The sequence below is a fragment of the Oculina patagonica genome, chromosome 7, assembly GCF_052425735.1.
Source record: "Oculina patagonica isolate OP01 chromosome 7, crgOcupat, whole genome shotgun sequence".
Taxonomy (NCBI): Eukaryota; Metazoa; Cnidaria; class Anthozoa; order Scleractinia; family Oculinidae; genus Oculina; species Oculina patagonica.
Genome location: NC_135764.1, coordinates 15593089 through 15713810, shown reverse-complemented (window position 1 = coordinate 15713810; position 120722 = coordinate 15593089). Strand labels below are relative to the sequence as shown.

General features: G+C 37.8%; 5 protein-coding genes across 12 annotated transcripts; 3 read left to right on the top strand and 2 right to left on the bottom strand.

Moving 5' to 3' along the window:
• Positions 1 to 11813: 11813 nt before the first annotated feature.
• Positions 11814 to 36065, bottom strand: LOC144659234 (uncharacterized). The gene is made up of 11 exons (XM_078519666.1): positions 36003 to 36065; positions 32910 to 33022; positions 32122 to 32355; positions 31788 to 31905; positions 29427 to 29498; positions 27295 to 27366; positions 16688 to 16765; positions 15182 to 15256; positions 13915 to 14111; positions 12956 to 13081; positions 11814 to 12307 (listed from the first exon to the last, which is right to left on the bottom strand). The coding sequence occupies exons 2-11, from the start codon at positions 33001 to 33003 to the stop codon at positions 11814 to 11816; spliced, it is 1560 nt and encodes a 519-aa protein (XP_078375792.1). The 5' UTR covers positions 33004 to 33022; positions 36003 to 36065.
• LOC144659972 (allene oxide synthase-lipoxygenase protein-like) lies at positions 15658 to 79947 on the top strand. Of its 5 annotated transcripts, none has more exons than XM_078520505.1 (10): positions 54522 to 54755; positions 71649 to 71753; positions 72754 to 73026; positions 73554 to 73837; positions 74512 to 74712; positions 75895 to 76158; positions 76551 to 76752; positions 77469 to 77680; positions 78387 to 78734; positions 79014 to 79947. In XM_078520505.1, the coding sequence occupies exons 1-10, from the start codon at positions 54665 to 54667 to the stop codon at positions 79191 to 79193; spliced, it is 2160 nt and encodes a 719-aa protein (XP_078376631.1). In that variant the 5' UTR covers positions 54522 to 54664; the 3' UTR covers positions 79194 to 79947. The 5 variants fall into 5 exon arrangements, with proteins under 5 accessions (XP_078376634.1, XP_078376631.1, XP_078376635.1 ...); XM_078520507.1 differs by lacking the exon at positions 54522 to 54755 and adding an exon at positions 60757 to 60803; XM_078520506.1 differs by lacking the exon at positions 54522 to 54755 and adding an exon at positions 69688 to 69823.
• LOC144659973 (uncharacterized) lies at positions 38984 to 57487 on the top strand. Of its 3 annotated transcripts, none has more exons than XM_078520512.1 (8): positions 38984 to 39087; positions 43953 to 44228; positions 49740 to 50051; positions 50278 to 50613; positions 51098 to 51172; positions 51684 to 51809; positions 52265 to 53249; positions 57122 to 57487. In XM_078520512.1, the coding sequence occupies exons 1-7, from the start codon at positions 39003 to 39005 to the stop codon at positions 52714 to 52716; spliced, it is 1662 nt and encodes a 553-aa protein (XP_078376638.1). In that variant the 5' UTR covers positions 38984 to 39002; the 3' UTR covers positions 52717 to 53249; positions 57122 to 57487. The 3 variants fall into 3 exon arrangements, with proteins under 3 accessions (XP_078376638.1, XP_078376636.1, XP_078376637.1); XM_078520510.1 differs by lacking the exon at positions 38984 to 39087 and adding an exon at positions 42780 to 43087 and having other exon boundaries at positions 57122 to 57486; XM_078520511.1 differs by lacking the exons at positions 38984 to 39087; positions 57122 to 57487 and adding an exon at positions 42780 to 43087 and having other exon boundaries at positions 52265 to 53694.
• Positions 79948 to 83772: 3825 nt separating the features above from the next.
• Positions 83773 to 90824, bottom strand: LOC144659981 (hemicentin-1-like). Of its 2 annotated transcripts, XM_078520522.1 has the most exons (5): positions 90551 to 90823; positions 87256 to 87300; positions 85341 to 85616; positions 84316 to 84639; positions 83773 to 83932 (listed from the first exon to the last, which is right to left on the bottom strand). In XM_078520522.1, exons 1-5 carry the CDS (start codon positions 90621 to 90623, stop codon positions 83901 to 83903), a joined length of 750 nt encoding a protein of 249 aa, XP_078376648.1. In that variant the 5' UTR covers positions 90624 to 90823; the 3' UTR covers positions 83773 to 83900. The 2 variants fall into 2 exon arrangements, with proteins under 2 accessions (XP_078376648.1, XP_078376647.1); XM_078520521.1 differs by lacking the exon at positions 83773 to 83932 and having other exon boundaries at positions 83985 to 84639; positions 90551 to 90824.
• A 13606-nt stretch (positions 90825 to 104430) lies between these two features.
• On the top strand, positions 104431 to 115614 carry LOC144659978 (uncharacterized). Its single transcript, XM_078520517.1, has 7 exons — positions 104431 to 104518; positions 107289 to 107564; positions 109719 to 110054; positions 111356 to 111685; positions 112594 to 112659; positions 113513 to 113638; positions 114702 to 115614. Exons 1-7 carry the CDS (start codon positions 104431 to 104433, stop codon positions 115148 to 115150), a joined length of 1671 nt encoding a protein of 556 aa, XP_078376643.1. The 3' UTR covers positions 115151 to 115614.
• The last annotated feature ends 5108 nt before the right edge of the window (positions 115615 to 120722 follow it).

The window sequence follows — 120722 nt, the reverse complement described above, 5'->3', positions numbered from 1 at the left end:
GCCAAAGTTACAATGAAATATATGGAACAGAACCACGATATAACAGTCCTCGATATTACAAAATCCTCGTTTTAACGAACACAATCCGAAGATCCAAACGTAAAATTTACCCCGATATTCGTTACATCGGGGGTTTGATATAGCGAACTCTCGATATATTGGCACTTCTAAAAGTGATGTGTCACTAAAGCTTATCAAACATATAATTAATTTAAAAATGAATAAGCAGACACATAAATAAATGAATAAATAACACAGATTTCGACTGTGCACTTTCACAGAGTACAGACAGTCCTGTACAGAGTCCTGACGTGCACTTTTTCAGACCGGCGTTATACAGAGCCCTGCTTATTATACCTAATCGTACCTTTTTGGTACGCTTCGGTAGCATATCAGGCGCGTTTGGCAGAGCCATGGTTCGTATTTTGGCGAGACATAGTCGACCAAAATACCCATGGCGAGATCAAGGTACGATTGGTATTTACCGTTACCAAATTCAGCCAAAATCCGGTTATATTTCTCGCTCTGTTGAAGCTATACTTGCAAGGTAAGTACGCAAATTGTGTTGACTTGCATTGGTCTTCTACACTTTTGCCAAGTTCGACGTTTGAGTCGGTGTCGCATTTCTGTCGGATAATGCGACAAGACTAGTCGAACGTGCGGCAGAAATTCGACAGCCGATTCAGACGTTGAACTTCTGCCGAATCTAATTCGTTTAAGGTGGCTCCATAGGGTTTTGAGATATTACGGCGCGCGCACAAGTGATACCCATCAAGAGATCATTTTCGCGTTATTTTTTAAACTAGTTAAATAAAAGCTGCCGAAATATTAAAAACAAGGACTAAAATCTAACTTGATTTGATAAAAGGTGTCTCCCGAAATTTGACATGACACCGTAGTTCTGAAGCCCTATTTCTGTAACGAACGCTGAATGAGGGCTAATTTTAGCTCAAGTTTAACGTAAGGTACTCTAGTTTATGTGTTTTTTAACCAAATAGACTGCATATACGGCATTTTGTTTAAATCAAGAATTCTATCAATTAAATTAAGAGTGTTTACAACTTGAAATGTGAGTCAAAATTAATACCAAGATAGACATAAGAAAACACTCGGCGGAGAGCTGAACTGTAGCGTTCTTAAAGCATGCACGTCTCAAATAAACTGAACTAAAGCATTCTACATCGACATTCGATTCAACTTTAAGCAAATCAGGCGAAATATCTGAGGAAGCGGGCATGTGTTATCTCAATTGTCAACTCCATTGTCGCGGCCGGAAATGCACACGATCGCATCGCCTCCCACTAGCGAATCACAGAGAACTATGAACTATGAGTGTTAGCTAGGCGGAGAACGCCTAAAATTGAGGGAAAAAGAAAACTATGTACTCACATCAGCGCTTGAAGCGATTCCTTGGCTATCCAATCCGACATGTTTCTTTTAGAAATAACCGACAATGTCCCGGATGTATTTGAATGTGGTCGAGCGCGTAACGCCCGCTTCCCAAACTTCAACAGTAAAAAACTAAGTCTTTAGCCACGGTAAAGTTCAAGCCAAATATCGTTATGACCGCCTTCAATTCAGCCCGTATAGTCTAGTTCCGAGTCCTAATTGATGTGGCTAAAGACCTTTGCTGTCTAAAGCAAGCTCAACATTATCTGTACCTGGCAAAACGAGCCGACCGGTTATCTGTGTTTAACCGCCTAAAGCTCGGTTTGAGGTACGATAACAGCCGACGCACAACTTGCAAATCGTAAGACTTTCACCTTCACGGGACTTAATGATGTCCTCCGGCAAACTTCCTTTAGACAGCAGAATGGAAAGCTATAGATCACAACTGTTCAACTAGTTAGCGCGCGCAACTAGAATTCAAATGAAAGAGAGGGGTTGGAGTTAGAGACTGGGCTAGACTAACCACAAGTAATTCTAGGGGGAGGGAGACGGGGGGGGGGGGGAGACAGGGAGGGAGAAAAAAAAGTAAGATTGCATTCACTACATTAGACAGGGCGACATTTCATTGGAAGAAAGCCGAACAATTCTCCGTATCCTCAAACAAAAACAAAAAAACAAAAAATGAAACCCCATACATTCCTTAACAGCCCGATAGCCACCTTTTATCAAATCAAGGTAGATTGTGCACAAGAATAAGTTATTTCTGTCCTAACGCAGCTCTGTAGCTCATTTCAAGCGATAATAGACCACAAAGTGAATGTAAAATCCATCAAATTGAAAAAAGAACCGATTTAATGAGCCAAAGTTGAGGAGTAATGAATTAGCTGACTTGGAGTTTCAGTAAATCAAAGCTTTAATCTTAGATGTCACCAAGCAGTAACACACACACGCAGTATGACCTTTTAAAGACCTTTAAACCTAACAGTAATCGAGTCTGCCCGCTTATTTGACAAGAAATGGGTAAACGAGAGTGAAAACACGACTTTGGTTCAATAATTCAGCTAAAATTTGTCTTAACTCGACAATCCATTGAACAATCTAACTTGATTTGATAAAAGGTGTCTCCCGAAATTTGACATGACACCGTAGTTCTGAAGCCCTATTTCTGTAACGAACGCTGAATGAGGGCTAATTTTAGCTCAAGTTTAACGTAAGGTACTCTAGTTTATGTGTTTTTTAACCAAATAGACTGCATATACGGCATTTTGTTTAAATCAAGAATTCTATCAATTAAATTAAGAGTGTTTACAACTTAAAATGTGAGTCAAAATTAATACCAAGATAGACATAAGAAAACACTCGGCGGAGAGCTGAACTGTAGCGTTCTTAAAGCATGCACGTCTCAAATAAACTGAACTAAAGCATTCTACATCGACATTCGATTCAACTTTAAGCAAATCAGGCGAAATATCTGAGGAAGCGGGCATGTGTTATCTCAATTGTCAACTCCATTGTCGCGGCCGGAAATGCACACGATCGCATCGCCTCCCACTAGCGAATCACAGAGAACTATGAACTATGAGTGTTAGCTAGGCGGAGAACGCCTAAAATTGAGGGAAAAAGAAAACTATGTACTCACATCAGCGCTTGAAGCGATTCCTTGGCTATCCAATCCGACATGTTTCTTTTAGAAATAACCGACAATGTCCCGGATGTATTTGAATGTGGTCGAGCGCGTAACGCCCGCTTCCCAAACTTCAACAGTAAAAAACTAAGTCTTTAGCCACGGTAAAGTTCAAGCCAAATATCGTTATGACCGCCTTCAATTCAGCCCGTATAGTCTAGTTCCGAGTCCTAATTGATGTGGCTAAAGACCTTTGCTGTCTAAAGCAAGCTCAACATTATCTGTACCTGGCAAAACGAGCCGACCGGTTATCTGTGTTTAACCGCCTAAAGCTCGGTTTGAGGTACGATAACAGCCGACGCACAACTTGCAAATCGTAAGACTTTCACCTTCACGGGACTTAATGATGTCCTCCGGCAAACTTCCTTTAGACAGCAGAATGGAAAGCTATAGATCACAACTGTTCAACTAGTTAGCGCGCGCAACTAGAATTCAAATGAAAGAGAGGGGTTGGAGTTAGAGACTGGGCTAGACTAACCACAAGTAATTCTAGGGGGAGGGAGACGGGGGGGGGGGGGGAGACAGGGAGGGAGAAAAAAAAGTAAGATTGCATTCACTACATTAGACAGGGCGACATTTCATTGGAAGAAAGCCGAACAATTCTCCGTATCCTCAAACAAAAACAAAAAAACAAAAAATGAAACCCCATACATTCCTTAACAGCCCGATAGCCACCTTTTATCAAATCAAGGTAGATTGTGCACAAGAATAAGTTATTTCTGTCCTAACGCAGCTCTGTAGCTCATTTCAAGCGATAATAGACCACAAAGTGAATGTAAAATCCATCAAATTGAAAAAAGAACCGATTTAATGAGCCAAAGTTGAGGAGTAATGAATTAGCTGACTTGGAGTTTCAGTAAATCAAAGCTTTAATCTTAGATGTCACCAAGCAGTAACACACACACGCAGTATGACCTTTTAAAGACCTTTAAACCTAACAGTAATCGAGTCTGCCCGCTTATTTGACAAGAAATGGGTAAACGAGAGTGAAAACACGACTTTGGTTCAATAATTCAGCTAAAATTTGTCTTAACTCGACAATCCATTGAACAATCTAACTTGATTTGATAAAAGGTGTCTCCCGAAATTTGACATGACACCGTAGTTCTGAAGCCCTATTTCTGTAACGAACGCTGAATGAGGGCTAATTTTAGCTCAAGTTTAACGTAAGGTACTCTAGTTTATGTGTTTTTTAACCAAATAGACTGCATATACGGCATTTTGTTTAAATCAAGAATTCTATCAATTAAATTAAGAGTGTTTACAACTTGAAATGTGAGTCAAAATTAATACCAAGATAGACATAAGAAAACACTCGGCGGAGAGCTGAACTGTAGCGTTCTTAAAGCATGCACGTCTCAAATAAACTGAACTAAAGCATTCTACATCGACATTCGATTCAACTTTAAGCAAATCAGGCGAAATATCTGAGGAAGCGGGCATGTGTTATCTCAATTGTCAACTCCATTGTCGCGGCCGGAAATGCACACGATCGCATCGCCTCCCACTAGCGAATCACAGAGAACTATGAACTATGAGTGTTAGCTAGGCGGAGAACGCCTAAAATTGAGGGAAAAAGAAAACTATGTACTCACATCAGCGCTTGAAGCGATTCCTTGGCTATCCAATCCGACATGTTTCTTTTAGAAATAACCGACAATGTCCCGGATGTATTTGAATGTGGTCGAGCGCGTAACGCCCGCTTCCCAAACTTCAACAGTAAAAAACTAAGTCTTTAGCCACGGTAAAGTTCAAGCCAAATATCGTTATGACCGCCTTCAATTCAGCCCGTATAGTCTAGTTCCGAGTCCTAATTGATGTGGCTAAAGACCTTTGCTGTCTAAAGCAAGCTCAACATTATCTGTACCTGGCAAAACGAGCCGACCGGTTATCTGTGTTTAACCGCCTAAAGCTCGGTTTGAGGTACGATAACAGCCGACGCACAACTTGCAAATCGTAAGACTTTCACCTTCACGGGACTTAATGATGTCCTCCGGCAAACTTCCTTTAGACAGCAGAATGGAAAGCTATAGATCACAACTGTTCAACTAGTTAGCGCGCGCAACTAGAATTCAAATGAAAGAGAGGGGTTGGAGTTAGAGACTGGGCTAGACTAACCACAAGTAATTCTAGGGGGAGGGAGACGGGGGGGGGGGGGAGACAGGGAGGGAGAAAAAAAAGTAAGATTGCATTCACTACATTAGACAGGGCGACATTTCATTGGAAGAAAGCCGAACAATTCTCCGTATCCTCAAACAAAAACAAAAAAACAAAAAATGAAACCCCATACATTCCTTAACAGCCCGATAGCCACCTTTTATCAAATCAAGGTAGATTGTGCACAAGAATAAGTTATTTCTGTCCTAACGCAGCTCTGTAGCTCATTTCAAGCGATAATAGACCACAAAGTGAATGTAAAATCCATCAAATTGAAAAAAGAACCGATTTAATGAGCCAAAGTTGAGGAGTAATGAATTAGCTGACTTGGAGTTTCAGTAAATCAAAGCTTTAATCTTAGATGTCACCAAGCAGTAACACACACACGCAGTATGACCTTTTAAAGACCTTTAAACCTAACAGTAATCGAGTCTGCCCGCTTATTTGACAAGAAATGGGTAAACGAGAGTGAAAACACGACTTTGGTTCAATAATTCAGCTAAAATTTGTCTTAACTCGACAATCCATTGAACAATCTAACTTGATTTGATAAAAGGTGTCTCCCGAAATTTGACATGACACCGTAGTTCTGAAGCCCTATTTCTGTAACGAACGCTGAATGAGGGCTAATTTTAGCTCAAGTTTAACGTAAGGTACTCTAGTTTATGTGTTTTTTAACCAAATAGACTGCATATACGGCATTTTGTTTAAATCAAGAATTCTATCAATTAAATTAAGAGTGTTTACAACTTGAAATGTGAGTCAAAATTAATACCAAGATAGACATAAGAAAACACTCGGCGGAGAGCTGAACTGTAGCGTTCTTAAAGCATGCACGTCTCAAATAAACTGAACTAAAGCATTCTACATCGACATTCGATTCAACTTTAAGCAAATCAGGCGAAATATCTGAGGAAGCGGGCATGTGTTATCTCAATTGTCAACTCCATTGTCGCGGCCGGAAATGCACACGATCGCATCGCCTCCCACTAGCGAATCACAGAGAACTATGAACTATGAGTGTTAGCTAGGCGGAGAACGCCTAAAATTGAGGGAAAAAGAAAACTATGTACTCACATCAGCGCTTGAAGCGATTCCTTGGCTATCCAATCCGACATGTTTCTTTTAGAAATAACCGACAATGTCCCGGATGTATTTGAATGTGGTCGAGCGCGTAACGCCCGCTTCCCAAACTTCAACAGTAAAAAACTAAGTCTTTAGCCACGGTAAAGTTCAAGCCAAATATCGTTATGACCGCCTTCAATTCAGCCCGTATAGTCTAGTTCCGAGTCCTAATTGATGTGGCTAAAGACCTTTGCTGTCTAAAGCAAGCTCAACATTATCTGTACCTGGCAAAACGAGCCGACCGGTTATCTGTGTTTAACCGCCTAAAGCTCGGTTTGAGGTACGATAACAGCCGACGCACAACTTGCAAATCGTAAGACTTTCACCTTCACGGGACTTAATGATGTCCTCCGGCAAACTTCCTTTAGACAGCAGAATGGAAAGCTATAGATCACAACTGTTCAACTAGTTAGCGCGCGCAACTAGAATTCAAATGAAAGAGAGGGGTTGGAGTTAGAGACTGGGCTAGACTAACCACAAGTAATTCTAGGGGGAGGGAGACGGGGGGGGGGGGGGAGACAGGGAGGGAGAAAAAAAAGTAAGATTGCATTCACTACATTAGACAGGGCGACATTTCATTGGAAGAAAGCCGAACAATTCTCCGTATCCTCAAACAAAAACAAAAAAACAAAAAATGAAACCCCATACATTCCTTAACAGCCCGATAGCCACCTTTTATCAAATCAAGGTAGATTGTGCACAAGAATAAGTTATTTCTGTCCTAACGCAGCTCTGTAGCTCATTTCAAGCGATAATAGACCACAAAGTGAATGTAAAATCCATCAAATTGAAAAAAGAACCGATTTAATGAGCCAAAGTTGAGGAGTAATGAATTAGCTGACTTGGAGTTTCAGTAAATCAAAGCTTTAATCTTAGATGTCACCAAGCAGTAACACACACACGCAGTATGACCTTTTAAAGACCTTTAAACCTAACAGTAATCGAGTCTGCCCGCTTATTTGACAAGAAATGGGTAAACGAGAGTGAAAACACGACTTTGGTTCAATAATTCAGCTAAAATTTGTCTTAACTCGACAATCCATTGAACAATCTAACTTGATTTGATAAAAGGTGTCTCCCGAAATTTGACATGACACCGTAGTTCTGAAGCCCTATTTCTGTAACGAACGCTGAATGAGGGCTAATTTTAGCTCAAGTTTAACGTAAGGTACTCTAGTTTATGTGTTTTTTAACCAAATAGACTGCATATACGGCATTTTGTTTAAATCAAGAATTCTATCAATTAAATTAAGAGTGTTTACAACTTGAAATGTGAGTCAAAATTAATACCAAGATAGACATAAGAAAACACTCGGCGGAGAGCTGAACTGTAGCGTTCTTAAAGCATGCACGTCTCAAATAAACTGAACTAAAGCATTCTACATCGACATTCGATTCAACTTTAAGCAAATCAGGCGAAATATCTGAGGAAGCGGGCATGTGTTATCTCAATTGTCAACTCCATTGTCGCGGCCGGAAATGCACACGATCGCATCGCCTCCCACTAGCGAATCACAGAGAACTATGAACTATGAGTGTTAGCTAGGCGGAGAACGCCTAAAATTGAGGGAAAAAGAAAACTATGTACTCACATCAGCGCTTGAAGCGATTCCTTGGCTATCCAATCCGACATGTTTCTTTTAGAAATAACCGACAATGTCCCGGATGTATTTGAATGTGGTCGAGCGCGTAACGCCCGCTTCCCAAACTTCAACAGTAAAAAACTAAGTCTTTAGCCACGGTAAAGTTCAAGCCAAATATCGTTATGACCGCCTTCAATTCAGCCCGTATAGTCTAGTTCCGAGTCCTAATTGATGTGGCTAAAGACCTTTGCTGTCTAAAGCAAGCTCAACATTATCTGTACCTGGCAAAACGAGCCGACCGGTTATCTGTGTTTAACCGCCTAAAGCTCGGTTTGAGGTACGATAACAGCCGACGCACAACTTGCAAATCGTAAGACTTTCACCTTCACGGGACTTAATGATGTCCTCCGGCAAACTTCCTTTAGACAGCAGAATGGAAAGCTATAGATCACAACTGTTCAACTAGTTAGCGCGCGCAACTAGAATTCAAATGAAAGAGAGGGGTTGGAGTTAGAGACTGGGCTAGACTAACCACAAGTAATTCTAGGGGGAGGGAGACGGGGGGGGGGGGGGGAGACAGGGAGGGAGAAAAAAAAGTAAGATTGCATTCACTACATTAGACAGGGCGACATTTCATTGGAAGAAAGCCGAACAATTCTCCGTATCCTCAAACAAAAACAAAAAAACAAAAAATGAAACCCCATACATTCCTTAACAGCCCGATAGCCACCTTTTATCAAATCAAGGTAGATTGTGCACAAGAATAAGTTATTTCTGTCCTAACGCAGCTCTGTAGCTCATTTCAAGCGATAATAGACCACAAAGTGAATGTAAAATCCATCAAATTGAAAAAAGAACCGATTTAATGAGCCAAAGTTGAGGAGTAATGAATTAGCTGACTTGGAGTTTCAGTAAATCAAAGCTTTAATCTTAGATGTCACCAAGCAGTAACACACACACGCAGTATGACCTTTTAAAGACCTTTAAACCTAACAGTAATCGAGTCTGCCCGCTTATTTGACAAGAAATGGGTAAACGAGAGTGAAAACACGACTTTGGTTCAATAATTCAGCTAAAATTTGTCTTAACTCGACAATCCATTGAACAATCTAACTTGATTTGATAAAAGGTGTCTCCCGAAATTTGACATGACACCGTAGTTCTGAAGCCCTATTTCTGTAACGAACGCTGAATGAGGGCTAATTTTAGCTCAAGTTTAACGTAAGGTACTCTAGTTTATGTGTTTTTTAACCAAATAGACTGCATATACGGCATTTTGTTTAAATCAAGAATTCTATCAATTAAATTAAGAGTGTTTACAACTTGAAATGTGAGTCAAAATTAATACCAAGATAGACATAAGAAAACACTCGGCGGAGAGCTGAACTGTAGCGTTCTTAAAGCATGCACGTCTCAAATAAACTGAACTAAAGCATTCTACATCGACATTCGATTCAACTTTAAGCAAATCAGGCGAAATATCTGAGGAAGCGGGCATGTGTTATCTCAATTGTCAACTCCATTGTCGCGGCCGGAAATGCACACGATCGCATCGCCTCCCACTAGCGAATCACAGAGAACTATGAACTATGAGTGTTAGCTAGGCGGAGAACGCCTAAAATTGAGGGAAAAAGAAAACTATGTACTCACATCAGCGCTTGAAGCGATTCCTTGGCTATCCAATCCGACATGTTTCTTTTAGAAATAACCGACAATGTCCCGGATGTATTTGAATGTGGTCGAGCGCGTAACGCCCGCTTCCCAAACTTCAACAGTAAAAAACTAAGTCTTTAGCCACGGTAAAGTTCAAGCCAAATATCGTTATGACCGCCTTCAATTCAGCCCGTATAGTCTAGTTCCGAGTCCTAATTGATGTGGCTAAAGACCTTTGCTGTCTAAAGCAAGCTCAACATTATCTGTACCTGGCAAAACGAGCCGACCGGTTATCTGTGTTTAACCGCCTAAAGCTCGGTTTGAGGTACGATAACAGCCGACGCACAACTTGCAAATCGTAAGACTTTCACCTTCACGGGACTTAATGATGTCCTCCGGCAAACTTCCTTTAGACAGCAGAATGGAAAGCTATAGATCACAACTGTTCAACTAGTTAGCGCGCGCAACTAGAATTCAAACGAAAGAGAGGGGTTGGAGTTAGAGACTGGGCTAGACTAACCACAAGTAATTCTAGGGGGAGGGAGACGGGGGGGGGGGAGATAGGGAGGGAGAAAAAAAAAGTAAGATTGCATTCACTACATTAGACAGGGCGACATTTCATTGGAAGAAAGCCGAACAATTCTCCGTATCCTCAAACAAAAACAAAAAAACAAAAAATGAAACCCCATACATTCCTTAACAGCCCGATAGCCACCTTTTATCAAATCAAGGTAGAAATATGTTGTGCATTATTTTTTTTTAAATAACGGCCTTTGTTTTTGAGCTACATCTACTCAAAAAGTGCGGTTTTTTGGTGTTTTTATGGCTTTGATCTTAAATTTCTTTAATTTTCTTCGGTGAAAATTTTTTAAATTCTCCCAACGGATTGAATGTGATGAGAAGTAACTTTTAAAAACAAAAAAAGTAGGGGTTGTCCAGGTCGTTTTTGCGTTTTTGGTTATTTTGTGTTTTTTTGACTAAGCAAAAAAACTGGCTTACAAATTTTTTTAAAAAAACGGCAAAAGGGGCAGTTAAAAAGGTATTACATCTATGCCAAATTTTAAGGAATTTCACCGAAGGAAACTCTAGCAAATACCAGGGGAAATTTTCTATTCTCGCCCGAATAATAATTACGTCATCAGAATAGAAATTGTCCAAGATCGCTATTTGAGCATGCGCGAACTTTCGAACCATACGAGTTAAAACGAGTTGATGTGTAATGACGAGCGTTCCCCGTTGTTGTCGGTTTTTGTGCGAATATCTGTTAACCCAAAGGTTAGTTAGAGACATACCTTAATCCTTTATGTAGCAGAATCTCTGAAATTCTGCTCGAAGTATCTCACAATCGCGGAGACTATTTTTTATTTTCTCTTTTGCTTTCGATCGTACGCACTTTACAAAAGCGACCAGAAGCACCGCGGACGTTGTAAACAACTTTTTAGGGTGTTTTAAACTCTTTTATCTGCTCAACACAGGAAAGCACAGGTGTTGTTTCATTGGCAGGAAGCAAGTCTCGCGTTTTCTCGCCGAAAATTTCACGCTCGCGTGAAGCCGCCATGTTTGTTTTGATTTGCCGGCATTTCAAGCTCGTACCCATTCTTCGCGCGGTCAAGAAACCCTATGGAGCCACCTTAATTGAATTCGACACGGCAGATATGCGACGTATGAACCGGGCCTAACATGCATTTTGCAGAGCCCTGCTTATGCGCTTTTACATACATTTTACATAGCCCTGCTTATGCGCTTTTACATACATTTTACATAGCCCTGCTTATGCGCTTTTACATACATTTTACATAGCCCTGCTTATGCGCTTTTACATACATTTTACATAGCCCTGCTTATGCGCTTTTACATACATTTTACATAGCCCTGCTTATGCGCTTTTACATACATTTTACGTAGCCCTGCTTGTGCACTTTTACAGACATTATATAAAATTTGAAGCTATTACGCAAACACTCAAATCCTCTGTAAAACGTAGATTTACAGACTTAATAAAGAGATTTTGTCAAGTATGTAAATTATGGTCAATGCTTCAAACTCTGAGCACTAAGAATTCACAGACATTTTATAAATATTTTGTCTTATTACAAAATACAAAAAGTACGCAAAATGTATGTAAAACCATAATTTACAAACATTCTGTTATGACGGTGAAAGAAGACCTTAAAATTTCTTTTTATAAAAAGTCTGTACAATTTAAATTTACAGAAATTTAGTCAAGTCTGTAAAGGGTTCAGTTTTTCCAGTGTTACAGACATTATAAATACAATGGCTGCAATTATCGACAACTGCCCCACCATCCAGTTTTTTGATGGACATTTTGTGCACGTTTGTAATTGTTTATAATACCCTGAGCTGCAAACTCCACAGAGTGGGCCTTCGTACCCATTTTCACATAGGGAAGCTAAACCACCCTTGCAAGATTCTTCTCTTGGACACCTGTACGCCGTTGGTATCGGAAATGGGTACTGTACGCTGGAAGCATCTAATGCTGGTGAAGATGTTACGAGATTCGCAATGAAATCCCTGTAGCGATCTTTTTGTGTTTTGTTCCGCCATCCCCACCAATAGCCAGATTTCAAAGAAACGTAATCATCTTTACATTTTAGTCCTCGTGAACATTTGTAACATTCTTCAAACATATGGGTTCGATAAAAACCTTCCAAACATTTACAAGCACGGTATCCAGCGAAGAAATCAGTTTCAGTTCCTGTCGAACATTTAACAAGAGTAAAGGAAACTGTCTAAACAATTTATGAAACCTAAGAAGTATTTACTTAAACTTGAGCACTTCTGTAGATATCAATTAATTCAGGTGTTCATCAATTCAGTTTTGAACAAAACAATCTTATTTTAAAAAATTGCTTTATCTTTATTTATTTTTTATTTTTTAGATCTAGTGATCCTCCATTTCCTCTTCATAATCGTCTTCAAAATGATGAAACAAATTCTTAAAATGTCATGATACTTTGCATTACATGTAATTTTTTTAAGAGAGTAGTGTCAGGACATGATGAAAAGTTTTGCATTCAGCCGGATATGAAGTCTTCTATAGTTCCTGAAGCGATTCCAGCTTTACTAGAAATAAAGCGGGACACTAAGCTATTTTTTTGATGTATGCATCTGTATTTGTGTGTGCGTTTGTCGTAACTTTGTTCATTATCTATAAATTATATGTAGTTCTTATTTCAACAACGATAAAAATGTTACATTCGTTTCGACGGCTTTATGTCATCATTATTAAAAGTGAAAAAAATTAACATAAAGATTTATATACAGAATATAAACAACCAAAACATGCATTTACTAGTACGGCTAAATTTGGTAAAAAAAATCACGTGAAAATTTGCAGTGTTACCTTCTGGACAGGACTTGCAATCTCGTTTTCGTGTTCCTGGCGTTTTTTCAAATGACACAAACGATCCATTTGGACATTTCTTGCAGCTTGTTGCCACGTATCCGACATCATCAGAGTAAAATCCTCCTGAAAAGGAAACCATTATGAATTCTATACATCTAACCGCTGCACCGGTACATACTTACCGACATTAGGTTCACGGACACTTACTAGAGTTATTGGCTATATCATAACAAAGAACCCTTTGAGCTTTCTCATTTTTTTTATTACTCCAAATCTGTGTACAGAAAATGTGAAAGGAATAAAATCTAAATATAATCATCTTTTGAATTTACCTTGACTCTTACGCATAATTATTCTCCAAAGTTGTGAAATGCCTGAAGAAGGCCTGCGGAGGGGAGGAATTCGACTGTTCTCACAACAAACAGTTATATTCCTATGTTGAGCATCGAGAAGTTTGTTGGTTGCGTTATTCAGCTGATTCGAGAAAGGTTGTTGGAAGAAAGCACAAAAGTGCACACGACAAGACCGAAAGGTGGTCTGGGTATTTACTTGAATTTGCATATTAATCTGAAGGAAATGTACAAGTTTGTATTTTTGCACGTGAAGATTTTGTTTTCCTCTCAGGAGGCCATTTTCTGTAACTTAAGTTTTACTGTCGCATGTCTTTCAGTTTTGAAAGTTCTTCTTAACTTCAGCGTGGCTAAAAGTACCTTGTTTCCACATTCCTGAACAGAAAGGAAACGTGCAAATTTGCGTTGGCAATGTCGCCCTCTTATTAGTATTCAGCACGTGCAGTAGCTTTCAACCTCTACACATACTTCCTTTCAGTCTGGTCATATGCACTTTTGTTCTTTTTTCCGACAACCCCTCTCGAATAAGCTGTATAAGAACAAAATCTCTAGCCTGCGTAGCTTGCGATTGAGTGAGTTGAGTATGTGAGTGAGTAGCATATATACCTGGTGGACATGTTGTGCATCCATCGACTCCTTTGGCGGATGAATTGGAAAAAGTACCCAGAGGACATGGCAAAAATACAGCCGCATTTGGAGTATTGCCAGGAATCTTTCTGAATCCAGAGGCCAAGATAGCGGAAACAATAAAGCGATCTGGGTTGTCGATATTAACAGCTTCTCTAAGGGAATCCATGGGATTCCTAGAAAATATAACAATTCGGCCATGCAATTGTTTCTTGATTATAAAAAAATACACAGACAGAAGTATTTAACGAAGAGGTATTTAACTTACGTGTTTTTTGTAGATTCCTAGGAGATAGTAATTCGGCGTTTTACAGTTTTACATATGTGCAACAGTTTCCCTGTACCGGCGGTATATTTTCGTTTACTAGCAAAGGCTATAATTATACAATTGATAATAAAAGGCTTTTTGCACTCTCCAGTACCTTATCTAGTTATAGCTCATCAAAAGGCAGATAAGCATTGCCAACGGCAAAAACAAACTGCATGAATCGCACTCTATTTCCAGTTAAAAATTAAATTTACATACCTAGACTAACCTTTTGAAACTTATTCTTCCTTAAATGGATAAATAAGGAAGTTTACTACCTTGTCGTGTTGAGATGGCTTTGCTTCAGTGATCCCGATAGTTATGCCGCTAGGGCCACCCATGCCGGGTAGGTTAAAGGAAAGAAGAAAACTAAGCGTTGTCCCTGGTCTTCCAGGTTGGGAGTCGAGAAGAATAAGTTAATGCTGCCTGTGCAAAAACCTGTGCTGAATGCGGTTTGTGGCCGAACTAAACGTTTAACCTGAGAGTTAATTCCTGGACTTAAAGGAGCTATGTCACCATATTAATAATAATAGTTTTCTAACGTAAAACAACAACAGAGTAATAAAGACCCGAAAATAAACAAGGATGGTTTAGACTGACGAAGATTAAGACGGATTGCAAACAATAAACTTGAAAAACTTGCCAGTTTTTTCAAGATGCTTTGTCCGTGACGTAGCTCCTTTAAGAAGAATTAATCCCAAGTAAAATAACAGGCAAAATTAGGTATGGTTGTGTAACCTGATATTACAGGAAATAAGCATTGCTGACGAATATTTCGTGTTCAACAACATTCGTGCATTGGCTTTCGTTTACCTCTCATGTAGCGTTTGGTGAATAATGTACAACGGTCTGCCGTCTATCTGTCCGATGCATCCCGTGTATTAAAGGTACATAGTTATAGCAGCTTACAGAGTGCACGTGGAAACAAAATGTACTGACAGATATATCGTGATTAAATTCTCTTCGGGTGCTGTTGTATATATCACGTTTCCAATCGATCGGTTTTTTATCGTTCTGAAAAGAGCAAAAAAGTTGATAGCAGCTTAGCAACGGTATTTTTCAACTTTTATTCTATAAGTTAGTATTTCTGTAACCATAATACGTTACATTCGAAAATCTTGAACACTGTGACCAAAGAAGGAATCCAAGCTCAATGTCTTCAGCTTCGTCCGTAGCAAATTTCTGCCAGAAAGATATTATATAATGGAAAATATCATGGAGGCCACATTAATTCTTTTCGCCTCTTTTAGCTCTAGTGAGAGGCTTTTTAAATATGTTTTGTTTTACTTCACAATATTGATAAATATTGGGGTTATAAGTCCCCCTGGTTATAGGCCCATCCACCTGGAAACAAAAAATTCATCCGGTTTTAAGCACCACCCCACCCCCCGCCTCTGCTGGATGACAGTACTGAACAGGGCTAAATGTAGCGGCGGTTTTGTTGGGATTTGCACACAAGCAAATTGCACACAAGCAAGCGGCGAAGCCACGAGTGGCTTGTTATTATGATTTTTTACATTAAAAAATAAACTTTTCGATCAACATTGCTGTAGCTCATGTTTCGAAACTTTTCCAGTTTTTATTCCGCTAATCACCCACACTGCCTCCCCCCGATATAAGCCCCTCTGTTTATTAGCCAACCTAATACCTTTTACGAAGTTGTATACACCGGAATTTTACGGTGTCACAAAAATGTTAGTGATTCCCTTATGACAGATATCCACAAAAAAAAAAATTAAAAAAAGGATAACACTTTGCCATGATTTTCATAAGGCTCAGTTTTCACTATAGACGCACTCTTAAGTGCAAGCAGCGGTTCCAACCATCGAAGCTGTTATTTCACCGTGGAAGAGACTTCGCCGCAAGCATAGGCTCAAGCACAAGGACCATTTTTCCTTTTTTATTTTGCTTGCATTCGCGTTATGCCGTGTGAAAACAAAGCACTGCATAAGCACAAGAAAATTTACGAGGTCAGGCCGTGTCTGCCACATAAAACACTCGATCCAGATTCTTTCGAGTCTGAGCATTTGAGCCGTGTAACTAATAAACATCGAGTTCTTATGCTTGTGCTTATAATTATGTCGACGTTCGCTTTCACTTGTCACAAAATAATTAAGCTTGCAGATGCTTGCGCTTGTGCTTGCGTCGCTAGTGAGAACCAGGCTTTAATTTCCCAATGTAAGTAATGGGTTTGATGCTACAGACTAGATTTCGAGAAAATCAACTTTGTCCAAAATAAACGACGTGTCATTATTATTGCTTATGTGATATCTTTTAGTATAAAACCTGCGGGAAAAAAACGTATTTTCCTCTGTCGCCCATAATGTGTTGTATAACAAAACCAAATGGCTGGCTTTCAACATAATTTTTATTTTTAAAAGTCTAAAAATGTCCAACAAATTAAAGAAAAGAGAAAAAAGAAAATAGAAAATTTTCGCAACTTACATGTGCATTCCCTTTTCGTAACTGCCCCACCTGAATGCCTCTGGTTCGATTGTCTTTATGGGATTATCCGAGAACATTCTTGAGCAATAATACCAGCAAAAGTAATGTTATTAAATGACAAAGATTGTAGTAGCCATTTTCATACCATACGTTCTTCGTTCCTTTTTTGGCTTATATGAATATGCAAATTATACGGATTGAAGGACAGGTAAAAAGGACCTTCTTCTTAACAAAAAAGTTTAAGAAGAGATTATTTCTTTAATTAAAAGAGAGAAGAATGGGGAATTCAGTTTACTTTTTTTCGTGTTAGAAAAAAACAAAAGATCCAAATTATGTCTTAATCTTTGTCAGTCCAAACCATGCTTGGTTACTTTTGGGTTAGGGTTATATAAAATAAGTTATAAAGATAAAGTAAGTGTCTATTTTATATTGAGATGCCCACACGGTGATGTTCAACAGTATCATAATAATATCAAGATGGAAAGCAGCAGACGGCGCAGTGGTGAGAGCACTCGCCTCCCTGACCCGTCGTCATATGTGAGTTGAGTTTGTTGTTTGTTATCATCCTTGCTCCGTGGGGTTTTCAAACTCTTTCCACATAAATTTCAGGGTATTGCAATGTTTTTGCATCGCTTTTTGCTGCGGTGACGTGTTGCGAATTGGAGAATTGTTGTCGGGACTGCAATCTACTCCGCGACTGATCTCTGGCAAAGCAGATGATCAGTTTTGTTTATATAATTACAAATACAAAGTGAGCAAGTCATTTATTCCAAGAAGTCGAAGGGGGCGTCAAAAACTGCGGTATAATTTTCGAAGAAAACGTATGTTTGAAGGTTGGAGAAGATTTTCAAGCATTTTATATTGTTTACAGAACTAGCGAATTCTTTGCAATATTTAATTCAAGAATGGAATATTGAAGCAAAGAAAGAAATCAAATTTGCAATAATGGAATCATTAATCCACCCTTGACAGGAACGCTTGAGGTGTTTTGGACTGTAACGGTTCGCACGATCAACGAACGGCTAGGCACTCTGATTTAGCAAGCACTGGCGAGGCTTCTTACAAAAAATGGGTTTTGGTCTTGGTTGGTCAAGGAGCATCGAGTATAGGAAATTTAACAGAGTGTTAGAGTTGAATTTACATACTGTAACTTCAATAATTCTGCACCACTACTCCAAAAATTCAGAAATTCGGGAAAAATATATCAGCCAAATTTTTAACTGGATGCGATGTGCCAAAAACATTAAAAATATTTTTCTCCAGTGTAAACAAATTTAACCATATTATTACTCAATGATAGATGGAGTTTTTTTCCAAACTCATAGCCATCGCGTCCAAACGATTATTATTATTGATTATTGTTGTAATTAAAATAATTAAAAAAAAAGACACGCTGGTGAGCGCAATGAACGTTGATACTCACAATGCATGACCCCACCCACTTTCGGGCGGACTGACATAAAAGAAGGCTCGAGGTGGAATTTTCTCTAATCGGTTGGCACTAAGGAATCTAAAAATTGAGAGTAAACTTTTAAGTCAAAACATTTTGGCAAAAAAATACTTTGACTAAAACTAATACTCTTTGTGTCGATGCATGACTGATTCTTCGGAACGTTGTCTCTGCTTGAAGTCGTACTAGTTTGCTGAAGATTGTGCAAAAAAATTAACATGTGTATTGGATGAACTTATTGGTCACGCGTGGGGAATGTTCAGTTTGATCTACAAGCATTAATTGTGGAAACACATTAAAATAATCTAAATCATGTGATGGTTTATTCAGCCTGTGACCTCAACAACTATCACTTCTTATAGTTCATCACTTAATTTGCTCAGATTCGGATTTGTTTAAATTGATCACGTTACGCAGTAGTGTTCATCCGCGGAGGGCACTATCAGCCCAGAGTGCTTGTCCGAAAAAATAGTGCCCGGATGGATAGTACCCGTTCGTGAAATGTGTTTGTAAACAAGCATGCCTACAGACAAAAAAACCTCACCAAATTCACTGCATTTAGTGGGTTTCTTGTCTGGTTTTGTTTCGATTGTTAAATTTCGGCTTTTAAGAGAATGTCTCCTTAAGATCCACAAACTTAATTTGGCTCAATAAATAGAATTCGCTCAAAATCCCTCCAGTAATTTCTTTTTATAAGTAAGTAAGATTTTTATAAGTAACCAAGATGGCGGACAGTAGAAGATTGATATGTAGCTGTAAAAGTTGCTGTAATAGTCTACTCTCGACGTGATAATTTTCGTTCAGATTAAAGCGGAATGCAAGGCGATTTCTTTCTTCGCTGCGAGATAAATGTACTAGTGATCTAACAAAATCCTCCTCTTTTTGGTACTGAAGTTGGTTCGAATTGTTGATGACAACATGGCGAAATCTGCCGAGTAGCACTTGTTTCGCCCCTTGTCAACAATCGAAGGAGTAGAGAACGGCTAAATATTTTTACATATTCTCAGAGCGAAAGGATGGAGCTTGTCGCTGATATGCAGTTTAACTTGTGAGTACGAGCCACTTTTGATATTTTACTACATGAAGTTAAGGAAAATTTGAGCTGGCCTTTAACGTCCAAAATAGCCAAACTTTAGATCCTCGTCTCTTTCTTGATAATCAAAGTTGTTCAATGCGGTTCATCCAGTTTAAAAGGCCAAGGCTTGTTGTTCACAAGTATTGGTATTTTAGCGATGTAGCTGCAATATTTGTATTAGAGCGAATGGTTGGACTTTACCAAATTTCACGATCCGGCCAATGGCCGTCGAGGCCAGCGGGATGTGTAAAAAGTTTTCATCCAGATTTCATAAAGAAAACCATTTTTCTCCAGTCTAATTCCATATTTGTTACTAACTTATAAAAAGAAATTACTGGAGGGATAGCTGTTAGTTTATGAGGGAACACAATGTTTTTTAGTTGGAAATGCTGTTTCCTTATAATGGGAAACAGCTTGGCTAACTCGACATAAAAGAGTAGCGTACTAAAACAAACATACAACCATTAATAGCGAAGTTATTTGCCCGGGGGGGAATTCAGTACAGTCGAACCTGTGTGTCACAGTGCGTGGTGAAAATGAATTATAATACGTACAGATACACCACAGAGGTGGTCCTTGAAAATGTTTCGTTTGATATAACGTTTATCACGTTATTTTGCAACAACCTGGCAACCAAATAGCAAAAGTTAATTTTAAGTTTTTGAAACGGAAATTTCATTTATCAAACAACTTAGACAACTCTCTCATAAAGATATACTGATAAATCTTACCTGCTTATTAAAATTATGCCTTAACTGATGTGATACTTACAGCACTTGAAGTCGACTTGAACAACAAAACAAGTCCTTTGGTAAATATTGAATTTTATTGTAAGAAAGATCTCTACAAAAATAACAACACCGCGAATTTAAAATTGCTAAAGATCTTTAGGCGGTACAATCCACCTTGTTGAAAATGGAACAAACGTTTCTCGAAATAGCTATAGAGAGTTGAATGGTTTACAAAGCACAGAGAGTTAAATAATAAGTAGTAAAAAATGCTAATTAGGATAAGTATTATTCAACTCTCTGTGCTTTGTAAACCATTCAACTGAAGATGACAGATGCTCTGTCGAAACATGTCTTTCAAACTTAAAAAAAAATGTCGTTTTTCTTAAAATCTTTACGTGTCTGCTGTTCTCAAGACCTATAGAGAGTTGGATTTTTTACATTTTGGAACTTCGCCTGGGTGGCCATGCATGGGTAACCTGCAATCGAGTTTTAAGTTAAATATCTTTGAATTCCCCTTAATAATAAAAAAACCTTTGTATTTTGCGAGACGTTTGCTCCATTCATAAAAAGGCGGATTTCACTACGTGATTCTCACAGCATAATTTGTATGCAGGGCTTGTAAGTGAGAAAAGGTGAAATCGGTTAGGCATAAAACTGTCTATCTTTTAAGCTGATTTAATGTAAATCTCCCACTTGTAGACTTTCTTATAGCATTGTACGGTTTGGGTAAGTTTTACTTTAGTAAAAAACTTTCACTATTTGTTAGGGGCACCCATCCAAGTAATTTCGTGGACTTCATCAGGTTACAACGTAAACAGCAAATAAACAGCAAATAAAAGCTTTCAGTTGCTGGGAAAATTATAGTTGTTTGCCACTCCCAGAAGAACCAGCATGGTCTCAGAATAAATAACATCCAGGAAGAAGGCAAGCCAAATATACCAAGACGCTGGCTGTGGCACTAGGTTCAAATTCGGACTTTCAGCCTTCAGTGGAGGAGGGGGATTTGGGGGACAGACAGCGGTTGAAAAAAGCAACATACACCACTGTCAATCTAACTATAACCGCTTACTACATTGCAATGTATTGCAGCCCCAACTTAAAAAAAAATAAACTTTCCCAGCAGACCAAACACAACTCTTAGCAACACCATTCTCAGAGAGCGAACAAAAAAACGTATCACCTGTTCTGCGGAAAACCTCCGTTAAGTGCCTCTGATTTTGGAAGTTATTTAAGGTCATTCTAACAAAAAAACTACCGTGGCATATGAAACAATCAAGCCTTCAGAAAACCTCTTACAAATAAAACCAATCGAGAAGCGAAATTTTTTTTTTTTTAATTTACACAAAAAACCATTTTAGTACTCTTTTTGCGAAAATGGTATTTTAAGGTTCGATTTCCTTTCAAAATTTGCAATAAATGAAAATTCGTCTATCGAGTCCGCAATGGCGGCAATGCCACGCTCGTTTAGACAAGCCAAATCGTAGCGGAACTCCTTAGCGGCCCGAAGGGCCGCTGAGCGTAGCCCCATAGCCATAGAAAATTACAAGTAGAAAAACCATGTAGCTGAGTTTTTATGTTCATCATGGCTAGCGGCGTGGTCCGCCGGCGCGTGCGCTGTACGACGAACAACGTACGTCGTGCAACATGGCGGTCATGGTCATCCGAAATTTTTAAAGGTCTTAAACGAGGATTCGGGGCAAGACAAATATAGACAACGGGTAAAATTACTCAGCGACACTACCCAGCAAAACATCTGAGAGATTTATTATCTGATCTATTTTGTTTGTTGTCTATTTTGTTTGTCTTTTTTCATGTGTGAGTGTATCGAAACCTCTATATATATATATGCGCCTTTACTCAAAAAAATGTGGCTCTCGTTCGATCGCTTCACGGTTAAATTTTAATTTTATTGGTCTTTCTTCGCATTCATTTTCCATAACCGTAAAATGAGCAATTGACTTTATGGTCCTTTATCTTCTATCGACTGGATGAGCTGGACGTTTCAGTTAATTCTAAACGAAGTTAAGATTTGAAAACGCGGGAAATTTGTTGCGCGGTGTTCACTGTGTAGGCTGAATGAAATCACCAGTAAAGGCCTGGCCAAACGGAGATGCAAGTGGACTCAAGTTTTCAACTTGCCTTTACTTGCGTTCCCGTTTGGCCAGGACTTGCGTGCACTTGCGTTGACTTGCGATGACTTGCGTTCACTTTGGTCGAGATCAAATTTGCACGCAAGTGAACGCAAGTTTTTTCACCGTTTGGCCACCCAACGCAAGTCAACGCAGGTTTTGCTGCTTCCTTCAAATACTGAATTGTTTCACGCGCAGTAGCATTTAAATGGTTTTTTGACAACTTGCGAGTACTTGCGAGTCCGTTTGGCCACCCAACGTAAGTTTGTACGCAAGTTCAACTTGCGACTACTTGCGTTGCCGTCTGGCCAGGGCTTAAAAGGAGAACTTTCTTACCGAAATATTTCTCGCAAGATGATAAATCCCATTTTCAGCCAAAATTTTGCCCAAATCCCATTTCCCGGACTATTTTTTGCTCAAATTCCAGTCCCAGCAGTGAAATGTTTGGTTAATCCCAGTGCATGAAAAATATAAAAATATACGTGCAGAAACTGTGATGTTTTAATTGTCCTAAATCCCGTTTTTATTTCTGCTAGTTGAAATCGGCCGGTAAATCCCCTTCGTTTTCTGAAATTCTCAACTCCACACATCCGTATCAATGATTTCTCCAGTTCTTTGGGTGAGCAGTTCAGAGGAATGTGTAATTTACAATTTTGCGTGTGTGTTGTGTTCTACTAGATTAGTAGAGGAATTAATTGTCACATGTTCCCCCAATCTCGTTCCTCGAGTCTTCGTTTAATACTGCGCAATCTTGACGACACGAGCGACTCTCGAATGTTCCGTTTGATTTCGATTGGTTTTGAAAACAAGAAATTTGCCGGAAGTAAAGCACCAAGATGTTCGTCAAGTCATGCTTTTAAAACTAACCATGCGCAATTCAACCGGAAGTCCGATATTTTTAAACTTCCAAACACAAACCTTCCAGGATAGCTCGTTTCCAGACTGCTGATCAAAGGGAGCGAAGACCCTGGGTGCGACAATGTGTTTCGCCCGTATCGAATTACGCTAGTTTGAGCATTCTCAGTCATAGCTGTTTCGCTGAGTAACTAAATCACTGACACGAAAATTGATTGACACTTGAAAAACACTTGCGTGCAGGCGTTGGTTTCGTTTCAGGGTTTTCAACATTGTAACTATGCTATGAGGAATATTATTGATATTATTATTGACGCGCTTCCCATTCCCATTTTTTGCTTGTAAATCCCAGTCCCAGTAACCCAAATCCCATTTTCCTAGTGAAGACATATGCAAATCCCAGTAAAAAATAGGCAAATCCCAGTTCCCATTTCACCCCTTCAGGACCCCCTCTAATCCCTTGCCGTGAGGCCTTGCCTTGAAGCTCTGCCGGAAGATGCGAGTTCTTACAAAGCAAAAAGCTGGAACAAACTTAATTTTGCGTACGTGGGCAACCCATTTGAGTGCACCGAAGTTAAGACAAGAAAAGTGAGAGGGGAATATAATATTATGTCCACAAAATATATTGACGTTTCTTTTGTATAAAGCAGAACGAAAAGGCGATCGCGAAACTGTTTTCTATTTTAACTCTTACTTAATTTTTTGGCCGTGAGTTGTTCTGCCTCGAGATTATTATTGTTGTACCGTAAGACATTCATTTTAACCATGATGGATTTTACAAAAGGTCTTGAACCTATGGGCCAGCATTAACATCTTTCTATTCTTAGACAGCAGAGAATTAACTCTTAATTAATGTTTAGTCCATGAGTTGTTCTGCCTCGAGATTATTATCTTTGTTGTACCGTAAATTAAAGACATTCATTTTAACGATGATCGATTTAAATTTGTCTAGCACCTATGGCCCAACGTATACATTAAAGCTTTGACCGCGTATTTATCAGAATGGAAACATTGTTAACTCCAGTGATTAAACAAATATATATTATCTTAACGTATCCGTCATACTGTTTCGTAGGCATGTCTTAGACGAGTTTCCCTAATGGTCGCGGGTCGCGGGTCGCGGGTCGCGGGTCGCGGGTCGCGGGTCGCGGGTTTTAAATAAGTCGCTGGTTTTGAAAAAGTCGCGGGTTTTGAAAAAAGTCGCGGGTTTTGAAAAAAGTCGCGTGTTTTTAAAAAGTTGCGAGTTTTCGATAGAATGCATTTATTTCTCAGTAGAATTCATTTAAACAAATTTAAACCGGTTGCAAAGACGCCGGTTTTAAAATGATCGCGTTTTCTTAGGAACTACGTTACGAAGTAACGTTGCGAGTTAGACAATCAAATTGCGAACTTCGGAACAAACTTTCCAAACTTTGCTGACTAAACTTCTGCACTTCCCAAGTTTGTAAGTTGAGGAGGAACGAGACACGTTACAAAGTGGTGGCAGAAATATTTCAGCGAGCGATCATGAAGTTGAACCAAAGTATTCATGATTGAACGCGTACGGTTGATAAATATATTTTACTAGTATTCTGTGGCAAAAACGTTTTACACATTTTTAACTGGCGCAGATTTTAAAAACCCTTCTGTAGTTATGTTGACAGAAATGGTTTTGCTTCGCTAAACCATCGGAAGAAAACACGTACCATAAAAAATACTGAAAATAGAATTGAGCCGTAAACGTGTCGCGACTTTTAATTCAAATTTGTCTGACTCTTTCGCATTTGTATAAAATTAATTTTACGTGAAGATCGGTAAAGCCGTCCAGTTTCATTCGGCTTACAAACGAAGAAGACTTGACATTGAAGTTTAAGCCTCACAAAAATTTTAAAGATGTATTTGCTGTATATAAAAAGTTAAATTTGACCAAATTTCAGCCGACGTAAAATTTATTTATCGGCAGATCGCTCATGCGAAACGATGTCAGGCTCTTCAACTTCAACCAAATATTTTGTAACTCTAGCCACTGGAATCGCTGGAACATTACCGCTGCTGCCATGTTTTCTTCACCTGAATTTCCGACATGAACATGACTTTCGAGCAACATGTCTTGTTCCTCCTCAACTTGCAAACTTGGGAAGTTTAGCAGGACCAAAGTTGGGGAGTTTGTTCCGAAGTTCGTAATTTGATTGTTTAACCCGCAAAGTAATTGGCTACTTTGTAACGTAGTTCCCAAGAAAACGAGTTTAAATTTGTTTGAATGAATTTTACTGAGAAATAAATGGTTTCTATCGAAAACTCGCAACTTTTTAAAAACACGCGACTTTTTTCAAAACCCGCAACTTTTTCAAAACCCGCGACTTATTCAAAACCCGCGACACGCGACTTGAAACCCGCGACCCGCGACCATTAGGGAAACTCGTCTTAGACATGCCTACGAAATTCCTCTGCAGTGAGTTTTCTAACTTCTCTATAAAAAAAGGTTTGATCTTCTACAAGAGGCCTCGCCCAAGCGTCCTGACGATACTTCAAATACTGTCATACTTTGACCTTTCCAAATGCGGTCGGGTATAGTGGTTGTAAGCAAAAAGCAATATAACCCATTATTTAAAACTAGCAAAGGTATATCGCAATTTCTGCGTTTTGATTGGTTAAAAGGCAATGGTATATGAGCTCATATACCATTGACACAAGTACGGTAACCAAAAGGCATCAACCAAAAGAACTGGGGAGCTCAAATATTGCAATTCTTGGGCGTTTTTAATAAAACAATTATTCCATTCGCGAGTGTTGGATCTGAGATTGTTATAACCAACTCGGCGCTACGCGCGTCGTTGGCTATCTAACATCTTATATCCAACGCGTGCTCGTTGAATAACTGTTAAATATTGCATTAAAGCCGGACTTTTCTTTTAATCTCTCGCAAAATGTTGCTGGTGGCCCGTAAAGAGAGATTTATCCCATGTACCGCAGCCATTAATGATTGATCAGCTAATGATCATTTGTTATTTTTTTCAACCACGTCCTCATTAGTACCAGTAATCACATGATTTCGAGTGCAATTTAGAATAAATAAGCACGAGTAAATTTTTCAAAGGCTAACAAAATTGCACGAGCCCGCAGGGCAAGTGCAATTTGTAGCCTTTGAAAAATTTACAAGTGCTTATTTATTCCAAATTGCACGAGAAAAATCATGTGATTACTTGTTAATAATATACAAGCGACAATTTCGGTCACGCTTTGATAATTTTCGTGACAACTTCAGAGTAGCGCCTGGCTAAAAATTTTGACGTGTCAATTCATGCGTAAATATTCATTCACTCTCTGGAAGTGCTGCATGAAAAGTTTTCAGAACAGTCTTTTGACTCTTTTCGCCGTTGAATTTGAAGAATGTGAATGACAAAGCAAGGAAAAAATTCCTAAGGTTCTGCTGCTGTATTTTTTTGGTACGTTTTATCCGTGCTGTGTTTGTGTTCGCCCGAACAGAAATCAACCTCAGTTCAACGCATGTTGCTCTAGCTGACAAACTAGTCAAACTAGAATACCGAACTGAAATAATGATCTATAAAAATCTACCGAACGGATTTTCTTAGTACAGATGAGCACTCTGCTACAACTCCGCATTGCTACCTGATTTCACTGGACGTTTTACAGGTTAGATTTGCCTCTTACAGTTGTAAAACTATCTTTTGTGCCTTTTGTTGTTGAGCGAGCTTTTAAATAAACAAGCTTCGGCTATTATTAACCAATCATGAAATGAAATGCTTGCTCCTTCTGTGTTCAAAACTAGGTAACCGGTTTCTTGGAAGTCTGGTCAGTACTTCTTCGCGTTTCGCTTCAGAGAAGTGAAGCAATGTTTCGGCGAGAATTTTAATTTACTATCGGCCGTCGGCCGTGAGCTTATTTCGAGTTTAGGTTATGTCTTGTCCTCTTTGCCTTTTTGATAATTCTACGTCTTTTACAGTAAGTAATGTTTGTTGTTCTTCTGTACTTTGCGTCGTTTTCAAGTCTTTTAATTAAAATTGCGTTATTAAGTTTAAATTTTGTCTCACTTTCGTCCGCCATTTTGTTTGTTCAAGATGTATTTTTCATGAGGCTGTTGTCAATTACACCGTTTTGCACTGCTAATTACACGTTTTGCACTGCTAATTACACGTTTTGCACTGCCAATTACACTTTTTGCACTGGTTTGGGATAAATTGACGTGTTCTTAGCCAATCAGAATGGAGAAATTGCTGTTTGTATATTATTAACCCTCAAAGCAGGAACTGCCAGAAATCACTGTGAAAGCACAAGATGTATAACGTAAAATGAAAATACCTAGCCATTTTTTAAATAAGAATTAACCCTTGTAAGGTTTCTTGTGTGGTGTTCATTGTTTCACTTACAGTCTTCTCAAATATGTCAGATTGGCAAACGTTCTCTCAGGTAGAGATGTTATAGCGTTTGAAGACAAATATCTTTGAAAGTATGAAATGTAAAAAAGTTAAATGTAATAACTTACAATATTTTGGATATAATTATCTTTGCATTTTATTATTTATTTTTATTATTTATTTATTTTTCATGACTACAAAGTACAAAACCATGCAAGGGTATAAACCCATGCGTGCATGACTTCAAATTCATCTGGTGTGCTTCGTTTCACTTGCGGATCTAACAAATTTGTCAGATTTTCAAATACTTTCTAGCAGCGTTTTTATAAATAGATCTTTGACAATGTACAATGCAATGTGTGAAAAGATAAAAACTTACCAATACAGTAAAACCCCGGTAACTCGAACTCGGATAACTCGAACAACCCCGCTAACTCAAACGAACTTCCATTTCTCTTGGATTTGACCCCCACTTTTCAGTCATTTTTACTCGGTTAACTCGATCTCGGATAACTCGAAAACCCCGCTAACTCGAACTAAATTTATTTTCCCTTGAACAAAATTTGGGGCAAATTTACCCCGATAACTCGAATTCCGGTTCTAGCCACTTGGCATGGTTGCCGATTGATTAGAGCAACGAACAGATCAAGTATTTGACAGCCATTTTCAACTCTTATCATAAGAATGTATGGTATTGTTAGAGTTTGTGGCAAGATAAGTTCAATTTGATCTGTACCGTATACTGAAGTGCTGAAAAATCAGTTAACTATCAGTTATTAACTTGGCAAAAAAAAAATTAAATTAAATATGCAATCGAACCCGATAACTCGAAATCCCGCTAACTCGAACTGTTTTTCGTTTCCCTTCAGAGTTCAAATTATCGGGGTTCTACTGTAATTTTAAATACTAAAACGTGATGCAGAAACTTTTGCCTTGTTTAGTACAAATACAAGATAAACTATTTTTGGCCCATCGAGTGCGTTCACTTGTCCCCATACGTTACGACAAATATGCGCAATGTGGGCAACAAATTTGAGCTTTTCATTTAGTGTAACACCTAATAATTTGATATCTTAAGAAATGGAAATCGGTTAATCCGCTCATTTAATGTTTATGTAGCAATCACTGTTTCCCAGCACAAAAGCCTGGTACAGGATTCGCCTTCATCACGTTTTGCATGCTGAAACCAGTGCAGCATGTTGGCCAAGTCCCTATTATTATCCTCCTCGGCAATCGGGGGGTTGGGACCTGAGGTGTGAATCTTCGTATCGGCTACGTAATTCATAAACTGGCACCTTTTTATAGCAAAGTTTCGATCAAAACAGGGGTCAAAGATAGATCCCTGCGGGACCCCCGAAGCCACGCCTGCTCTGCTAATGCGGAGAAGCACGCTTTCTTCTATTTTTTGTATACGTACCCCTAGCATTACATCTAATTACATCTAATTATTTCTCTAAATCATTTGCACTGAAGAAGGTAGAAGTTTCTGTCGAAACATGTTTTACATTCAAAATCGACGTTGTGACTCTTTTGTTGGTAACACGACTCATGCATAGCTTACTGTGTAGTTTGTTGTTGTAAATGATTTATATAGATAGAAATTCTCGCCATTTATTTAATTAATGCAAGGTTTATAATGCAATGTGCATTTTTGACTTACAGGTCCGTTAAATGTATCAGCTTGCCAAACACGTTAATAGATTGAGCTATACAGTAGCATCATATTACGCTTTTTTTTTCTTTAATTCAAAATCACTTAACCGTTCAGTATGTTATTATGCAAGCTTACTACTGCACACATCGCTGTTCTAAAGCAACGGTTTATTATCGATGGGCTTGAGTAAACTAAATATTGAACTGCGTTTTGTAGTCAATGTAGAGATGATAGTTATTGAGAAACTGATGTAAGGTCGATATAACACTGACGTAAAGAATAACACACTCGAGGAGACTCGTCGCAGCAACATGTAACCACAATATTTTTTTCTGTGCGTGTACATATTTTGACTTTAGTCCTTTTGTTTTTCTCTGCGATAGCTCCCTTTGCGTTTTATGACCTTTACAGCATGATGATCGTGTGCAAATGTGCTCAAAATACTACCAGCATGCTTTTCCTTATAAAAAAAGACATTAATCAGACTTACAGTATCTGCAGATTTGTGAGTTTAGAAAATGTCCCATCTGGAATATTTGACAAATTGCTTGAAAACAATCCACTGCAAGCAAAGATAACTAGCTCAAATAGTATTCTCTTTTCTCTATAGTCAAAATATTGAAATCAACAGTAGAGGTATATGTTATAATCACTTGACTATCGCCCATGCTTGCGATTAACATTCAAAGGGTCTTCTAAAGCTTATACAATTTCCGCAATATGAACATTTATCAAATTAATTTAGCAGGAGATAAATATTCAAGAACAAGTCAACAGTACTAATATTTAACTAAATACATCCTTACAGTGTTTAGGAAATTGATAGACCCTAAAATAAGTACAGTCAACTCTTCCTAAGGTGGACACCGTCGGGACTGGCTCCAACTTTCCGTCTTAGAGAAGTGTCAGTCTTATAGGAAGTTAAGTTCAAGTAAAATGACTGAAAAAGGTAGGAACGGGACCATAACTAGGTGTCCGTCTTGTGAAGGTGTCCGTCTGGTAGAGGTGTCCGTTAAATTTTTTAAGAGAGAGTGAACCTTATACTGTATCTCAAAAAAAAATTTTTTAATATAATTTCAAAAAAATGATGTTTTTAAGTTTGGTTATTTTTAATTTTGGGTTATTTTCAATTGCTTCGAATGCAAGATGCAGGGTTTCGTAATTTATGTCGTTATTTAATCGGAACACTACGTTTACCTTCACTGCCGTATGTTATTAATACAGTCGAAGCTTCTGTTAGCCACAAACCGAAAGAATTGCGTTATCAGAGCTGGTGGCTTACAAAAATGGGCTCTCGAAAGCGACCATGCCCTAAAATAAAAGAGGCTGATCTCTTAGGAGAGCTTTTAGCATAAAGCTTTCAATATGTGAATGGTTATTAATTGTATTTGGAGTCTTAACTTAATGGATAAGTCTACCTTGATTTGATAAAAGGTGGCTATCGGGCTGTTAAGGAATGTATGGGGTTTCATTTTTTTTTTTTTTTTTTTGAGGATACGGAGAATTGTTCGGCTTTCTTCCAATGAAATGTCGCCCTGTCTAATGTAGTGAATGTAATCTTACTGTTTTTTTCTCCCTCCCTGTCTCCCCCCCCCCCCCCCGTCTCCCTCCCCTTAGATTTACTTGTGGTTAGTCTAGCCCAGTCTCTAACTCCAACCCCTCTCTTTCATTTGAATTCTAGTTGCGCGCGCTAACTGGTAGAGCAGTTGTGATCTATAGCTTTCCATTCTGCTGTTTAAAGGAAGTTTGCCGGAGGACATCATTAAGTCCTATGAAGGTGGAAGTCTAACGATTTGCAAGTTTTGCGTCGGCTGTTATTGTACCTTAGAACAAAGCTTTAACGGGTTGAACTCTTGACTCGGTTCGTTTTGCTTGGTACAAATAACGTTGTGCTTCCTTTAGACAGCAAAGGTCTTCAGCCACATCAACTAGGACTCGGAACTAGACTTTAGGGCAGATTTGAAGGCGGTCATGGCGATATTGGGCTTGAACTCTTCCTTGGCTGGAGACTTCGATTCTTCACATCCGGGGTATTACATTGTGAATAAGATGGAAAAGTTGCAAAGAGCGCAGCTGATGGTCGAAAGGGAATTTCTTGAAACCCTTATGTGAGTAGAATTCTCTTCATTTGATGATTATTTTGCCGTTTTGGCTCATTTAGCGATCAGCGCGTTTTGTGATTTGTCAGCCGGCGAGAAGAATTCGATATGCGTGGTTTCCGGCCGTGAACTGACATGAAACATATCGAATTGTCTCGCTGAGTCATGAATTGTTTATTGAAAATGAAGCGAACGTCGATGTAGAACGCCTGTTGATAGTTCATTTTAGACCATGCATGGATTTAGAAAGCTTCAGTTCAGCTCTCGCTCTAGCACTTTTTAAGTTGGTTTTTCAGTTGATGTTATGTCATGTTGTAAACAAGTTAATTAAATTGTAGAATTCATAATTTGAACAAAATGCCGTAAATGCAGTCTTCTTGGTTCGAAAAGACATAAATTAGAGTAATCAACGTTCACCTCGAGCTAAACCTATCCCTCATTCAACGTTCTCTGCCGAAATATGGCTCAGAACTATAGTGTTGTGTCAAAATTCGGAAGACACCTTTTATCAAATCAAGGTAGAAGTTCTTTATAGATTATAAATTTAAAGAATGGAGTTTTTCATTTATAAATTCACCAACTAAGACTTCTGTTAATGAAATCCAATTCAAGGAAGATCCAAATTATTAGTACAATTTGTTATATAACTGTAAGAGAAAATCGAGCTGTTGCAAGAAGAGTTTCGACTATAGTTTTTTAACCCAACCCTATTTTCAAATGAACAATTAATATTTGTCATGAGGTATTCTTACAAATGTTTAGTAATCGTTGGCACGCATTTAATGATGTCTCCGGATGATGTTACATTTCGGCAAAGAAGAGTATTTTCCCAAAACTTGACCACTCTATAAAAGCATATATTTTGACAATCTAAACGTAAACAGAACTGAAATTAGATCAGGATAAGTGCAGTAAACCTAAAATGTTGTGGAGGTAATTCTGAAGGATATTAAAAGCGGCCCCCCTCAGCAAGGACATTTTAAAATTGATAAATAACTCTACTCACATTATATTTTACATGTTGTTTTTTGAGTTTTTAAATTTGTGCTTTAAAGCCCCCTACAAAGCATACTGAGTTGCTCTTACCTGTAAAAATGACTGAGACTTCTCCAACGTCAGTTCCATACTTGTTTGTGGCCACACAAGTGTAGTTTCCTTCCTCACGCAATACTACTGTTGCAGTCTCGGTTGTATTTATCATAACAGTTGAGTTCCTTATCACTGCTTTGTATATGGGAGAAGTTCCGTTTGCTGAACATGACAACTGGTAACCTGGTAACACTCGTATGGCTGGAGCCGGTAACATTACTTTAGGTGAAACTATTTTAAGGACAATGAATTTTGTTAATGTTTATATCTGTTTAGAAATTAATTATATTTCCTAATGTTCTCTGTTACTTTTGTTCAGTAAGAGTTTACCAGATTCTTAACTTTCGGAAGTAATAGCTGGTTATGACGTCATATGACGTTATTAAATCTGCTGTTTTGGATTTAATTGTTTAGTCATGTCGTCAAAAATAGCTTAAATCAACACAAAATTACGAGAGAACAACAGCTAAAAGGGGCTAGTTCTTTAAAGAAGCTAAATAAAACGTGACAAAAATGTTATTTCAATGAAGAACTACCTAAAAGTCGAAATTTGGCTAAGCCTGAATCTAAACCTATTACATGTCACCGTCAAGAACCGAGGGTTAAATTTCATTATCAGTTGCCTTTTTTAAGTACTTTCTTTTCACTGTTCAGGGAAGTGGGGGGAGGGGGGGGCAGGAGAAGGGGTGGGTTTCAATTTAAATATCACTATTCCTACATATGCTACCGTTTACTCTCTCTGTAGCAGGCAGAGCATGAGGTTAAAAAAGTAGATGTCTGCTCACCTTGAAGATTTGTAGCGAGGGCGCGACCAGAATTCCACAATAACGGAAATAGAAAATAAATAATATTCACGGTGAAAAATATTTTCTTGTCCATAATCGGATAGGCATTTCACCTTTCACTGTTGAGCAATCATTCGTGTATCTAAATACAAAAAGGAAAGGTGAATTTAACCATTACAACAACAACAACAACAACAACAACAACAACAACAAACAATTAAAACTTCATTTAAGCTCGAATTTTAGAGTAGCTTGACAAGCTAATATTTCCGAGAACAAAATATTCGTTAACGAAAAATTAAAATAGAAATTGCTATTTACATATTTACAATTGACTTATATTAACTAATTATAAAAAAAATTGTCATTTACATCATGAATTGGCTTTGCTGATGTGCTTTTTAAAGTCTGAGAAGTTACATAACCTTATCAAATTGGGTAGAGAATTCCATTCTTTTGTTGCCACGGCCAGATAAGTAAAGGAGTGGAGACCAAAAGTTGTAGTTTTTTACCAGCTTAATTAAAGGAAAACATTAGCATTCTCCACTTCAAATGCGCTCGTAGGAGTTGAGTATAAGAAAATGCAAGTTTTAAAAGCGCTGAGAATGAGTGGTTCCTGTGTTTCACTTCAGCGAGTATATGCAAATAAAATCTAAAACATTTTACACCCTGAAATTTGTCTATTTTATTCATTCTGGGATTTTTTCCATGCTCTTGGTACAAAAAAAGGGAAAGCAAACACAGAAAATGGAAAGCGAACGGTGAATCGAGGCTGAAAAACACTTAAATTACCCTCGGAAAGATAAAATCAGGAAATCTTCAAGCGAAGCCTTTAACTCAAAGGAATTTACTCAAAGGTGTTTAAGAGTGCTGTTATAAAGACTACTTACAGCCCTCTCTTTAGTCGCATTGTCTTCGATCGTTAAACACAGGAGAAGAATCACGAGAGAACTGGACGCCAGCGCAAAATGGGAGGCGCGAGGGGGTGTGGGGGAGAGTTGTGAAAGCAAGCTAAGAAAACTAGACGGGCTGTAATTATCTTTGGAAAATTGTGAATTTCTCGTTTCTTAAAAAAATTGAAAATGTCTATCGGTTGAAAGGTGACAATAACGCAATTTTTTTGACAAAGGCTAAGTATAAGTGCATCACGATGCGTCTTGTGGCTTGCAGCAGTTGTCTTTTAATACTGACACAAGCATTTTCTAGCTCATAATAATGTTACTAACAGGCATGCTGTGATTCGCACTGAAGTCGTCTTTAACACCCCCAACCAATCTGTGGCTGTTGAGCAACTAACAAAAAATAACCCATGCATTTTTTTCTCAGCGTTAACCCGGTCTAGAAGAGAAACAGGGGACCACATAAAATAAAGAAATTTACTTGGAATTCATTCGTAACCATTCATAACCAAGCAAAAGCAAACACAGCGACTGGTGTGACTCGATGAACGTGTATAACACAATAGGCTGTCCCTAAAGCTTGTCCCTAAGGACATCCAATACTAAATGTAGCGGGTTTTTTTTTTTTCAAAAAAAAAAAAAAATCACTTAGGGCTTCTATCGCCTCCAAAAAGCACGGAATGTGGCGAATTACACAACTGGGCTTATCTGAACAGGATATCATCTTAAATTACGTCTCTTTTGATTACGGAACGCGTAAGCTGATAAACAAAGCTCAAACCAAAACAGGATTTTAACTGTTCTGAAAATGGCTTTTTCATGGGGTAATTTGCATGATGCTTAGGAGAAAAACCCTCCGTATCAAATTAGACAGGCTCACTTTTTTTCTCATGGTTGGTAACAATAATAATGAACCATCTGGTGTAACCTCTTCTGGTGGTTGCTAATGGCAGATTAATTCAATCGCTTTCTCTCCATAGCAATGGAAAAATTATTTACGCCAATGGAATATGGCCTCGTGAACCAATCTGCTGCTTAATTCTATTGCAACTGAGGACTTTATTAAGTATTCCGATGAAAACCACAGGTAAAAAAAACCTCTGCATAAATTTGATTGTTTTGGGAAAAATTAATTTGGGAATAATCCCGCTTACGAGGTTTAAATCTCATGGAACAATTTGATTTTAAAAGGTTGGTAATCCTCAACCTTTACTTGCTTCGTCATCAAATTACATGCGCCATGTGTAACTTATCTTAAAAAAGAAACATATTTAAAACGTAGCATCATTGTAGCCTTGCAAAATAGAAATATAACAAGTTAAAGATAAAGTATAGCCATTAAAAGATAGAATATTATTGTGAGCAATCTAAATATAGATTAAATTGTTCATATTTTTTCCTCACGGAGCGCTTGTATTTCCATTTTGGTAAACTTCCTTCCCCAAGTATAAGCTAATTATAACATACTAAAGTTTGATTGGTCGATGGGTATAGCATTGAAAACTGAATTTTAGGTGGCTAGGAAGTTTGCAGCAGATGTTTGGGTTTAATTAAAAAAATAGAGCCTTCTTTGCCTAATAAGTGTGCACAACAAAATTCGCATCTATTCGCACAATTCACAGCAAAAAGTCTTCCAGATAAATCCCAGTCACTCGAAAATTCTAAAGGAACCGATTTAATTTATCGTCTCCCATACAAACGTCATTTTATAATTCTGCAGGTCATCTCAAATCTCATGAAATTGTTGAATTTGTTTGTTTGTTTGTTTTTGTAAGGCCAAAATTTTTAGAACGTATTAAAAACGTGCCGACCTACCAAGGCTGAAATGTTGGTTAGAAAGAACCTCTTTTTCCCCATTTGTTATGAATGAGAAATATATTTACTATCGTTTTAGAGTGAATTTACTGCGGTATCTTTTTCTTTTTAAAATTAAAAAAAAAATACAACATTTTCAAGCTAAAATTGTCAAAGAAATAAGATTGTTCACCCTCAAACGAAAACTAAACGTTCTTATAAAAAAGGAGTGTATTTTGTTATGCGTAAGAGCGTTCAGATTTCCCATTCATCTAGCAGTTCGTCCTTCTCAAACTCGGCAGATAATAAAATGAAACATGACACAATAGCTCAGTTCACATTTATATCATACTGAAAAAATATTAAAAAAACGGAGAAAATGAATGATATTGACTTTAACATTACCTGGATGATAAAATATCCAGCTTCGCGTTTGTCTTGAACTTGAAGAAGTCTGGTGTACTGGCTGATTGAAGCAAAACTCACAACTTCTGTTATGAGCAGTAACTTGAAACCTTAATCGTGATTGACTACCATAGTATTCAACCATCTGTTGTGTTATTCCTTGAGCTAATGACAGAGTTGTTTGGCCAATTTTATTCACAGGAGTGAAACAAATTATTCACTGCATATTGTCTTTACCTTCTACAGTACCTGAACAACTTATATAAAGGTCCGCGTTCCTAAAGTAGCTTTTGTTAAGAACTATAGGTTAAGTCGGACGCCTTTTTAATGACCTACGATAAAATTCAACTATCTGTTGTGCTTTCTGGACCTAATCACCGATATATTTCAACAACTTCAGCCACATCAGTAAAACAATTAAAACGGAACAACACAAAACTAATCATTTCACCGCTGGATAGGTATATACTTTTGCCCTTAGAGAAACCGTGCATGCTCTAATGTTGTAACCACGAGAACTTAAACTTTTAAAAGAACATCTGTTCTAATTTTTTTTTCATATAAGAAATCCCACAAAGCTTATATAGGATTTCAGAGGTAACGGCGCCTGTAAGTAGAAAGTAAACGTTTACAAGCATATACCAAAATACTCTGTGTCGGCTTAAGGAGGCTGACAGAGGTTTCCTGCACTTTCCAGCTCTTATACTTTGATTGGTTCGTGCTAGAGATATTTATCAGTTACTGCGTCAAAAATGGCATCAAACAAACGCCCAATCATTGATAAACAAATCGTGGTTATTTTCGTGACGTAACTGATAACCATAACAACGGCAAAACCTGCTAAAACACCATAAATTTTTGCTTTTAGTGCTTACTACTCAAAAGTAACGGTTTGGTGTTTAGAAATTGGTGACCTCAATTTTTGATTACTAAATAATGATAATACAGCTTTTTGCAAAGTTGTAAAAAGCGCTATCTTAAATTTGTGGCATGGTCAGAAGCAAAGCAATTCGCACGAACAAGTGAATGAGAAGTAAAAGAGCAAATCCTCATACATGGCCCTGTTACTTTAAAGTTACTAAGATTTTTTGAAATCTATTTCTGGTTTTAGCTGTGAGGGTGCTTTTTCATACTGCTTATGACGACTTCTGGAGGATGCAAAACATTTACATTCACCAGTCGTTACTATTCACAAGAATCATTTATGTGTGAGTTGCATGTGGCACTTGGCCAAAGAATTCTCAAAAGGACGCAGTTCCTGTTTTCCACGACTTCCTGTGCTATGAAATTGAAGCTTTTATCAACATAGCTGACTAACTGATTAGTGCGAATATAAAACGTTTTCATTTTCTCCTCACACTTGGTTAAACCAGGAAAAAAATCTTTTTCTCTACGAACATTTTTAAAATAGTAAAAAGAAACTAAACGTTTTCCTGAATAAGGAACAAAAATGGAACAGTTCAATATAGCTGCTTGTCAGAAACCTGTCAAGTAAGTATTTTGACTAGAAGAGTTTCTTGTCACGCAAGTTGATTATTAAGTCTTTTTGCAGCACAAGATTTTTTCTCATAAGTTACAAAATTCTGAAACAGTTAACAAATTTTGATAACTTCTTGTTTTCTGTAGTATTCTAAATTTTCGGAGACAAACCAGTTGCAAAACATTAGCGGTTAACGAAACAAGTTATTCGTTTCTTAGAGTGCTGAACAATTAAAACTTCCTTCATCTAAGTCCTTGTATTGGCTTATTTTATACTCGTTTCGCGTTTGTTGAACGCTTTAGAAATCTGAAAGACACGAATTCAAGAAAACTTTTGCAGAAGGAAATAATTAAAAAGATAAGTGTAAGAAAAAAAGCACGCCAAAATATTTCATATAAATAAATTAATGGCGGCTATAGCTGGAGCATTTCTGGTGCTCAAAACTGAAAAGTCTGTGAAGCTGTCGTGAACAGAAATTTTATTTTAACAAAAAGGAACAAGAAACAGAGTGTAAAAGTCAAAGGCTCTCCTGTTGTTGAGCATGCTCTTTTGACGCATGCAAAATTGTTTAAAGTTCGTCTCAACATAAAAATTTTGCACCAGATGGCTTTATAAATTTTCCCTTTCTGAATCAATTAACTGAAAACTTGTTCAATGTCGAATTACAAATATCTATATCCTAAAATTCTGTAATTTCCTTTTAATTGTTCCCCTTCGTCCTTTCGGGCTAGTAAAACATCGGGCGAAAAGTCCGTCTGCGTTGTATTTTAATCTTTGGTTAGAATCAAATGCAATAATGGCCATAATAAAACCGATAAAGACTGTTTACGGAGGCGGTTTGGTTATGCGAACCAGCTGCGATGAAATGAGATGGTTATTAAATTCATCTCCAATAAAGTAATTTACATTCAAATTTCAAAAGCTATTCTCACGGAAAATACTAATTACTTGATTTCAATTTTTCTTATAAAGTGCCATTTGAAAATTCGTGCGAGAGGCTATCGGCATTTCTTTATTCTTTGTCTACATTGCAAACAACAGTTCAGGGCAAACATTGGACCCGAAAATGTTCCCAAATTCACTGTATTTTTTTTTTCAGTGGGTTCTCGTAGCTGGTTCCCTGCGTTAAGCTATTAATTTAATCCGTGGGTTCAAGACGGCGAGATATTATTAACCACACTGAAATTTAAACGTGCTGTTTTGTAAGGAGATCTTGCCCAACTTTTTCTAAAGTTTGATAAGAACCATTTCTTCTGCACACCGAGAGACTAATGAACTTTTAAAATACCTTTGTAAGAAGATACCAAATAGGAAACCCAGGTAAAAGAGAGATTTATCATGAATATAATTTAGTGTAACCAAGGAAACATTGACAAGGACGTCACAACTACAATTACAAATAGCACTTAAAATCATTGGACGATGTTTCATTAACAGGAACTTGAAACAAATACAACTAAAGAGGCGTGCATGATTTGATCTTATTTTTCGCTTGAACCCGACCACTTGTGAAACATGAAACTACTTGGAAAAGTACCGCTTTCTCAGTTTGTAAAACGTTTTATTGTTGGTTGCCTGTTGCATGTTATATTTAACACAGGTAAGACTTTTCTTCATCTTTATTTTATGTTGTTTATTAACAACACATTATGGCGAGGTTACAATCTTAAACCTGCTTTTTAAACATTTTACGTGCGTTTTTTCGACCCAATAGAAGATGTTTTGAGTGGTAACTCATACCTCTCTAGTTTTTCTTCTAGAAAACTTTGGAAACTTTGGTCAGATGTTTCACTCAATAAGATTGTTTTTAACTGTTGTGTCTTTGAACGGATATTTTCCTCAAAGTGTTTCAGAAAATAAGGCGTTGGTAATTGGTTTTGTTGTTTACAATAAGATTTCATTCAAAATGACCAAACTGATTATCTTGCTTTCAACCGCAAAACTGTTTTTAAGACTCTAGCCCATTCCACAGTCACGTTTATAAAATACAGAGCTTCCCAGAGGAAGTTAAATCCATATAATGAGCGGAGACTTGTGCAGGATGTCGTTTTGTCGGCTTCTATGTAACACACGCGGCGAGCGCCGACCACTTGCACTGAAATACACTTGTTTTGCATGATGCTGCAAGTGGTACAGTTTCTGCAATAGTTTACATAATTCACCTTTTTAATTAAATTTGATTTCCAGCCGTTTTGTGAACCCCGGAAATCGAACCTACTTTTGATTTGACCGGGAAGAAAGTACTCCAAGGATTGGAGGTAAAAATAAAAAACAACTCGAAAAAAATTTCCGAGTTATCCTAACCATAGTCGAATGAGCCGTACTCTGTACCAGTGAACTACAGGAGACTCGTGGGAGCTTACCCTTGTAACTAGGTTTCCTAATAGTTTGCGTATTTCACTAATCTAGTAACACAATTTTCTTTATTCAGAATGTCTTGGATAAAACAGTGTTTTTTTATCAGCCATGACAGAAACATAGAGGAAAAAGGATTTTTGCATTGCAATTTTTTTTAGATCCTTCCATTTTGATGGCACTATTATTTAAAAAGACCGTGACTTCCAAGCGCACATCGAGGAACAAGTAGCATTTTAATACCAATTTTGTTTAGTTATGTTATCGCCTAAAAACACAAAAGGTTGAATTTATTCAAATAATAACAACACAAAAGTGTCTGAAAATATTTAACAAATTTGTTTCCATAAAATTGTGTTTCTTGTTTTGGATGCTGTTTATTTCGCAAAACAGAATAAACCTGAGATTAACAATATTCTGGTTTTGCGAGGAGAGACTACACACGCCCCTGCTTTACTTCCTGATCACTGGGCTTCGCGGGTGTTCTTCAGAACAGTTTTGAAGGCTCGCTGTTTTTAAGAAAGTAACATACACTATTTAAATTTATAGTTCACCACTAAATTTTCTCCGATTCTGATTGGTTTAAATTGAACACGTGACGCGATAGTGCCCGTCCGCCGGAGGGCACTATCAGCCCATAGTGCCCTCCCGTGAAAAAATGCCCGGATCGATAGTGCCCGCCCGTGACTGTTTTTTTGTAAACAAGCCGCCTGCAGACAAAAAAACCCAACCAAATTCACTGCATTTAGTGGGTTTCTCGTCTGGTTTTGTTTCGTTTGTTAAATTTCGGCTTTCAATTGAGTTTTTTATCCTCAAAAGTAAAAATGATTTACGATGCTTGTTTTTGTATGTGCGCGCGGAAGAAAATTTAGTGGTGAACAATAAAAACAATAGAGTGTTTCTGTCTCGGAACTATCGGACTGATAGTTGCCCCTTGGAAATTTGATGTTCTTAAAACTAGCATATTTGCCCTCGAAGCTTCGCTGCTCGGGCTAATATTTGTTTTAAGAACATCAAATTTCCGCGGGGCAACTATCAGCCGATAGTTCTTCGACAGAAACACTCTATTGTTAAAATATGACGTACGATAAAATTATCTTGTCTTGTTAATTTTACTCCGCCCAGCGGTTGAAAAATTCAAAACACAAACGGCGGACGAACGTACAAGTGCATGATATCTCAGCCACAAACCCATGTTTGCGAATTTCGATATTTTCAATACATGTTATTTCTCAATTCTTCTGTCAAGTTAACGAACATTTTGTTTTGCGGTAAAATTTTAAAGACAACCACAGGATATCAAATTTGAATATCACCTACAGGCGATAATATTTTAATGGAAATAACCGGGTCGAATGCCATGGAAATCATGGCTGGTTTTAATCAAGTCGCCCTGAGAACAGATTGTTTTATTTCAGTTTAGTTTAATGGAAAGGGCAGCTGATACACAAAATATTAATCTTGAGTAGTTTCAGGGTCGAATTTTTCTTTCTTTTTTATCACATACGTCAGTACGAAATAAAATAAATGCTAAGCGGGAATTACACATCAAGAAAATATTACTACACCTGTACAGCTACTTTTGTAATAAATTATCCTTTCACCATAAATTGATTTTTTTTTTTTGAAAAAAAAAAAAAAAAAAAAAAACTCGCGTACATCAGTTTTTGAAATAACTTCATAAAAGTAATAATGAAAATTAATTTTCACGGGGTTGCAACAATTTTCACCAAACGTGGGGTTGAGATAATTCATTGGTAAGCAAAACTCGAGAGCTAATATTTGAATATTCAAAAAAACATTTTACAAATGGATACGTGACCAGGTTCAATTGCACAAAAACACGGTCCTTGACAGTTATTTTCATAATTTACTGATCTTCAGATAGATATCTTGTAAGAAATACTCGCTCGTTATAAATTTCAAGCTGATTGACACAGAGAGTGGTTAATAACATCCCAAATCCGGTGATATTAGTGTGCATGGTTCAGCTGATAATAATAATGTCAGGCAAAGACAAGTTGGTAGCTTGTTACTTAATCACACATGTTCAAGAAAATTCAATAATCTTTTTAATCACGTCACGTATCGCCCGAGAACATATAAAGTAGACCTGTTTAAGGACAAAGCCATATTTTGAATTCAACTTTCTCTCCATTTACACCGTAGTTGGTTATGTTTATGCGGAGTGGTACACCCAACTCGCCCAGGAAAACTTAAAGAATTTTTTCCCCATTCTTTTTCATGTTGTCGCGTTGTCCTCGCCCATTTTCCTACATTGCTTTTAATGGTAGCTTTTTTGAGAATTTAAGGGTTTACTTAGTTCTGCCATCTCATAGTATTTCAATGGTTTGCCTTTCTTTCTGAACCTGAAACATTGATTAATTTTTGCTGTTAGCAGATGGTGTGGAGTTTATTCATTACCTGTGATAATAAATCAACAAAAACATGTCGAAAAAAATTCTGTCGAATACAAAATTATTGCATCACGACATTCTTGTTTGCATATGTTTTAGGGAAACATGTCAAACACATACAGGAGAGAGCTTTCCATGTTTGAAAGCGCCGGGTCTCGACATGAATAACCGTGTTTCTTTAGACATTGTAGATAAAATACGAAATATAGAAAACCCGATGTTTTTAATGACGTGGGTTTATTCTCGATTTATATCCTAACTTGACAGGAGTTATCTCAGGTAAGTACGATAAATGGTTAACTGACGTCATCCTGCATGAGTTAAGCAATATATTAATTGACTTAACTCAGTAGGACCAAAACAGTTCTATTAGCTTACAGACTGTCGTTTTCTGTTAAGATTGCCACTTTTGTGTCCTCTCTTAGGCTAGCCTTTCATTTTGTTGGCTTACTCTGCGTCTTGTAATTAACAACCATGCAATGTATTTCAATGTATTTCAATGTATTTTAGCTATGTTTAAAGTGTTTAGGGTCGCATTGAATCCATTAGTTGTTATAATTAGTAACAAAATAACACGAAAGAAAGAGATGATATTGGCTACTCAGTAAATACAGTATATGCTGCACTTTCGTCAAAAACACGTTGTTAGACCAATCAGGCAAAATCAACTGAAGAGGATACTAAAAAAGATTCATCGAGAAAGCGCAGCAACATTGCAGCTCGCTGCTGCTATTGACAACATGAAGAATCGCCATCTGCAGAAGGCCTTCAAACTTTGCGCGATGAAATACTTTTTGCTTTGTTTTCTCGCACTTCTCTTGATCCAAGGTATGTTGAGTGAATCACTGCGTGACTTATTTTTAGTTACGTTGGGTCAGTTAAATGAAACGTTTTTTAAGCTTAGCGTCGTATCAGTAAGTTGTATGAGCTTAACGCTTCGTTTCTAACTTGGGCGAAAAAGCTAGAAGAATCGCTATAGAAGTAAGTATTTTTATCGCTAGAAGTTTGATTCGGGACTTGCGGGCTGAAACCGTTTACTTAGTTCACTTGATATTTCTTGAAATAAACGTTATATTCGGAAAGGATTATTCCCTTTATCACCAGGGATGTAATATCCTGGATATTGCGTTAACTTCAGTGATTCCACAGTTTTTTGTTTTGCACTTCCCATTATACGTTCTTGCGAGATTTCCGCTCTGTTCATTTCTTGAATAGCAGTATGCATTACATTACTAGTTTCCAATAAAATATCAACCTGAACGTGCTTGTTTTAAAGTACTAGTTAAACACGAGCATGAATCATTTATGATTCAGTGGTCTATGACGCAATGAAATGTAAATGCTGTTCGGGGAAAGCACATATTTGTATTGTTAGTTGGTTAGAATGATGGTATTTTATTCTGACTTGTTTTAAAACTATCACAACTGTGCATTTTTCACTATTGTAAACATAAAATAGCTCTGAAAACACGTAAAGGAAAATTTAAAGAGTTTATCTCAGTTTAGCCAAATCACGCCAGATCTTCCCCAAACCCTATTAGCTACAAGGCAAATATCGTATTGAAATACTCAGTTGACATGTAGTTCCTTATTCATTTATGTGGTACGTATAAAATTACTTGCATAAAATTCAATGTATACCAATACGCAGTAGGTAAATGCTGTAAGCTTTCTTTTTGTTTTCATTCAACAGATGCCTCATCCGCAACTGACATGCAGTGTGAAATAAAGTCTTCCTGTTCCCAGTCAGTGTGTCAACAAACCAATCAGATGACAGTAGATCCAGGCTCCAACATAACTCTCAACTGCTCGATCATCACAGGAAGACCGGTACAAGGCATGACCTGGAACCAAGCGTTGGAACGAGTTAAGTCTAGTACGGGGTCATCGGATTTGATTTTGCAGCAAACGAATACAACAGCAAATAGTGGAAAATATTCATGTCAATGTACTGCTGTCAATTTCACACGTAAGTGTTTATTATTATTATAATTATTGCTGTCGAGCCTTAGCGAGACAGCACACTATTCTTTTCTGTAGGGTGAAAAATCCAAAATTTTCTCGGATGTAAGACTCGAAGCCTGCGCAGTAGAGTATTATCCGGGACAGTTGAAACGACAATCACGCGCACATCACATGGCTGTCAACTTTGAGACGGATTTTTTTCTTCCGCTGTTTAAAAACGTCCGACATTCACAAAAAATAATTCTCCGCTTCTACAAGCTTACGAAGGTGTTTATAACAGCAAAAACCTCTGTAGTTAATGAAACAATTCGATGCGAAAGTTTTTGTTTGATCTCGTGAATAAACACGCGCCGACAAGAGTGATTTTATCTTTCGAAGCGTCGCGACAACAATTAAATCTCCGCTTCTACAAGGTTTACGAAATTGTTTCTAACAGTAAAAATACTCTGTACTCAAAGAAAAATAATGTGATTTAGCTAGAAACGATGCACCGAGTATGCTTGCGACATTTTTGCGAGCGAATTTTCTTGTTTCATCATTGAATAGAAAAACGCGCCGACAACTGCGGATTTTATCTTCGATGTTTGAGAAGCGTCGCGACAAGAAATAAATCTCCGCTTCTACGAGGGTTTCGAAGGTGTTAACAACAGTGAAAATCTCCTCAGTCAAAGAAACAAATACGCCGAGTATTCTTGAGCGAAAGATAATCACGCGAGCGAAAGTGATTGTCTGTTGATAATTAACACACTCCGAAAAACGTGATTTCATATTTCGTTGTATCGAAAGTTTCACGACAAAAATTATATCTCTGCGTCCACGATGCAAAAAGTTAATTTAAGAGGCGGAAGACTCTTTTCAACCACTTTCCCCACCCAGCAAACAACAAAGCCTTTTCAGCAATTTCCCAGTGTGGGTCAAACAACACCGTTAGCCTTACGATTGGGCCATTTTTCAATAACACCACTTGCTGTATTAATTATTACAAATCATCAGCTAGGGCCTACTCTGGACACCCCTATCCTAGCTCCAAAGTTAAAAAACTATCCAGACCTGTAGACTGTTCAATTCAGTTAACCCTGTTTCATTCACCTTCGACAGCACTCACTTTCTTAAAAAAATTTCTAGTTATTATTGTTGTTATTATTATTATTATTATTATTATTATTATTATTATTATTATTATTATTATTATTATTATTATTATTATTATTATTACAAGTGAAACCGGTAAAAACAATATATAATTATATATTCCATAGAAAACAGGTAAACGTGAAAAGGTTAAAAAAATAGATTAGTGTGTATTAATCTGCAGCTTACTTTTATAAGCAAATGCCTACATTGTGCGGTTCCAGAAAATTCCATATTCACCCCAAGAATGGTCAATGGAAATTCCGAAGGGGAGGGAGGTCACAATAGCCCAAATTTTTAAAAGAAAGTATGAAGCTAAACTGAAAGTTCCAGGGGGTCGGAAGGGTCCAAACCAAAGAACCATCCTTGGGGTAGGTATGGATATTTTTTGGAACCACACATTCTATTTAAACTGCCATTGCACTATTGAAGACACTTTAGCCTGTGCTGGATTAAATTTATGGTCTGCGATAATAATTTCGTAAATTCTCTGTAATTTCATTATTTTTATTGAAACAAAATATTTTTGTCATGAACCCCAGAATGGTTTCAAAACTTACATGTAATAAAGTATCAGTATTCACATGTAGCCTTATTGGGTTCTGGGATGTTCATATTACATAAATAGCTATAAATGTCACTAAAGTATATTCAGGTTTAAACTGGCAACATGTGGGAAATATCAATTTTATTACATTAACACAATGTATATGTTTGAGTTCATTTTGACTAAGAGGAACGTCATTGCACTCTTCAAGTCACCTGTAAATAGAAACAAAACAAACAAAAACTATTTATTTTGATGAAATTGCTATTTTTCCAGCATGCAGACTGTATATTAAATGGCCTTTTTCAGTGTTTGAAAAAAACACTGACTTTTTTTTTTTTTTTTTTTTTTTTTTTTCCAAGAAAAAAAAAAAAAAAAAAAAAAAAAAAAAAAAAAAAAAACAAAAAAAACCCCCAAAACCACTGTCAATATTTTAAAACATTTCCTCACGTAGAAATAATGAAAGGATGCGATTCTTATTAATTTGAAGCGGCTTAACATTCAGATGACAAATAAAAATTACAATTACATGCCTCGACGAACTGAGTGATATTACTATGATACTATCGCTTCAAAATCTACAAGATCTATTTTTTTATCGCCGAGCTCGGCTTTAATTCCAGTTAGCTAAGTTTTAGCACGATTCTATCTTTAGCACGTTTATCAATCTTCACATAAACGTCGAAGACATAAGCTTAAGCCAGTCTTCAAAATAAAATTATAGTACAATGAGAAACCCTTACCTCAGGTCATTGTATCTTAAAATTACAGTATATGTAAAGCGAATTTGAACATATACACATGGAAAATGCGCTATATAAAAATACATTATCATTATCATTGTAAGTTTCTGTTAGAAATGTTTGCGAAAAGCTTCCACCTTTTCTCCTCATTCCATATTCCTCTTTATCGGGAACACAAATAAAGGATATTGCATACCCTTTGTTTGGGGATTCGTGATCGCGTCAAGAAGAAAGAACATTGACAAAACTATTCTATATAACTCAAAATCACTACATTACATATCGATCGCCATCGATACCATTTTAAAATTGCTTGTCATGAGCCCGCAATACGGACCACGGGGAATCCGCTAGCAGGGGAAAGGGGAAGGGGGCCTGCAGCTTAACTTCTTCCCAGGCGCCACTCCTTTCGTCTGAAAGAAATAAAATTCATCCTCGCCAAAAGCAATTAAAATGAAAAGAAACTGACAACGCTATCATAAAGAGCATACACTCAAGCCTTTGGCAAAATTTTCTTCTATTTCAAATGCAAATGGTCGTTGAGTAGGAAGCCAACAAACTTTTCAATTGTATTTTTTACTGCCGTTTGCAGGAAACGTAATAATGGCCATTTTTAAAAACACTATTTAAAAAACTACAACTTCGCTCAAAAAGATCCTAAGAGAGAGGTTCTAGTAAAGTTTTCAAGCGAATTTAAAAATGTGATCCGTTCTGGTCTCGTGACCGATGACGTCATAACAATGGGATTGATTAAAAAGTGCTTAACAGATAAGTATCTACCAACATGTAATTTCTTGTTACCTCACATTTAATACAACGCCAGATACGCACTTGTACCCAGACTCCCATTTTTTGAAAATTGTACATAGCTCCCTTACTATTTATATTTTGTTCGGTACCTGGGCAAACCGAAATGCCTCACACAAATGTGCTTCAAACTACAATGACTGCTTTTTCAGTAACAAACTATTTTCGTCACAGTGAACAAAAACGAACTTCTGAGCAAAGTCACGTGACTGATGACGTCATCGACCTACGACTTATACAAGAAGTAGTTTATGGTAAGAGTTATTTCTATACGACGTACTACTCCTGCTGACTTCAAACTGACCAAGTTATTTGGCATTGGCGATTTTTCAGTTGCAAAGGATTTTGGGAAGGTTTTTATTATAATTATATATTGTTTTTATAATTATCTCATACACCATGGACGGAGTTGTCAATTCAATATACAGTTGTCGATAAATACTCTTTTTTTGGCTTAGCTATATTTAACCTGCGATCAACTTATATATTATTTTGTCATTTTGTCCGGCAAGACCGTTGCAATAATAGATAAGGGCACTTGTACTAAAAAGTTACCAGAAATCAAAAGAGCAGTTTGCATCCAAGCTTGCACCCACAACACAATGCTCTCATTTCATTTATTCAGCCGATGCTTATTCCGAGGATCCAAAAAAGGCTTTTACATTCTTGCATCCCGCCGTGCTGTGGTTCCCCATAACTTATGTAGACCGTTTACTTTCAAACTTTTTTCAATGTGGAAACAAGGGATTCTTGTGCGCCTTGATCACCGCAAATGACAGCCAAGTCATACTACCAAGCGATATGGTATAAAACCGGGTCGTAAATCTTTCTCTGATTAATCTTGCCGCAGCTTAGTGACATATGCAAGTCAAACTCTTTTTTTAGTAGAAACATGATCATGTTTATTAATTTCCGCTTTTTATAATTATCTCGCATCCTGCCATCAATTTCAACACATCGCCTGCAAACGGGAGCGCATCCAGGTTCTCCTAAAATGTCTCGTATCCCACCTTGATTCAAGGGCCTCCTCCTGCATCCAGCCGAATCTATTTTTCACTCTCCACTATGAAATTACTACTAATTTTTATTTTGACGTGCAATATATAAATGAATTCATATTTTAACTGCGGATAGCTACAAAGTAAAGAAATTATCCTCGCAGCGAGATTGCAATTAAAGAAATTGCAAAGAAAGAAGCGTAAAAAACAAAGGGGTACAATGGGATTTGAATCCGTGACCTCCGCGATACCGGTATCGCACCACTAACTAAGAGGTCACGGGTTCACGGGTCCGTTGAAGCCCTGAATTTTTTCAGACATCTTTCTTTGCAATTTGAAAAATTCACTGGGAGGATCATTTATCTACTTCAATATTAGTTTTATTTTTATTTATTTCATACCTCCATTTAGTACAATTGCCCTAAAGTGTAATTGACATGATCACGTGACCATAAGTGTTCAATAAGTGTTTTTGGAGTGCAAAATAGTTTTTTTTTAAAAACAGACGTTTCGGGGAAACCCCTTCATCAGTGTAAATGTGATGTCTTAAAAGGAACGCTTGATCGTACGTTAAATTTCTTGCGTGAGCGTCGTTTAAAAATAAACAGAGCGCGAGATTGCGCGCGCGCTCAGCGCACATGAAAAAAATTAAAAGGAACATCAGAATATTAGTCTGAGAATACAAATGTGAATTTAAAATTTTAAGTCAATGTTCATGCCACTAGGGGCTAAATTTTTTTTTTCTCGCGCTCTGTTTATTTTTAAACGACGCTCACGCAAGACATTTAACGTACGATCAAGCGTTCCTTTTAAGACATCACATTTACACTGATGAAGGGGTTTCCCCGAAACGTCTGTTTTTAAAAAAAACTATTTTGCACTCCAAGAACACTTATTGAACACTTATTGTAACAATTGAGTGCTACGCAGCAAAACTCTTTTTATGATCACGTGACCAACTATAGCAAATTATAACCCACCCATTATTTTTTGCGCGCGCTAATTGGACAAAACGCATCACGTGGTACAAAATTGGACGACGGGTATCAGCAAATATACCCCGTCCGATTTGATATCCGTCGCCCCATTTTGTAGGCAAGCACAAAACAAACGAAAGAAATTACCTTATTCAATTCTTACTTTTAATGTAATCACAGAGTTGAAAATCACGTTAAAGAATCAACTTACATTTGTTTCAACCACAAATAAGCCGGTTTTATTAGGTTTTATTTTTTTTTATTAGGTTGAAGGGGTTAATTTACTAAATATCTACTCGTTCTTTTTATCAGGTGCATTGAAAATAATTTATAAGACAAGTTCACCAAATGATATCATCCAAGACAAAGCAATGGACCTGGAATGTGTTTTCTCAGGATGGCCTCTTCCTCACATAGTCCATTGGCACAAGGATGATAAACCACTCAGCAACGGAACTGAAGATATTTACCATTCATTGCAGAAGAGAGGAGAAACTCTGCATAGCGCACTTCATCTTTCACCCGGACGTGAAGAGCAGGAAGGATTCTACAAATGCAGTGCAACGAACAGTATACCTGGCTGGTCAAGCAGCGACTCTTATGAGATAGAGTTGATATATGAATGTAAGTTATTTTATTTACTACTTCATCAAACTTAAACATGTTCTTCCCTCTGAAAGGGCATTTGTACGAGCAACATGTCAATTCATCTCCGTATATTGATTCCTCATCAGTTTTCTAATAGTGTGTTTGATCTACCGGGTGGGTTGCATATGAAATTGATCACTGTTACGTTTAACATTCACTATGACCTCAATAATTATATTAATTACAAATTCTTTCACTACAGGTCCATCATTTAAAAGTCCGACCATTTCCTCTCCGGAGGTTCTTGCAAGAACATTTTCTAACGTCAGTCTGATATGTTGGGTTGATAGCGATGACTTATGTCCCGAGCATTTGTTTTGGCGTTTCAACGATAATCCGGCGCATTTGCCAGAAAGCGGTGAAAAATACAAAGTAGAGGTAATGGAGACGCACACTAAATGCAAGAAAGAATTCATCCTCTCTATTTTCAACGTCACGGAAAATGACGAGGGAACATACAGCTGCCATTGGGAATGCGAGTATGAAAACACAACGAAAGCTGCCATTGATTTGAAAGTATTTGTTCCACCGCCAACAGGTAAGAAGAACTTTATGTCACATGCAACAACGAAAGTCTACACTATGGTCACATTAGTCAGGTCTTCTACTTGTCGATTGGCATACATCTCGTTCTGATAATTTAGCTGTCTGGCTGGCTGACTTGCTGTCTGACTGTCTGACTGTCTGGCTGTCTGACTGTCTGACTGTCTGACTGTCTGACTGTCTGACCGTCTGACTGTCTGACTGTCTGACTGTCTGACTGTCTGACTGTCTGACTGTCTGACTGTCATACTGGCTGACTTACCGACTGACTGACTGACCGAACGACCGACCGACCGACCTACCAACTGGCTGACTGGCTGGCTGGCTGGATTGCTGACTCGCTGGTTCGTTTCGGCAAGCTTGTTTTCCCACAGAGAAGTTTAAAGTAGAATTTCTGAAGGCAATAATTATGTGGTCAGACCGCATATTTAATTCCGCATGTTGCATTTGGATTGAGTCTCCTTCACATTTACTTTCAGGGACTCCAGGAACAGCTGAATACAGGACCACTTTAAATCAGACAAACACAATTTTGGCTTCTTCTATTCATTCAGGTCAGTGCTAGTCAGTGTCTTATAGCATGAAAAGTTTTTTCAGTCAGCAGATTTGTAAGCTTAAAAAGACAAACGAAAAACAATCAAATCAGTGCATATATATTCAGAAGTTCCAAACAAATCTGTTAACCATAAGATCTAAAAAATGGGGGATTTTTCTAGAAGGAAAAGGTTAGCACGTTTGCAAAAGCAAAGTCAGATAAAGAAAGACAGTCAGACATTTTATAAAGTGAAGAGTCGTATACATTAATAACACCATATAAGAATGAACAGGCTAAAGTAAATAAATTTTACTGAAAAATAGGCAAAACCATTCCTCGCCATTCATTATCAGCTGTGTCAAACCAATTGAAATGAAGATTGCGGTATAGAAATGTCATCTCCGTAACTTTTCAGCTTTTGTTTTCAGTTGACTGATTTAGGCAAAACGGTTGATGTCAGAATGTGCCGAGTTTCTGTTGTAGTCAAATTTTGTTTCAAATGTGTTATCAATCCTCTTTTTAATTCACAGGAACTCCCAGAGATTGGCTCTTACCCATTATCATTTTATCAGCCTTAAGTGTTGCTGTCTCCTTCATGTTAATTGTTCGGCTTGCTGTCAAGAAAAAGTGGACATCATCATATAACATTAAAAAACGTGAGTTGCAAACGTACGACTTAAGGAACAACTGTGGATTGCTTGGCGAAACATAATGGCCGATCCAGTTGGATCGGTCCAGTTTCGAGCCCTGGCCGGGATCAGTGCGTTGTGTTTATTCTTGGGAAGGGCACTTGACTTTCACAGTGCCTCTCTCTCAGGTGTATAAATGGGTACCGGCGAATATAATGCTGGAGGCAACCCTGCGATGGACTAGCATCCCATTCAGCAGGGAGTAGAAAAATTCCTAGTCGCATGGAACATTTATTGGCCTGTTTGATAGTACGTTGGAGTCTATACCGAGACCGAGGGAGTAGCAATGCCCCTATTCACTTAATCAAGCTAATAAAATGGACTTGAGCGGAAGTTACTTATTTCACAGGCACCAAGGCAGAAACTTTGCCTGGAGAAATTAGAATTGCTTTAATATTTATTTTCCTTTTTATTGCTTGCAGATGGCCTCATGGAAACGGATTTTATAAACCGACTGTTTATCAGCTACAGTTCCAAGGATTTTGGCTGGGTCACTGCGAATCTCATCTCGGTTCTTGAGAAGTATTCGATTGCTTACAGCATTCACAGCCGGGACTTTGAGCTTGGAAGGCCCATCGTTCAAAACATGGCCGACAATGTGTACGGAAGCCGTCAAGTGTTGATTGTTTTGTCAGAGAATTACCTCGCCAGCAACTTTTGTCGAGAGGAGCTGCACATGGCCGTCCAGAGAGGAGTGGACACAGGAGATTCGTCACTGATTCTTGTGATGATCGACAACTTGAAGAAAAAGAAATTGCCTGCCGCTTTGAGGAAGAAGCGTCTGCTGGATTTTGACAAACACAAAAAGAAACAAGATTGGGAAGAGAAAATATTACGTGAGATAGCAGAAGGCAAACTTACGGCAAGTGTTTAGAAGCTAGTGCTAGCGAAGCTGCAACTCTAAACTTGCATAAGCTGAGCCAAAGGCTTAGGGCTAATAACAATCTGTTTTCTTCCCTTTTAACGGTCTCGTACTGTAATTCGGAAATTTGGAGTCATTATTATTTTAGTCGTTATCATTTTGAGGCATTTAGTCAGGTGCTTGGATTTAAGTTTATTTCATTCATGAGTTGTTAACAAAGTCATGCAGAGCAAATTGCAGTCGAACGCCATTACAATACAGTCAGGCAGAATTTGTTGGCATTTACGAAACTTGCGAGAATCGAAACTATTCCACATCATTCGGTTTTCTAACTAGAAATAATTTAAATCGCTGATTTCATTTAATGAAATCGATTTAGAGATTAAATTGGCTCTTACATCGATTAGCCGGACGAAGACATTAATCACAAAACACGCAAAACGACTGTCTCAAAACCCACAGACAGTACAGACAGTACAGACAGCAGACAGACAGACTGTACTGCTCTGGATCAAACTGGAAATTTGAAATCTTAAGAATCTGAAGTGTTCAAAGGTCTTGGTAAGGGTATGGATGAAGTTCTTTCTTATCTTTTTTTCGGGGGGGGGGGGAGTGGAAACGGGTCGAGCTTTGTAGTTCAGCTGATAGTCTTCTTTCAGTCGTTATTTGGATCGTAAAGGAAAAAATGTAATACGCTTTATTTTCGACTAATAATTTGTTATAAATGTAGCAGCAACAAAAGATATTAACCTGTTTACTGTAATTCCATTGTTAAAGTGAAAATAACTGCCATCTCGCCTTAATCTAAAACTTATTCGCTGTACAAATGTCTACTGTCATTGTTTTAGTTTTGTTTAGTCCAGGAAATTAGACGAGTTGAGTTTATATAGTTGACAAAAGTAAAACAGGCGAAACATAACACATGCAGGAACTTTAGTATACTTTTAAAAATCACGATAAATGATAAATGTGATTAAAAAGAAGTTCTTCTCTGTCTTCAGTTGCATTTTGTGTTTTTCGATTTGAAAAAGAGGACCTGACAGTCCCATCTCTGTATTCTGACCGAATATAGTGAACATAACTGCTAAAATTAAATTATAGTCGACTCTACCTTACAAAACGCTACCCTGAACCAAACAAAATCTTACATCAAGGGCACCTGTGAGACCATTGCGCGGTTTTGCGACAGGGGAAAACCTAGCTATAGAGAGAGGTAGTGGTACAACAATTGCTCCGGCTGCCAAGCCAGAGACTAGTAAAAACCTGAAAACAAGACTGAAAGAAACTGGAAAGTCGGTACACTAATTGACTATGTCAACAAGTACCAGCAGGTTTTTAAACAACAAAAGTCTGAAAAGGTGATGATGAATGACCAATCACTGTTTGTATGCACTTTACATCACGGAGAAAATGACCCATCAGTTTCTTGGATCAGAGGCTTGACATCATCGACTAACAAAGAGCGTTTCACTGGACTCTGATAATGCCTTCCGCTCAGCTTGTTAAAACTAGATTAATGTATAAACTTTTCGTGTTTGAGGTGTCAAATAACAACATCTCGAACTTCGTGCAAAAAGTGAGTTCAACAGTGAACAGAGTGACAAAAACATGTTTGACACCGTTTGACAAAAGGTGACTATGTACACGTTATGACAAGGCAAGTGTACCAGTAGAGGAGGACAGAAAGGACTCTGCATAATCTCGTAAGCTGGAACCTCGTTCTCATGGTATCGTAAGCTGATGAGCACGCGTCGCCGCAGTTGGGCTCTGGGAACGAGGCTGATGTAAGCTGCAGTGTCTCGTTGTGCGTAGTTAATTTCAGAGTGAACTACAAATCAGTGTCTGATCAAGTCATGAGGTGCTTATTTCTTTGTTACGGTATTTCTACAATCGATGCTTTAGTATTGAAACATGCCGTGCAAAGATGCTATAACAGACACTAATTTGCTAGCACAACTCCATGATTTTAATGTTGAACACTCAGAAGGCTACAACATGGCCGACTGGACACCGACAAGTGAGCCGTTCGTCAGGAACGATGAATACTTTATGTAAGCGTACTCGATAAAGTCTCTCGGATGTTCTAATTTTAGAACGTTTCTCGACAGCGTTTAGAGTACGAGCTTACAGAAAACCGATTTAATTCTAAAAAAGGGTTTGATCATGAATGATAATAAATTTGACATAACAGAAAATCATAACAACATACACCTAATGCAGGCAGCAAAAACCTTGAGCAAAAAGTAAACAAACAAAGCAAAACCAAGGAATATGTGTCTGTGTCCTAGAAAGTGTGGCCGTGAGGTGCAAACCTTTAAGTTAAACAGTTGTCATACAGATTGTCAGTCCGCTTGTTTAGTTTTTCTTCTCAGTCGACGAATGCCGATATACTGCGACCTGGAACAGCAAGTTGTCAAGAATCAGACAAATGATCTTCCTGTCCATAAGATACTTGAAGTTTCCGGTAACGTAAGAAAAGGGTTTGAAGTGGCACGAGGAGCACTCAACAATTCAAACGTTCAAGTTAACAGAGCGTATCAAAACAGGAAGACAAAGTCTATTGCACAGTGTATCTGCTTTGTGATTTCTGCAAGTCACTAAATGTAACAAAACAATGAGGAACAGGCTAGGCGCTGAACACTACCAAACAGGCATTTAACAGTAGTGTCGGGTAGCAGCTCTCGCTAGGGCTCACATGAATGACTTGTTACCCTTCGAAAAAGCAATAGAACAAACAACAGGAAAAATGCCCCAACCACAAAAACAATAGCAACTTCTACATTAGAGGACCAGTAGAATTACAAGCTTACAAGAGCTGCGAACGGTTTCTCGCTGATAGCAACCTTTTCCATCAATTTTATTGATATTATCTGCATTGGATATCTATAATAGACTGTTTACGATAACTATCGACTTAGTTGAATACTCGATCAATCGTTTTATGGAAATCAAAAAAGCAGCAGTTCAGAGGGTCTACCAAAAACTTGGCCATATCTTTCAGAGTCGTCCTTCCGTGCAGACGAATGGTATCCTCGCACAAGTTCAGATTCTAAGTTATTCTTACCGTTTTGATGCAGGTTCTGTAACCGTCCTTCGGAGAATTCGAATTTTGGACCAAAATTTTCCAATGAGATGATATGATCTGCTTACTGTAAGGAGGTAGGGCAAAAAAAACAAGCGAAGACCTTTGGGCCTGTTACTAACTTATTTTTATGTAAGGAGGTAGGGCATGACCACAAGTTATTAGCATGTAATCAAACGAGTAATTCCCAAATCGGTCGATCGAATAATTATGATTATACACCGAGTTGATAAAAACTTATAAGAGAAAGCGACGCACGCTTACTTAATGATCTTTGTGACTAAATCCGCAAAGGAAAAAGCTCATAGTTGAAAATGTTTTAGGAATACAAAGAAGGAACAAAAAGGAATATAATCAAGCGTAAGACATGCAAATTTTGTAAAAGGACATTTTTTATTGAAACTTCACGTTACGCTACATTTCTGACAATGAAAAGATTTGACTGTTTTTGGGAAACACGCAATTACATACGACCGATTCAACTCTTGAACTGGGTAAACAGACTTAACAAGTCTCAATATTTTATCAACAAATCCTTTCGCAACCAAAAACACGGAATATTAGGGCCTGTTTACATGGAGGGAGGGTGCCCCGGCTAACCGAGTTACCCGGCTAGAAGGGATGAAACATAGCCCGCCTTTACATGCAGAATTCACAACCCTTCTACCCGAGATGAGACAGTGTCATTGAAGCGTGTCACGGCGTGGGAAAACCATGTAGCTCCAAATGATTGAAGAAAAATGTGACTTTTTACTGAATAATCAAGGCTTTTCGTCTTCAAACCTATTTTAATTTCATGTGCAAGTTCTCAGAAATTTACTGCGTTCATTTTTGGCGAAATTCAATCGAAATTCAACAGTATTTGGCTGTCAAATTGAAATTAAATTTGTTGTGTCGTGAATTATAGGATAATCATTCCCACGAAAATTTCGAATTAATTAGCTGTTGCTCAAAGAAATATTTTCCAGCCAACCGATAAAAGTCATAAAACTAATTTTGATCAAATAGCACTGTTTGGGTCCAGAATTTATACATTTTATGCCATTTACTTCAAATTTAGTTCAAAAACACGCGCGAAAACTTATCCCGGCAAGCCGGGATAGCTCGGTCATAACCGTTTACATGGCAAAAAGCTGTCCCGCCTAGAAGGGTGCCCCGGGCAAGTAGACCGAGTGCCCCGGCAAGGCGGGTTACCCTTCTAGCATGTAAAGGCTTCAATACGTTTTCTTAAGAAACGTATGAAAAGTTGGCTCGCCCAGGGTAGCTCGGTTAGCCGGGTAACTCGGTTAGCCGGGGCACCCGCCTTCCATGTAAACAGGCCCTTAATTGTCATAGTCTATAAGATTCGAACTTTGGTCGGCCACCGTACCTCACCGATTTCGCTGAAATTTGGCATGCAGTCTTGTTTTAGGGTCCTAACTACCAAATGTATATTAAAAAGTTTCAATTCTTTTTATTTTGGAAAATATCGAGAAGGCCGATTTGAAGCCTCCGTGACGGCTCGCCAACATGGCGGATCGAAGGTGTTCTTGTACCTTCGACACTGAACCTGCCGTCACAGTTTCTCGATCATACTTGGCATAGTTATAAAAAACTATCTTTCTTCTTTCTATATATCAAAATAGATTCGGCAAATGTTGAGTTTGGATGATCAACGGCCAAGAAGTTCGAAGGTATGTTATCGATGTTTTGAACAGTCTCAAATTTACTACAAAATGAAAGGCTAATAACTCAACTGTTATCTCGATTTAGAACTAGCCATTTACCATGAACAAAGCTTGTTTATTGGTGAATTGATTCCATTAATAAAAAAATTGGGGAAATGTAACCGTTAAGAATAAAAAATTATGGAACCTCTAGTAAATTGGCCATTTCAGCGCCATTTCAGCGGATCAGCAAATTAAATAATCGGGAGAAACATGAAAGGGTTACAGTCGTTTATAATAAGCAGTTTTCAGGTATTCTTTGCTTATCTTAAACAAATACATGATCTTTGCCAAAGATATGGCGATTTTTGAGCGTACGATCGTTTCTCCAAATTTTTATGTCGTCAACTTTATTTTATTTGTTGTCGAGATTATACGCTGTTGTTATTCAATATTCGTTTCACAAGAACTCCTGTTGCTCGCATTTCCCAAATCACTGTTTAAGAAATTGCCCATTCCGTAACAGGGTCATTCTTACTTTTTCTTTAAAAATTACTAGGAAAGCAAGAATGTCATAGAACGGTTTTATACTAGTGAAAATACCTGTCAGACATAACTTCAAGTGTTTGTGTTATCTGGCTGTTTTCACAAATATGCAAATTAAGGAATTCTTAAAGTGCCTATCTTTAACTATTTCACGCTTAAAGATTCCTCTAAATCTTTTCGCCTACCTTTTGGCCAAACGAAGTTTTGTGTCTCCAGGCAGAATGCTCGTTATCAGCAATGAAAGTCGAAGAGATACAGAAGCTCGAGTAAAATTCTAACTGCTGTGAAATGAACATCGTTTGAGCTTGACGTGTATTTATAGATTGCGCTCGAGCTCCGTTAATTAGGTTTATTCATTTGGCGATCAGATAAAAATCAATGAATGATCAGAGTTATTAAAGTCCATTTCTAAGCACGAGAGACACGGAAGTTTGTTTCAGAAGCATTAATGCATAGAAATACCGGTTTATATTTGAGCGGTAAATCTGCATTTATAATACACTGATTCAGCGTTAGCCGGAAGTTGCATGGAAACGAGGCCTAAGGGCCCTCGGCGGCTAAAAACTATAAAGATTTTACTAGCGTGTGGGGCATTTCGAGTCGAAATAAAGCATTTTCTTTACAAATTAGCCACGATTCTTGATCCCTATCAGTGCAAACGTATAAAGAGAAGAAATGTTAATATCTACCAGGCGACAGGCGAAATTCTAACAGCTTAGCGGTAAGATTTTGCTGCCAACTTCAATATTCCCTAGCATAGGCTGAATTTCATCCGTTCTCTCAGGTAGTTTACAATCAATTTTGAATTTTGTTGATCAATAAAATGAAACCACTTAAAAATCCAGAATACCTTTTAAGAAACAGGTTCTTCTGTGGGAAGGAAGCCCTTTGGTTTTCGATCTAAATGAAAACTTTCTAATATATTAATGGCGAAACTCGCGAAAACGTCACGCACACATCATTAAAGACAGTCTACTGATTCTGTTACAGAATTTGTTAGATTTTTTTCAATAGAATTTGTGATTGGCATGAACTGTTTCAAGTGTAAATTGAATTGTACATTTATTTGAGTTGCAGATTCATGCAGTTTAATAATAAAATAAAGCCAACTTTCATATCAAAAGAATTATAATATAAAGTACACAACGTCGTTTTCGACGCCAATGGGTGAGTTGTGTGTATACACGGAAGGTTATTTAGTGTTTAAATTTATCTATGCTTTTTAATTAAACACACAGATTCTAGAGTGGTAGCAAAATGTAGCAGTGTATTCATAGCAGACTCGGTTGTTATTACCGGTAAAATTATACTGACCTGGAAGCTTACATGTGAACAATAAAATATTCTCTTGCCGGTCAAATTCGATCCAGTTCAGAAATGAAGTCAGGTCCGTAAAATAATTCAGTGAAAGAAATCTGACATACCTGTATTTGACTGGGTTGACTGTACGCTTTTCGATTGTTGATTAATTATTATGATTGAGAAATGTTACAACAAACTGCGATACATGTTTACGTGATCTTTTCTGTCGAAACAAACTAACATAATTTAGATAACTGAAACTATTTGTGAGACATGTTTACGCGTGACTCTCTACGATTCTATGTCGATACCTGCAACTTTTTATTCGGATTAAAAACCTAAGGGGCTCTCAAAACCAAATTAATTTTGTTCTTCAAAAGTTCCATTCAGTGAATCATAAGGTAGTTACGTTCTTTTTTATTGATTAACAAAATCCAAAATTGAGTGTAGCCAGAGAGCGGCAAACATTCAGGCTATGCTGATGAGTAAATATAAAATATTCGATTCCAAAGAAGATGACAACAAAATCTTACCGGTAAGCTGTAAGAATTTCTTCTATAGCCTGCAAGACCTTAAATTTCTTCTTCAAGAATCAAGATTCGTGGCTAATTTGTAAAGGGAATGCTTTTACCAACTCAAAATGCCCCACACGCTAATAAAATCTTTATAATTTTGAGCCGCCGAGGGCCCTTAGGCCTTGTTCACATGCAACTTCCGGCTTTCGCTGAATCGGTGTATTGTCACAGCAGCTCAAATTTGAGTTACGGCACGGACAACCTTGGCTCTTAGATGTCTTCTTTCTGCTGCATGTATTCTTGCAGGAGCAGCTCTGTCGTAAATAAAACACGTTCCAATATATAGATTCAAGTTATCTTAGTACCCGTATGTGTGAAATATAATAATAGCTGAACAACACTCGCTACTCGATTTAAGACGACCACGTTGGTTGTGGTCGCTTCATTGTCGATTTCTTTTAGCCTCGATTAAAAAACGGCGACTGTTGTTAAGCTTTCACCGCCTGTTATTATCTCCATATCCATATCCATATTCATATTCATAATCTCACGCCTTTGTCTTACCGAGGAGAGCCGCGGAGATTTGCACATACATTTGGTAAAGACGCGCAAAAAGTACGTAACACCGGAACTCGCGTACACCGGAACTCACGTACACCGGAACTCGCGTACACCGGAACTGACGTACACCAGAACTCGCTTACACCGGAACTCGCGTATGACACTTGCATATGGCGTATGTAACCAAAAACAAAGGTGTGGCTGACTAGGATCCTTTAAAATATCGTAATTAGTGCAGGATATCCTTGCCGCTGCGTTTACTCGCAAGGAAATGGGTTTTATGGTTTGGCAAGGCTATTTTTAACTCGTTTTAGTACGTAAGAAACTGCCGTTCCTTGTCACTACTCTGGTATAAATAGGAGCACGTGTTTAGCTCGTAGTCAGTTTAGTTCTCGAGACTTTACTGAGTGGATCAAGAGTAGAAAGAAAGAGCTTGCTTCTAGCAAGGTAGGCTCGATTGGTTTGTTTATTTGCTATTAACAGTACTTGACCTCGCTAATTTCTGCATAATTCTCGTCGCTTTATCTTGTAGCTTTAGTCTTCGTTGTGTTTTTTTAGCTTAATCTTAGAGTTTTGTTTAACCAAGTTAGAAAAACACAAATATTATATTTGGTGATGAAAGCAATCAAGATAAAGTTGAAAGTTGTTCACGTGCCCACCACCACAGGCATCCAAAAACAATATTTTTAGCCAGTGTCAACTTTTTTCATTCGTAATTTTTAACATGTATATAGTATAACGACACAAAAAACAATCTTACAAGAAATACCTTTATTTCTCTCTCAGCGTTCGCCTCTTGTTCACGGTGGCAAGCAAAAGCACTGAGCGGTGATTTCTATTTACTAAAACCGCGGCTGTTTTGTTTTTACACGAAACTTTCTTCGTCCCGCACTTGCAATTGTCACAGGCCAGCTCAAATTTGAGTCACGGCACGGACAACCTTGGCTGGTAAAGACGTGCAAAAAGTACGTAACACCGGAACTCGCGTAACACCGGAACTCACGTATGACACTCGCGTATGGCGTATGTAAACAAAAACAAAGGTGTAGCTGACTAGGGTCCTTTTAAATATCGTAATTAGTGCAGGAAACAACAACGATCTTTTATTTCGTGCCCAGAAGAGTTTATATTAAGTAAATACATGCAAGAGTAAGGCTACTCGAGCTAAGTGGCTGGGCCAAGCGGAAAAAAAATATCCTTGCCGCTGCGTTTATTCACAAGGAAATGGTTTTTATGGTTTGGCAAGACTATTTTTAACTCGTTTTAGTACGTGAGAAACTGCCGTTCCTTGTCACTACTCTGGTATACACGTACACCGATTCAGCGTAAGCCGGAAGTTGCATGGAAACGAGGCCTAAGGGCCCTCGGCGGGTCAAAATTCATAAAGTTTTTATTAGCGTGTGGGGCATTTCGAGTCGGTAAAAGCATTCCCTTTACAAATTAGCCGCGAATCTTGATCCTAAGTTCAAAAGTATAAGAAGAAGAAATTTAAGGTCTAGCAGGCTAGAGAAGAAATTCTTACAGCTTACCGGTAAGATTTTGTTGTCTCCTTCTTTGGAATCGAATATTATAACAATAGAGTTGATGTTCTTGGGCGTAAATATGTTTTTGGCCCGACTCAGGCTCATTTTAGCCCGAGCCGCAGGCGAGGGCTAAAATGAGCTCTGAGAAGGGCCAAAAACATATTTACGCCCAAGAACATCAACTCTATTACTATTATAATCATTTCAGAGGGCATTTAGGTAAGGAATCAAAAACAGTAAGCGATATCGTGAACGCTGCAGTTGCGAGTCGGCGTTTATTCTGATTGAAAACCAGGTTTAAAAGTTTACAAAACTCGGCAGAAAACCGCAAAATTACTCAAAACAATCTTTGCTTGAAAAAGGAAATTACAAAATTCTATCGGCAGCAAAGAAATAGTCGTCATTTATAAGCGTTAAAATTAATTGTGCTGTTAACTGAACTGGCAGTTTGGAATATGCCTGAAATTCAACTGAGCGAGTTTCGCTCGACGAAGACAAACTTACATTCACTTCGCCGCCTGGATTCTTCTTTGAGTTTCTGTTATTCCTCTTCATCTAGTTGGGAAGACTGAGAATTTGCTTTCCCGTTCAGTCCTTTAAACATTTTGTCGTTATAAAGCTCAAAAACAGTTTTGAAGCGTCTCGACTAAAATTAAACGAAGCTTGAAATATTATTCCACTAGCTTGTGCCAGCCAGCAAGAAAACGGCGCGAACAGTTGAATGGTTTTCAGTTCTGATTGGCTGGCTTCGATTTTTTCTTGTTTCTGATTGGTCCACCGCAGCGGGCTAAAATATATTTTAGCCCGCTGAATTCTCCATTTTAGCCCGCAAAATACGCCACAATGCCCGATGAAATGATTATAATTTATATTCGCTCATCAGCATAACCTGAATGTTTGCCGTTCACACTCAATTTTGGATTTTGTTAATCAATAAAACGAACTACCTTATAATTTACTGAATGGAACTTTTGAAGAACAAATTTGGTTTTGAGAGACCCTTAGGTTTTCAATAATAAAATAATAATAATACTCTTTATTTCAACACGGTAAAAAATCATCAGAACTTAAAATACATAATACTTATTTAAAATTACTTAATACCTATTTTACATAATAAATTTAAATTACATTAGTCGTCTACAATGAATTAATTAGTTATAATAAAAGAAATGCCTGCTTTCCATGAATGCCGTGTGATGTTAATATTTACATTGATTCTAGCCAAAAACGAAACTGCTGCAGCCGGATTTAAAGCTAGTGAGAGTTTGTGCTTGCCGAAGGTCGACAGGTAAACTGTTCCACAGCACCGCACCTCTATAGCTACAACTGTTTTTAAGAAAATTAGTGCGGGGCAGCGGAACAGTTAGTTTACCCGCGGACCCTCTCAGTGAATAGATACACGTATCGCTTCTATTAGAAAACATTGTCCTAAGGTAGTCAGGTGCAAGACCATTGAGTGATTTATAGACCATGACGGCTGTTTTAAATTTAAATTGGACATCGAGTTTATTCCAGCCAAGTCTTGCAATAAGATCATCAGCATTGGCATCGTAGGAAGAAGAGGTCAAGATACGCGCAGCATGGTTTTGCAGTTTTTGTAGTTTACTTGCCAGAGTTTTACTGCAATTCCCCCAAACGACACTACAATAATCAAAATGGGGTTGTACTAAAGAGTTATAGATACATAGTAATGTCTTAAATGGAACAAAAGACCTGCTACGCTTTTTAGGGTGCCAATGCCAGATGCAATCTTTTTAGAAATATTTGTAATGTGTAGATTCCAAGTTAGGTTCTTATCTATATATACACCAAGGGATTTTGTAAATTCAAATTGCTTTATAGAGTCACCATTTATTGAGAAGGACAAAGGTCTACTCAAAATACTTAATCCGAATAAAAAGTTGCAGGTATCGACACAGAATCGTAGAGAAGGTCACGCGTAAACATGTGTCACAAATAGTTTCAGTTATCTAAATTATGTTAGTTTGTTTCGACAGAGAAGCTCGGGTAAACATGTGCTGCAGTTTGTTGTTACATTTTCCAATCATAATAATTAATCAACAATCGAAAAGCGTACAGTCAACCCAGTCAAATACAGGTATGTAAGATTTTTTCACTGAATTTTTTTACGGACGGACCTGATTTCATTTGTGAACTGGATCGAATTTGACCGGCAGAAAATATTTTCTAGTTTACATGTAAGCCTCCAGGTCGGTATAACTTTACCGGTAATAACAACCGAGTCTGCTTTGTATACACTGCTACACTTTGCTACTACTCTAGAATTTGTGTGTTTAAAAAGCATTGATGACTTTAAACACTAAATAAGCTTCCATGTATACACACCGACTCACCCATTGGCGTCGAAAACGACGTTGTGTACTTTATATTATCATTCTTTTGATATGAAAGTCGGCTTTATTTTATTATTAACCTGTATGAATCTGCAACTCAAATACATGTACAATTCAATTTACACCTGAACCAGTTCATGCCAATCACAAATTCTACTGAAAAAATCTGTCAAATTCTGTAACAGAATCAGTAGACTGTCTTTAATGATGTTTGCGTGAATACGCGAGTTTCTCCATAATACTAGAAAGTTTTCATTCAGATCAAAATCCACAGGGCTACCTGGTAAGGAAAGGGTTAAAAGGTATTCTGGACTTTAAAGTGGTTTCATTTTATTGATTAACAAAATTCAAAATTGATTGTAAACTACCTGAGAGAACAGATGAAATTCAGCCTATGCTGGAGAGGGAATATTGAAGTTTGGCAGCAAAATCGTACCGCTAAGCTGTTAGAATTTCGCCTGTCGCCTGGTAGACATTAAAATTTCTTCTCTTTATACGTTTGCACTGATAGGGATCAAGAATCGTGGCTAATTCGTAAAGGAAATGCTTTATTTCGACTTGAAACGCCCCAAACGCTAGTAAAAACTTTATAGTTTTTAGCCGCCGAGGGCCCTTAGGCCTCGTTTCCATGCAACTTCCGACTTACGCTGAATCGGTGTATAGCTGGGAGTTTGGGGTGTTTTTTGGTGTTGTTTTTTTTTTGAGGGGGCTCGAGGGGGGGAGGGGTGTGTGGAAGTGGTGCCTTCGTATCCTCTTTTGTTCTTTTACACTGTGGCCTGAATTTGGAACAGTTCGGGGAATGGATTATCAATTACTCTTCGTTATGCCATGTCACCCCTTAATGTGGGAGCGCCGCGCCTCAATTCACGATAAAAAATTTATGGCCGCCCGGTCCATTTATGTAGTTCTCCGCCAGGTCTCTCAATAGGCAGGTAACGAGCCTAGTGGCCCATCAGGACGGAGCTCACACCGGTTTCCGCAACGTGAAGCGACAACGAGTATTTTTTACTCCACCCGGATGGGATGCTATTCCATCGCAGGGTTACCTCCCTTCCCGAAAAGCTAAAGATTGACTGGTTATCATTTTTACACCTGGGTAAGGAAAGGGACTCTGGGAGTTGAGAGGCTTTCCAAAGAACTTAACGCATTGTCCCCCAAAAGCTCTATCCAGGACTGTTTGGTCCAGAGTCCAGCGCAGTGACCATTATTAGGCCATCACGCTCCCCAACCGTGTAAGAAAGTGCAAAAATCTGCTTGTATAAGCCCTGGGGTTGTACAGTTTGGTACGAAATGTGGGCTTTTAAATGTGTTAAATAAGTTTATTCATTTGGCGATCAGATAAAAATCAATGAATGATCAGAGTTATTAAAGTCCATTTTTAAGCACGAGAGACACGGAAGTTTGTTTCAGAAGCATTTATGCATAGAAATACCGGTTTATTATTGACTGACGCGGTTAAAAAATACTCGGCTTCTAGCGGTAAATCTGCATTTATAATAGCTGGGAGTTTGGGTTTTTTTTGGTGTCGTTGTAGGAAGGCGGGGGGAGGGGGGTGGAAGTGGTGCCTCCGAATCCTCTTTAGATCTCTGTCACAGTGGTCTGAATGTTGAACAAAAGAGCTCATCTGTTAATAAGCATAATGCGAGCTGATTTTGAAGTGAACATGACTTTACGTTTTTGTCATCAGTAATTATCGTGTTCGAAGAAGGCGTGACTTACTCGCGGCAAGAACAACATAATAACAGTGAAGCTAACACATTTTCCTCATTGATTTGAAATGAATTTCGAATCAGGCAGCAAAAACCTTGAGTAAAAAGTAAACAAACAAAGCAAAACCAAGGAATATGTGTCTATGTCCTAGAAAGTGTGGCCGTGAGGTGCAAACCTTTAAGTTAAACAGTTGTCATACAGATTGTCAGTCCGCTTGTTTAGTTTTCCTTCTCAGTCGACGAATGCCGATATACTGCGACCTGGAACAGCAAGTTGTCAAGAATCAGACAAATGATCTTCCTGTCCATAAGATACTTGAAGTTTCCGGTGACGTAAGAAAAGGGTTTGAAGTGGCACGAGGAGCACTCAACAATTCAAACGTTCAAGTTAACAGAGCGTATCAAAACAGGAAGACAAAGTCTATTGCACAGTGTATCTGCTTTGTGATTTCTGCAAGTCACTAAATGTAACAAAAAAAATTAGGACAAGGCTCAGGCGCTGAACACTACCAAAAAGGCATTTAACAGTAGTGTCAGTTAGCAGCTCTTGCAAAGTCTCGCATGAATGGCTCGTCACCCTTCGAAAAATAAAATAGAACAAACAACAGGAACAATGCCCCAACAACAAAAGCAATGGCAACTTCTACATTAGAGGACCAGTAGAATTACAAGCTTACAAGAGCTGCGAACGGTTTCTCGCTGATAGCAACCTTTTCCATCAATTTTATTGATATTATCTGCATTGGATATCTATAATAGACTGTTACGTTAACTATCGACTTTGTTGAATACTCGACCAATCGTTTTATGGAAATAAAAAAGCAGCAGTTCAGAGGGTCTACCAAAAACTTGGCCCTATCCATATGTTATGGTATCCTCGCACAAGATCAGATTCTAATTTATTCTTACCGTTTTGATGCAGGTTTTGTAACCGTCCTTCGGAGAATTCGAATTTTGGACCAAAATTTTCCAATGAGATGATATGATCTGCTTACTTTAAAGCTTGTTATGACAGATTATAATAAGACTAAGCGAAGATCCTTTGGGCCTGTTACTAACTTATTTTTATGTAAGAAGGTATGGCATGACCACAAGTTATTAGCCTGTAATCAAACGAGTAATTCCCAAATCGGTCGATCGAATATGATTATACACCGAGTTGATAAAAACTTATAAGAGAAAGCGACGCACGCTTACTTAATGATCTTTGTGACTAAATCCGCAAAGGAAAAAGCTCATAGTTGAAAATGTTTTAGGAATACAAAGAAGGAACAAAAAGGAATATAATCAAGCGTAAGACATGCAAGGACATTTTTTATTGAAACTTCACGTTACGCTGCATTTCTGATAATGAAAAGATTTGACTGTTTTTGGGAAACACGCAATCACAGACACCGATTCAACTCTTGAACTGGGTAAACAGACTTAACAAGGCTCAATATTTTATCAACAAATCCTTTCGCAACCAAAAACACGGAATATTAAGCTTGATTGCCATTTTCTTCTTTTGTTTCAATTTGTTCCTTGTTGGAATGCGTCAGTTCCGCCGGGGCCGGAAAGCAACAAGTGCACGGTAACTGAGCGAGGAGAAGATGTTATTCGATTTTCAAAAACACTCAATCTTTTATCTCAGGTAAATATTGCTTTGATCATTTTTCGTGTAGGTAGCACTTAAATAAATTCAAGCTTCACCTCCAACTTTCCAGAACGAAGCTCAAAACATTGTCAAATTCTACTTACTTATTTACATGCATTTATTTAAATTTCAGTTCTGACTGGAATTTCGTAGTACATTAAAACAATATTAACCTCCAGGTTGTCAGCGAGTCGCTGAACAAGCAAAATCACATAACAGAATATTGCGTTAGTTGTACCAGCTATTGTTAAGGAAGACATTGTATGCTTGCAACAAAGTGAAAGTAGGAATAACTAAAACGAGAAAAATACGGCGACATTCTTTTCAGAGTAGCACCTTTTGAGGTTTTCCTGTCATGTGATTAGCTGACACATTAACTAAATTATAACAAACAAAGCGAATCAAAACAGGAAGATAATTCCGCCTCTGATTTTTTATAAGTACGTCATCGAGTTTAGTAGCTTGCATTAAAAATTTAATGTAACAAGAGCCAAAATGAGATGAGATATCAAATGATTGCTGTCAAGCATTGCATTTGACTTTTTAAATCCTCATCCAGTGGTTTTAATTACAAATGTATTCTTATGACGCATTTTACCTGTGAGATACAAAATTTACGCCTTTTATATTGACATTTCAGAGTAATAGTATATAAAAAAAATAGGTCACCAAGGGTGACATGAGTCTAATGCCGTATGGCATAGTGATACAGATTGCGCGGTTTTCGTAAGCCGGTTAAAATTGGTTAGAGGTTTGTGTTCGGGAGTTTAATTTAAAATGCTTATAGCAAGCTAGGGGCATCGTGGATGATTATGGATGAAAACGAAACAGTCATAAATGTTATATGCTTCACAAAATTTAAAGTATGAACAGGAGTTGATGTTACTTCTTCCGTATTGTCCGTAAAAGCAGAAACGATTAAACATTTGGACAAGATTGCGTGACGATTTACAAAAAGCATGTTCATTACAACAAGGGTTGAAGAACTTCACATCGTTTTCTTTCAGATTTTTCACCATTTTGATGATGACTCTTGAAACAGATTTTGCAATAAAAGCACTTGAAATAGTGACTGTTACTCCATTGTACTGTAAGCACTTAGTGACAGATTTTCCTAAAAACGGGTGTAAATGCTCGCGTCAATATAATGATGACCTTTTGAACGCTGGAAACTAGGCAATTATTATCGAGCTACCATACACAGGAGCGAAGACTGTTTATCATGATGTACAAATTTCGCGAATCATCACTTCCATATCAATGTAACCATTTTATGATTTTTCTAGCTGTAAGAAGAACTTAAGATCTCTGAGAGTCGTAAAAGCATGAAATTCGATTTCAGTGTATGGCAAAGGCCGGGACAGTGTAATACTGCAAAGCGGCCAAACAAACGCATTTTGATTTAGTCGCGTAACTTGATTTACATTTATCCATGTACATCTTTTATTTTTGAAGGTTTTTGTTTGCACTGTAAAGAAAAAAATTGGTCAAAATTCGAATGACTTAAATACAAAAACCGAGGTAAAGTTTTCTATTTTTTAAAACAAAATAAATATTTGGTCGCATTGTGTAAATAAACGCGAGTCGCCGTCGAAATATTTTTTCTCAAAGACGTCTTGCTTTTTAAGCAAGACGAAAATACAAGTGCTTAACTGAACTGAAAACGAAGATTTATTTTCACAAAAAGCTTACAAATGTCTTAACTGGAAAATTATTTCGTCCTGTTCAAGTGTTGAATAATCGTGACTTGAGAAAGAACTTTTAATTATGCGTGGGAACACGTGTCGCTGATTGGCTGTTTTTAATTGAAACTAATCGTGCGTGTCCGTACGGAGTCCGTTCTTGCAGCTGATCATTGTTTTCTACATTACAGCGAACGATTATCGATCCCGAACCATTCCCTTGGGATTGCTAACAGCTTTTTTCATATAACAAAGAGTCTAATGCGCATGCGCAAAGCGCACGCAAGCATTAGATTTAAAAAATTGATAACTGGGAGCAGTTGTTAATTAGCTTGTACGTTTTTATAAGCATAGCATTTATTATTCCCTTTGTTTCGGTTGTTATGGCTTTTCTAAGAGTCTCTCATTCATAGCGAGCGGAAGAGCATTCCAACGTAATCATCCATTACTTAGGTCTGTGCAGGACTAGTCTGCGAAACGTTGTGCTCAGAGGTTCCATTTAGCAAACGCTGCTATCAAGAGCAGGCTTCGAGCTGTCACGGCGTGCTTTTATCACTGAGGTAGGATGTATTCTGTGTTCTAAACTGTTCAACATTTTGGTAAAGGAGATTTGTTAAACTTTCTTTTTACTCTTTACGTTGTGTGAATGATCGAAGGAACTTTTTCCGTGTTCAAGACGTCTATTCAATACATTTCATTTAGGCTTGCTCCAAGTCGATCGTCCCAAATTTTTCAACAAGAGCTTTTCTGTTTATTTTTTTCTGAACGCGTGCAATGTTTTCTTAATGCTTATAGCAAAACGCAGGGATTTCCTTTCACTAAACAAACGACAGTTTTTCTAATATGAGGCACGAGACTAGGTCGACGTCGCGACGCGTGCGCTAAGTGTCGAGCGAAGTGCGAGTCAAAATGGCCAAGACACGATCGACCTTCAAAAAATTCATTATCTCACGGATGTCAGTTTGGCGCGAAAACGTACATAGTGTGCTTACACGGCTTTTATTTCTGGAGACAGCGTGGCCTAGTGGTTAGGTCACTGGACTTGTAATCCGGAGGTCCCGGGTTCAATTCCTCCTCTCTGCCACTAGATTTGCGTTCGGTGGTCCCGAATTTAACTCCTTCACGCTTCGTATATACAGTGTAGCCAACTTAACTAGTCAGCTTCCTGCCAGTTGGGATTTTAACAAAGTTCTGTTCGTTTACAATATTTTTAATTTACTTACAGTGTCCTCAATTAGCACAGTTGTGCCAAATACATTGACACGTAAAATAAAGTGAACTTTTTTTTTAATTTTATTTATTTGATTTTCTTGAATTTAGCACGTTTCATATTATACCAGACTAAGTGGCTGATGGCCGAAAAAATGCGACAAACTTGTGTAGAATATCTTGCTATGAATAGCGTTAAACTGAAAGACAAAAACTCTGATGCTTTGAATAATTTCTAAAAATTTCCTCCGGAAGACAAACCTAAGTAAACGCACGGACAGACAAGCGTTGAAGTTTCTCGCGAGTTCAGAGGAAAGGGAATGCTTTAGCGGCTTGCAAACGGGAAATTACGCAATTCCACGAACTGCTTACGGATAACAACGAAGCTTGATTGACTTGGTTGTTTACCAAGAGTGCGGGATTCGCGGTCTCTCGATGGGTCTCGTTTAGCGAAGTGATACTCAATCATAGTTTTCTGTTAAGACTACGAATAAAGTAACGTCTTGTTATACAAAATAGTTTTGCTCTAAGCAGGAACTGACGCATTGAGCAAAGCGAGCACGAGGCCATGTGATGCCGAGAAGTTCAGCGAGATCTTCTTATTGCCAGTTATTTGTCGTTGACTTTACTTAAATCCACTGTAAAGGTAGCTTTTAAAGCAGGAAATTTTTCTGGATTTTTCGTTGGTGTGTACCTGCATGACCCCATTCCCCCCCCCCCCTCCCCCCCCCCCCCCAAAAAAAAAAAAATGTTTCGGATATATAACGATTTGGGATTACTCATTTCATTTTTAATAAACTTCACGTCCAAATAACCAAACAGAACTCTTGAACTTCATGTACTTTGCGACACATTGAATGACGAATTTTTCGTCACGATACCGGATAAAAAAGTGTATGTTGCTGCTCATGCATAACAAAAGCGACTGACTTTGAGTCAGTATTTGATTGTTTCGCTTTATTACGATATAAACTAGACCAAAAAATATCTAGCCTGGCTTATAAAATGCCAAAGGTATTTTCCGGCCTGAAATTAAATAACGCTGTATAGATATGCTTATGGCCATGATGTCCTAACTATAAGCTACCTCAGCTACGCTTCATTAGGTGTATATATCATCTTGATCCTTTACAATTGCAAACTTTAATTAATGTTAAATTATGTCTAATAACTCAGCCTCCGTGGTAAAGATGAATACAAACGTAAATTACTTTCTTCGAGTGCTGACGGGAAACCGCAAGGGAGCTGGAACCGATGCCACAATATCTCTTACTATCATAGGTGAGATCAATTGTAGTCTGTCGTTTGATTGTTTTGAGGATTTAATGATTTGTAGTCTGCCAATTTTAGTCTGTCGCTCGATTGTGTTGATGATTTAACTTGAGTCAAACATAGCTCTGAAAGAAAGGCGAATCTAAATATTAGATATCAATGTTATGCAAATTTTTTGGTTTGTTAAATCAGCATCCCAAAAAGGGTGATGGCCCGGTCCCTGGAGTCCCACCATTTTGCTGCCTGAAAAAAAAGTATTATTGACAATGTCCGTGGTAGCTGGAACACGTATGTGGAACGTTTGACGAGTTTGGCAATATTTATCTGCAGACGGCATACTCCACAAGGCAAATATAAACCTCACAAGGGATTTTGTTGCAATCTTTTTTTTAACAACTATTTCTTTTTTACACAAAACACTTGCTCACAAAACATTGCTTACAGTACATTACTGACACTACTTGCAATTCTTGTAACTTACAATACATCATGTTACCTACTTACGATTACTCTAACCTACAATCCCTTTACACTAGTACTACCACTACGTACTGCGGTAGTACTTACAAACATCACTTACAATACGTTACCTTATTTACTTACAATGACACTACTTGCAAAACATCACTTACAATACATTACGTTGTATATCCTACTTACAATACATTACATCACTTGCTTATTATCTTCACTTGCAGTATTGCATTGTCAACTTATAGTACACTATGTTACTTAAATCCAAATATCATTGCGAAAATTTTGTTAAGAACTACGTGGGCATTTATGAGAGGGTAAAAGTACTCAAGTTTGTCGGGTTGTACCATGTCCGTTATAGAATGGTTTGTAACGTTAACCTGTCTAAGACTCGTGTGCCATCTCCTGTCTTGTAAGTGCAGCTATCATTTTCCGGGGTGTAGCTCGTTAGTTGTCAACTCAACATACAGTGGAAGTACTTTGGTAAAGTGCTTTCATTGTCACAAATTCACCTCTAGCAAGATTTTTTTTACAGGCTCTAAAGGACAAACGAAGCCTCTTGTCTTGAAAAAGTGGTTTCACAACGCTTTCTGGGCCGGATATGAAGACAAATATGAAATGGAAGCAGTGGATGTAGGAGATATCTTGATGATAAAAGTAAAGAATGATCAAGGTGGTTTTTTCCATCGCTCCAGCGACTTGTTCTTGGATGAGGTTTCAATCAACTATGAGTCAGATACCAGAAAGGTTTTCGAGTTTCCATGCTATTGTTGGGTGCAGAGTGAATCTGTATTTTTCGAAGGAAAAGGTATGTCGAGTTAAAATAAAGAGCCTTCTAGGATTCAAGTAAAATTAATTTTAAGACTCTGTGCTTCACCTTGGAAAAAACTGACTGGTTGGTTGGCTGGCTGGCTGGCTGTCTGTCTGTCTGTCTGTCTGTCTGTCTGTCTGTCTGTCTGACTGACTGACTGTCTGACTGATTGATTGATTGATTGACTGGCTGGCTGGCTGGCTGTCTCTCTGTCTGTCTGTCTCTCTGTCTGTCTCTCTGTCTGTCTGTCTGTCTGTCTGTCTGTCTGACTGACTGACTGACTGTCTGACTGATTGATTGATTGACTGGCTGGCTGGCTGGCTGACTGACTGTCTGACTGATTGATTGATTGACTGGCTGGCTGGCTGGCTGGCTGGCTGGCTGGCTGGCTCGCTGAATGACTGACTGACTGACTGACTGACTGACTAATTAACTAACTATAACTAACTAACTAACTAACTAACTAATTAACTAACTTACCAACTAAAACTAACTATAATAATAACTCGATATTTCTCACTCAGCCAAATTGATCACAGACGAACAGAACGATGTAGTAAGAGACCGACGGCGTCAAGAAGTTAAAGAAAGACAAAATTTGTATCATTGGGGTGACGACCCCGACTACCAGGGCCTGCCGGGATTTATCAAGTCTAAAACCGCCAAGACACTTCCTAAAGATGTGCAGTTCACACAAGAAGACGCTGACCAACTGCTCCAGGCAAAGCATAAAGGCATTTTTAACACTTTATCTATAAAATTTCGAGGACTTTTCCATTCTTGGGAAAAGTTTGAGGATTTTTGCAAGGTAAGTTAGAATGCACAAATTTAGATGAATCCCTCGAGTCCAAACGCCATCAATGAGGTGAAATATATTTAAATGTTCACCTGCCAATTAAATTTAATGTTACGAGAAATGTTACGAGAAATGGAAAAAAAACAACTTCTGATCAGATCCATAATCTATGACGTATTAGCAATTCCAAGGAAACGCTAGCAATGGAAACCTCAGCTTTCCAAATTTGCTACAAAAGAGCTTTAGAAGGTTCCCGCCACCTTGTGCTATTTCTATCGCATATAAATGCCCTCTCTCCGCCCGCCTCCCATATAGTTTCCCCTTCATTTACTCCCAGGTTCAGCCCTACCCCTCCCACCCCCCAATTTACCTCAGTATCAACTTCAAGTTATAAAAGCTAAGTTGTTCACTTAACCGTCTACGTAAAACTGCAACTTCTTTAAGAAACTAATCACTTCATCAATTGTTATGCCTAGCTGACTGTTGCTTGTTGAAAACGAAAACAAGTAAGTCTAATTGTTGAATATCAGCCAATGGGAACGCGGCGCAAAAAAAATCTTTAAATAAAGGCAGCTTGTAGTCTAATTGTTTACTCAAGAGAACACCCGTCTTTAGAGCATATTACAAAGAAAGACCACAGTAGTGTGCTAGAACAAAAATCTGAATTGATTTTTGATTTTGTTTAGGCATTCGTGCATTTCGTTGGCGATGTACCTTTGGCGGCCGAGCACTGGAAAACAGACAGTTTTTACGGAGCTCAGTTTTTGAACGGCTGTAATCCTGACACAATCAAGCGATGCACGAAGCTGCCTTCCAAATTCCCCGTCACGCAGGAGATGATTGGCAATCTGTTGGACTCAGGAGATACGCTTCAACAAGCCATGAAGGTACCTACTGTTCAAAATATTAAACTTGTAGTTTTTCTTTCGAACGCTTCACGATTTATCTTGGTCTAAACTTTGGTTACTCGTAAGCTATTTTGCTTACTATTGGTCTATCAGACTGCTGCTACTCTCAAAATTATCTAATGGTGGATTTCACTTTCATATGTAAGGTGTTGTAGCAAGACTTACTTACTGCATCTTAGAATAACCTTTTGTCTTGTGTGGGGATGAAAATTAAATAATCTTCAAACACATTTAGAAAAAGCTAAGCGTCTTTCCTTCCAGCAGAAAAATTGTAGCTATAGCCGTTAGTAGCACAGTACATGGAAGAATGATTGCGAGCTTATTGGTTGAAAGCTATTGACGATTTAGCAACAGAAATGCTATTGTAATACAAATGAAAGTTAAGGAGATCGAGATCAGCTGTGGAAAGAAAAGCCGAAAGCGAGTACTTCTTTTTCTAGAAAAGTTTCTATGACTTTCATGAAAAAAATCTAGAAATAATGTCTATAACGATAGGCTCAGTAATTTGTTTCTTGTATAACTTAACAGTATAGGCCATGGGAATTACCACGTCCACGAACAATACCAAATAATTACTATTATTATACATTGTAGTCACTAGCTGTCTTTTCATTGGCTAAGAACCTACAGCTAATTCTGGGAATCCGCGCAACCTACAGATTAGTGAATAATCTGCTGGCAGATTATTCACTAATCTGTAGGTTGCGCGCGCAATTCATGATTTCCAAGAGGCCGCAGGCATCTGGCGGGGAAGAAAGTTAATAGCTCGTACATTCGCTTTTTCAACCTAAAAATAATTTTACCTAAGGTGAAAAATCGCTGAACGATAAATTCTCAGAAAACACAAAATGACTGACATAAATTGGGAAGGAACTATTTTACGACATACTTTGAGGAAAAAGCATTCAGAATTAAGCAGAACGACAAACCGGAATTAGCACAAGTTCTGAAACAGGTTGAAATCGTTTGTCATTATTTTCTTTACTAGAAAATCAATGTGTAATAAAGCAATTATTAGATTCGGATTTTGCGATATTCGGAATAATCAAGGTCGAGGTAAGTGTTATCAGCCGAAGCCGAAAAATTCCGGATATCACAAAAACCTCATCCAATAATTGTTTATTATGACTAAATACAAGCAACATATGCCCTGATCCACAGGAAGGCCGTGTTTATCTGGTTGATTACGAGATCCTTGTTGACATTCCACATTACGGCACCTTGAATAGCAACCTTGAGCGGCGCTACACATGTCCAGCTTTAGGACTTTTTTACGTCAAAAGCAGTGGAGACATCGTGCCAATAGCCATTCAGCTTCACCAAAAACCCAGCAAAGAGAACCCAATTTGGACACCAAACGACGATGAACTAGAATGGATCTACGCCAAAATGTGGCTGCGCAATGCTGATGCACAGTGGCATCAAGTAATACTATTAATTAATTATTTTTATTAATTGAATACAGTCGAATCTCGATAACTCGAACCCTCAATAACTCGAACCTCCCGCTGACTCGAACCTTTTCCGATTCCCCTCCAGGCTGTTTTCTTACTAATTTTACCCTCGATAACGCGAACTCCCGATATCTCCAACCATTTTTGATTTCCCTTAAAGGTTCGAGTTACCTGGATTCAACTGTTCAAGTATTTTATTGACCGCGCGATTGAAGCGCGAGGGCGTAACTGGGATAATAATGAGCTTAAGCACAGACGTTTTTAAGCCACGGACGCCAACTGGATGTCTTCGCAAGGTGCCGCTAATAAACGCCAAATCTTTAAAATAACTTTTGTCATTTCTCTTGTTTTTGGCAATTCAAGATGATCACCCATCTTCTTCGTACCCATTTGTTCATGGAGCCCATCGCAGTCGCTACCAGGAGACAGCTTCCCTCACTCCACCCCCTGTGGAAACTTTTGTCTCCTCACCTCCGAGGCATTCTGGCTATCAACACCCTAGGAAGAGAAAGGCTGATACCTGCAGGGGGAGTGGCTGACTACGCGCTTAGTATTGGAGGAGGAGGTTCGAATTTTTATATCATTGATAGATAATAAATTATTGGAAAAACAGATCTTATAATTTTTTAACTTTAACCTTGAAATTGTCTTAACCGTAATTTTTGTATACATAAGATCATGTACGTGACCATCAGTTGCAAAGGGCCTATCAAATAAAAGTAACAGGAAAGAGACACGAGGGCTTGTTTGGCTACAGCACCCTCCCAAGCCGTACATCCAAAACATCGTATAGATATCCATGCACAATCCTTGCAGCCCAGCAGCCCAGGCCCATGTATTGTGAACATGGAAGTACTTCAATGTCGTGAATATTGTTGATCACTGTTAATCTTATATGTACCGTCAAGCAAAAGTTTTTGTCCTACACTCTTTGTTTAAGACAAAAAGTAATAAAGTGAGACAGAAAGTAATAAAGTGAAAAATTTCAGGACTAATAATCTTTATAAGTGATAAATACAATATGAGATCTATTCTTTTTGAATTGCTTATGAATTATATGATAATTTTCTAAATCTCGAAAGGAGCATCCATTCTAACTAAAAATCAAATGAATTTATAACTGAAGCACTTGAGCAATTCATATGGATGGAGCACCGCCGTCAACGAACGTTAACATGTCGAATTATCCTTGTCAATACATATCAGGCAATAGCTTTCAGTATGGCGCAGCACATTGCCATTAGACAATATTGACCAAAACAAACATTATTTCTCCAATAGGTCACGTGCACCTCATGCAGAAGTATTACAAGAGTTTGACTTGGTCCTCGTATGACTTACCGCGAGTGCTGGAAGAAAGAGGAGTCCATGATGCAGATAAACTTCCAGGATTCCACTATCGTGATGATGCTCTTAGATTGTGGCAGATTATAAAGGAGTACGTCACCGACATTCTGAATGTTTATTATCATTCTGATAATGACATCAAAAAGGTGAGACTGAAACTGACACTGTTCCCTGACTTGTATACAAGACATAGTACCCCTGTACTTTACATTCTTGCTCATACGTGGACACTTGCAGTTGTGTATTTATCACACCATTACAAAATTATGCGTTGTATCTTAGAGCTGTGAACGTTAACGTTTAATTTTGACAAAAGTACCTAGTCTGTTCAAGTCTATCCTAAACGATTTCCAAAATTCCAACGTTGTAATGAGGGGGTAAAATTCATGTGGTTCTTTTATCCCTATTGTCTGTCTCGGGGAGGGGGATACTCCCTATAGTGCGCTATACAGGGAGTCGCCGAAGGGGTATAAAAGGGTACGGATTTCACGTGTCGGAGTGTGGGAAAGGTTAGGGAAAACTGTCATTTAGGTATTTAAAATAGCCTTTTAAAATATCTCGAAAAGACGCACCTTATAGCTGATTCATCTAGGTATATTCAGCGGTTACTCGGCCAGAGGCGACAAGTTAATAAAGGGGATACATCATGTTACTGTAGGCACGTGAAAAGGGTACCATTATCTATCGGAGGCATTTGAAAGGATTACATTTTTTGTTAAAAATAGCACTTAAAACGGTTCATGTTTGGACCTGGGGGTGCCTCCCCGTATAAGCTCCCCACCCCTACGTATTGTCTGTTCTAAATGGTCCACGTTAATACTGGATCGCATGACCTAATTTACATGTGAACAGGACATAGAACTCCAAGCTTGGATTCTTGATCTCCATGACAACGGCTATCCAGCAAGAGAAGGCGAGAATGACCATGGGTTCCCTTCCTCAGTCACAAGCTTGGAACAACTGGCTCACCTGCTTACCATGACCATCTTTACCTGCTCATGCCAACATGCAGCAGTCAACTTCTCTCAGATGGATGCATATGGCTTCCAGCCACATTCCCCCAGCCTAATGCGAAAACCACCTCCTACAAAGAAAGGTCTTGCGGACATGGAGCACATCATGAGCAGTCTGCCATCCAAGGATCAGGCTGGAGCTACCATAGCAGTGGTTTTTGACCTGACCCGACAATTCGACGACGAGGTGAATATAATAAGTAAAAATGTTTAAAACTGAAGAAGGTTTCAGTTCGTTTGGAACGTGTAGCCAAAGCATACAAGACCTTTAATAACTGGTCCACGATTTAGATGTTGATCTTCCGTATCTAAAGCAACTTTGATAGAAATTGAATTAATTTTTCTCTGGATCCATATTTATGTAGCTTTTGCAAATTCTGCACTGATATGAGCCGTCTTGTATATTACTTTGTTTGAGTGAACTTTTATTTTAAGATTCATTTTTCGCTTTTGTTCTCTTTGGCAGCCACACCTTGGAGAATTTCCGGAGAGACTCTTCACTGATAAGGCCGCTGAGGAAGCCATTTCACGTTTTAAAGAAAAGTTGGACAAGGTTTCCATGGAGATAATAGACCGAAATAACAAGTCGGCGTTCCCCTACACTTATCTCCTTCCAGAGAACACGCCAAACAGTGTCGCCATCTAGGAAGATTGCCGGATTACTGTGTGCCAGAGTGTGTTTCCTAAAAATGTGTTTTGTTCTTTCTTATCGTACCTAAATCCGAATGTTTTTTTTTTTTAATTTAAGAGTTTTGATCTTTGTTCAATTCATTATTCTGTTAGAGGTTTGTCGATTAAGTTTAAACTATAGTTGATGTAGGTTATCAGGAAGTGGAAATTTAAATATATATCCTCCATTATTTTTATAATCCATTGAAATGTTTGTCTTCACCGCGTGTTGAAAACATATCGCATGACGTAATTTTTTTCCAGCCAATACTGGTGTACATCAAAGGCTATTCCCGAAGCGATTTTTACCCAGTTTTTACGTTTGCCAGTAAAGTTTTCGTCCAACATTAGTCGATGACTTAACTGAATAGAACTAAATGTTTTAAACAGACTAGCAGGATTTCTGAACGTGAACAGAATTCACTTTTACTTTTGACAGCTTGACTGACATCTCCTAAACATCTTTGTTATTTCACAGCTGACAGTTAAAATTTTGACCACTATATATTCAGCTATTAGTTAAGCCCGTTCACTTTCATATTTGCACCAAATGGATATTACTTCATATATTAGAAACTTCCAAGTGTATCTTAAGGTAAACTTTATTAATTGAGTGTGTTGAGTGCTTTTTAACTGTGTAACCTTTGTATGCCTGTACTTTAAAACACAAAATGAAAGTCTGCATATGACCACATATAATTTGTAATATTAACAGACAAAAAAATAAAAACAAACGTGTGAACTCCGCATACGTCACACGACTCAGCTTTTTTGCCCTCAGTTCTAGTCTCTAAAGGTTGCCAGCCAAATAATAAATTAGTGTAACGAAGAGAAAAATTTGAGAATACTGGTATGGTTTGCAAGTTTTATTGCATGAGTTTTGTAGTTTCAAGCGAGAAATGAGAGAACGTAGTAACAGGTCTGCCAGTAGTACATGTACGTTAAAAACTATCGAATAAGGGATTTATTGTTCCACTCATGTTTCATGAATGATACCAGTGGCCTCTATAAATCAAAGAAAAGTATGGAAAATACATTATCTAACGCACCAGTTTTTTAAATATGTAATTATGCTTAATCTTTGCCTGGCGTAGATAAAGTCAATTGTTAATCCCAATTTAGTCATAAACCAGGTCTCACTCTAATACCACTTAAATAATCGGTCGTGAAACCCTGGAAAGATCTTAGTGTGTAGTGCTCACTAATGCCATTGTATTCGACTGGGGGGAAGATTTTTTTTCTGAAGCAGGTACCTGAGAGGGCGGGGGAATATTCCCCATAGTGGTCTGTACGAGGATTCGCCACCAGAAAGGGGTATACCTTTTTACGGCTCTAGGTATATAATTAAAAAAAGTAGGGATTTCACGATTTTGTAATTACGAGTTGTAGTATACAAAAGGGTAATGGAAAATGAGGACCTTTTGAAATATCTCGAACAAACCCATCGAACGGTCCATGAAAAAAGGGTAAGTAGTAGGTACAAGATGGGTACAAGGTTCAGTTGTACCCCTCCTGTATCCTTTCTGTACCCTTTGTGAACTCATCTCTGTAACCCTGTACCTTTGTAGTACCAAATATTGAAGGGTTCTGACAAAACGCCATTCCTTATAAATTCTTATATCTTTCTTTAGTATACTAAAACAGTAGATAGCTTTTTTTTCATCTTTGACAGGAACAAACTAGTGGAAAATCATCGTTACGGGCTAAAATACCTCACTGCTTTAGTATTTAATTACTAAAACAACTATTCACCTCAGCGTCGGTGGCTAGTGGTGGATATTTACCTCGCCGCTTGGCGGTCCGGCAAATATCCACCACTAGCCACCGAAACTATTCTATATAACTATTCGCTATATTTCTTTCAAGAAAGTTTTAGTTCTGGGTTAGTTTCTTTCTTATGATGGAAGCCCTATACACGAAAATCAAATTCCAAATTCGCTATGCTGTCTTTACAGTTCTGACGTCACGGACAATGCATCTTGAAAAAAAAATGGCATTTTTTTTTTTTTTACTTTGTCATTCTCAATCCGTCTTAGTCTTCGTCAGTCAAAACCATCTTTTTTTACTTTCGGGTTTTTATTTCTCCATTGGTGTTTTTCTACATTAGAAAAAGAGACATGCCAATCAGTGTGGGTATAAAGCGAGCAGGCAAGCGAAGACAGCCATTTTCACAGTAAACACCGTTTCGGATAAGAACGAACTCCAGACAAATTTTCTCAGCAAGCAAATGGCGAAGGATATGAACGCTTTCTAATTTTGCGCTGTTTAATTCACTTTAACAATACAAACCTCGACAACCAATCAGTGTTGACTAAGAGCAGGCCACCTTAGCTTGGGCAAGCCCATTGTTATCATTGATGATCATTTTCAGTAAGACACTACCTCTCTGGAACCTCTATTTTCATTTGCCCGCTGTAAACACTACCTCTATTGTTATTCAGGGCTAGGGGCATTGTTGTCACCTGTTATCTATTGTTTTAAGAACCAATGAATTAACTCGTTCCGAGAGGTAGTGGGCGAATCGTTTTGAAAGCATGTCGCTCATTACTTTGCAGGAATACATTAATTGATGTGCAAAAACGCAGGGGAACGCAGTGAGTACCCGGTTAGAATAAGGGAACCCCTTACTTAGTATGCAGGAATCCAAGGGAATGCAAGGGGTATTCATGGGAATGCGAAAAAGGCGTTAATAACGCATAACTACTTGGGTTACTCAAGTTAAAACGCAAAATAAAATAGAGATCCAGTTTTCCTACTGAAGGTAAGGATAAAGTTAATTGTTTGGACCTCAAAGCGGAGCCTCCCCGTATAAGAATATGAGTTGGGCTTAGTTCATCTGCAACGCAGGCTAGTATTCTCAAAGGAAGGGAAGATTGGAGGGGTATGCAATACAGAACTTGTGTGTTGATTTGCAGCCAGGTATACATATGGGCATGCGGTCAGAAACCAGAAACAGATAAAACTGAAGACGTCGACAGCAGAAACAAATTCCACGGAACCTTCTTATTTCCAGTGCTGCCACATATAAATTTGTAATAATGTCAATATACAGCACCTGTATTGACGTAAGATTTCAAGGGGATTTCAAAGAAAGGTCACATTACCCGTTTTAGTCTTATTGCTTCTTTAGGCACAAAAAGTTTACTTTGGCAGCGTCCTTCCTGTTTGGTTTTTAACAGTAATACAGAAAAACGCAAATCTGTATTAATAGTTAACCAAGGGTTTTATTGCTGTTATTTCAAAGCGCATTACAGCGATAATTTTGTCTTACAGTTTGGCATTTTCCAAAATCTAAAAAAAATGCTGAACGAAAAGAATCAATACAGAACTGATTATAAATAACGTCCAAACTGAATTGTAAGTTGCTATAATCCTGAGTTATCTTTAATTCTGCTTTGAGAACTGATCCGGTCCCTCGTCAACTTCATCTCCTGCTGAAGAGATTACTATGAAGCGATTACAACACCTACCAACAAAATGAGAACGAGACATCAATAATTTTTATCAGCACAAACAACTGTGGAAATAAGAGCTACTTGTCGCTCCCCATACGTTCAGTTAAGACACAAGGGAAAATGGTCTTTAAAAAAAATACAGTATAAATCAGAGGGGTAGACATGAACAAACCACTTGAATAGATGTAGGAACTTAGAAACCTCCCCATTTTTGAAACCAAAGTATATCCTTCCTTTTCTGTTTCGTCTTTTAAGGTTCAAAGAAGTTAATCAGACGTCAAGAGTGAACTAGAAGTTGACTTTCATTTCAGTAGCCCTTTCAGTTAAAGTTGTTACAGTAACCTTGCAATAAGTCAACTCTTAAATTGGCTTCTGACATGCCACAAGGAAAGACAACTTTAAGATAAAAATACACGTTTTTAATGGGCGCTTAATATTTTAAAAGCTGTAAAGCTATCATGAAAAAATATAGAATGTAACACATTTCCGTTACTCAGATCTTTGAAAAAAAAAACACCAGTAATCGACACGTTATCGAATCTAACAAACATCAAACCGTTTGAATAGATGTAGGAATTTTCAAACCTCCTCATTTTTGTAACTAAAGAATATTCTTCCTTTTCTGTTTCATTTATTTCACCCATTTTTTCTATTTATCTCTTAACGAAAGTCTTAGTTACATAACATACACGCTTAGTGAAGATGATCTAAAGGATCGCGAGCCTTGCCCACGTGACACACAGCTTGCGTTAATCAGCTTGGGTGTGCGCGCTTTGCTACTTGCATGACCGGCTAGACAAATGTTGTATAGCCGACGTAAAGTTCTCTTAAAATAAAGGAGGCCACATTAAGACCCTACCTAATTAAACAGGCCCTAAGACACTTTTAGAACACGGACTTCTTTAATATGATTTTTACCTGTCTGCAGGCTCATCGATTACTCCAAGTCAATGGCAGCTTTTGTTGTGTTTTCATACTCGCATCCCCAATTGCAGCTGTATGTTCCCTCATCATTTTCCGTAACGTTAAAAATGTAGAGGATGAATTCTTTCTTGCATTTGGTGTGGGTGTCTCTTACGTCAACCTTATACTTTTCACCGCTTTCCGGCAAGTTTGCCTGATTGTCGTTTAAACGCCAAAACAGATAGTCTGGACAATAATCATCAAAATCAGTCCAACATGTCAGGCTGACGTTGGAAGAGGTGCTTGCACGAATCGGCTCCGAAGAGTCAGTGCTCGGGCGCCGCTTTTGGTAAAGGACCTGTGTTAAAAAGAACCAATTCTCAATGATTCTAGGTAAGTGACTGTGAGACATAAAGATAAACACAGCTAAAAATTCAAAACGAAAATACCTGATACTTTCATTCTCATCCCCCGATCGATAAAAATGCGTTGATACGCCCAACCGACCAAAACAGTATGACAAAAAAAATTACATTGCGAGTTCTGATCGCGTTTATTCCTCTCAGTCTCAACCATTCATACTCCAAAATGGGTATTATTCTGACTTTTATGACTTGATCACTACCTCTACAGGTTTATATGACATTTTGAGTGACATTGTTATTTTGCTCTATAAGAGGCTCATTCAGGGAATAATACTTACAGTTTTACCAACAATTATTAAATAATTACAAAACTTACATTCATATATCATCTCTATCTCGAAAGAGATGCTGCTCGACCAGCTAGGAATACTGTTCGTTGCACTGCATTTGTAGTATCCTTCCTGCTCTTCACGTCCGGGTGGAAGACGAAGTCTGCTACGAAGAGTTTCTTCTCCTTTCTTCCATTTCTTGTCCTCTGAGTGATAAATGCCTTCAGTTCCGTTAGTGATCGGTTTACCATCCTTGAACCAATAGACCTCACGAGGGAGAGGCCATCCCGAGAAAAAACATTCCAAATATTGTGGCCTCCCTTCAATGATAGAATTCGGTGAACTTGAGACCCAAACTATCTGCAAGGCACCTAAATGGGACGATGTAACTACGTTACTGAGTAATAAGTATTGACTGTATGTAAGAAATATTAAATAGATTAATTCTTGTATCGTAGATCACAATCTCTTCCTTCGATGACTGGGATTCTTTCAATGTTTGCGTTTACTTTTATGATCCAGATAATCACGTGACAGATTTGTGCAAAAAATCATTTTCTCCGCCTATCCTTTCTACACGTTAGTCAATTAAAAATGTTCATCGTAAACAATTTTAGGCCCCGTTCACACTGACCTGGGTAAATTTAATTTGAAAACGGAGAAATTTAAAAACGCAGCGTAAAATGTTTTCCGTCCACATTAACCCGGGTAAATTTGAAAACCATACGCTTCTTTGGTGAGCGTTTTTGAAAAGCTCCATTTTCGGTGAAATGCCGGGTCAGTGTGGACGGGGCCTTAGTTGAGAGAAAAAGAAACAATTCAACTTGGTGTTGTATTCGATATATATTGGTGTTGTATTTTTCAATAAGAAAACACAAAAAATGGAAACCGGATTGACCATGTCATACCATGTCACTCGAGCGCTCATTTTACCTTATTCCCCTCTAATTTTCTTTGATCTTTTACCCTAGTAGCAATATTAATTAAAAAGGCATTTTTGTTTTAGGACAATTTCTTATAAATTAGCATGTATAACACAAACACAGGGCGAAGCAATCGAAGGAACACTTACGTGTAAAAATTATTGCGGTACATTGACATGAATATTTTCCACTATCCCCGATATTTCCCGATTGCTGCAAAACCAAATCTGATCCAGTACTGTTCTGAACTGCTTGCTTCGCCTGTTCCCAGGTCAGGCCTTGTACCAGTCCTCCAGTAAAGATCGCGCAACTGAGATTTATGATTGAGTCTGGATCTACTGTCCTCGGCTTGGTGTGCCGACATCTTGATGACGTGGAACAGGAAAACCTTATTTCACACTTCGTGTCAGTAGCAGATAAGAATTCTGTTCAGTAGAAAAATTTGTCATTAAAATAGCTTTGGAATTTACTGCCATTAAGGGTTTTGCAATGTGAAATCTCTTTTTACTTTTCGGCTTATTGCGTAGGGCAATAGAGGACTTTAGGATAAACATAAACCAGTTGCCAAATGGACTTGGTATTTAACAGCTGTAAAGCCATCATAAAAATGTATAAAATGACGTATCAGTCTGTTACATCTGTGTGAAGAGAAAAGCGATCAACATATTAAATGATCGACTGACTGAGCAGCTTTTCAGTTTCAGTACTCTCAGGAAATCTCTGTGTAGTGCTTTTATTCTCAGAGTCGTCATTTCATGCTTCTCGGCTTTGACGAAAAGCGTCGGAGTGTAGCGCGTTGCCACATTTTGGGCGAGTGAAATTGAGGCGAGGGCAAAACTAAAATACATATGGAAAACTCTTCATTGGTACGGAAACGCTTGCTTGACAAGATATCGCATAGTACGTTTGTAAAACTTTAGAGTGCACAGTAATCATTAAATCATATAACCACTGTAACAATAAAATGATGACGAACAGTTTTGAAATATTCCAACTAATTAACGTGTTTTGCATTAAACGAGTTGCTTGGTAACAATGTTGGCTCGCCCTACCAAGCGGAACATGCGTGATTCATTGTTTTGATAACATCACGTTAAAGCAGTCTCTACGGGCGGCAATTGAGCATTGAATAACATCCATATTTCTGATATTATAGTTAATGCTACAAGCGGCATTATTTAAGTTAGAATCCTTAGGCAAACTCCGCTATCATCTCTATGAGAAGCCTGGTAATTCAAGCAAGAAAGGAAACGTTTCAAAGTACTTCGACAGGTTTCGTGATGAATTCGATCGCAGCAGTACTAATATGCGTCAAAATACTCTCTTTGTTTGAAGGTTAGTGTGTTAAACCGTCCACATAGCGTCCCTCTCATAGAGGCATTTATATTTCATTTACAAGTATGAGATAAGGTTATTTAGCCTCAACGTAAACGCATATGAGTTTGTTAAACTGAAAAGTTTAAGTTTATGTTTTGTAAGGAATGTTAGAGTGATTTTACTTCAACCCGGTGAAATAGTTACTACCCAAATAGATACTATGAGACACTTATTCCATTGTTTTCTTTTGTTTAGTTTTCACCATTTAGCACTAATTGTTAGATGTTGTTTCACCGGTTAAATAGAGTGATTTTACTTAACCCGCGAAACAACATCTAACAATTTAAGTGCTAAATAGTGAAAACTAAACAAAGAAAACAATGGAATAAGTGTCTCATAGTATCTATTTGGGTAGTAACTATTTCACGGTTGAAGTAAAATCACTCTAAAATCACTCTATGCTTGTTAATTTAGTCAAGAATCACTAACTGTTAGTCTTTATTTATTCAGTTGCAAATTGTTTTGACGAACGTCATTCTTTCCCACATAAAATTACTTTGTAATTAGTAGTTCTGCAAATAACTGTTATATTTTGTTTTCAAGCTTATGTTTCTTACAACCCCCCTCGCGGCTTTAGCAAATGCGGACACTTAGTTGGCCGAAATAATTTTTGGTACTTGTGCTACGACCATGGCAAATATTAAATTAGTGAAATTCCGTTTTATTTGACCTAAAGTAAATTCTTACCTGTTTGCGAATTTTCATGTTCCATGTCAGTCAAGGTCGGGGCACCTGTTTGGTCAAAAATTGGAGAATAACTTAGCCCGGGAATGAGATGGTCGTATATGTTAAAAACAATCTATTGACAGGATGTCAACAAATCAAACTTGACATTCCTGTGACAGTTTGACCTTTCAATTTTGCCTATTTAGTTTATATTTCTTTGTTACTATCACTTTTAACGATGACTTCTTCCGATTTTATCCCTTAATATGCTATACCCGGATTTTTCCGGGATTTGGAGGAATGGCCATTCAACCACTTTACCAATTTACACATCAGCAGCTTTTTGTGATGTGCAACTTATAGAGGTTGGATAGATCTTTCTACAGGACTGTCCATCTGGAATATTGACTGCATTCCGACAGAGCTAATCGAAAAAGCCGTCATCAGTTTTTGGTGTAAAATTGGTGCTAAATCAGGCCAATATACCCGTATTTGATCATGGTCTCCTTTCCAGGGTTTTCCATTGATTAAGATTTCAGGGCAGTAGTAGAAAGGGTGCACAGAGTAAAAGATAGATAGAATAAGAAAGCAGAGAAAAACGAAAAGGAAAGAAGCAAGGAAAAAAATCTGAACGGTTCAGCAAAAAAAGTCCAAATTTTAGCTTATGCGCATGCGCCAAAGTAAAATATTGTACATTTTTACATGGAATTTTCATCAAAAATTTACTGCAGTGTCAGAAAGTGCATTTCTAGCACATTTTAGAGAAATTTAGGACCGTAGAGCCAAGAAAATCAATTAACGGTTAAAAAAAAACGTGTTGTTTGGAAAATTTCAGCATATTAAGGGTTAAGCGAACAGGTCAAATTTCTTCCCAATGCGCTTTTTTCATGTTATTGCAATTTATGGAGCAAAAGCAACCTGAATCGAGCCAAATTTCGCAGTGTCCCTTTAAAACAGTTTAAGTCAAATTAATTCTCACAATATTGTGCCGTGTGCAGGCGACCAAACTGCACACATTTCAGCTTCATTCAAGTTTTGCCAAAATAAAATACCATGTGAATCAACATAGAGGTTATTGGCTCCTTAAATACATATGTAAATAGCTAGAAAATATGTGACTATGTACGCTCATTCTTGACCTTGGTGTATAAATAATATGTGTTGTAAGTGCTGTTTTAGACCGAGAAGTTAGCCTGCAATTCAGCTGCCGCCAACGCATTTTGAGCGGGCGAGCGCCATCCGGGATTCGAACTCGGGAGAGGCTTGGCGAGAGATTTAAAAAAGGTCCTACGGAGTAGGAGTGCGGTTGAATGAAGAGTGTGGGGGAAGGGGAGGGGAAGGCGTTTGTTGAGGGCGAGCGTTGGATAATTTTGTTTGCGTATTTGCCCTTGGAGGCGCAAACGCAGAGGGCGGAAACGTAAGAACGAGGTCAGGAAGGGGGGAGAGGGCGGGAGGAAACGGATAATATTTCACTCTGCTCTTGCTGTAGCTTAGCAATTGACTCAACATTGAATGCGCGCGTAAAATACAAACACATTTTGCAAGTCAATTCAGTAGGGTTTTTTTTACCATACAAATTAAAGTAGGGAAAAAATAAATAAGTCATTTACCAAGTCATTTGGGTCTTAGTAAAAAATTGTGACCCAGGTCTTGAAAACGTTCCCAGCCGACAAATAACATAATTTAATGACACAATTTAAATTGCTCCTATTTATATATGTTCAAAGCCTGGTACTCCTTATATAATGCCTCATTTTCATGAATTCAAAAGGCCATTGCATTAATTTGTTTTCGGGATACCCGAGACTCCCTGAAGGATTTGCTAGGCTAGCATCCAGTCAATGCTCTCAAACTCCAAACCACTTATTGAAGAAAAATAGCGTTTTACTACTCGTCGATTTTTTGAGACCGATCCCTTATAATTAAATGATGGCAAACAAAAGAACCGAGAAAAATGTGATGTCAGCGAAATTCTATACAGGAGCGACTAAATCGGCCCTGAAAAGCACTGAGACTATTAGGATGATATTGGCATCTACCAGAATAGCAAATGAGTTGAAGGGAGGCCATGTTTGTTCTGATGAGTGCGGCTCGTGCAACCTTTAACAAATAATGAAATATACGAGCACAGATAACAAGGTTATATACAATAAAAGTGCGAAAAAACAAAAAGAACAAAAATATACCATTAAAGTGTGAAGAAGCTAAAAGGAGAAAAAATGCTTAATAGTGTCAAGTCATAATTATTAGGATGAAATATTGTCTAGGCAACGGTTTCAAATTGTTATCAGCATCAAAGGTTTGTGCAGTATGCCAACCATTGAAATAGAACTTCGATAGTGATAATGTCACGCCAGTGAATAAAATACCAAGAGAAACTGGTGCCGATCAAATTGGACAGAAGCTTGTCAGAAATTACACATTGTTCACTTTGCTAAGTTCAACCTTCATCGGAGTTGCAATATATGAAAGGGTATTTCAATATTTCACAGTGTCTATAAATAACTTCTTTTACGAGTCATTATATCTCATATTTTAAGATATATCATATTAAAGAGAAGTGATGACAGGTGTCAATATCCTGTAACTCTGAACCTTATTAATCAAGCCCACCGTAAAATCCCGGTTTAACAATATTTAAACGTTGCATGTCATAATCCTACGTGATTTTACAAATGATTCATGCAAAATCAAAATTGGTAAAAAGCAGCTAAGCATTTTTTTGAAACACCATGAACAAACCCAAAGAAAGGAGCAACATCTCGCAATAGTGAATGATGGCACCACCGCAGCTGAAAACTGTGTCATTTATATGTTAAAGAGATGACAATGGCTGTTCATTATTCCTAGCCAGTTATCCTTAAATAATCAATCTCGATGTTTTTCAGGTCAATATCCATAATTAGTTATTATGTAAGCATGTATTCCTTATTCCTTGTTTCGAACATTCGAAATAAACCATATTCCTTTACGATTTTATTAAAGTCAGATTTATTTTCCATTTTTCTGCTCATTTAACCCGTGAAATGCCAAGGATATTACCTTTAATACTTCGAATGTTCGTTCACATTTTTTAAAAAGGCTTCAATGTCAAGAAATTAAAAAATGCCTCGGGCAAGATGATCTCAAGTATACATCTAGGTGAGTACAAACCAACGACAAAAAGTACTTCCATTTCAAAGTTTTTCCCCGAAATTTTCCCAGATGAACAACTAAAATCATGGAACTGGTCACAAAATAATTTTAAACTAAAATCGATCGTAGCGGTCGGAAGAAAACTACTTTCATTGGTAACGGAGTGACTCACTTTACATACCTTGGCTCAAGAGAAATGACACGGAACAAAGCAAAAAGTATTTCATCAAACAAAGTTGGTGGAAATTCTTCATGCTGCCCAATCCAGCCTCGTAATGCAAATTCGTGGCTATGGCCAGCTTCGTCGGTCTCGCTTTTATAATATTCTCTTGATATTTTTTTCATGTTCACCCACGCTCGTTAATTACAGCACGTGCATCATTAGTGATAAAAGTCCTATCCTCCCACGATTAAGGGGTAATCAACATTGCCTTGTTATGCCTGCCGGAAGTATTTGTTGAAATTGCCTAATGAGCTTGGAATTCTGTCTGGCGAAGCTTTTGCTCAGAACAATCTTGACCTTTTTTGAACCACGTGTTGCAACGTTGATGAAATAATTGTTGTGTACTGTGACTGTGGTTGTTGCGGTCAGTCTGTTGTTCTTATATATCTTTGTTGTCTTGTGCCACAAAATATTTGCTTGAGCGTAAAGGGCCACCGGTGACCTGATTATGATGCACTTGTACCGCAATAGACCTATCGCTGGAGACACTGTGAAGAGATAACTGTCATCGGAATGCACCGTCGTATAGTTAACGCATAAGGTTCTCCAGAATTTGAAGATATTTTCTAGTTCTTTCATATTTTAACGTGTCATTTTTGTCATCATTTGAGAGAGCAATAACAGAGGCGCAAAGGTCACTGCTTGACGGTGGCCTTTTATAATTTGCACATTGCTTACTTACTTGTGTGTGTGTTTGCAAGAGCCTAATTTAATTACCACTAGGAGCAGGGAATGGTCTTTGGCAGAGTTAATAATCTTTTTCAATTTTCCAGTATGTCGCTTGCAGTTAGAATTCAATGTTTGTAAAGACAATAAGGTAGATAAGAAGTTACACCGGGCGTATTTATTTGAGATATACCGATACAAGAAAATTCTAGCAATATCGATTGTAATGACGTGAGTTTATCATCAATAAATAAATTCATATTTGAACAGAGACTTTAACAGGGCTGATAGGTTTATATAGTCCAGCTCTCTCTTGAAGTATTTGGCTTTAATCTCCTGAAATTCCTGAAATATGTGCAAACACTGAACACGGGACTCATGGTGCAGTAAAGAGAGATTGTGATTATTGATAACTTGTTATTGATAAAGTCTAGACTACAACCTGTTGACAGGGTGCCGGATCTGGTGGGCCTATTCTCCATCTAGACCTGTGAGCGTCATAAGCTTATGACCAAAGATTTTCGGTATGCACCATGATAGTCACAAGATAACTTTTAGCCAATCAAATGGACACAATGCTCGGTACAAGTGAATTATTATTAGTCAAAAGTCAGCATGATGGATTAGTCTGAAATTCAGCCGTCCTCTCGGGAGGACGGCTGAATTTCAGACTTTTTTAGCTGATCCCGCCTACCCAGCCAGGCGGTCTTGTTCAGTTTGTTGTTGTTGTGTTATCCTTATAAGTGGCTATTGATTATCACTAGTTGAAAATTTATGATCTATTTAATTTATGATGTTAAAATGTTAAGAATAAAAAATTTTCATATGCATTATGTAATGTAAAGTAGTTTATATTGTAATAAACAAATCCCAAACTTGAGACAACGTTGCGGTTTAATGGCTGAGGTGTTCTAGAAGAATAAACAGTGTTGTTAAGATGACAAAGTAAATAAATTCTTTTTTAGTAAACCCCGCACATGATAAATATGAGAAGTATCCCCTGATGAGATATAGACTGTTGACGTAGTGTCACCTTCGTACTAAAAGAAAGAGTTTTTGTTGACTTCTCTGGAAGTCTCTTTAGTAACTTTATCTCGTCTGAAATGTTATTACCGTGAATTCTCAATTTCTCGAGCCTCCGATTTTCCAAGAGTCGTTTCCGTTGAATTTGCTTCACTTGACCATTGTCATTTCCTCGAATTCTCGAACCCTCCATAATTCGAAACCCCCACAAACGTCAAACTTGAACCATTTCTCAGCTCTCGTCCTTTAATTCGAATCTTCCAGTTTTAAACTGGAAAGACTAAAGTCTTCAAAGATACCTTCTAGATTACTTTGATATGAAGCAAATCAGTACCACTTGCGGACAAGATGTATTCTCTATTTCTAATACACGGCAAGCGACATATCTGCCATCTTTACTCTAAATACTGTACATGTTGCTATTGCACAATGAAGAACCTCGGATTTTTTTAGATTTTTTTTACACGATAAAAAGTTGCGTTGTCTTGACATTCGGGTTTTTCGTACAGTGTATTCGCACGTCGATGCAGATCTGTTTCTTCAAAAAACAGTTTACACATGTTTACAGTATTTAAGTGTAATAAGATTCCACCTTCGATATCTCAAGCTCCCGATTTTTCGGACCGGTTCTAGAAAGATGTATTTGCGCTGAAGTCAGCACCGGCATCATCATGTTTTGAATGAGGTCGAGGAGATGATTGACATTTTGAAAGGCTTAGTACTCACCCTTCAATTACCGTATCAGTGCTGTGTTGTTGTTTTTTTTAAGAAAGCACTAGTGCTTGAATCTCGACAATTTTCAGACAAGTCTCAAAATCTTGGATTCAAATCGGTCGCGGAGTCTTGGAAATTTGAAAACGTTTGTTATTTGCTCCAGTGAACCCTTATTACCAAGCTGATCCTAACTATATTTTAAAAGCTTTTCTTCATCCTATATGCAAACTGCGCCGGACGATTGCGACATAGCGAAAAACACAGCGAAGCGAGTTGTTAAAAAAGGGGAAAACGGAAGGGAGGAGGGAGGGAGGGGGGGGGGGGAACGGATCAGTCGTAGTAAGTGAACAAAATGACTTGAATGAGCTGATCGATTGATATCCTTTGAAGCTGTTTGACTCATAACGATTAGCTGAGGTAATGAGGCTTTATTAACTAGTCTCGGGCTCGGATTATCTGACAGATGAAGCTACATATAAGCCTCGGATTTTTTTTTTTTTGTCTCGAATTCCAAAACAAGGGTCTCGCCGTCTCGCAGTCTCTAAACAGTTAACACCGATGGTTTTATTTTTACTAACCATTCATGCTAAGTACCACAACACGCCTACGGGTGTTGAAATGAAATGAATAAAAATGCAATTTCCGAGGACATGAAATTTAATAAATATTTCTGATGGAGCGTGCCGCCGTATCGCCCCTTGCTGCTTCGGCTTTTAGCGGCCTGTGCCAATCATCGTAAAAAAAATCCTTAACAAAAAAAACAAACAGTAAAGAATAAAAAAATAAATGAACTCTTAATTGTGCTAAATATAACATGAATCATGGGAAGAAGCATAACAGACCAGAACCTTCGACGAAGCCAACACAACGCGTTGCCCACATTGATCACCTCTCATAAGTACCAGATATATCGGGAAAAGGAAAATATCACGAGGACATGTTTTTTTAAAAAAGCTCAATTATCATCGCATGCTTTTAAGTGACTCTCGATCTCATTATGCTGCATTTTTTTACAAACATTCACTTCCGGAATGGATAGCTTTGACCCTTAATACAAGAGGAACCAAAGGAAAATGAAAACCACAAAGTTAAGCTATTTCCAAAAATATTGATTACCGCCAAGTTTCTCTAACAGCGCTCATCGCCCGGAGGATGACGTTGACCACAAACCTTTATACTTAACAAAGGAATGATTGACAGAAAGTTGATCCGTATTAACGTGTTATAACTGGTTAAGCCATTTTTGTGTTTTTTTTTTTTTTACGTCAAAAAAAGCAAACAAGTACAGAGGTTGATAACAGCTTTTGCACTTTATGGCTTTGCACCATAACCGAGAATATGTTTAGACAAAAAATATATTGTTTTAGTCGGATACGGATAAAAATGAGAGAGAGAACAGCCTAAAGTATTGCACTCTTTACTTGCGTGATGGTATTATTTTCTGTGACGTGAAGAAAATTAACACCCACAAGTTCAAACAGCGGGAGGAATATTAAGGAATATTAAAATCAAGTCAAATAAAAAGCGAAAATTTACCATCCTTTCAGGAAGCCAAATTTCGGCGAAGTTATGGATTGTGTTCCAAATGTAGAGGTCATTTCAGGCGTCGGCCCACCTTTCACAAGGTGTGTTAGCAGGCGAAAACTCGAACACGGCATTTGCAAAGCGTGGTGAACAAACTATTGGTGACCTGGTGCCCCAAGCGGGGGCTAGTAAAATATCTAAAAAATGGAGAGCACGGTTGCACAGTTAGCTTCCAGGTAAGGAACGATAAACACTCCAAGGCCAACTTCTGCCGAAAGTTTAAACAAAATTGTTTGATTTTCTCAGACAGTGACATTTAAATGTACCAGCAGCCGCCAAACTTATCCACCATGCCATTTGGAGCTCCTTGTAAACATATCAGCAAGACCTTCAGAATTTCTAGCTGGTTAGAATTAAGTTGACTGCACCGGAAATAAACAAATATCATTGAAGCTTTCTCCTCCCAGTTCGCCTTCCCTGGCATGGCGCCGTTATCCATGTTTTTCTAACTCCAATTCGATCAGGAATACACGGCCCCACAAGCTTATAGCTTTAATCTTTACCGTGTCTAAATAAAGGTAAATGTAAATTTCAGATTATATCGAGAAATTAAAGCTTATCGAGAAAAAAATTCCTTCGCTTTAGGCGAGTCCATTCTTGTTTGATTTTGCCAGGTAGCATTGCTTTTAATACATTTCAATGTGCTTTTGCCTGCCAATGTGCTTTTGTGCTTTTCAGCGCGTCGAACTCCGGTCGAAAGAAAGCAGAAAGAAAACGAAGCTCGCTCCTGTTGTCCCTGTTGTTTCTTTTAACCCGTTTCATTAAAAAAAAAAACAATCTTAGCCTTTTTTAGACAGTAGTTTTTTATTAATAGTTTTTATGAATGCATTTATGTAAACTAGTTTTCCATTTTCTTCGTAATTTTTAAAAAAATTATAATTCATTTTTTTAAGTGTTTTTTTAATCCATTTTTAATCCTTGTATATATTTTATTTTTTATAAGGTCGTCATATTTGAAGCAGGCCCTTTTGATACCAGCCAAGTGCTGATTGGGTCACCCTGCCTAAATAAGGTTGACTTGACTTGATCTGTGGCAATCCTGGATGTTCTTCGACGTCAGTTCAGTCCATCAAGTAATCAACTGAAGCAAAGCAGTCTTCTTTTGACGATGGCTTCCAGCAAAAAATTGTGGCCCATCCACCCAAACTGGGCCCATTGTTCAGATTTCGCACAGAGCAACTAGAAAGACTGAAGAACGTCCCTAAATATTTTTCAAAGCTCAGAAAAGAAATTTCACAAGAGATACGCTGGCTTAAAGCTGAAGTAACGACCCAAAAGTCAACCAATACAAACATACACATCGAAAGTAAATCCTCGCCTCTGCGCACAATCCGCCGTAATTTTTCACAATTGTCACGCATAACGCTTCTTCAATGCTTTCTTTGTGTTGTGTTACCAACTGACAAGAAACGTACCCCGGGAAAACTTGAAAGAAAAAGCAAATATTAAATTTAAGTTAAGTCCACTCGGGAAGACTTGACAAACGCCATGTTGTTACGTCACGCTATTGTTTTCCGCGTTTCCAAGTGTGGACATTATCCTGGAGTGTTTAAGACGATTGAATTATTACAATTGAATCACGATTACTCGGATCTTGTTGCAAAGACTAAAACAATATACTACATTGAAAAAAATAGCTACCAAAAATGGCCAACTTTATAAACATTACAAAAAGTGGGAAAAATTAATGCCATCTCTTAATAATAGTAATAGTTGAGCTTAATTTGTGTAATTTCCTTTTCTCAGCATGTCACTAGCTTCTAGTTTTCTTTTATCTTTTTTTTTAAACAAACGCATAAACAACGCATTGTATATTCTATAGGTATTATTAAGTTACTGTTAGTATTTGTAATTTGCCGTATCTAGTCTATTGCAGTTTTAGCTTATTGTAAATAGTGTTATATCTTGTGTTGTATTGTACGTATTATAACTAAATGATTGTATAATAAAATTGAACGCTAAAAAATTAGAACGACGTTTCGATCGTTCGACGGTCAATTTCAAGTGAGGTGTTAGAATAAAATAACATGTGTAAATATAGTAAAAGCGCTAAAATATGTACATACAAACAATAGACAATAAGAATAAAAAGGCTAAAAATGGCTAAAAAATAACTTTGTGCGAATGGCATGCATAGTTGTAAAAGATATAATTAAAAAACGTAAAGCAAGCGAATAAGACGACGAGAATAAGAATATTAAAATACCTAAAAATATATAAACAAATAATTTCGCGCGGAGCGAGTCACTCTGTTTGTTAAGTTTTGGTTTCAGAAGTCTAATAAAAAGCATTTCAAAAATCAAACAGTCAAGCTTGCTTTGGCACTTCCTTAAAATCTTAAAATTCTTCTCGATGTTGTGTGGCTCCTTTCCATGTTGTTCTTTCACGTGATGTCCGATAGACGATCCTTTGTGTTCTTCGATGCGCTGGTGCAAGTGTTACCAAAAAAAAAAAAAGCTTTGGTTACCAAAGGGTACATCATGTTGCTTGCAGTTAGCTTTATATTGGGATTAGAGTTTTCTGGCTTGCTTAAAGTGTTACTGTGATGAAATTCGTATCTTTCCTTTTGTGGCCGTTTTAACATATTAACAAGTACTCTTTATGAGAAGAAAAATGCTTTTTATTTTTTTCAAATATCTCTTTCCTTTCCAGAGATATTCAAGTTTTTAGAATATGCAAATAAGCAAAACGATGACGTCATAGACTCAACCAAATTTTCATCAAATATAAAGAAAGTGATATCTAAACCAATTTTTATCACAAGTCTCTGATTTTTTGCAGTAACCTTCTGGGAGTTGTGTTTCACAATTTGAAATTAACAATTTGGTTACCATGGTGACATACTAGGTTCCAGATCCCCTGGATGCTAAAAGATTTTCTGACAGATTCTAGCATTCTTTTTTGATATTTTCCAATGATGCTTTACATGGGTGATTTGGCAAGCATATGAAAGAATTTGGCAGTCGTCTTGGCTGGGTTACATTTTCCGAACTAAAAAAAATAAAATATTAAAAATAAATTGGGACTGGAAAAGAGTGGGTTGCCATGGTAACGTAACTGAAAGTGTGTTTTCTGTAGAACTATTATTCTGCCAAGTTTCATTGGTCTGTGCAAAAAAATGACTGAGATAATTCAATTTTTGTACTTAACATAAAATTTGGTTGAGTAGATTACGTCATCAGTCCCCTAATTTGCATATTTTGCGATGCGATTTTTTTAAGCTTGAATATCTCCGGAACTAAAATAGATATTTGAAAACGGAAAACGCCATTTTGAATCTTTCGTTAAAATCTCCATAAAACGACTAAAATATCAAGAGGTGAAAATTTGATCACAGTAGCCCTTTAAGTTTAAGGCCTCACGGATTTTTACATTGCTTTTTTAAAATGCTACTGAAGGTCATCCAACAACTGAACATATAGGCCTTAAAAAATGTCAAACAGAGTTTTTATAAAGTAGACAAATGTCTGGTCAAAAAGCAGATCTTAAATGCCTCAGGTAATGAATGCGTTTAGAGAGAAGGAAATAAGGAATTGCTAGAAGTGACTGTCACATAACTATGTGTAAAACTAAGAGATCAACAACTACCTGAACTTGTTACAATCCATAGTTTAACTCACTGAACAGTAATCCAGATTGTCCTGTCAAAACATTAGGCATTCTATTAGTCCCAAAAATTACCTGTAGACCACAAAATGCAAAGGAAACGTAAATCTATGTTTACCAATACGATAAAACATCATGGGAAGAACAAATTTTAAGTTAAGAAATGGTCTCATTTATTAAACATGCCCAAAAAGGCATTCCAAAACGTGAGTAGCACTGTTTAATTTAAGTCTAGATTAGCTACTATGTTTGACTGCAAGTACTCTCTGGTCTAACTTAAAAAAAGAGATCACACTGAGCTGAAATGTTTCTTCAATTTCAAAGGTATCCCATCAAACTTTCCTGACGTTATTTTTCTTTGTGGCCTAAAATGGCCACTTGGTCAATATTTTGAGGAACATTTCCTTACGTATAAATAATGAAAGGATGCGATTCTTATTAATTTGAAAGAAAGTGTTTAGATGAAGAACATAAATAACGGTTGTATGCCTCGATGAAATAACTGGCATTTAATACTATCACCTCGTTCTCACAATCTATTTTTTACGCTTAGCCCGGCTTTAATTCCAGTAAGCTAAGTTGATAATCATGATAAACGTCAAAGACATAAGCTTTAACCAGTTAAAAAAAACATTGTTCAATGAGAAACGCTCACCTCAGATTCCTGTAAGTTTCTGTTACCCACGTTTTCGCATGTTTCTACTCATTCCATATTCTTCTTTATCGGGAATACAAATAAAGGAGGTGTACCCTACGTTTGGGGACTCGTTTTGATCGCGTCAAGAAGGAAAAACATCGACAAAACTGTCCTCCGCCATAGTCGCCATTTTGAAAATGCTTTTACATGAGCCCACAATACGGACCACGGGGAATCCCGCTGGGGTGACCCCCAGCAGGAGGGAGGGGGAGGGGCAGCTATTTAATTTCTCCCCATCCTCGCCAAAAGCAATTAAAATGAGAAGAAACTGACAAAGCCATCATAAGGATCATACACTCCTCCCTTTGGCAAAATTTTCTTTTATTCCTACCGCAAATGATCGTTGAGAAGGAAGCCAACAAACTTTTCAGTTGTATTTTTTACTGCCGTACTTTTTTAGGAAAAAGTAATAAAGGCCATTTTTAAAAACACCATTTAAAAAGCTACAACTTGGCTTAAAAAAATCCTAAGAGAGATACAAGTAAAGTTTTCAAGCAAATTTACAAATGCGGTCCGTTCTGGTCACGTGACCGATGGCGTCATAACAATAAAAGTGATAAAAATGTACTTAACTTATAAATATCTACCAACATGTAATCTGTTGCTTCCTCACATTTGATGCAACGCCAGATACGCACTTGTACCCAGACTCCCACTTTTTGAAAATTGTACATAGCTCCCTTAATATTTATATTTTGTTTGGTACCCGAGCAGTCTGAAACGCCTCACACCAATGTGCTTCAAACTGCAATGACTGCTTTTTCAGTAACAAAATATCTTCGTCACAGCGAGCAAAAACGAACTTCAGGGCAATGTCACGTGACTAATGACGTCATCGTCCTACGTCTTATACAAGAAGTGGTTATTTTTAAGAGTTATTTCTATACGACGCAGTAGTCCTGCTGGCTTTAAACTGATTAAGTTATTTGGCATTGACGATTTTTCAGCTGCAAAGGATTTTGGGAAGGTTTTTATTATAATTATATATTGTTTTTATAATTATTATGTTCATTATATGTAGGAAGCACAAGTTCGAGCTCAAAGTCAATTGGGAGAGGGGAGGGTTACTGAGTCCCATATAAAAATAATGCTAGATGCTCGTTAAATAACTGTCCTCAGAATTATTGGGATTAAAGGATAGTGTAACCCCCTCTTACAGGTCCTCATTTCTGGTTCGGAAGAAGTTAAGCGTGGTCCGTACGAGAACGACCGACGTTATTAAAAGAAGTTTTAAATAGTTCTCTTTGTCGTACTGTTGCCTACGTTTCCCCAGTCAGCCGGTCATGAACATCGTTCATAATGTCTGTGAGCATTACGGAGAAATCCGGCGCCGACTATTAGACAACCAGAATGTGTATTTTATCTTAAGGCGAGGGTACAGCTAAAGACCGTTTATCTACTGTTTAACTTGGGTTTAATGCGAATATCTCGTTGGGATTTCAAGCAATCCAAAAGCTCTCTGACCATTACACGCATTTAAGGAGGAGATACTTTTCTCAAAGGATTAGTAAAATAGAGAAATAAGAAATTTTGAAGATTTTGTGGGATTTTTAAATTTGAATTTAAAGTTAAAAAGTACTAGATGGACACCAAAACACTCTTTTGACAAACTCGGGTGCTCTTGTGTCAGGGTGTTTTAAAAACAATTTTCATTCTCCTATCTCTTCTTTAACCTCATAAAATTTCACTCAAATTCACATTTACCCCAGCTTAACATGCTTTTTTACCTGTTACCTATCTCTTTCATGAGTTCAGGCCAAATAAGTTCTAGCCATTTGATGAGTGAGTGATACGTGATAAAAGGCATTTATCAGAGAAAAACAGATTATTAAATGCAATAAAAGTTTATTTGGGGTTTGATAAAAAACACACTAAGATGCAACAACAATTGCAGCTAGTATGACAATTTCGAATAGAATATTTTAGCGCGTGCGTGTTTCAATCGCTTAATGACGAGCATCTTCGGTCAGCGTTATATAGAGTCCCCCCCCCCCCGGCCCCCAACATATTCTCTGGAGTCGATCGCAACAAGCTTGTTTACTAGATGGACAAAGAGCAATTCTTGAACTGTATAATTCTTTATCTACTTGATGTTTGGAGAATTTTTATTTTGTGCGTGCTTTTAATGTATAAACTATTCTAATCTGCAGCTTGTTATACCGCCAACTGTTTTTCGGTAAAATTTTCTACATTAAAAAAGAATAAAAGCTGTTCATGGAGGCGTTCTGTGTATCTGATCATAAAAACTAGCTTTTTAATTAAAATGCGTTCATTACCTGGCCTCCAGGAGAGACATATAAATTATTTTTAATTCAAATTGTGTCTTCTTTTCCCCAAAGAAAAAGCAATTATGGCACAAAAATCATCGAAACAACCACCGATCCATTTCCTTGATAATAAACACGGCAGGACATTTCATTTAAAATTGAAAAAAGTCAAGCTTGTGTATACAACACATGGTATCGCGATCATCTTGCAGTTTTGCTTAAGAGGGAGGCGTCTATATTTCGCTGTATAGATACCCATATAAATACATCACGTTCAAATACAGTTTTCTGGAAACCCTTAACAAATTGTCGAAATATCGCAAAAAAAATTGTACAAAATCTCAAAACATCTTTTTGATTTTGGTTATGAAAATAGACATTTCGAACCACTTGGCCAAAATGTCATTTGTGGGAGTTAAATAAATATATCGGTGAGAGATTGTCTACATTATTGTTGTGGAAAAATAGAACAGTGCAAAACAGCTTTTCAAAACAATATGAATTAGTTAAAGGTCTAAATTTAAGTCACTCCGCTGTTAAACCGATAATGCTGTTGGGTTTTCGGTATTCGTGTACAAACGCGAGTAATACGAAGTTTCCAAAAAGAATAGCTTAATCGTAACAAAAAACTAAAAGGAATATATTTTCTTTCAACTAACCGCTAATAAAAATGGGATATATATTGCTCTCTAAAAATCGCCAATTAGTTTACAATCTGACGAAAATGTTGACAATCCAAAAGACTGGCAAAGGATTGTTTGATCTCTTGCGTGGGCGTGTTTGTTTATACTTTGAATGTTTGTTTGTTTTTCAAGATTCGATTGTTTTTTCCCCGCCTATCACCACAACTGCGAACCTTCGGAAAGAAACAGTCGGTATATCAGTAGCAGGACAAAAATCGGAAGTGAACTTTTTTTTAAAGCTGTATCCAATCATTTCTGGCACTTGGCCTGGTGATTAATTGAAATTCATAATTTACTCTGTTTTTCCCAATGAATGCTCATGGCTTTTTCTCCGCGTCATTAATTTATGCCTGACTCATCACTTTATTATAACGACTCCTGTCTAATACGACCGAACTCTTCTGCACGAGCTTCCCGCCAAATTATTACGCGCTGTTTGTCTTAATATCGAGGTTCTAATCTTTCGCCACAGCGGTTCAAATTGACTTTTTCGAAGTTTATTTTTAAATATTTTTTAATATAAAAAAACGTTTCTTTTGAATGCTAGTATACCGTCTGACCATCAGCAGGAGCTCTGCTATCAGGTTATTAATAAAAGAAGCTTTGTGTTTAATGTGCCATACTGTGGGTTTATTCGTCTGCTTAATATTCCAATCACGTAAGTTCTTTTTAGCCCTTCGCTATGCTTCTTCTTGTCATAACGTAGCACAAAACTTGAACGTGATAGATAAAACTGTTGCAAGCAGATTTAAGAGGCCCATTGCTTAAAACGTTTGTGTTTCGCGTGTTTTATACTAATTGAAACGCGCGAGCTGAAATTAGTGTCGCTATAACTCGCAAAAATGCCAATCAATCACCGACACATGCTCATTAATATAATGGTAAAATACATTTTATGAATCATTGAAAGAGCTTTTGGAAGACAAAAGCAAAAAGGCAAACGCAGGCAGCAACAATTGTTGTGAAACATGAAAGTACTTGCTCCAAGTAACTTTTCCCCCTCTCAGTCTGTAAGTCGTTGTCTTTTCGCCATGCTGTTTGTTATATTTCTCACAGGTAAGTGCTTTACATACAGTTTTTTAATCCACTGGTTGGCGTTATTAAGGACGAGTCTGCGGCCAGCTGGGGACATCTTTTATTGACAACGGCATGCGATATTTATTCAAAACCTTACTAAAAACGGCTTACGCGCCGAGGCACAAACTAGTAGACGGTATTTAGAATCAGAATAAATTTTCACTTTCTTGCTGTTTTATCTACGCTGTATTGAATTTTTTTTGACACCAATGGAAATTTTTTATTTAATATCTTGCCAGATATTTACAGGAATATGGAGTGCACTTTTAGGAAAATAAGTCTAGCATTCATTTTCCACAATAATTGTAATACTTACTATTGAAATTCACAGACTGACAAAAAACCGCTACATTCCTTAAATCGCTAAACTGGTGAAAAAAAAAACTATTCCATGTCGCAGACAAGGAAAAAAATAATAACAAATTAAAGTATTTTGTAGAAAATAGGAACATCACATGGTCAGAGGCAGTATATGTTAGCTAATTCTGAGTTTACACAACGGAGTCGCGTAATAATGGAATGTTAATTATCGATGACGTCCGTCTCAACAATTGCCATTAGTTCATTATTTTGGTCGCAAAAATCTCATGATCATTTTTGCAATACACCAAGGGTTTTTTATCCAAGGACTTTTTGTGCTGTCTTAAACGTATCATGATGTGCTGTCGACCTCAGTGTGAATTTCTCAAAAGGCGAATTTAATGCTTATGACTTGTAATATTGAAAAGTTCATTCATTGTTAATTTGTTCGTTAGTTCTTTCGTTTGCCGGTGTTTTCGTTCGTTCGACCGTTCGTTTAGTTGGTCGGTTAGTCATTCGTTCGTTCGTTCGTTTGTTTGTCCATTCGTCAGATCGTTAGTGCTTCGATAAAAGCACGATTTTTTATGGGATGTGGAAGATATAACATTATAAACAGTTTAGACTCACACATTCTTCATTACCGAATAACACGCTAAATTGAATAGGTCCCGCGCTAGCTCGGTGCTTCTGTTTTTCACATTGCCGGCTGCATTCTCTAGGCTCATTTCCATACGCATCAAGACTATCCCATGACGGAAGGTTTTTAAGTTTTTTTTCTTCGCCTGTCTGATTTGCAACACATAATATGTTAATTCATATCCTTACTTGACAGGTTTGCTCAAAACTTTTTAAGATAAGTAAAATAGTTAAGTAAAATATTTCTCATAAGCTTCTAGATTGTCGCCTTCTTTATTACGGCTGTCGCTGCATGTGTAACGAGATGGGCGGATCAAGCTCACCCCGTGTTTGGTTACTGACAACAGCGCATTTAAATTCATATGTTATCCTGTTTTACATAAATGAACAACATTTGCCCGCTCCACACCACGCTTGAATCAGTAAGAGCCGCTCGCAGAAATTTAACAAAAAAATACGCGAAGAGAAGGCGCACATTGATCAATGATCACAGATAAAAGTGGGTAAAGTTATTCAAGAAGACAATAGTGTAAGAGTAAAATAGTTCGACGAAGCAGTTTGCAGTTCACGTCTGGAATTGTAATCATGAAGAATCAACACCTGGGGAAGAACTTCAAACTTTGTTTGGTGAAATACTTTTTGCTTTGTTCTTTATCACTTCTCATGATTCAAGGTATGTAAAGAGAGTCACTCTTCTTACATTACATGCACTATTGTGCACTTCCTAAATTTTAACTCATCAACTTTATCATCTTTTGTTGTTCATTTGCAAGTGGTACCGACAAATGAAAAATAACATACAGTTCAGAAACTTTGTTTCCAGGCGCTATCGCATTGAAGGGAGTTTATATTTCTTGAAAGTTATATTTTTAAGTTTTAAATTAACACACCATATTTTACTCCATGGGAAATATTAGTCGAGACCGAGTATTTAAAAATTATGTGATATCCATAATAAATGATGTCATTATTTTATTATCACGAACTGCTTTTTCGCGGTTTTTACCAACAAAAACTCTTCCAAAATTTTCGTCCCGTTCATTTCAAGATTAAAAAAATACTAACCAATACGCATAAGTTCTCTGTTACTTGTTAAACAGTCTTCATGCCAAATGATTTTTTGGCAAGGACATGAATCATTAATGTGTTTGAAGGCATATGGACCTGAATAAAGAGCTCATTAATTGTCTTCAATCCTCCCACAAATGGCGACGTAAAACTAAACGGGATTGTTACGTATTTTGTTTTTTAAACTTAATATTTATGTTTTTCAAAATAAAGATTCGAACCACAGTTAGCGGGTCCTTGCCGAACTTTTGGGTTATCCGAATTGTTCTCCGATGTCACGATTTAAATATTAATGAGTTATGGTCCAGAATAAGGTGAAAAGTGCAATAAACCCATTTAGTTAATAGAACGTGGAGGAAAGACTTCCTCCGAACAATTTATAAAGCCTCGCGTATCAATTATTGATATTTAGAAAAGACATCATTGAAAGAAAAATGATCGTTGTTGTGATTTCAGATCCGATTCCGGCATAACTTTGATTCTACGTTGATTATTAGACACAGTTTCCACATCAAAAAACATAACTAGCGTGTCGAACAATGACTAATTATACCATAAGCCATAGCGCCTTGTTATGGAGGTATTGATATCAGTAATCGGCCAGACGTTTCGGTCGATTCTCTGTTGTTCGTAAAAAAGAATTGTGGCTGTTTGCAAGTTGTCGATTGTCATTTTTAGCTGGAATAAATTTGTTTTATGCAATAAAAAACTTCACTGAAAGAAAATGAACGAGCGCGATGGGTTTTGGCGAAGAGCACACCAGCAACTTTCATCTACTTGTCTCTTTTAATGATAAGAATTAACCAATGAGCTCGCGACAAATCTTTCAGTAAAACCGGATGTCGAGATGGGACAAGTTTTGTCAGCAAGAATTCCGAGCCGTATGACGCTTGTCATTCAACGAAGGAAATGAAAGTTACCAGCAAAAGTGAAAAGTTGACCATGAGAAATCGTAACGCGTTTGTTATTAGCGCAATATACAGCTAATTCGAGAAAGATTGTCGTAAAAAAGCACAAAACTGGGTAGACGTATTGTGCTACTGTACGTGCTGAATACTAATAAGATGGCCACACGACAAATGCGAATTTGCACGTTTTCTTTCTCTTCGGACATGTGAAAACAAGGTACTTTTTGCCACGTTGAATTTTAGAAGAATTTTCAAAACTCAGACATGCGACAGTAAAAGAAAAGTTACAGAAAAAGACCTCCTGAGAGGAAAAACAAAATCTTCACGTGCAAAAATACAAACTTGTACATTTCCTCAAGGCCAATATGTAAAATTCAAGTGATTACCCAGACCACCTTTCGGTCTTGTCGCGTGCACTAGTGTGTTTTTTACGGACAACCTTTTTCGAATTAGCTGCATATGAAATGATTCAATGAATGCAAGTTTCAATGTATAAATATCGCAGTGGCAGTCACTCACCGCTCCTAAAGTCATATGCTTGAGGAAGTTTTTTTTTTCAAACACAAAACGCAATTTTGGAATATAAAAGCTTTTAATATTTTATAATGAAAAAGTAGTAGTAGAGCAATACAATAAGAACAGCCTATACATTTACATTATTGTCAGGGGTCCATCTGAGAGGCTATTTACTGCTTTATATTGATCTTCATTTGTTTGAGGGTTTTACTTTGATTTATTTTGCTCGGTTAGCTACAAGACATAGCCGAAAGACAACTCTCTGGCGAATAAGAATTGGATGAATGCTATATTGGTTTTCGCTGGCCTTTCTGATTAATTAAAGGGAATAATTGCCAACACAAGTCCATAAGCTAGAAGTCTACATCTCCGGTCAGATGGGCCTTGAGATACGTCTTTCGCGGGTGGGCTATTTTTAGAATGGCATTTAATTTCGCGGTTTTCGATTCGCTCGCTTACAAGTCGGCAAAAAGCTCTTGGCTTCCGCTTAGTTTGACTGCCCTTAAAAGCTTCGCTATCGAAAAACACCTTCTTCGGGTTCATGGTAAAAAACCGCCAGTTATTTTCTATATTTCTTTTCTTAGTCCGCGAAAATGAATAACCCTCACAAACCAATTACGACCGCGACCGAAGGCAATAATTTTATTTGCAACAACTTGCAACAATCGCATTGCAAGTGCACGCCATCATTGCACGTGCATGTGCCTGCCATAAACTACGTCATTTTCTCGTGCGCAGGGTTTGTTCTAAAAATAGCTTACTCGCGAAAGACATAGCACGCGCCCTAATCCCAGACGTAGACTTCTAGCTTATGAACTTTTGTTGCCCAACATCTTTAGACCAATCACTCACAGAGATGCTTTGTTCTAGACAAATCATATTGAAATCTAAGATACCTATAATGAATAGAAAACTAGTTTTCTGTTATTTGTTTTTGTTTTTAATTAATAGATGCCTCATCCTCGACTGACATGAAGTGTGAAATCAAGTCTTCCTGTTCCCCGTCAGTGTGTCAACAAACCAATCAGATGACAGTAGATCCAGGCTCCAACATAACTCTCAACTGCTCTATCATCACAGGAGGACTGGTACAAGGCATGACCTGGAACCGAGCGTTGGAACGAGTTAAGAATAGTTCAGGGTCATCAAACTTGGTATTACAGCATTGGAATACAACAAAGAATAGCGACAAGATGTCATGTCGCTGCACCAATATAAAATTCGCACGTAGGTATTTCTTTGGTTGTTGCAATCTTTACTTTAATTCCCAGAAATAAGGGCAACATTTTCTTTCAAACTTTTCTCGCAACATTTTTGCATTGCAAGTTGCAAAATGTTGTTGCACATATTACCACCCGTGTTGCAAGTGGCGGGAACATGTTGCACGAAGTAGACACGAGTTCAACAAAACGTTACAACTTGCAATGCAACAATGTTGCAAGACAAGTTGAAAGAAAATGTTGCCCGTATTACTGGGCCTTAAGGAGGCTCGATGTAGTTTTTTTAGCCGAAGGGTGGTTGTTTTGAAAATTAAAATTATCTAGGAAGCCAATGTTCGATTTTTGCCAAAATACACCATAATGATCAAATATGACCAAATTTTAATTTTTTACTCGTCACTTTGTCACAAAGGTTACCATAGCAACCATTGACGTTTTCTTTTGTTCTCAAATAAGCTTGGTTTTCTCGAAATCTAGACTGACACTTGGTATTCATTTTTTGATATGTTCAAGTACAGTAGATTTACTACCTGTGCTCAAAATTTTAGGAAAATCTGTAAGAGCGTTTTAGAGTAAATCAAGAATGAAGTTTTTGGTATTTTCTTATAATTTCTTACAATCGGCAGTCGATATATTTTAACAAATTAAAGCAAAAAGTCTTTCGCTTTTAGTTAATGGTCTTTGATGGTGTAAGTATTTATATTTCAGTGAGAGAAACTGTGCTCAAATAATACGAAACAATTTTAAGGCGCCTATTATATATTAAAACGGTGTTTTTTTGAAGATTTCATTCTTGATTTACTTGAAAACGCTCTTACAGATTTTTCTAAAATTTCGTCAACAGTTAGTCAATCTACTAAACTTTAACATATCAAAAAATAAACACCAAGTGTCAGTCTAGATTTCGAGAAAATCAAGCTTGTTTGAGAACAAAAGAAAACGTCAATCGTTGCTATGGTAACCGTTGTGACTAAGTGACGGGTAAAATATTAAAATTTGGTCACATTTGATCATTATGGTGTATTTTGGCAAAAATCGAACATTGGCTTCCCTTAGTCTAAAAAAGTACATCGAGCCTCCTTAAGTTTTAGCTAAACAAAAAGTTTCGATATTAAAGAGACTCTACTTTCTACATTTCACACCTTTATGATGATACGAGATGTAAACTTGTACGTTTATAGTCTGGCAAATTGTACTCAGTCTTTCTGTAAACAAGATAGGTTCAAAATCCCCGAAGTATGCCTGAAAAAGAAATAAATGACAAATGTTTAAGAGAGCATTCTTAGCAAAAAAAGAAGGCATGTTATAAGTATCGGTCGTTGAGATGAGAATAACCTCATCAGTGAAACGTTCTTATAGTGTTTTAAGTTAATCGAAACAGGAAGAAGCGAGAAAAACACATTTAAAAAACTCATTAATAATTCATAAAGAAAATACAAAAGAAATTAATGTTTAATGAGTGTCTTTATATCTGATAAAGACACGGCTAAACTTTACGTCCAATTTTCTAGGCCAAAATAACCCCAAATCTAAATATTAGTGCAAGAATGAGTTGATCTACATCAGAAGATTTTAAGCCGTTCGATAAATTCGCAGTTCGTGTTTTATCAAGTCTAAAACACTCGGCTGCGCCTCGTGTTTTAAACTTGATAAAACACTGCTGCTCATTTATTAAACATTACGTGAATGGCATTCGTAGATAGTCAGCAATGCCAATCTGATATGACATGGACTTGACATGCCTTTCCATTAGCGTGACATGACATGACATCATAACATGTCATTTTGTATTACATGCACGACGCGCATGTCGTGAGCATGAATTTGCCTGACATGACATGCATGAAGTGATAACGCGCGTAACATAACACGGCATAACATTATTAACACGCTTATGATATGATATTTCTTGTCATTCCATAATCATGACATGACATGTTATTTCTAGCCTTGTTTGACATGTATGACATAACCTGACATGAACAAGAAATGACCATTACATGGTATGTCTTCCATGAAATGATAACCTGCATGACATGAAACCCATAATATAGTGACGTCCAAGGTATGATTTGCATTGCATGACATGATTGTAAACTCTTTCTTTCATACTCAGAAAATTTCATTACTCAGTGACGTATTTATTATTTCTATCACTTAGGTGCACTGCAAATAGTTTGGGTTACAAGTACACCAAGTTTTATCATTGAAGGAAGACCAAAAGATTTGGAATGCTTTTTCTCGGGATGGCCTTTCCCTTGTGAGGTCTATTGGTACAAGGATGGTGAACTGATCACTAACGGAACTGAAGGCATTTATCACTCAGAGGACAAGAAATCTAGAAAAAACATTTCAAATGGAGAAGTAACTTTTCATAGCACACTTCATCTTCCCCCGGGACGTGAGGATCAAGAAGGATTCTACAACTGCAGTGCAACGAACAGTATTCCTGGCTGGTCGAGCAGTGATTCTTTTGCGATACAGATGTTGTATGAATGTAAGTAATGAAATATACTATATGCTACTAAAAATACAAATACTGTCACTGAAGCTTACCTCGGTAAAATTCTTATAGACCGAAAGGGTGATATAAAAGTCTGAAAGCCTAGATTCGCTGCTAGGAAGCATTTAACATACAGAGGACAAGAAATGGAAGGAAGGAGAAGCAACTCTTCGTACTAAACTTCATCTTCTACCGGGACGTGAGGAGCAGGAAGGACTGTACGAGTGCATTGCAATAAGCAATATTACTGGCTGGTCAAGTAAAGTCTCTTCTAGAATACGCATGTTATATGAATGTAAGCAATCTTAATGAACTTGAGTTACCCTCGGGCATAGAAGCAAATTTATACCCTCACGGTGGTACAAAGGGCAAAGGGGGGATGTGGGTGGTCGATGGAGCCGCCCTTGAGCGGAGAATTACTTGTGCACTAAGTAGAACGCCTAAACTTACTCTACGAATGACATTATTTCTGTTGGCTGTGACGTCATGTGACGTCATAAGAGACGTCATCTTCGAACCATCATGTTAGATTTCACCATTTTTTAAAAAGTCAGAAAATAACAGAACTTGATATGAAATCAAGCCAGAATGCTTATGGAATGTAAAATGAAACAAATCACAAAGTGACGATTTTGGGGCAGACCTGCTTGTAATTTTGACTTTGCCGTGCCGACGTAAAAAATCATGGACACATACTTGACATATCAAAATTTTTGCAAGGGATGAATGAGCAGCTACTGACACTTTCAGCATCGTAGAGTAAATCCTCTTTTCAAAATTACAAAAAACCTCATGGTGGGGGTGCATGCTCCTCCCCCCTTTTTTTACGTCCACGGGTTAAGTTGTAAGAATAGTTTATAAGGAAATAGAAGACACACGATGCTTATAAAATTACGTCCTGAAATATAAGCCCCATTATCACAATTACTTCACTTTCATTTAATAATCCATTCTCGTCCCCATAGCCCTTTCGTTTCTCTTAGCCGGCTGGGCCTTGGCACGAGGAAACAAAGGGCTCTGGGGACACAGGATTTCCAGTCCTAGATTCTAGGACTTCCGGTCTTCATGTATGCAGTCATGACGTTTCAAAAGAATGTATGAGAGAGTCGTTACGTTTTCGACTTCCGTTTAGGAATTCTTTGTTCCAAACAGCCAATCAAAAAAATTCGAATTAATTCAAAAATCCTATGTCCCCAGAGCCCTCCGTTTTCTCGTGCCAAGCCGGCTAAGAGAAACGAAAGGGCTATGGGGACGAGAATGTTAATAATCACGAACTCTTTTTTCTTTCAACCCAGGTCCTTTACCAAAAAGCCCGACCATTGATTCTCAGGAGATTCTTGCAAGAACATTTTCTAACGTCAGCCTGACATGTTGGATTGACATGGATGATAATTGCCCACAATATTTGTTTTGGCATTTCAATGATAATCCGACGCACTTGGATGGTGGTGAAAAATACGAAATAGTAGAGAAGAAAACAAGCGAATGTAAGAAACAATTCATTCTCTCCATTTTCAACGTCACGGAAAATGACGAGGGAACATACAGCTGCCACTGGCTCTGCGAGTATGAAAACACAAAGAAAGCTGCCATTGATTTGAAAGTTGTTGATGACCATCAGATAGGTAAGGATAGGAGTTTCCTTAATTCTGTTTTTACACAAAACTACAAAGGCTGCCATTAAAATTAAAAGTTACTACTCAACCACCAAGATGTAAGAAGCTTTTTAAAGATTGACTGGAACAGGGTTTCTTCAACTTCAATAGACCACAGAAAAATTAGCTCTATTTTAGGCACAATAGATTGCCTGCCTGTTGAATCCCTGTGCGACTCTTTTTCCCTGTATTACATCGAAAATAACTTTGTAACTCACTCGAAACGTATTTGAGAACAGTAAGTGACCTTTCAAACTATTATCAATATAATAGTTACCGTATTCTCTGAATTAAACGCCCCCGACGTTTATTTCAAACTTGGCTCCGTGGATCCGGCGTTTATTTGAATGGCGCAGTTTATGGAAGCAAAATTTTTATTAAACAAGGGTATTAAATCATTATTTGTGACATGAACGTAATTTGCCATCATACCTAAAGCATATTACACCTCAAATAAATGCCTGGAAGGCTTACTTACAAATCTTGCTCGGAGACCCGGCGTTATTCGGGGCCCGGCGTTTAATCGAGAAAATACGGTACTTGGAATTCTGTTTAAATTTTGTAAAAGCTGGCATTACCATCGCAAAACGTTGGATTTTCGACCTCAAGATCGACAGTCAGCTCTTTGGCTGCAGACGTATGCCTAAGTCCGCCTTGTTGACGCCATTGACCGAAATAACAGGAACGACCCCATCTGATTGGTCAGGGATTCTTGTTCTGCAAACTTCGTAAGGAACATAATGCTTTTGGGAAACCCGTTTACATATTTCACTTAATCGTCATCGTCTTCCTGGGTGCCTAAATGCAACTTAGCAGACAATTAAGTATGTACTGTATCTCTTGCCATTTATAAAAAATTTCTATTCGTATTCCAACAGCAACTGAACTGAGTGTAACCACTGCAACTCATTTAAATACATCTTGGCCTTCCTATGGGACTTCAGGTCAGTGCTAGGCAATTTCTCATCTGTTCACGAGACAAAAACGTTTTTAAGGATAGTCCTAAATGAAATATGTTTTTCACGTTCGTTGAAGTTTTTTGGGCCATTCACACTTTTGTCACGCAACGCCTCTACCCAAAAATGATGTTGAGAAGACGCGTTGTGTGACCAACCAAATGGCTGCTGGGAAAAACATTACATTCGTTGACGGAAGGTTTTTTCCTTGTTAATATTATTGAGAATGATTCCAGTCAAGAAAAAAGTGTTAAACATCACGTCCGCGAAGGGTCAAAAAGAGAACCCAACAATACACATGGATGCCTAACTCTACAATTTTCTTAACTCGTGATAGGTAGAGACCCGCCGGGTTGGGGAGGAACTCAAAAATATTTTACAGGGAAGCTCCCGCTTGAACCTAACCCTTTTATATACCACTTCAAGGTAACAGAAACTTAACGTAATCTATTCACAAAGTGTCCATAAAAATTGTACCCCGGTCACATAGCTAACATAGGGATATTGCACCCCTTTTGAATACTTTTCACTTGAATATCCTCTTGAAATGTTTAGTCGAATCAACCGCTCACTGGATCTTTTCGAGATATTGTGAAAGGCTTATTTAAAATATGTTAATAACAGTATCCCCTACCCTTTTGTAAACTCCACATCGTGAGATCCCTACCCCTTTATATACCTCCAGCTTGACCAAAACACCCCTTGCTTTTCACTGACTCATTTTCCCCCAATTTTTCTCGTACGATTATGTGTAGTGGGGAGTACCTATATTTAGAGATATTTTTCACTTTTGGTATTTAACAATTTAATGCGTCATTGCAAATGAATTTTTAATCCACAGGAAAGAGCAGAGATTGGCTACTGCCAATCATCATTTTATCAGCCGGAAGTTGCGCCGTCTTGTTCATGATATTTGTTCATTTTGTTTTTAAGAAGAAGTGGACGTCATCATATAACATAGCAAAATGTAAGTTGCAGACGTTACACATGAAGATATCAGTGAGTGGCGAATTGCTTAATTTGAGTGACTGACTTTCACAATGACGTGCATTTATGCGAAACATTACTTTAGTTCAGTTAATGATGATGATGATGATGATGATGATGATGATGTTGATGATGACGATGATGACGATATTAATAACAGTAATAATAATTTAATTCAATAATAAAATAATATTACCAAAATAGAAATCGAAAACAGTTTCCATTCGACTTTTGATTGGATTAAAACTACCCGATAGAATGAGTTTTGATTCAAAGTGGTCACACCTTAGAACTCCTTATTGTGAATGATTTTTTGCACAAACGCAGTCCGGGTGTGGGGAGGAGAGGGAGAAGTTACAACTCGTGACCTGGTACTGGTACCTCGGTGCCGCTAAGAATATTAAGTCGAAAATTTATGGTTAAGTATTCCGACCCGTTATACTTCTTGCTAGGGTTAAATTAAATCTAGTAAATCTGGGTCTAGCTGAAACGTTTCAGGGGTACCCTTGACAAAATTCAGACGTTCGTCCCTTCCCGTGAAACGTATCCTCCAACACAGATGCTCTTTAGGCTTGCCACAAATAGGCTTTTTCGTGAAGATCCCAACGCATGAACGTTGCTTAATTACGTTCACTGACGCCCAAGGTTGTCCAAGGTTGGCTTTTTGGCATTTGTGTTTAAGTGTGGAAGTTGCGGGTTTAAGTTAGTATCAAAAGTGGTCCTCAGTGGTCTTAAAAGTTCTTCGGCAAGACAATTTAATCTTACGATTCCCCTCTCCAGCTAAGTGAATAAGTTATGTACTGGAAAAATTGTTCTCTCAACTAGACGAAGTATTAGGGAGGGTAGCCTTCAATGGACTAACATCCTATCCATTGGAATAACAATACTTTATGCTAAAAAAAAATAGTTAATTGCCGGTCTGATGAAAGTTGCCAAGTCATAGAAGAACTCTTTCATTTTTTGTGTAGGAAGTGTGCGCGAGTGTCCCAGTGGCTGCCTATAGTCTCATCTTTTTTTCTTCTCCTTCTTTAAATTGTTGACAGGTCATCTTAATAAAGAGGATTTCATAAACCGACTGTTTATTAGCTTCAGCTCAAAGGATTTTGGCTGGGTCACTGAGAATCTCATCTCGGTTCTTGAGAAGCATTCGATTGCCTACAGCATTCACAGCCGGGACTTTGAGATTGGAAAGCCCATCATCCAAAACATGGCCGACAATGTATACGGCAGCCGTCAAGTGTTGATTGTTTTGTCTGAGAATTACCTCGCCAGCAACTTTTGTCGAGAGGAGCTGCACATGGCCGTCCAGAGGGGGGTGGAGACGGGAGATTCGTCACTGATTCTTGTGATGATCAACAACTTGAAGAAAAAGAAATTGCCTGCTGCTTTGAGAAACAAGAATCTGCTGGATTTTGAGAAACACAAGAAGAGAGAAAATTGGGAAGAGAAAATATTACGTGAGATACTGGATGGCAAAAAGTCTAGTGTTTAGCAAAAAGAAATAAGTTAATTTACATACCAGGGTTCAGGTTTCGCTTCTAGAAACTATCATATTTACTTGTGTGGAAATTGAAGGAGTGGTTATTAGTATAATAAATGTTAAATACAAAGTATCGCTGATAATATTATAGACAGACAAATCATATTTCTTCAGGTATTATTTTTGGTCTTGAGTAGACTTGCTTAAAACTACCACCAAACCGGAAACGAGAAGCGAACGACTATTAGAAAGTCTAGGCCTTGAGACATTGTAAAGCAGAATTGTAAATTCAACACATGAAAATTGCCATCAATTTTTCATTATGTGAATAAATGTGTGGGATGCTATTAGAGCATCACTACGGCCAGGGAGAGATTGTTTTATAGCATCATTTTAAGAAGTATTTGTAGAACGCAAACTTACGTTTCTTTTCGTATAGAAACTCGGTTTGTGAAAGTCTGTAAGGCTCTAATATTTAAGAGCACAGGTTTCCTACGGTCAAACATATGTCGGTAAGAGTCCTTAAATGGATTTCGCTCATACTCTTACCATGGGTAGGTCTAAATATGAAATAAATCACAGTATACTTTGTTTGGCTAAATATCGATTTGTTTTCGAGAAAATCGATAATTCTAAAATCCAGCAAAATTGACGCTTTCGGAGCTCAAAATTTATGCCGAGTTTGTTAGCTTCGCGTCGAAAAATAAAGCACTCTGGAAGAAAAGTACCTATTTAATATCGAAGAATAACATCAAATTAGTACGTCGAAAGCAATTTCTGCTCTTAAAGTCCTTTTATTTACAAAATATAATTAAGTTTATTCGACACACTTTTGATTTAATTCAAAATAGGTCAAACTTATCGCTTTATTTAAGTATGAGCGAAGCGAAATAAATGGCCGAAAATTTGGTATTAGACAGATAAATGATTGTTCTTTTCGATACTAAAAGGATTTCCTAGGGAAATGATTTAGTGCGATGCAATCAGATCTCAAAGTTGCTTAAAATTCGTTAATTTAACCGACCGTGACATTGTTGATCTTATCAACATTATGTAAACATTCCACGCAAAGGTTAATTTTCCCCATGTGAACTTCAACTGAGTAAAATAAAAACATAGACTTGCTTACCGTGGTGTTCGCTGATACATTGTAAATCCTGTTTTCCTCATTTACGACAAAACCTAAGCCCTCGGCGAAGCTGTTATCCAATTTTCTTGACGCGCCATTTGTAACTGATTTCCACGTCTTGAAGTGACAGTTCTTTTCCATGCATTCTTGAAAACAGTCCTGAGTCTTAACTGATCAGTGTAAACAGGAATACGAAGTACTTTGCTTTAAATCAACTTAAAGCTTAGCAGCAGTGGTAGATAAATCGATACGGCCGGCGAATCTTCGTTTCGAAAACCGCCATTTGAGATTTGTCGGCCCTTTGTCCTGCGGTATGCAGATAATTAATTCACACTTGAGTAACTTCCGGCACATGAAATCGACAACCACCGTGACCAGATAGCACCCTCCTTTTCGAAATATTGGTCGAGGCACTATTTTTATCATTTTAACATAAGCTCTCAATGAAAAACTTTTGGGCTGAACTTGTAATAAAGTTTCACTTCAGTTAGCCACCGTTCGAGAGAGTTGTTAAATGGTTGCATGAAATCCGGGTGGAAAGTTCTTCTGTTGCGTTGCTTCGCTTTGTTTCATATTTTTTATCCAGTTCTTACCCTTGTTCAAATTCTTGTCCCTTCTTCAGTGGAAAATTTGAAACGACGTTAAAATCCCTATAAGACGGATATCTCTTTTAGACGAACTGAGTTGGAACCGGTCCCGAAGGTACCCGTTTCAGAGAGAGTTGGCTGTACACAAAACCTTAGATGGCGTCGTTGGATCCGTCTCCCGTGAATGTCAGTTAAAAATATATATTCCGCTGTGTAGTCTAGCCTATAACAAGCTCTCCTTCTTTCTCCTGTGGAGGATTGGGCGAAATAAAAGCGGGAAGGAAAGGTGGGGAAGGGGTGGGGAAAAAAGGGACCATATATCATGTATATGCAGTTGTAATACCAGTCACGGTAAACAATTTATAATAAAACGCTGAACATTTATGACTGTTTACACCAAGGTGTATATTGGTGTAAAAATTAAGGAAAGGGTGCTTTTCACTTCATTAGATTAAGCTAGGTGAAGAAAAGTACACGTAATCAGAAGTTTGTTATGGACTTCTGACGTGATGCCATATTTTGTATTTATTTCTGCAAAGTACAACAAAGCATTTATACCAAAGTAGCTTTATTAAAAAAAATGAGCATAATTACAGTTGAGCATTATATCGGACAAAAAACAAGCATTGTTAGAAGCATAACATTCCCTTTTTACCAGCGTAATTGGAAGGGCCTCTGGTATTCAGTTAGAAAGAACTTGCATTCAAAAGATACCGCGTTCTAGAAACAAGTCACCCCGTTTTGGCTGCTGATATTTTGGAACTTTTGTGTGTTCAAAATACCATATCTCGTTCTAGATATCGTCTGATATTGAAAATCCCGTCCTAGATCGGGAACCCAAAACCACGACCTCATTGGACGGCACAGAGCCGTTTTTGGGGAATACCCCAGCTTCGACAACTCCTTCCTAATAAAGTTCGCCTATTGAATTGAGAATTAAGGTGATTATAAAGTTATTACTTTATATCTCTTGTTGTTTGGAAACTTGAGTCGTATTATAATTATAACCGTCTTATTTATGAAGGAATAGACTGCGGATAATATTTGAAACTTAAACCGTTTTCCCCTAATAGCTTCCAAATCAACTCAAAAACACACCGGAAAACAGGTTTAAAAACAAAATATTTATATAATGACTATGATATTTTTAATACATTTGGGTTCCCTGACGGCGAGGCGCTTGTCCCTCCCCGCAAGCTCTGGCGGGGGGCACCTTCCCTTGTTTACGCCGGACCCCAACAGAATATATACATGGTCATATTTTTTAACATTCACGGAAGACGGATCCAACGATAACATCTTAGATTTTGCTTTCACCTGTTTTGCCTTGACCTAATCAAGAACTTGGACAAAGGTAAGAACAAAAAAAAACTATAAAGCGAAGCAACGCAACAGAAGAACCTTATCTGCACACCGCTTGACAAAGGGCCGACAAATCTCAGTTTTCGAAAAGAAGATTTGCCGGCCGAATCGATTTATCAACCACTGCTACTGTCCGGAACGTTTCGGTCCGATTTTCGGATAGGATATGCCTTCTAATTACACGGATAGGATAGGCCTTCTGTTTACACGGGGCCGTTCTGGAACCGGTGCGGGACGGAACCAAAACTGGACCTGCTATTTTGCAGGTCAAGTTATGGAACCGTTCCGGACCGGTTCCAGAACCGTCCTGTGTAAACACATCGATCGGTGCCAAACGCTTCCGTGTAAACAGAGGCCGATCCGGTCCGGTCCAGTTCGGAACGGCTCCGGTCCGGTCCCGTGTAAACGTAGCCTAGCTGGTTAGAGTATAAAAATGACTGAAAAAACGGCAAGGACAGGACTAACACCAGGTGTCCGTCTTATAGAGATCTTCAATAAGGGAGAGTTGACTCTACAACTGTTTTGCCTTAGCCTAATCAAGAATTTGAACAAGGGTAAGAACTGGATAAAAAATATGCAGCAAAGCGAAGCAACGCAACAGAAGAACTTTCGACCCGGAAGTTAAAAGCGCTTTCATGCAACCATTTAACAACTCTCTCGAACGGTGGCTTACTGAAGTGAAACTTAATTACAAGTTCAGCCCAAAAGTTTTTCATTGAGAGCTTATGTTAAACTGATAAAAATAGTGCCTCGACCAATATTTCGAAAAGGAGGGTGCTATCTGGTCACGGTGGTTGTCGATTTCATGTGCCGGAAGTTACTCAAGTGTGAATTAATTATCTGCATACCGCAGGACAAAGGGCCGACAAATCTCAAATGGCGGTTTTCGAAACGAAGATTCGCCGGCCGTATCGATTTATCTACCACTGCTGCTAAGCTTTAAGTTGATTTAAAGCAAAGTACTTCGTATTCCTGTTTACACTGATCAGTTAAGACTCAGGACTGTTTTCAAGAATGCATGGAAAAGAACTGTCACTTCAAGACGTGGAAATCAGTTACAAATGGCGCGTCAAGAAAATTGGATAACAGCTTCGCCGAGGGCTTAGGTTTTGTCGTAAATGAGGAAAACAGGATTTACAATGTATCAGCGAACACCACGGTAAGCAAGTCTATGTTTTTATTTTACTCAGTTGAAGTTCACATGGGGAAAATTAACCTTTGCGTGGAATGTTTACATAATGTTGATAAGATCAACAATGTCACGGTCGGTTAAATTAACGAATTTTAAGCAACTTTGAGATCTGATTGCATCGCACTAAATCATTTCCCTAGGAAATCCTTTTAGTATCGAAAAGAACAATCATTTATCTGTCTAATACCAAATTTTCGGCCATTTATTTCGCTTCGCTCATACTTAAATAAAGCGATAAGTTTGACCTATTTTGAATTAAATCAAAAGTGTGTCGAATAAACTTAATTATATTTTGTAAATAAAAGGACTTTAAGAGCAGAAATTGCTTTCGACGTACTAATTTGATGTTATTCTTCGATATTAAATAGGTACTTTTCTTCCAGAGTGCTTTATTTTTCGACGCGAAGCTAACAAACTCGGCATAAATTTTGAGCTCCGAAAGCGTCAATTTTGCTGGATTTTAGAATTATCGATTTTCTCGAAAACAAATCGATATTTAGCCAAACAAAGTATACTGTGATTTATTTCATATTTAGACCTACCCATGGTAAGAGAATGAGGAAATCCATTACAGGGCTCTTGCCAAGAATTTTCATTTTTGTTTGAAATTTGTACATATGTCCTCTTAATAGACATGCAAATGAATTTCAGGACTCAGTCATATTAAACGACACAGTCTGAAAAAAAGTTCCAGTCTGATATTGTAGGAAAAACTTCTATGGAACCAACTGGGCAAGCAACTTTATACTCATAACTGTTTAACAAGTAAGTTGAAATGCTATTTATTTCTAGAAAAAATAATTTCATGCAGCTTGCGACGTATGCATCTCCCAACTTCCGGTTTGGGTGTTACTTGCGGTCATACGGGATTTTCTTCATGTGTCCTAATATAGAATCGAGGCAAGCGTGGTGAATTCTCTTTCGCTCCATGTCGTCAACAAGCGAAGACAATTTTCCCCTCCATCCACTCCCTGAGACTTCCCTGTTTTCGATTACACTTATCAATGGTTTATGGCGGTTTTCCCCTCATCTTTGCTCGGTTGATGCTTTCTATGTTTTTGTAATGTGATTTTTCAGTCATTGTTATGTCAATAAACGGCCACACCTGTGGCCAAAAAGATCCCAAATGGGAAGTTTTGTTATGTTCCGCAAACAGAGCTCAACCAAAGCAACACACACTGGTACTTCGAATAAGTAGTATTTAATTTAGAAGGAGCAAGGATGCATAAAAGGGTCCAGCTCCTAGAATTTTTGTAATTTTATTTAGGTTGCTGCATTAATGCCAGTAGCTATTGACCTATTATAAAGGTGTGT

What these genes read in the sequence shown, in the direction of transcription:
- LOC144659234 (XM_078519666.1), bottom strand. Translation starts at nt 33,003, where the DNA reads ATGGACAAGAAAATATTTTTCACCGTGAATATTATTTATTTTCTATTT. An exon ending in CTGACATATTTGAGAAGACT is followed by an intron (nt 16,766 to 27,294) that starts GTAAGTGAAACA and finishes TTATTGCTCAAG; the next exon opens with AATGTTCTCGGATAATCCCA. An exon ending in TTGCAAGTCCTGTCCAGAAG is followed by an intron (nt 12,308 to 12,955) that starts GTAACACTGCAA and finishes AATGTTCGACAG; the next exon opens with GAACTGAAACTGATTTCTTC.
- LOC144659973 (XM_078520510.1), top strand. Translation starts at nt 42,877, where the DNA reads ATGCTGCACTTTCGTCAAAAACACGTTGTTAGACCAATCAGGCAAAAT. An exon ending in CGCACTTCTCTTGATCCAAG is followed by an intron (nt 43,088 to 43,952) that starts GTATGTTGAGTG and finishes TTCATTCAACAG; the next exon opens with ATGCCTCATCCGCAACTGAC. An exon ending in GATAGAGTTGATATATGAAT is followed by an intron (nt 50,052 to 50,277) that starts GTAAGTTATTTT and finishes CTTTCACTACAG; the next exon opens with GTCCATCATTTAAAAGTCCG.
- LOC144659972 (XM_078520505.1), top strand. Translation starts at nt 54,665, where the DNA reads ATGATTTTAATGTTGAACACTCAGAAGGCTACAACATGGCCGACTGGA. An exon ending in TGTATTTTTCGAAGGAAAAG is followed by an intron (nt 73,027 to 73,553) that starts GTATGTCGAGTT and finishes TTTCTCACTCAG; the next exon opens with CCAAATTGATCACAGACGAA. An exon ending in CGCTTCAACAAGCCATGAAG is followed by an intron (nt 74,713 to 75,894) that starts GTACCTACTGTT and finishes CCTGATCCACAG; the next exon opens with GAAGGCCGTGTTTATCTGGT.
- LOC144659981 (XM_078520521.1), bottom strand. Translation starts at nt 90,623, where the DNA reads ATGAAGAATTTCCACCAACTTTGTTTGATGAAATACTTTTTGCTTTGT. An exon ending in GTCATTTCTCTTGAGCCAAG is followed by an intron (nt 87,301 to 90,550) that starts GTATGTAAAGTG and finishes TTGACCAAACAG; the next exon opens with GTGCCCCGACCTTGACTGAC. An exon ending in TACCGCAATAATTTTTACAC is followed by an intron (nt 84,640 to 85,340) that starts GTAAGTGTTCCT and finishes CGTCCCATTTAG; the next exon opens with GTGCCTTGCAGATAGTTTGG.
- LOC144659978 (XM_078520517.1), top strand. Translation starts at nt 104,431, where the DNA reads ATGAAGAATCAACACCTGGGGAAGAACTTCAAACTTTGTTTGGTGAAA. An exon ending in TGTTGATGACCATCAGATAG is followed by an intron (nt 111,686 to 112,593) that starts GTAAGGATAGGA and finishes GTATTCCAACAG; the next exon opens with CAACTGAACTGAGTGTAACC. An exon ending in GCCTTCCTATGGGACTTCAG is followed by an intron (nt 112,660 to 113,512) that starts GTCAGTGCTAGG and finishes TTTAATCCACAG; the next exon opens with GAAAGAGCAGAGATTGGCTA.